Source organism: Spea bombifrons, chromosome 2, assembly GCF_027358695.1.
Source record: "Spea bombifrons isolate aSpeBom1 chromosome 2, aSpeBom1.2.pri, whole genome shotgun sequence".
Classification (NCBI taxonomy): Eukaryota; Metazoa; Chordata; class Amphibia; order Anura; family Pelobatidae; genus Spea; species Spea bombifrons.
Window position 1 is genome coordinate 33,378,244 of NC_071088.1, and position 124,045 is coordinate 33,502,288.

The following is a 124,045-nucleotide window of genomic DNA, read 5'->3' on the forward strand; positions in this document are numbered from 1 at the left end:
TAAGGCATTTCTGGGGGCAGATGTGCATAACTGGGGGATATTTTTCTCAATCAGCTTTTTTTAAATATGAAAAAATAGTTTACATTAATTAATATTTATTCGAGCAAATATGGTAAAGAAAAGATAATAGCAATATTAATAGTACTACTGCCCTTTCTACAGGACAGCACGCGTGAAAAACAACCCAGAAGTAAAAACAATGGTAGTTCTAGAAGCGGCCACTAGGTGGCACCAACAAACCGATCTCCAGATGTGCTTTATAAGTACAAAAATCAGAGCGAACGCTCTATATGACGTCTTCAGCTCTGGCTGATCACGTGCTTTCATGCTACCCTCTGCTGCCTGCATCAGCTTTAGCTTCAGCTTAGAGTGCAGGTTACGTGCGGGCAGACAAACTAAAAGGGAAGCAGCTCTCCATCACACTGCCCTATGGCCTCAACAGTAAGTACCTAACTATCTGTGCATTTCTATCAGCTGCACGGTGGATGCCTTAGTGCAGATCACTTGCATCTTTATTTTCATTTTTGGAGGTCCTTAGGTTGAGTATCTTATTGGGATGCATCACTGACCCCTTTTTTTGCAAAGCAAGTAAAGCTACCCAGCAAGATGTCCAGCCATGTCATCTCTGTGCATTTCAACATGTCAGTTCAAATCATTATGTTTTATTAAAGTATGTATGTAACATGAGATAAATTGCATTCAGTTGAGCTAAAAGACATCGATGCAGTGTAGTTAGTTTAATGGACAGATTAATGGCACTTGATGTGTTTGGTTTAAATGCAGCCATCACCACGTTCAATGGTAAATAATGGTTTGTAATGCGTCTTTCTTGTGTTGTACATTAACTTACTATAAAACAGAACATATATGAAACTTTGTCTTCTAAGCTAGTTTGCTTCACACATTTCCCTGTGACTAGTAGTGTATAGGTTTTTGGCTTCTGAAGATCAATAGACATATAGATAGGGTTTAGAATATGAGTGCTATAAGCAGCGAATAGTCAGTACATAGAACTGTAGAAAAGGGGAAAAACATTAACCCTTTGTCTGCTTGCGGTGACAGTAATCCATTTGAATTTCCAGCTAGGTCTTTTGTCACACAATAAGCTGACATTATTTCAGTGTATCATTGATAGCGTAAATAAATGTATTCGTTTTATAAACATTTCTGATGGCAAATAAATAATTGAAATTGCTTCATCAAAGTACATTACTTTGATGTAGATCTCATACAATAAATATTTAATTAAATATTAAGCAGTTTTATATTATTGTGCTTTTGTAACCTTTTCTTGTACGTCACATACAATAGGCATTTAAGTTATTATTTTGTTACAATTGGCACACAAGTGGGAATCATTTTATGCATATAGCACACATACGAATAGCAGTTGCGCTCTTTTGTCACTTAAAAGCTTTATTTTCCTGAATTCAGATGCATTCAGATTTTGAAAGCAAAAAAAATTGAGAAAAAAAAGTAATTTACAAGCTCTGTGGTTGAATTTGAATGTAAGATACAAGATGCCTCTTAAAGAATTGAATTGAAGAAGATCAACTCATATGTGCCCCTTGATTTCCTTAATACATTTTCTCTGTTATTACATAGAATAATTTTGTATAACATAAGTTATGAGAAGACATGTTTATTATGGAATTGATAAGTGTGATGTGGACCCTAAAATATGTATGATGACCAGCATGCAAAAGATAGGAAATATATGTAACCCACCCAAAAACAAAGAAGTAATTCTCCATAGGTTTGCAAGATGTAAATTAAGAGAAGATAATCTATATTAACAGCTCACAGATGGTTTAGGATTGTGGAAGTTGTAAATCATTAATTGGTGGACAATCACAAACTTCCTGTTCTACCTACAACTAATAGGTTTAGCTCTCCCTTTATAGATAACAATGTAATCTAGGCAGTATTGAGCATATACTTATTTGTTTTATATTATTATTATAATTATTATTTTGTTTAATAGCATGCGTTTCAAATAAAATATGTTTTAATGCCATCATTGATATGTTCTGCTGTGAGGCCCAAATGTATTTATATATTTTTTAATATCATTATCTACATCTGGAATACTGTTGAAAAATATTGAGGATCAGGTGCATAATATATATGTATGTAGACTTGTTTGTTGTATTACATAGGTGTCATCTGATTTCATGTTCATGGGGTTAACCAAGACCCTTTCCTCCACGCCATTTACACATGTAAAGTTTCATATACTTATCTTGTTTCTTTTGTTAGGTATCACCTTTTATCTGTTTTATCTTGTGGAACATCTGAAATGTAGCCTAAGTTTGACATAGGACCAGTGTATAGATTACAGGAAGGCAATATGGTACAAAGCAAGGACTTAAAACCGTACCCAGTAATGGTCTATATGTTGACTAAGGTATTTTGGGTGAAGTTGGCCATGATCTAAAACACCTTTTTTGCATCAAATGTGATGAAGAATGAGGAGCAAATTAGATCAATGTTGTTTGAGTAGTTTGGGGTAGTTTTAGATGATGGGTCTGCTTTAATTCTTTCAGAGCAGTAATTTCATTCTCATTGCATTGTAGTAAGGGTCTGTACACAATAGATGGTGTATATCATTTTCAAACAGAAGTTCCCTTTGAGCTGTTATGTCAATTAGGGCATTTTATCAGACAGTGTACCATCTGTTTTCTAAGAAGCAGGGCTGTAAACCAGAAATAATTTAGGTTATATTGTTCTCTATACATAAATAAACTGCCGGCCAGCTATAATGCTTTTCCTAATCATGAAAAACTAATTAGATGCCCTTGGCATACTGAAAGGAAAAAAGTGTGCCATAAAGAATAAGAAGATAACAGAAGAATGCCATGATTAGTTACTTAATGATACAGTTAAGGTTTGGATCTTCTGGATGCACCTTTAACCCCTTAAGGACAATGGGCGGTCCCTAAACCCATTGAAAACAATGCATTTTGAGCCCGTATGTGTACGGGCTTTGTCATTAAGGGGTTAAGACATTCATTTTAGGAATTTAGGAATAATACGTCACCTTTTCTGAGAAATTTCCATAAACCATCCACAGAGGATTAAAAAAGGGGCGCTGTGGGCTCTTTTTTTTTTTACTCTTCCTAGAAAGCATAGGCGAAAAAGGGCATTCTTCGCTTGCATCACTCTTAAAGCCTCGAGCCGTAATGGAAGACCGATTTATTCATCTACCAGTTGAAGCTGGGTATGGTTTATGAATAACATGACATAACTCATGCCTGGTAAGATTTAACACAAGAGAGCACCATGCCATCACTAAAGAAACCCTCCAGCCATCATATAGACTTTAATGCATATTATTACTGAGAGATCCCCTTAAATTAACATGTGTCCGCTTTGCAAATGCCAGAGGGGTTCTGCAAAATCCCCCATATGTATTATTATTATTATTCCCCCTACCAACAGATATTTTCCATACCCTGACATTTCATATACTTACCACCAGTCAGCACCAGTGCTCACTCAGGGAATGTTGCTTTGGGGGGCCAACAAGACCCCCAGTGTACACATGTGGAAAGCGGTCCCATTGCTTTCAGTAGCAGAGCTTTCCTGCCACTGATTGGTTGCATGGACCACAGATTAGGCGGGGATGGGGAAGCTGCAGCCTCTTCTTAAGAAAAACTTTTCAAGAATCATATTAACGTATTTCACTGTGCATTCTTCTTTGGCTAGGGTGTCTGGGTCATTAAACTGATACAGATTGTATGTCTGTTTTTCTCTCCATTGAATCCTTTATGCATACTGTCTGCGTAATTCCAAGTTGAACTTGCATGAAATGAATGGGCGTTTAGTTTGCATAGTTGTGATCGGCTGTCACTCAACTTGTTAGCATGTGAGTAGAACCACTAATTTTAGTGGAAGCTCAAGTATGCGAGTGGAGCTGTCCAGCTAAAGACCTGGGATACAGAGGAACTTAAAGCATGGGGATTGTTATTTGGGAAAAGGTTTAATTTATTCTATATCATGTTAAATTATAGCAGATTCTTTAAACAGCAGATGGAGTTCACTGCTTAGATATGATAATAAAAAACACTGAATGAGCAGATGCCTACACAATAAAATTAGGGCTAGGATTAATTTGCATACAAATAACGCATCATTCTGATAAACAACATAATCACACATTCTTCAATGAAATTAAAACAACAGAAAATAATGATTTGTAAGTATGAGTCATGTGTTCTTGCCATGGGCAGCTCAGATGATACCAATACATTACAATAAAAATGGGCAACAAAAATATAATTGATATCTGTATATTGTACCTTTATTTTTTTTTCCTGTTTTATTCCTGTACCGAACATATTACGGTAAATATTTATAAAAACATTTCTATGTGTCATTATTTATAAACCTCTGTACAAATATATTTTGATTTAAAGGACTTACGGTTTTAAAAGGAAATCGTCAAACTCTTCAAACCTCAAATTATAAATCTATGTGTAGACAGACATTTAGTATATATATTAAGGAGGAGGGCAGGGGCCCGGTTGGCGTTTAGCCCACGATGATCGTTCTGTGGTTGAGTGCACTTTTTAAAGTTTAGGAATTACTGCTTAAGTGTCTCTAATGGTCTGGGAGCCGTCCTCTGTGCAGCCATAGTAACGCCAGCCATATTATTAGAGTCTATTCAACAAAGAGGAAGTGGATGCAGGATGGAAGTCCAAGCTAAATGTCTAGATTGCAAATTTATTGCTGCCATCTCGCATTTAGAATCAATAGTTATAACTCAATTTACATCGGCAGCAGCACATCAACTTGACCAATCATGCCCTTCATCACTTTTCTTATGGACGGAGGGGGTAAAGTGATTGAAAAATAAACAATTTTTAAATAAAATAAATCCATGCCTACCATTACCAAGTACCGTCCTCCCCAGGATGGATGCAGTCTTATAGAAATGCCAGCTTGTTTGACCAGAAGCCCCCATTACCTATTATTTTTGTAAGTGAAAACTTGTCATGTGATGCACTACTTGGCATGTCCTGTTTACAAATGGTATGGCCCTACTAATAAATACTGACAATTGCAAGCAAATTAGATAATAGTAAAGATCCACATTGCTTTTTGGAAGAGTCACGTCAAAACTGTTGCCTTGTTAAAAAAAAAAAAAGCCATTCTAGAAAAAAAAATATTAGAGGTCATCTCAGCCTTGGATGTCATGACGTGTCGTGTGTGAGGCAATAGCTTTGAATGGGGTGGGACTAGCTGCTCATAAGTGGGCAGGGACTATAACTGTAGTGGGTGGGGAATAGACAAGACCAAACCCTCTTCCTCTGCACAGAGAAAGAAGAAACTGTCCCAGAGACCCTGAGAGGCAGCAGGTTTCACAGATACTCCGGGTCAAACCCAGAGAGTTCCCGGGTATACTCGTGTGTAGTGAGGTACATCCTGGTGTCCAAGAAGTGACGCCCTTCTGTAATATTTTGTTGTTATGCAAATGAGGCGTGTGTACCAATAAAACTCAGGAGCCATTTGTGGGTGAACTGGTGTAGGCTTATTGCAGGGTGAAAACATGAGATGTGTATTCATATTTATTGTTTTATATAGTGCTCACATAGAGACTACCAAATTCCTGCCTTAACCGAAACTAGATATGGTATATATCATCACACAATTTGAATGCTGCTATGTGATTGGTTGGAACATACATATGCAAATACACCTTCAAACCTAATGCTTTTTTAAAAAATGATTTTGTGTTTAGTTTTAGTTTACATTTTCACATAAAACATTGCATAAAAACTAAATCAAGTTATATAGAGGATAAATCAGAGTATAGTAATAGAAGGCCATTTTACCATAGGGTTTCTGATCATGCGGGATGATAAATACGATTTGACCTTGAAACTGAAATGTGTGACATAGAAGAACCGCATGAGGACAGATGTGCCTGCAATTTTGAAATGCGAAATCTCTAAGGGACTCTGCGTCTACTGTATCACCTCTTAAAGCTCGTCCAAAAATTATTTATTTTAACAAAATGAAAACAAAGCACTGTTTCATGATTTAAGACAATTTTAAACAATGTGACACAAAAATGTAAAAGCAATATGCAGACAGTTAATTTTGCTAATTTTTTTAATTATTTTGGTCGGACAAAACCCAATCAACAATTTTTTTTTAATTATTTTATTTTCTGGTCATTGTTGAAATTATTATGATTGACAATAGCATACCTCCCAACAGTCTTGGTTTTTGGACAGATATCCCCTGTCCAAGGTAGCTTCCTCACTGTCCAATTTTTGCATGATGTATGTAGTATGGGCAGGGCCGGCCCAAGGCAAAATGCCGCCTGGGGCAAATTTTAAAATGCCTCCCTCCCCCTTATCTACCCTTTCTCTCCCTCCTTTCCTGCCGCCCCCCCCATTATCTACCCTTACCCCCCCCCCCTTGTACTTACCTTTCAGCAGTCCTGCGGCGAGTCTCCCTGTTCGGTCTCAGTGCCGAGCTTACAAGCTGGCACCGAGACCGAACAGGGAGACTCGCAGCAGAGGAGAGAGAGAGGGGTGCCGTGCGGGTACTGACTTTCTTGGTAAGCGAAAACCACTCGGCGCCCCTTTCTCTCTCTTTCGCTAAAAAATAAAAAAAAATAAAAAGTGCCGCCCCTTCAAAAGTGCCGCCTGGAGCGGTTGCCCCACTCGGCTCCATTGTCGGACCGGCCCTGAGTATGGGCCAGTTGGGGAGGTCCTTTGACTGGTCCAGACAGGTAAATAATAATAATGGAGATCTGGGCTATTACAGCACAAATCTCTATTGCAGCTCCCAAGTGGCCTTCTGTGGCTATGCGGGTAATGTAGACGGTGACACTTCTGGGCCTGGACTGTCCCTCCTCGACCCTTGCCACAACTTCAACATTGGTGTCCAATTTGGAAAACCTAAATGGGGGTTAAGCGGTAGTAAAAAGGAGTGTTGTACCCAAAATCTTCTGCACAGAACAATTTTCTAGCATATGGTTCAGAAGTGGCCCTGCTATGTACAATTGTGAGTGTATTTTTACCATTTTTCTCAGCAAAAAAACAGATTAAGTATCTTGTGGATGCACGCTAAGCATTGGTTAACAGATAGAAACATTAAACACAGAAACAAAATCTAATTGTATTTTTTAGCACTTTATGTGTGAACATCGATTTTTTATCAGTCATTAGGCTAAGCCTATGATTTAATGTTCTTTGCGATCTGAACTCTCAAAGCTCCTTGCCAAAAGAAGATGTAGAGTTATTTAATTGTGTATTAAAGTGCTATACATCAAGCAGCTTAATGCATTAACTGTACTCTGTAATAACATCCTCAATTTAACACAGCTAATGTGTTAAATTATAGTATTTTGGACAGCCAAAATGTGTGGGGCCTTTAAATAGCAGGTCCTGGGCAAACTCCCAACACTGGCCACTGAATTCATTGAGTTTGTTTCCATCTGTATACAGAGGGAGCCACCAGGACTATTTCACTTAAACTAATTTATGAAGTACTTAGTACAAGAAAACATGTACGATTTTAACTTGCACAATATTACATATTATTAGATGATAGGTTTTCATTAGCGAGATATTGCATAGAAAGAGATATGATAACCAGTCAACCAAGAACAGACGGCAACTTAATAGCCTGCCCTGCAGTATGTCCCTCCTCGATAACGTCTCATGTTTTAGCCAACTTGTGCTCACAGGAGGCTATTCTAGGGCAAAATGGAGGAGCTTCCGGTGATGTCCTCTCGCTGCGTAATGCCTGGAGTGACCACTGATCCAGTGTTACTTATTCTAGATAGATAATTTCTCTCAGGTATAAGTGAAGCAAACTAAAAGAGCAGTGTTTTGCCAAGAAACACGATATATTTAGTGCAGTGGCTGCTGAATACCTCCTGGCCGGCGGCATCACGATCGAGAGGTTGAAGGTTGAACTGGGCCAACGGTGGGGTTGAAAAAGCTAATGTGCGTTCACAAAGCAACACTCTGCAGTGAATGGGGGTGCTGAGGGGACCTCATTTAAACCCTACAGTATGTTTAAATACCTAGGGTAATAATTTAAAAGTCACGCTTCCTATAACACATGCTGCTTCTTAAAGCCCCTTCAAGTGAGTTGTCTCAGTAAAGGTTACTTCTCAGAGAAAAGTGCGACTTTAACTTCTCACTAAAAGCATTTTCTTCAGTATATTTTGACTGTATACCTTTAAGACCTTGGTTTACCCTTTGTTGTTTGTAGATTGACACAGCCATCAAGCTGCGTTCTGCATGAGTGGGCTGGCTAGCTGGCTCACGGTTCATTTAGACTACGGCTTTCACTGTATCATGCAAATGTTCTGCATCTACTCAAAAGAAAAACGCTATCAACTGATAAATAACAAAGTAAGCAAAGGCTTTAGTTAAAGATAAAAAATAAAGATTCGATCTGTGGTTTAACTTACACGACTGTACTATGCTGTCCTCAAAATCTCACCTCTGTCCTCACTAGGATATACAGTGTGTTGTTTTGGAACATTATAGAAAAAGATAAATAATAATAATAATAATAATAATAATAATCATCATCATAATAATGCAACCTCTCCTAAAAATGGATGGGTGAAAATGTTAATCGTACTGCAAAGCAAAACTCATTTACTAAAGGGTTCACACTTGTAAATGTTATATTGCCTCCTTGTGCCAAGTTATAATTATGTAATTTATGTCCCATATCATGTTCTTTGGCATCGAGAAGACCTGCATATGCGCTATTGACTATTGAATTATGGTAATAGGTTCCATTTTAGCCAATGGAAGATGCTATGCATCTTCTAAACAATGTGTACACACATTGTGTGCTTCTGTGCAACCAGTAGCCATTTAACATTATACAGATTGCACCCTGTTTATCAATGCCTACCTTTCTGGCACTATACCACCCCAATGGGTTAACTATGCTTTTAAGATTCCTTTCTCACTTGGCACAACATGACAAGGGTAAGATGGCGGTGTGTGGGCTCCATACCTCCTCATAGTGTATGTTACTTAACATCGTATGTCTCTTTTTTCAGGTCTGGTGTTTCCACTTCGTAATGTACTGTACCAGGAGACCCTTCTTAAAGTACCTCTGTGCGTCTTCTTATATAACTGACTGCCCAGCATAAAAACACTGTTCCTACAAACGCTTGAGATGGTAATCTTACCCAGATTTACTAGTTTTATAAAATAGCATGTTTTCTTCTTATTGTGTTGATGAACAGAATAGATGACCATGGTTAAACTGACAGCACGCAAACAAAGCCTTCTCTCATACATTGTATATGAACGTAGCTTAAATAGATTTCTTCATGTATATAATTAGTCCTTTTTAATCCCTTAAGGACTGTACACTTCGTGACTGAGGCTGTTTTAACATTGTAATTTTCTTCTCACTCGTTTAGTGTACCCTCACAAGTTCAATATTTTTTTAGCTTTTTTCAGAACAAGAAAGGCTTTCTTTGGATGCCATTTTTGATCATATCATCTCATTTCCTATAAAAAAATATAAAATAGGGTAAAATTTTTTAAAATCTTTTAGTCATTTATTAAAGCTAATGAAAGTTTTTTGCAAGTTATAGGCAATAACTAAAGTTATTGTTCTGCTATTTCAAAACCATTTTTCTTTCAAATCTGGTAATGTTGTCCCCTTGTCCTATTTGGGGCATCTTTGAAGACAGTCAATACAATTTACTCCCATCAAACCATATATTTTTGAAAACTAGACACTCCAGTGTATTTCAAACGTTGGTATTTTAACACTTTCCGTGCACTCATTTTATTACCAGCCTTAGTCAAACTTTGTGATAGTAATTTATTTTGTGGGGTTTTTCTCCAAACAAATTGTACTTCAGATATATACTTCTAGCTCCTGGTATATGTCACTTCAAAACAATATCGAATATGTGTTTATTTGACGCTTATTCAATGCCATGACGTGCCAGGCAAGTCATTGGTTGTTAAATGACGTGATGTCACTGACATGTCATTGGTCATTAATTGGTTAATAGCACAACATTGGGGTTATCAGCTGTAATGTAAACACCACAAATGCTTATTGAAAAACAACTTTTATTACGAACAATGTGGTCATATCAGCACAGATTTCATGACAAACATTAATTCAGCATCATGCCATTAGCACCCTACTGGGCGATGAATGGTTAATTTAGAAGAAGATGCGCTTTTTGTTGTTTCTGTGTTGATAAGTTATGGTCTGGAGAGATCATCACTGCAGTAATAGCAAAAACAGGAATGACAAAATAGGAGTACATTTATTTTAAAAACTTCATAATGCTGCAGATCCATACAAAAAAGGACCTAAATACATGTCTTTTTTCAGATTTATTAGCATTGGCCTAAAGGTCTATAGACTGTAGGCTACATGAATTAAGGATGGGATTATTTTTGCAATGATATATTTGATGTGAAGCTGCTCTCAGTGGAAGCCTATCTGCTCCAGGGAATGCTTTCTGGATTTAGGTTGTTGATTTCTTATCTGTGGCATTGCAGATGGCCTTTCAGTTATTAGAGGTTTTGAGAGTCTACATCACAATAACCCACAATTGGAAAGTGGAAAGCATTTGATTGGGGCTGATCTGGGACCAAAATATTGCCCCCAGCATTTAAAGACACAGCTGATAAGTGTGTCTTTAAATTTATTTTTCATACATAATTTTTACCACCTATCCTACAAAATACAAGATCGGAAACAGGCCCTTCATGCCGTATATGCAAAATAGGCTCTAGTTCAATGGCCTTCCAGGCATTTACCTGCACCAGACCATTTTCTTAATGTATCCTTATAACATCTCATTCCTTTTACTAGCGCAGTATTTAAAAGCCAGTTAGAAAATTTTAGGTACTAGACTGATTTTTTTTACAAACTTGAAAATGTCCCAGAGGTTGATAGAAACCAATACAAGAGGGAGACTTAACCTGCCTGTACAATTTATCTAGCCTAAATCTAGATGAATAACTGAAATCAGCTGCTGGAGAATTCTTAAATTTAAGCTGTTAGATTTATCTTGCTAGATAAGATCTTAAACCCAGTCCAGCTCTAGTTGGGTGTCAGGGGTGCATTGCACTTAAGCTGTGCCGAAGAAGCTGCTTCAAAAAGCCAAAGTGTCTGATCCAGCCATATGTTCATTTGACATTTTTGGAAGAAACCTGGTCTCCCCTCTGTTAGCAGGAGGCACTGAATTCAGACATTCTCAAAGTTGTCAGCAGTGACACTTTGCTGGGTTCACTGATGGGACCCATGATGGAAAGAAGGGTTGATCCTTGCTTTTGCTGATGTCCCCATACCAGCTCAAGGAGGCGGAAAACCAAAAACATTGCTAGGTGGCTACTTGGGTAACCTGGGCAGGTGGTCATGTCTGTCACCCTTCCCACTTCTATTGGTAGCCCCATCCACCTTAGGGACCAGCTACCATGTCCCAACCTCGCAACCAAACACAGGTGTTTAAGGCATTCATTATTTTTAAATGTAATGTCCCTTAAATGTTAGCAGCTTTAATGTGTTCTTCACAGATTTAACATTGAAGCCTCCTCATACTGCATAACATTATTATGTGTAAAATGATATGCAAAATAAAATCTACAAAACAATCAACAATAATAGCAAACAATATGCTCTGACTGAATGAAAACCAGGAGAATGAGCACCTGGGAGCTCTCTAAGGGTTTGATCCTAAGTCGTTTAAGGGTTTTAGCTTGAATCTCTGGGGCGAAGGGACAAAACTCAGGTCATAGGACACAGTCATCATACTCTTCATTGATCTGGTGATATCTGAAGCTCCTAATTAGTGCTTTTTGCTGCCAATACGTTATGGTTGATATCCTCGATGAATGCAGGTGACTCAATTAAGTGTATCTTTAAATAATGACAATACAAGGTTTCCATGAGGACCGATAGTAGGGCAATTTTGTTAAAACATAGAATCTTTGCAATGGGCTATTAAGGGGTTAATGTTTAAAGAATCTCAAGGCCAGAGCATTTAGAAAGTTCCCAGGTATGATGAGCACTTTAAATAAAAAAGTAATGTCTTCTTGCTCCAGCTACTGACAGTGTATTAAACATTTATACTGTCCAACACCATGATAATGCTACCAATGCGGAGCTACCTGTAAAACAAAATCAAATAGGTTTACACCACCAACAATGTAATTTCTGTAACAATGTCCCAATGTGCAACAAGCCCATGCATTATTATATAGGTCCATAAATGTTTATTCCTTGCCCTAAATCCTACCGCATAAAATATACAGCAGTGAATTCCATTTCATGCAGTGCCAAATGATGCAATACATTTCCAACCATCCTGGGTTCCATGCACTTTAAGATTATTTACATTTTTATTTACCGGCTGATCTTTACTTTATAGGGATTCTGTAGTATTTCAACTTGCACGGCATTTGATATTGAGAAATGCCGTACTAACTGGCGTGCTTATCAGATGTTTCAACCCCTAAAAAACTAAGGGTATTTTATTTACCCTCAAGGACTGAAGGGGGTTCAGCACTTTTGCTATTTTATTATTTTTCAAGCATAATTTCACCCGCTCTCATTTAATTTAATCACATACATTATATATTGTATTTTTAAGGACCAGTAGGGTTTAAAAAACAAAACAAAAAAAACATATGTATATAGATAAACATTTATTTTTTATTGATGAAAAAATTGAGGATACACATTTGCCAATATTTTTAGGTGCTTACCTCTTCATAAGCAAATCCCATAGTCATCCTTTGCTCTTACAATAGAACATTGTCTTGTCCTCCCGTTGTAACAAATATGAATCCTATGAGAGTTTGTCAGTTTCCATTAATCACTCAAGTGGCTGCTTCGTTAATTTTCAAGTGTGCATTTTACAGCCACGTTGCTTGTCAGATCTGTGCACAAGTATTTTATGCACAATAGAAGTTGAAGAACAAATTGGGCAGATTTTCTCGACATTAAAGAGAAGTAGACAAGGCGAGAAAAATAAAAACAGTCCAAAGGAACTAACTGGATTTTTAAGGTCTAGAGTAAGTCACTTAACCCCTTAAAGACAAAGCCCGTACATGTACGGGCTCAAAATGCATTGTTTTCAATGGGTTTAGGGACCGTCCATTGTCCTTAAGGGGTTAAATATAAATATGAAAAGATAAATGGATCGTTTTTATATTTAGTTACTAGCAGTTGATTTGAAATCTGAATATTCTAAGTGTAAACGTGGCAGACATTCTAAGTGGGGATAAATCTTATGTAGTTCTTATAAATATGCATTTGTGAAGATTTTATCTTACAAATTTGAGTTAAGTTTTTTTTTATGCAACAGATAACTTGTAAAGTGTGACAACAATTCCCATCATCCAAAGCAGTTTTGGGGTGAAAAATACTCATAAAACCAAATGTTCAGATGTATTCAAATGATGTTTGCCCTACATATTATTTTTTATGTTTCGCAATCAAGCCAGACATCTGGTTACCCTACTGAATAATATGCAGAATCATACACTGGTACATGAACTCTTGTGGCTTAAGAAGGATCACATGTTGGCTGTTTAGGTGGATTCATTAAAAAAAAAAAACACATAAATTCAGGCTATATAACTGTGTTAAATGTGCAGGTTATTTTTCTAGAAGAAAATGTCAGAGTAATAATAGAACATATGCTAAACTTATATACATGAGCACATTAATGGATATTCAAATGCATACAGTATGTAAAAGCTGGGGTTTAGCAGAAGTTAAAAGCATGGGATATATGTAGGACATCTACATCTACAGTTTCTATCTAAGGTTAAGTGTCTGTTCTCCAAATTGAACAATGGTAATAATATCTATGAAAAGGTAACATTGTGCTGCCACCAATGATGGTGTCTTAAGTTCTAGGGAACTCATCTAGGATGCAAAGATGCAATTTTTTTCTACTGTTACTTATGTAAAACATAGCAAACGTGAGCAGCAGACTTTTAATCATTTTGGAGACTTTTAATAGTTCTGGACCATTAGAAACATTATTCCATGTGATTAGCAAATGTCCAAACCACTAAATGACACAAAAGCAGGCACTGCAATAAAAATTAAAAGAAACCTAACATTTTCTATGTTGCTTTTGTGTTATTAAAGCTTTAGAGGCATATGAATATTTTATTTTATAGTTAAGATACTACAATAAAAAAAATCATATTATCTTTCATTAGATATTTCCCACCATAGAAGCAACAGCAATTAATTTAATAAAGTACAATGGGAATATTTACAGAAAAAATAGTATTAACTGGGGAAATAGTTTATGTTTAAACAGTTTTTGTTACTTTCATCTCAATCTGGTTGTCTTTTTTAGAAAATAAATATTTATAATTAGAATTTCTGTTCCATTTTAGGGTGTTCATTAACAGCCCTGTTTTTTTCCTCGTCTTCTGCTATAGATCTGTGTGTTTACAGTATTAAGTGGACACCAGTCAGTAGACCACGGAATCCCTAACGTCAATCCAAAGCATGATGACTTGGCTTCTCATAAATTTGCAGTTTGGAAACGTGCTCAAAGTTTAGCCCAGACATGGAGCAATGCTTCCTGTGCATAAAAGAGGTCATCCAAAAATCTATGACCTACATTGTATCTCTGGTGTCTTCTGTCACCGAGAGACTGATAAAAATAGACATACTGTACAACTATATACTAGGCATACATAAAGGGTTAATAACAAAATCAGATGGGTGATATGTATAAAAGTAAAATTAGCTACCAATGGAATTCGCCAGTCAGCAAGGACATTTTAATCATTGCCAGTGGCCTATTCTAGTGTAGGCTGACCAGGGCAACAAGTCCATTGGAGTGGCAACCCCTCTGCTACATAACAGGTAGCCATTGACTCTACTGGGCAGCGACACCGCTCAATGAGCTGGTTAGAAGGAAGAGAACTGATCTATGGAGGGCTGTGTCATGCCCACAGTTCACTTCTGCCTTAAAATAACAGAGTGATACAAGAAAATTTACAGGTGGAACTTAGTCTCAGCTAGACTGAATAAATACAACACAATTTGTTTAAATACTTCTTCGCAATGTGGGGAAGAAGACGCTTAACTACATATCTGAAGCAAGAATTTGACTCTGCTTACTAAGATAAGAGAAATATTTATTTTCATTTTACTAAGGGATACTTCCTTAACACCCCAGAACTTTCTGTTTCATATTAATCTTCCATCCTCAAAGTGATCTCATAAAATATTGAAATAAATATCTTTATTTCATGACTATATTGATGTTTATATCTTTATGTGCTTATGTTTTGTGTCTTTGTGAGTTTATATTTTTGTCCTTACAATATCGATAAATTTGAATAAAAATTATATAAACCAAAAAAAAAAAAAAAAACAGAGGGTTTTATTAGTGCTCAGCAGAAAGGATGGTGATGGTGATGATGGTTTATGCTTTCAAAGCATAATGATCTAAAACACTGAAAAATAAAATAAAAAAATAAACATTCATATGTATAATCAAATCAAAATGTTGTTTTTGTTAAAAAAAAACATAAATCTCTTTAACACCCATATTGCATATTGGGCTTAATGTAATAATGATAAGTGCAATACAAAATAAGGGAGTAATTACTTGTCTAGTTTACCCCCAAGAACATTTTTCCCCTGTCATTCTAGTCGTTGCAAAGAGGGCAATTGGAAATGAAAACCTAAATTTATCTGGACGCTAATCTAGAAATATTGTTTCTTTGGGGGCTAAAAATGTGTTAGTAATAATGTTATTTCTTTAAACTGAAACATACGGTATAAGAAGAACGTGACTGACCTTTCTAAGCCCACCTGTTTTTATGATTCATAGTCCACATAACAGCGAAAGACAGAAAATTATATATTCGAAAGCCTGAATATTATTATAATTATGAAAATGTCTTGCTAAAGTCTTGCACCCAACTACACCGCTACCCGCACCCGTTAACAGAATATTTCCCTTTCTACCATATGAAAAGCTGAAAGGTATGCTTCTGATGTGGATCATAAATACAATATAAAAAGATATAATTTCCCTATTTATTAGTACAGTAATTAAGCTACCTATTTAACCAAAAGGCTCTTTATGTTACCATCACAAAAACAAGAAAGAACTGAGTTGACTCAATATTTGTAGAAATGCAAACAAACAAAAAATGTAAATATACTTAAATTCAAAATGATTTAGTAGTAATTACCTTACTACTAACCATGTTGTAACAATAGTATACTTTAAAGATAGTTTAATGTTTATAAAACGCTTAATACAAAAAATCTATAATAAACTCCTCGAGGATGACGTCCAAGGATGACTTTTTTTTATCTAGTTCTGGCTTGTTGATGAAATGGTTAGTTAATGGTTTCATATGTGTGATATTGTTTTGGGGCTCTGTGCTTGTAAATAGTGGAATTGTGTAATTTTGGGATTGTCATATATAGTATAATATACATATACACATGTTTTATTTCTTTATTATGAAAATACATGCATAAATCCCAACATTTCAGCTGAACAAGTGGGACACTTGTTTGGATGGGGTTGGTAGAGACGTGGCTGAAGGTTTTACTGAGAGTTCTTATCTGACTTATCAACCTATTGCAGCTATTAATGCAACGGAGAAAGGCATTTTGAAGAAGAATAGGGCATTTATTTATAAAAAAAAATACTCATAAACATAGACTTTTAGAGTTGTTGAACTTTTCCTTAGTGAAAGGATGGTGTTTCACTTAGAACTGGTGGATGTTGTCTTCTTCTTGATTCACCCTCTCTCATTGATTCAAAGTGTAATTATGTTGGCTCCCATTTGGCACAATGGCATGCTATGCAGTCTAAAGCGTTATCAAGCCTAAAAATGTGTAGCTATACAGTATTAAATGGATAAAAGCTTTGCAGAGTGCGATACTGAAGATTATCTTAGAATTCACCTAAAGAAACAGTTATGTAAAAAAAACGACATGAATGTTCCTTTAACTCAAACACACTTATCATGAAGATAAAGCAATGCATGCATAGTATGTGTAAAAAAAATAAGTCTACAGCCATCATCACAGCTTAAATAATAAAACAGACATAATGTAAAACTAAAACTATTTTCCCCCAAGCCTCTAATATATCACTTTCTGTCATTTTGTCCCTTTCATCCTTTGATGAGACAGAATTATAGAACACAAAAGCCTTCCAGATGGAATGTTTCTAGACTGCACGCATGCATTTTAAAGCAGGCACCCAGTAGTCGTGTATTTCTTATTTGCCAAGTCCAATATTTGTTCTTTGTGAATAACAAGACCCACCAGTCGGGTAAAAAAAAAAATGTAACGCCACCCACCCCTACAGATATTTATGAATCTCAAGTTTAAGTGGTTTCAAATTTGCCATTTGTTGTACACTTTCAGAAAAGGTACATTACATTTACAGTTTAGTTGTAGAACCTCTTGCTTTTTTGTTATTGCTTAACTCATTTCTTGATTATCTGACGCATGCCATATTTTGGGACCCTGTCTCCATTCATGTGTGATGTGGCATGTGAACAGGTCTCGGAACATGCCATAGCTCATGTATGTGTTATTTGATTCATAACATACATACAATGTAACGGAAACCTTGTCTATGCCAGTTAATAAGTAATTGCAGAAGTAATTAGCAGTAGATGCTGTAGATTCCCATTGATGCACCAAGAAGCCAAAGAGGGGTTTGCATTATCTCCTGATGTCCAAGTATACAAAAATATTAAATGGATTTCTGTAGTATATTGTGTTCATACACGGTATTTAAGCATAGGTTATTCATTTTGATGACTAATCTGCATAGGGGAACTATAAGAACAAACATCTTCCTCTATTTTCATTTAATGCATGCTTAATGTTTTCACTATAATACTAATTTTACAGAGACCCTCTCTCTAAGGAGAGAAATCACTTATGAAATGCCGTCATTCTCCTGTCATCTGCTCGCAAAGCCTGTAATAAGTGTAAGCCTCCACCACCCATAAAATTAAGACAGCAAAACCATTACATAAGACCACAGGTAATTACATATTTCAAGATAAAGTACATAAGCTACAGAATGAATCACAGCACATTATTCATGTTACTTGCCAAATTTCTTACTTATATGATATATATATATATATATGTATATATATATAGGATATAGCTATATATCCTATATATATACATATATATATATATATATATATATATATATACACACACACATATATATATAAGATATATATATAGGATATATATATATATATATATATATATAATACGGTATGATAGTTGGATCTGTTTTTATCTTAGAAATTTACATTCTTTCTCCTTTTTTTTTTTAAAGTATACATATCTTTCCATAATATATAACAAATGACAGTAAAATTTTCCAAAGTTCCATATTAATAAGAGGAAATACATTAATTTAGTGTGTAAGTCTTTCCATAATTAATAATAATTTACAGTATGTTTTCTCCAATAAATTATTAGTAATAAAAAATATAATAATTTAGGATTTTATCTCCTATACCAACTATCCAATGTATAGTAAAGTTATACAATCATACAACATTCATACTCCGCTCTTACTTAGGGCTAGAATTACTCTGTGGAAATGAGGTTCCCATGTGGGGATTATTTTAACCTCTAGAACTGAAAAACCCTAATTCCATCATCTTTTGGTATTTGAATTGTACCTCGACCTCTTTCCAGGTTATAATTTCCTCTGATTTCCATTTCCTAGCAATACATATTTTTGCCGCTATAAAAAGTTGTGATATTAACATTTTTTGTGGCTTCTTTACTAATGGTAGGTTGATATGAAAAAAAAAAGTTTCAACTTTTATAAATTGATTTATTTTTATCATTCTTTCTCCTTCTTAACTGAAGAAATACTTTACTAATTTATAAATGAATCACCCTGATTCAGTTCTACCTGCAAAGTGTCACCTTCCAGAATTGTATAATGTATTAATACATCAATTTTTATGATTTGAAGCAAACCAGGTTTTATATCAACAGAACTCATTTATGAGGTCATATTTGTTTATTCACCACCATGGCAGCTACCCTTACTGCTGAGAAATGCAATATGCCATTGTGATGTGCCACTGGCTGCACATTACTGATGCTGTATTTTCTGCCCCATATAAAATATATTTTGAATGGAGAAAATATGTTAATTTGAATACCAAGTTATAAACTTAGATTCTAAGAGGAGCAAAGCAATATTACTACTGTACAGATATTCCTGTGGCCAAGCAGAAAGTATGAGTAATCAGAACGTCAGTGAGTATATTCCTTGTTGAATTTTTTTTTTATTTTGGTGTGGCCTGCTTTGAGATACACTTACATTTTATAAAACAATAAAAAATTATACAAATTCCTGAAACATTTTTAAATAATGATAAAAGCCTATAAAAGCATACAAAAAATAAAAAAAATTGGAAGGAAAGGACATAGAGAGATATAATGGCGCATTTATGCATAACATTATTCATGCAAAATATGTAAAAATACTAGGCCTGTTTCTTGCCTTAAACCAGATGGTGACATTTTATTGCCAGAAATGTATTTTTATATGTAAAGCATGAAACAAACACTTTTTTTTTTATCCAGCCCTACGTACGAGTCGGGGTATAAGTAATCTGAAACAAAAAATTGCAAATATTTTAATTAATGCCAGAAACTATAAAAGTATAACTATAACTATATTTACAGTAGTTCACCTACTTGTAAGTGTAATTAATTGGTCTCTTGTGAGGAAATTCATCTAAACAGCCAGGAATTCTCTGTGCAATTGTAGTTGCAGCTTCAAAGGAATATTGATTAAGTGCCTTATGTGTGTACGTGATCAATGTATTGTTGGAATTGGAAACCACTGCTACAAGCTTGTAGTCATTTTAAACAATTTAGTTGTGATATACCATAAATATATAAAAGTGATTCCACTGAAATAAAAAGTGATTACTGAAATAAAAAAAATAGAAAGGCATTGATGTCCATTTTTTATCATGTAACAAACAGTGAAACAAACAGTGTTTGCTTGAGTGATGACACTGTGACTGCTACTCACAACGATGATTTCTGGCAGGCAACACTATGAGACCCACTGTGCATATATGTACTTACACTCTACTGGTCTCAATTCTATCCCTATAATGGTAGTATTTAGTGTTGAACAGTGACTGTCAATGCCACCCATGCCAATGGGATGCTAGCCTGCTTAACAGTCTGATGTGCCATAATGCAGGCAGCTCTGTAGAGTATTTCACACAAAAAATCTGTAGTGGGCTACAGAATATGTGTTCTCTCATGCTCTGTATACCTATTTTCCTCACCCTTTTTTATTATCTGCCTCTTATAAAAAAGATTTTAAAAAAAAAGCTCTATCCAGGGTACCACAGACATACCTGGGAACTTGTGGGCTCTGGCTACCTGGAGGCTACCCTTGCGGGACACGGCAGGGCTGACAGCCAAAGCCAGAGTGTTTGCATGGACATAATGTGAATAGAAAAAGGACAGACATACCTGCCAAAATAGACACAGCATCAACGATCTGAGGGTCACTACATTAATGAGGAATTTCGGACACAAAGAGAAAGGAAGTTATGGTAATAAAACACATGACAAAATTTGACACCCTTAATTCAAGCCTAAATTGTCAATTTATGTCACATCATTCCTACAATTAAGATTACACATAGATCCGTAGTCTACAACAGACTACCCGGACCAACAACCTTCCCTTTCTGGGATGCGGTTAGGTGGTCCAACTGATGTTGCGCACAGAGCTAGCCCCACTAGCGTAGGTGGGTGGTCTCGCTGATATTGTGCGCAGAGCTAGCCCCACACCAGGAAAACAGGCTATGGTTGGAGGGGAAGGTGGCAGGGAGTGTGCCGTAATACCCCTCCTGCTACCCAGAGTTTCTCTGTGGTGCCCCAGAGAAGCTGAGCTTCACCCGGAGTCTTTTGGTGAAACCCATAGCACTCCCAGTAGTAGAAACACTGTCAAAGAGAGTAAATCCCCTGATCTGAAGTTAAACCTGAATGACCGAGCAGCATGAACTAGAGGTTTCAAAATCAAATGGTTTGAGCATTCTGGAGGGAAATGTTTAAAATGAATTTTGGTAGGGAAAAAAAGATCAAAGTTTATTAATATATAAGAATTATGGCATGTAGTCAACACTCTACATTTACACTAGGTTGCTTCTGAATCTTAGAGTTTATACTCTAGTTTAAATGTGAATGAACAGATTCTCAGTCTGGAGAGGAAGGAAACTTGAAACAGCTGTATAAGAATTTGTTGGAGTAACATACCGTATTTGCTCGATTATAAGACGAGGTTTTTTTCAGAGCAAATGCTCTGAAAAATACCCCTCGTCTTCTAATCGGGGTCGTCTTCTAATCAGACCTCAAATAGAGGTCTGATTAGGAGACTAAGATCCAGATCCCCCGCACCGCTGCAGGGGACCTGGATCCTCCTGTCCCCCCCCATCATACACACACTTACCGGTGCTTCCTGCTGTGTTGCTGGGGCAGCGGGTTGACGTCTATGCGATCCGCGTAGACAACATCCGCTGCAGCCGGAAGGAGGTGTGGCTAGCAGCGGGGGTTGTCTGCGTCCGTCGCGTAGACCTTCCCCGACTGTCAGAGACCGGCACCGGTGCGGGGAACTCTGATCTCTGACAGCCGGGGAAAGTATACGCGACGGACGCATACAAACCCCCGCTGCCAACTCCTCCTCCTTCCGGCTGCCCCGGCTGGAAGCACCGGTAAGAGAGGGCTGAGAGGGGTGAGAGGGGAGAGAGGGGTGAGAGGGGAGAGAGGGGTGAGAGAGGGGTGAGAGAGAGAGTGTGTGTGTGTGTGTTAGTGAAATGGGGGTATAGGGTGTGTGTGTGTGTTAAATGGGGGCATAGGGCATTTCTGGAGTGGCGTTAAGGGGGCATTTAATAGAGCACTCTGCCTCCTGAAATGCCTTATACCTCCCTATATGGCACTCTGCCCCATAATATGCCTTTTAACCCCCTAAATGCCAGAGTGGCATATAGGGGTATAAGGCATTTCTGGAGGCAGAGTGTTCTATACAATGCCTTTTAACTCCCTTAATGCCACTCTGCCTCCTGAAATGCCTTATACCTCCCTATATGCCACTCTGCCCCATAATATGCATTTTAACCCCCTAAATGCCAGAATGGGATATAGGGGTATAAGGCATTTCTGGAGGCAGAGTGGCACATAGGGGGTCAAAAGGCATACCATGGGGCACAGTGGCATATAGAGGGTTAAAAGGCATATCATGGGCCACAGTGCCATATTGGAGTGGCAAGCCTGGGGGCAGATGTGGGTAACTGGGGGGACAGGTTGGAAAATACAAGAAATAAAAACAAAAAAAATATTTTTCTCAATCATAGCTTTTATTAAAAAAAATAGTTTACATGAATTAACATTTACTGGTAAAACTTTTTTCCTTTGGGGTCGTCTTATATTCAGGCTTTTTCTTTTTTTCCTAAGTTAATATTCAGATTTTGGGGGGTCGTCTTATAATCAGGGTCGTCTTATAATCGAGCAAATACGGTAAAATAAATGCATACCTGTATATAAGATACTGCTCATATTTCAATCATGTATCTTCGAGTTCTAACCATTATATTTTGTACAATAAAAAAAATACTTCCTGTGTCGATAGTTATAAACACAGTCCCAATCACAGTAGTATGAAAGTGCTAATGCTCTTACAAGGTATCGCAGAGGCAGTAAACATATAATAACTACAAATGTCCTTGTAATTGGTAAAATTCCCAAGGCAAATGTAATGATTTAAATTATGCATAATGGCTCATAAAGTTAAAGTGATATATATTGGATGAACATTCGCTGCCTGCAACATTTTTCTGGAGGCGATCATTCATGACGTTGGCATGTATTTCATTATGTAGTACAAGCATTCATGCATTGTTGTGATGACTTACTTTAGCTAATGTTACATAGTATAATATTTCACCCATTGGCTATAGACTAGACTACATATTTCTAGTAAATCAAAGGCTGTTATACACACTATTCGTTACCTATGTTTTGTGTGGATAAATTAATACAATTATCTGATTCAGGTACAACAAATTATCTGTATTAATGTTTAGCACTAATTTCTATTATGTTATAGTGCTGCACCACTTTACCATCACTGTTCCTTTCTATGTATATCTGTAATATATAATATATATATATAATATATGACCAAATGTATGTTTACATAAGTTTAGGTGTTTCATCCACACCCAACAGTTGTATAAAATCAAGCACAAAGGCAGCCATCTCCATAGATAAACATTGGGTGTAGAATGTGACATTCTAAAGAGCCCAGGCACATTAAAGTGTCATAGGACACCATCTTTGTCACAAGCCAGTTTGTTAACTCTCTAGTATGCTCCACTGTAGGTGCTATTATTGTGAAGTGAAATGGTCTAGGAGTAACAACAGCTTAGCTAGTATTTGGCAGACCTAAGGTGAAATTCCTCCAAAATTGCAGCGCTTCCGGTAACATCCGCTCCCCTGATTAGAGGATCGAGGTAGAGGATGTCACCGAAAGTGTCACCATTTTGGCGGATGTTTGCGCCGGGTTATGTCCAAGAGGATGCAGACAAAGATAGATAATAGAGGAGAGAAGATAAAAGATAAAAGAGAGAAGATGAAAAACAAGAAGATTCAGAATCGGAAGTGGTTGACAGAGGAGGTAGGGAAATATTTAGAGAGTGTAAAAGAGAGTGAGAGAGAGAGTGAATGAATGATTTAAAAATGCCCACTGATTTTCATCAGAACCAAATGAGCTGGAAGCATAATTTCTCGCCGGAAAACAAACGTTGTGGCACTAGTTTGGTAAGTTGATCAATGTTTTCTTCACTGGTCCTTTAAACACTGCTAACGTAATGACAATTTTATGACATCTTTCTGGGTATTCTGCCTACTTTGCAATAAAGTCGCTTGTACGGACATTTAACTGATAGAACAGGGAGACCAGTGGGATCTGCCGGGCAAGTTGCTGCATTAGGATTTTAAAAGTCTGTACAAGCGACTCTGTTGGTCGCTCGTACAGACTTTTAGGCTCCTGGTGCCGTAACTTGTTGCACCTTAAGGGGTTAAGGGGCCTTAAGGGGTTAAGGGGCACTCTTCGTTTCGTTTTCATGTTCGCCCGAAGACGAATCCACAAGTCTAGTTTGACCAGTACATGCTATTGACACACTAGCAAACTAGCCTGATTAAAAGGATAGGCCTTAAGTGTCCTTAATAGCATTTCATACAAAAACACCTTGTAAGACAGGTGGAACGCTATGGGACAGGGTCTTTTTGAGGAACATTAAGCCATGCATTGAGAAGTCCGATACCAGAACTTAATGTCCTGCTTCCCCTTTTTTGCCTCCTATGCACCAGTTATCCTAAGGCGGCTGATAACTTTTTAGGAAAAACGCTGAAGAGTGAGGAAGGAAGAAAGCAAGATTTGGCTGTATGAGACTTAAGACTAATCACAGCAACAATGATTGCCCCATTCTGACACACCTATGCCGTGTGTCAAGATACCACGTCATATACTGGCTTTCTCCTTCAGTGAGTAAGTGTCAGGTGCTGTCCCCATGCAAACCATGCCCTATGCACATGTAAACATGTTCCTATACACTTCAACCCATGCCATCCAACAGAGGTGTCCCATTTTGAGCACCTGGGACACTGATGGTATGCAGATCCATTTAACTGCATGGTAAACTAATTCTGATACATTTAAAGTGTGTGGATGTCACTGGACAGTATTTATAATATGTGTAAATGGTATTATTGTGCTTCTTTTATGGTTCTTCTGTGGAGTCTGTTTGGGGAATACTATTACCTAATTGAGTAGCTTGAGTATGCCAAATGAGATTTGGCAGCTATATTTGTAGGCCATTTGGCTGAGCTTTTCAACAGATTGAAAGTTCCAAGTCTTCTTTTTATGCAGTGTTTAGTTTTTCTACTATTAAATCCTAGAAGGGATTTTAAGGGTTAAAAACATTCCGATATCAGAAAAATGTGTAACCCTTACTGAACAATCACCCTACTGTATTGTTTGATCATGATAAAATATATTTATGTAACATTTTTGTAGGCTGTGGGAGAGCTGGTGTCCAATTATAAGATATGAATTTATCAAAATTAATAAAAACTGCATCCGTTTATTGTTTGTTTAGTAATGAATTATTTATATCATATGAAGGGAAATATGATTATTATTGGTGAAAGCCATATCTGGGAACTTCTGTGGGAAGGCAAGCCAGAGGTCTCCTTTTTACGGGGGAAGTGGCTTTGTGTGGGGGCGGGGCTAAATGTTCAACGGGCTTTGGTCTTCTTGGGATGGCTTGTGGGTGGGGATCAGGGGAAGTGGATGGGGAGTAGGCATGGAGAAAGAAGAAACTGAACCAGAGAGCCCCTAAAAGCAGGACACCACCCGTAGACTCCAGGTCAAACCCATAGAGTTCATAGGTATGCTTATTAATATCTCTGCCACTAGTTTTTAACAGGGGATCATAGGAAGCAGTGAACAGACAGAAAGAAAATAGCATTGTCTATTGCTTGAGGAACTAGATATACAGTATGACTCATTACTGACAGTCCAATTTAGATAAAGATAGTTTGCCTGAAGCATTTTTCCACGAGCCTTTAGTACCTTTTGAAATTGGTGTGTTTGTTATTATACAGGTACTAGTCACACAACTACATTCAAGTCACGCAGTATACGCTCCCTTGCAGATCACTTTATTGGAGTGACTGAATGTGGCAGTTGATATGTTTTGTCTTAAAGAGGCAGTTTAGTGTCCCTGACAGCCCTAGTAAAGAAGAATGCATATTAAAGTACTTTATGAGAATTAAATATACATTCTTTAAAAAATGGGAAAAAAATATTTACTTGGGGTAGAAGCTACAGCCCTGCAGCTGTAGATGCCTTCTTCCTCTGTGGTCGGACAATCGTTGCCACTGATTCTGCAGAATCCCCTCATGCATTTGCAAAGGGGGACACCACAGAAATATAAGGTGGGCTCTCGGCTATCATATTCATTAAAGTTCATACACATACTGTAGATTTGGAGATATGGCCTATAAACTCAGTTCTCACCTGTGGTGCCCTATACGTTTTCCACAAAGTGCCTATACCTGGTCATTTGAATTATATAGGGAGTGTAATAATTATTGGACCTGCCTTTATTAAACTTTGTGTGTGCACTGTATACAATGTCAAAATGTGATAGAATAATTTAAATGTAAAGAGCAAATGTCACAGCTGAGATGAAACTGTAGAAGAATCCAGCACTAAAAGCATTTATCACCTTTATACTTTTAGGTTTTTGCAGATTTATAGCCAGGGCACTTCATACAAATGTCCCCCATTTCCAATGTAGATTCTGCAATGCGTATAATGTTTACCCCAGCTTGTTCCAGTAAGTGAGATATAATAATATCCTATATCTGTATACACATAACTAGGTACCTTTCTGCAAAGTCTAATGCCATAACCTGGTTTTCCCTGTATCCATACCAGCTCCCAAATCAGAATAGAGTAAGAGATGTGTGCTGGAGGACACTAGTTAAGTATGGCCTGTAGCACCACTGATTCCTTACATCCCTGAGGCTAACCTTTAAGTTATTGTGATAACGATGTTAACGTGTAAATATTATGAAGATGAAAAAGAACTGTAAAAAATGAATAAAATATGTTGAATGAGTTGTATAGGAATAATTTATTAAGAATAACCTCTAATGTGACATTCACTGCATGCACAAACTATGATATTGAAATTGAATCATAGCTTTTTTCCAAAAAGACATAAGTGCTACATTTGTACTTAATTGTGTATTTTTAATGCAATGAAAAGTCCCCATAGGATAGGATATTGAGATATTAGAGTTCAGAGGGAGGGCTACTAAAATGGCAAATTGACACTGGGCTTCTTTAAAGGAAACTTAACAGGTGTAGAAGAAGTAAGAGTAAGATGCAGAGTTGCCCCTCAGGCACAGTTTAATGTTCCAGACATCCTTACCTAAGAAGAATGCACTATAAAGTTGCAGCTCCTGTCCTCCTCCGTGGTCCGCTGAGTCCTGCCACTGACTGGATGTTGGAAATGACTGGGAACATTTGTTGCACATGCGCTGGAGCTGGATGGCAGGGGGGTTTATAACGTTACAGAACAGAACACACCTCCTGCACAGAAAATAGTTGGGTTATGGTGAAAGGAACCGACACATATTAGGGACACCATGTAAATTTAAAGGTACTTCTCAGCTATCATGTGCATATGATGACTAGACTGTCCCTTATATAAGGGCCTATTAAAAATGGACCAACCACATTGGTGTCTTCTGTGGGAATGGTTCAGTTTATCCTTTATATAAAACCAGGTAGTTCACAGCTCAGGACTATCACTATTGCTGATGCCTGAGAAAAAAGCCTCACACAGGATTCATTACATGCTACTTCAATAATCTTAATTTCATTGCTTGAATAATCACACATGGTATACTTTATCTACAATGTATATTATAGATAATATAGTTTGAGGCATATAGGGATCACACCAGTGTTTGTGGCTAGGACTTAAATAAGCTTATATGCTTTCTTTACATAGTAAACAAACGTCTCTCTCGTCATGGAATTTCAAATATGAAACTGTTTTTTTGGTTAAAGGTATAAACAGGTATGTTTGGTCTCATTAACTAATTTGTGACCAAAGTTAAGAAGTTAACAGGTATGTCTCATGATCAGAAATGCGTGTTCCTAGCACTCATGTTTCCCTCATACCTAATATAAATACAGTGGATATAAAAAGTCTACCAGGTTCTTGTGCTGTTAATGAAAGAGACAAAGATAAATCATGTCAGAACGTTTTCTACCTTTAATGTGACCTATAACGTGAACAATTCAATTGGAAAACAAACTGAAATCTTTGAGGGGGGGGACAAAAAACACAATAACCTGGTTGCATAAGTGTGCACACCCTCTTATAACAGAACTAACCAATCACATTCAAACTCATGTTAAATAGAAGTCATTACACACCTGTCATCATTTAAAGTGACTCTGATTAATCACAAATGAAGTTGAGCTGCTTACCTGACATTTGCTTAGTTGCATCTCAGAGCAAAAGCCATGGTCCGCAGAGAGCTTCCAAAGCTTCAGAGGGATCTCATTGTTGAAAGATATCAGTCAGGAGAAGGGTATAAAAGTATTTCCAAAGCAGTGAAGACAGTCTTTATCAAGTGGAGAAAATATGGCACAACAGAGACATTACCAAGAACTGGACATCCCATCCCTTTGTCAGGGTGGAGGGAATTATGAACAGTTCCAAATACCAGGCAATTTTGGCACAAAACCTTCAGGCGTCCGATGGAAGCTGAAGATGAAGTTCACCTTTCAGCACGACAACCACCCAAAACACGCGTCCAAATCCACGAACGCATGGCTTAACCAGAAGAAGATTAACATTTTGGAACGGCCCAGCTAGAGCCCAGGCCTGAATCCAATTGAACATCTGTGAGGTGATTTGAAGAGGGCTGTGCACAGGAGATTACCTCGTAATCTGACAGATTTGGAGCGCTTTTGCAAAGAAGAGTGGGCATATATCGCCAGGTCAAGATGTGCCATGCTAATAGACTCCTACCCAAAAAGACTGATTGCTGTAATAAAATCAAAAGGTGCTTCAACAAAGTAATAGTTTAAGTGCACACTTACGCAACCAGGTTATTGTGATGTTTTGTCCCCCCCTCAAAGATTTCAGTTTGTTTTGCAATTGAATTGTTCACATTTCAGGTCACATTAAAGGTGGAAAAAGTTCTGGCATGATTTATCTTTGTCTCATTCTTTAACACCACAAGAACCTGGCATTTTAACAGGGGTGTGTAGACTTTTTATATCCACTGTATCTGTATAGGGCAGAAAGAAAACAGTGATTTTGTACACTCTGTATTACGAATTGTCTCAGTTAATTGGTTAATTGGCATGGCACATAATTCAGAGTAGTAAGAGGATGTGTTATAATTGAGACATTTTGTAAAACTTTTATTTTTACTCGCTATTTCCCCCCTATAATGTGTTCACATATGTAAAATATATTTTATGCATCAAATACATACAACAAAAATAGATTATGCAATGTATCGTGGTGGTATCACACATCAACCAGCTATACCAATCTTTATATCTATACCATATACGTAAAAAAAGGCAATATTGTTAGAATTACCCTTCCCTCGCTTTACCTTTTGCCGCTTATTAACCACGCAGACCATATTTTCTCATACTGTATTTACGCATCTCATTATTACTACTATGTGAAATGTCTTTAAGAGCTTGATTTTCTTCCAAGATTTGAACTTCAGAAGATTTTCATTTCCTTGACATTACTTGTGTGGTGGCAATAAAACCATGAGACATAAGTTTCCATTCAACTTTCATCGAGGGAATTTTCTCAGTCATAACATAGGCATGAGGTTATCCTGAATATAAAGCAAGGTCAAGAACCAAATAACGTTTGCAGTTCTATAGTGGGCTGAAATGTTCAGAATAGATGGACTTAATATTACATAGCTGCCCGCAAATTCTGTTTCTGCGTATATGTTTCTATGTCATCAGGATTAGAATGTCAAGTATTCATGGTAGCTGGTGGTAAATTTGTGACATCCCGGCAGTGCTGCTCAAACAGGTTACACAGACGCCTAAAGGTTGGACAGGAAAAAGGCAGAACTTCCTAGGAATTATTACCTGGCTGGAAGCACGTCACCTTTCAAGACTAAATGTTGAATGGGGCGTTTACTGGGATGTTTGCTAGTGATATTGGCAGGCAGACATTGAACTGGTGGGCGTGTGTATTGTCGTTGGTATCTGGACAAGGCCGTCTGGTTTGTCAGGTTTTGCAGCAGAGACCTTTGAAAGCTCTGTCTGTTACACAGTGAAAGTTGTGTTTTCTGATGAAGGACAGATCAGAAACTCTCTGCTTTCCGTATTTATAATAAGTCATAGCTTGATAAGGTAAGATAACTTTTCATATACAATATGATACTTTGGCAAGCTTTCTACTAGTGTTCTGTTCTTCTGAAATATCATCTGATTGTTCCTGTTACAACACAGCTGTCAATACTAAGGGAAGAGCTTGTAGTATAGATTTGATCCTTCTTTTAGTAGTACATGTAATACACCTCAAGGATCATTAGGATTTATGGATTTCATTTTACAGTCTGGAAATGTATTGAGGGAGAACACAGGAGAGCTTCAATCTTTCCATTCCATCTCATTTGTGTTCTGTGTCAAGTGGGAGTTTTGTTATATTACATTATATCATGTCAGTGTTCTTCCTACAGGTTAGTCTGCAGTTATCATGTCCACTGTAGTACTTTAGGGTCCCTGGTGTCCCAGGATACAAAGGCCCTGAACCTCCTCTCTTCCGGGTCCTTAGCTATTTATAAGACCAAGAGGAAGTGTTGGCATGAGGTGTCCTTTTATCACCTGACACTAATGAACTCCGAAAGAGTTTTACCCATCCATTGGGCCCTATGCTGGTGTCAGGGTTCACCTACCAGTTGGAGGACACACTGCGCAGTATTTACAATTCAGTTTTCACCTTCGCATTTAGTGTACTGTTTTGCTTTTCACAAGTGGTTTGTTTTTGGCTTATAAAAATGACTGCAGTTGAAGTGAAAAGAATTGATTGAAATGTATTATACTCAAGCTATACACAATATACTGAAGGACATGTCTTATGTTTCGAGTACAGGTGGATTTGCATCTGCAAGGCAGTAGATACTTGATTTTATATATCTCTCACTGTTACCGATATATAACCGTAGGAAACAAAGTACACTTTTATAAAGGGTGTTTATAAAGGTGTTTGTTAAGGCTTATCCTTTTCCTCAGTTAAAGGAGCCATCTGGTCTTCTTCTCAAACAGATTTAGCTACATATCTACTTTTGTAAGGCTCCCCAGGTCCAGTCACTGTTACACTGTCAGCAAAAGTAGCTGTTTTTTTGGGGTTTTTTTTTTACCTTTTACTGTTCCTTAAAATATTTTGACTTCTATGTAAGGGGATTCATGTCAGTCGAATATGATACATTTGCGGAGAATGTACTCATCTAGAATTGCTGTAGGCAAATGTCAGACTGCATATCACATGGGGATGCTGACTGAGTTTAAAATGCAACCGGATATCTGACCCTAAGATAGAAGTAATACACTCAAAGGGGTTACTCAATTAAAGGACAGTCTAGTGTCCCAGGCAGCCTCCTAAACAAAGAATACATAAAGTACTTTAATATGCATTCTTCAACCTGTAGATAAAAATAAAAGAGACGTACCTTTGGGAGATGCTGCAGCTCCACATCCACAATGCAACTCCCGGTCCTGTTTACACACCATTTGTTGACTGCATATAGCATCCAATCAGTGGCAGGGAAGTGCTTCGATTATAATCAGTGTTCTCTGCGCATGTCAGGCGGTCTCTTCTGTCACTTTACATTTTAATTAGGCATTGTTACCTGCAAACAGCTAGTTAAATTAACAGACTATAAGAGTTTACTTTTTTTACTTACTAACATTTTTTGTAAAAAATAAAAATTGGTATGATGCCAACGATCAAATGGGGTGTAGCCCCCAGTATCTATTCATGCCGCACAAGAATTTGAGATTCTGTTTCTGCTATATAAGCATAATCTAAAGCCTGTTCTATGTAAACTATCCCTGATTCATAATTATGTTAATGTAGGTGTTGTTTACATCCGTGTATCTCTGTTGTAATTACAGTTAAACAATTACTAGAAAGGCTGTGACCTACAGTAAGTAATTGGGTGCTTTTATTACCTCGAAGTTGTAACATACCCAATACTTAATTACAGATGTGCATAATTCGATTAAAGGGATAACCCAGCCAGTATGCTTTAATGCTGTTTCCCAGCAGCGGTAAAGTAGTACCAATTTATTATTATTAGCCATATTAGTACTAATTCAGCAGAAGCCAATATGGGCCCTATTCGTGTGCTCCATGCAGCCCCACCAGCCAAGAATGCATATTAGAATACCTTAATATATGACTTTAATATGCTGCAGTGCACCACCCCTTCCATGGTCCTGGTTTCTGTCCAGATTGACTACTCCAAGTTAAGTTGTGGAGTCTTGTTTGACCCGCACTGGGATTCTTGTGAAAGCCAGCTGTGGAGATAGCTGGTGGTGTGTATAGGGTGCGTGCTAATTAGCGGCCAGTAGGTGTTTTGGGGCAAATACAAGGGTGTGGAGAGAGGTAAGTGTATATGATTGGGGGGATACTGACGAATTCTTTACAAAAGGGACCAAATGAAAATTTATAGGGACTACTCAGCAATGAAGATTTCTGTAGTGTCCCTTTAACGACGGTTGTTAAGGTTTACAGAAAATATGATTTATACTGAACTATATGTAAATGTTTGAGCCAATGTGATTCAGTATCTTATTTAATGCTCAGTGAAAGATGTTCCGCGGGCTGTATGCACATAGGATATTTAGCACATCTACTGAGTACGTTGCTGCTTGTATGTTGTAACTCTTGAATGTGCTTAACTACACCCCCCTGTATTATATATGCACAGAAAACTATAATAAGGCAGTTATCACATATTACCAGATGTGTCATGAATTACGGATTACTATATAGACTGTCTAGCTTGTGATGTTTATTGCGTTTCTGTTCTATCAATGTAAATTGTTTGGAACAGGTGTCACACACTGGGTAAGCAGGTTAGCGAGGGGCCTCGGTGCAGGGATGGCGTTGTCTGTTTGTACGCCGCGATTCATGGTGCAAAGTAGACAGGCACAGCAGACAGAAGTGCAGGACTGGAACTGGCAAGGCTGATGCTGAAATAGAAGCCCACCGGCAGGGCACACGACTGGAAGCTCACTGGCAGAGCACAGGACTGGACATGCTGCTGGAAGCCCTCAGGCTGGGCACACGACAGGAAGCCCACTTGCAGGGCACACGACAAGAAGCCCACTTGCAGGGCACACGACAAGAAGCCCACTCGCAGGGCTGAAGGCAGGAGCAATCCAGAATCAGGTACAAAAGGAAGCCAGGAATAATTCAGGAACAGGACCAGGGCAAAACAGTCCTATTACTACAATGCCAAGGCCCAGTTTGCAGGAAGCTACAGCCCTTTATACTGCAGGGCAGCAGGTAACGAGGCCAGGTGGCAACAGTAGGAGGAGAGCAGAAACATAGGCAAAGCGGCCACTAGAGGCTGAACTAGGAACAGTCCAAAAACCTGAATGCACAATACAGGAGCCAGGAAACCAGGGCAGAATGTCACAGTACCCCCTCTTTAAGGAGCGAACTCAGGACGTGACAAAACTTGAAACGAAGAGGGACCACACTAAAAGGAGCTTCTGAAAACAGCACACTCCAGTCCCTAATACAGAAAACCAGACAGACAGGGCATGAACAGGTAACTAGTCAGAATTAGTACACAACATATTTTCATAAATCTGTAGGTCTTTAACTTTCACTACAGTCCCATCAGAGGCATAGGTACAATCTGGTGGCAGAACGTAGCGCGACTCCTCTGTATGGGCTGTCATAATCTTCTCTTGGCGAGCACCAGGTTTCTTTTTCTTCTTTACCTCAGCTTTATCAGAGACCAGAACTGTGCCAAGGACAAGGGGTTTAGAAGAGGAGCTAGGGGTTCTTACAGAATCATTTTGGCTTATCAAAGAAACATGTTTAGACTCATTAGGTAGCCGTTTACATTGGAGTGACTTGCGTTCACTTAAATGTTTTTCATACTGAGCAAGATTTTCTCTACCTAAGATTGTCCCGTCAGAAGCCAAGACAAGACCTGGGGCCCCTAAAGGATGTCGTGCAGTCTGCAATTTTCCAGAGTTATTTTTTCGTTTGCTTTGAGTGATAGGAGTAGTACTCCTGACAGAACCAATCGCCATAGCAGTCCTTGCAGCAACAGTTTTCCTTTTATCAGTTTTGCGTCTGCGGGGAGTAGAAGAAACAGTCTCTTTAACAGTGCAAATAGGACTACAAAAATGATTCTCAGTTATGTCCTCCTCACTGAGATCTGGAGCCTCGAAAGACAGATTTTCCTCCCCTGTAAGTTCAGACACACTAGGCATTTCAAGATCATTAGGCCCAACGACAGGATTGAAAGGGTTAATGGGAGCACTGGGTTCACCCTCCTCCGATTCACCTCTAGTTTCCCCATGACTTTCATGTTCTGAGGCTTGCATATTTTGTTCATCAGCAACAGAGGACTTAGCTGGTTTAGGTGGCCTGAACCGGCAGACAGAAATCCTGTGATCTTTCCCCCCACAATAAAAGCATAAATTGCCCTCCTGTCGCTTTTGTTTTTCAGCTTTAGTGAGGGGTTCTCGTTTATAACTTTTGTTTTGGACCTTTTTAGGTTCAGACACAGCCCTGGACTTACTGGTACTAGCACACCTAGTGTTGCACTCAACCATGCACTTAACTGACTTGCACAACACCAGCATACCCTCAGCCAGCATCAATAACACCGATGGTATCCCTGCGGACTCCTCAGTATGGCCTTGGCATTCTGTCACACACTGGGTAAGCAGGTTAGCGAGGGGCCTCGGTGCAGGGATGGCGTTGTCTGTTTGTACACCGCGATTCATGGTGCAAAGTAGACAGGCACAGCAGACAGAAGTGCAGGACTGGAACTGGCAAGGCTGATGCTGAAATAGAAGCCCACCGGCAGGGCACACGACTGGAAGCTCACTGGCAGAGCACAGGACTGGACATGCTGCTGGAAGCCCTCAGGCTGGGCACACGACAGGAAGCCCACTTGCAGGGCACACGACAAGAAGCCCACTTGCAGGGCACACGACAAGAAGCCCACTCGCAGGGCTGAAGGCAGGAGCAATCCAGAATCAGGTACAAAAGGAAGCCAGGAATAATTCAGGAACAGGACCAGGGCAAAACAGTCCTATTACTACAATGCCAAGGCCCAGTTTGCAGGAAGCTACAGCCCTTTATACTGCAGGGCAGCAGGTAACGAGGCCAGGTGGCAACAGTAGGAGGAGAGCAGAAACATAGGCAAAGCGGCCACTAGAGGCTGAACTAGGAACAGTCCAAAAACCTGAATGCACAATACAGGAGCCAGGAAACCAGGGCAGAATGTCACAACAGGGTACTAATTGAATAATAAACCGTTTGAGTATTTTATTGGCTCATTACAAATGAGAATCCACAGTCCTGGCTTTAATCTTTCACTGACAGCTTTGAAATTGTAGGAATACCCTCCAGTCATTACCTATCTTGAATAAACTAATAAACACATCTCTAGGATGCCAGGCCATATTAACTGAGCAGCCAGCTATAAGCCCATCAATGTCCTATCACCAGCAAGAGAAGCAGCAGCGGCATAAATATTATATGGAATATAATAACTTCTAGTTTAATCTTGAGGCCTTCAACATTCTGATCTACAAGTCTTTCCTTTGTGGTGACTAGGAACATGATTCTGGGTACTGCCTGTGATGCCACACATGCCATTTATGTCTAAATTGGGAACACCAGATCATTAAAACAAATGTATTCTATCCATTTCGTGCCTGCTATTCTAGATTGCAAGCTCAAAAGAGCGATGCCCTCTTCTCCTTTTGTATCAGTATGTCTTACTGTGTGTTAATGTTGTGTATTGCTCATTTTCACATTCTCCTATTATAATAGCTGGAGCTGGCTGGCACACGTGTACAGCGGTAAACACAAAAGGAAACCGACCATGCATTTAGAAGGGGACAAAATTATATTTTAAAGGGGACACAACTATCATATGCATACCTGGGAACTTATGGGCTCCGTCTACCCGGAGACTTCCCTTGCGGACGCTGATGTCAGCGGGCGGTCCAGTGATGTCGGTGGGAGTTCCTGCTGACAGCAATGGGAAACTCCCCCTTTTAAAGGGAAAATGGGCGGGAAGCTGGGCGTGTCAAGACCCCGCGAGGATTCGGGTCTTGAACCGGAGAAGCGTTGCTTCACCCGGCAATCCCCGGGTCAAACCCGGAGAGTTCCCAGATATGATCATATGTATTAAAGAGAAATGTAAACCGTCATAAAAATACACATAATAATTTGTAAATATCTATAATTTATTATCATTGAATATGAAGTTTCTTTGCAATAAGCAATACCCACCTAAAATCTCAAAAAAAAACATCCAAATGAAAAGTCATAATGCCTTATTGAAATTAATAACAGAACAAAAGGAAATTATCAGTTTTTAAACAGGGTTAATGCTTCTCTCAGAAAAAAATAATAATTGTGCTAATCAAAAATGTAAACATATTTCTTTAAGAAAAAATGATATAATAATACTTTCAAGCTAAGGAACAAATCGAAAAAAAGGAAATTTGCTTAGAAACCAAGTAACCGGGTTTTGTGTTTCATTTCCCTCTTAAAGTTTATTAGTATTGTACTTTTAGTCAAATGTTCTGTTTCGTTTTGCGGAATAATTGGTTGTCATGACAACCTCTGATTTAAGTGGGAAGGAGTAGCAATTTTAAATTCATTTTTCAGTGGAATTGTTTTATAAAAGTATACCAGATGGAAGCTTTTTATCTATCCATGGCAAGAGCAATTATTGCTGAGCTATAAGTATTGTCTGGTGCCTGGTTAAGTGAATCTAACTCTTTCATATAATACTTAGAAACAGAAATTCATGGCAGATAAGAACCATTCGGATCCTCTAGCCTTCCACTTTTTACTAATGTAAAGACCTAAACCTTAATCAATGCTTGCTCTTGTCTTTAAAATAGTGACATGCCTCTCCGATGCATGTTTACGTTTCCTGCAACAATCTTTAACACTTCTGCTGGGTGGCTTTTCTACTTATCTACCACTCTTTTGACAAAGTAAAAGCGCCTTACATGACATTGAAGCCTCTGACCCTCAAATTTTAGATTATGACCTCTTGCACTTCTTTTCTTTTGAAATAAAGTTCTCTGTTGAACTTAAATCGCTTTATGTACATAAATGTTTCTATCACACCCTCCATCTCTTCTCTCCTTAAAACTGTACTAAGTAATATAGATTGACTTCAGCCAGGTGATCACTAGTTCAATATATATTAAACAATAATGAGTCTCTCCGGAACAGGCAGTGCAACTGCCTTGAGCGACACATTTCAAGGGGGCAGCAAAAAACGCCGCCCCAAACGCCCATGGACCCCCCCCTGCGATTGTTACAGCCAATGGCGCGCGCCCGCACCATTTCTTGTGGGTGGCACCACAGGATCGGATTGAAACTCACTGCGTTTGCCGCCGGATTGTCTCCCACATGCAGACAACGAGGTGTCACGTCGCTGTCTGCCTTGAATGAATCCTAAGCGGCGCTGCCACAACAATTTGCTGGTAATTAGCAATAGTACATTGTTTTATAATTTTAATTTCATGACAATTGTTTCTCAAACCCATTATCCCTGCCAGGGAGGAAAAATCCCTGTAGCGCTGTACAATAGTGTTACAGCAAGCAAATAAAAGGGAATGAGCAAGTCATGGAATAAAAAGTGGTTACAGCCTAAAGGGACGGTGAGATAGATTATTTAATGATGACCACATCCTATTACAAGGAGTCCTATAGAGAGAGTAGATATCAATCCTGCATCAAATACATTTTAATTAAGTTGTGGTGCGACAGGTGTCTTGACAGGAAGGGGTGGGCCATTTTTTTTATTAGGGGGGTGCCCGAGTTTAGTCTTGCCTAGGGGCAGCACAAAAATACACCACTGAGAACAGGAGTATGGTAATCATTGCAGACAGAGACCCCTTGCTTTCAGCAGAAAGGGACTAGGCCTGATAAAGAGCAGGTCGTCCAACTACCCCCTTGGTGGCTATAATCCTTACTGCTGAGCTCCGTAATATAACTGTAATGGTTCTGAACTCGAGTAGCAGAATAGGCCAGGACGTGAGGAACAAAGACTGGGAGCCAGAGGAGCAGGAGGCTAAAAGCTTCAGATAAATGGAGTGTCCTTTTGGAACCAGAAGGAAACTTTCAAAGTGCCAAAATAGGAAACAGCAAGCAGGGCCAAGTCAAGCCATGTCACAACAGGAAAATCGACCAAGATAATGCAGGAACAATCATAGAATGTTACACCAACCAAGGGCAGTTGGATACTGAAAGTCCTGAGGTATCATAGGCCATATAGGCCAAAAACTAGGCATTTGGGGTCAGGCTGGGTCACCTTAGGTCATATGACGTAACACAGGAGTGCGAGTAGACTGGAACGCGGCTTACCGTTTGCAGGTCTTCAGCGAGGACCCACTACTTCCGAAGGTCCACCGGCGGAGGAGGTCAACTCCAAAATGACATTACGTTACATTTATTTATAAAGTGCCGGCAGATTCCACAGTCAGTAGAACAATTTAGAAACACATACAATAACAAACTGGTACAAAGGAGAAGAGGGCCCTGCTCTTGCGAGCTTACAATCTAGTCGATGCTTGGAGACGGTGGGACCAACAGGTCGTGGGACGACACTTTATATATATAAATATATATATATATGTCTTTATAATAATGTAATATGTTTCTGCTCTTAATGATGTGCAGAGCCGGGTACACCTATGGAGGTTGTACTATCCAGGTTTAGCTATCCAATTCAATTTAATCTTTCTATACAAATAAGTGCGGGAACCTTATAAGAAGCATTTGGAGTGTTTTATTTGAGTTGACACCTTTGTGTTTGTATTTTATTTGCTCTGTGCTTTATCTGTCTTGGTTATATCTGATGACCATTAAACGCAATGACATCCTTTTAACAATATTTGTGTTTGAACGCACACCTCCTAAACATATTTAACATTGCTGTGTTCAGTCACCTGGCTGCTTTACCACAGATAGGGAAAAGGTCACTAAAGATATGAAAAGCATTCTCCCTTACTCACATAATTTCAATGTGTTTTCAGTAACATTTTTTTCTTTATAACATGCAAACATAAGCTTGTGGAGGATCATGTTGACTCTTTAACCCTCTTGATTTCTCGCATGCATGCAATGTGTTTTTTGGCAAAGTAGATCCTCAAGATCAACCACATATCTAGGGATCAATGTTCCTCTAATATAATGTGTCAGCCTGCTGTTACCTCTCCAGGTGGAAGCATTAAATGTACACACGTGAAAGTTCTGTTAACGAAGAAAGATGTGTTTACACTTAAACATTGAGGCTTTATCTATCTCCGTAGAGAGAATTGATGATTAACCAAAGATTGATCAACACCTTCTCTATATGTAACATTAACTAGAAAGAAGTCTAATCCCTGTCATTGGTGCATGTCCTAGGCAGCCATTTTGGAATTAAGTAAAAGCTGCAACATGCTTCAAGCTATTGTCAGATGAGCTTCCCTACTATGCAAGACAAAAATGTCTCATCTCTGGTAACACGCAAGGGTTAAACAGGTGCCTTATCCTTGCATATTAGCAAAAAATTTAAAATAAAACAGAAATATAAATGTTTTGTTTTTTTAAATAAAAATGATCTCATGCTCTTGTACAGACTAAAGCTCCCATCACCATCAGCTAGAATGATGATGTGGGTAGTAGGATTTGTAGTCTTCAAAAGCTATATTATACTTATATATTTACTAGGTGGTGATGGCTTTTAGGAAAATTATTTAGTGTTTTGGCTACATTTACTGTTTGGAGAAATAATAAGGGGAAATATATTGTATTGTATTTTTACCATTATGCTGTGATGGGATGCACAGTCTTAATCAGCATACTTATGTATATGTTAACTGAAAAAAATGTATAAAAGTATAAAGTATATGCCGTTATAACATTGTCACAAAAATCTAAAAAGCTATAATAATTCTCACAAGTGGAAAAAAATGTGTGCCCCCCCCCCCAAAGCTCAAGGGGTTAGTCAATGTGATGAACTAACTAGTCTCGTTTTAAAAGTAGTAGATTATATTTTATATATTACATTATAATATATTTTTATTAAATTAATTGTTTTTCTTTTCAGAGAGGATAACAATGAAAATTTGGGATCCTAGTTGGTTTTGTACTTTTCAACCAGGATCTGAATTAACAGGCTCAAACTGTGCTGTGGAAATAGCTCTCCCCAGGTCTAAGAGTCCCCAGGTGAAGAGTCGATCCATTTATTAGGCTGTATACATATTCAAGAAAGCAAACTCTTATTGAAGAAATGTCTATTCCATCTGAATGAAGCCAATTAGAAAATCGCTTCTCCAAAGCAGAAAGAAAAGCACACATTTTAACGAATCGTAAAACAACATCAATTCACAATGTCCAGAAACATAGAAATCATCAACTTCTCCTACTTATTGGATCAAGAGAGGGAGTCCATTATGCTTGTCTTACAGAGAGATGAACACCTGAAGAAAATAGAAGACAAACGAGTAAGGTAAGGTTTGAGAAGTATTTTTTTTATGTAAGAGACCAGGGTCACGCATTGTATAACAGCCGAGGGTTTGATTATGAAATAGTCCACACCTATAGATATATAGATTGCCTGGAGGCAATGGAAATCAGAACTTATTATTGGGACTCCATATCAGTGTAGTTGGGGAGCCACATTTGGCCCTGACCATTCTTGGTCCAACTTGGTCCTGTCACATTCCTGACCCTCCTTCTCCCTGTGTAGAGCTAACCCTGCCACCATAGAACGGACATGCTCCATTTCCGCCTCCCATAAGGATCAGAAGAGGGAAAGCTTCAGGGTAGAAATCCTGGGGGGTTCTCCATCATACATCCATGTATAATTAAGGGTTACTTACAGTCAGCAGGTCTGTGTGCTAAGAACCAGGAAATGACATATCCTGGCAGACAGGTACAGATCGTCACTACTAAGCAGTAGAGTATTCTGGGCCAGTAACAAGCTATCATCTGATCTCTCCAACTTGCCCTTGACACTGTAGCAATCCATGGGTCACCTGACAACCTGTGTCTGATATGTCGTTGTTAAGAGAACAAGAGAATTTGAAAAGTATAAAGCACAGCATTTTAATGCAACTGTGTGCCATAGTTAAAGAGGAAGTGCCACATTTCCGATTAAATAGCCCCTAGCCCTGGATTTCATCCCCATACCGCCTCTCACTGCCTCTAGCCACATACCCCAACAAAGGTGCCCTGATGTCACACACTGGGTAAGCAGGTTAGCGAGGGGCCTCGGTGCAGGGATAGCGTTGTCTGTTTGTACACTGCGATTCATGGTGCAAGGTAGACAGGCACACAGCAGACAGAGGTGCAGGACTGGAACTGGCAAGGCTGATGCTGAAATAGAAGCCCACCGGCAGGGCACACGACTGGAAGCTCACTGGCAGAGCACAGGACTGGATATGCTGCTGGAAGCCCTCAGGCTGGGCACACGACAGGAAGCCCACTCGCAGGGCACACGACAGGAAGCCCACTCGCAGGGCACACGACAGGAAGCCCACTCGCAGGGCTGAAGGCAGGAGCAATCCAGAACCAGGTACAAAAGGAAGCCAGGAATAATTCAGGACCAGGGCAAAACAGTCCTATTACTACAATGCCAAGGCCCAGTTTGCAGGAAGCTACAGCCCTTTATACTGCAGGGCAGCAGGTAACGAGGCCAGGTGGCAACAGTAGGAGGAGAGCAGAAACATAGGCAGAGCGGCCACTAGAGGCTGAACTAGGAACAGTCCAAAAACCTGAATGCACAATACAGGAGCCAGGAAACCAGGGCAGAATGTCACAGTACCCCCTCTTTAAGGAGCGAACTCAGGACGTGACAAAACTTGAAACGAAGAGGGACCACACTAAAAGGAGCTTCTGAAAACAGCACACTCCAGTCCCTAATACAGAAAACCAGACAGACAGGGCATGAACAGGTAACTAGTCAGAATTAGTACACAACATATTTTCATAAATCTGTAGGTCTTTAACTTTCACTACAGTCCCATCAGAGGCATAGGTACAATCTGGTGGCAGAACGTAGCACGACTCCTCTGTATGGGCTGTCATAATCTTCTCTTGGCGAGCACCAGGTTTCTTTTTCTTCTTTACCTCAGCTTTATCAGAGACCAGAACTGTGCCAAGGACAAGGGGTTTAGAAGAGGAGCTAGGGGTTCTTTCAGAATCATTTTGGCTTATCAAAGAAACATGTTTAGACTCATTAGGTAGCCGTTTACATTGGAGTGACTTGCGTTCACTTAAATGTTTTTCATACTGAGCAAGACTTTCTCTACCCAAGATTGTCCCGTCAGAAGCCAAGACAAGACCTGGGGCCCCTAAAGGATGTCGTGCAGTCTGCAATTTTCCAGAGTTATTTTTTCGTTTGCTTTGAGTGATAGGAGTAGTACTCCTGACAGAACCAATCGCCATAGGAGTCCTTGCAGCAACAGTTTTCCTTTTATACGTTTTGCGTCTGCGGGGAGTAGAAGAAACATCCTCTTTAACAGTGCAAATAGGACTACAAAAATGATTCTCAGTTATGTCCTCCTCACTGAGATCTGGAGCCTCAAAAGACATATTTTCCTCCCCTGTAAGTTCAGACACACTAGGCATTTCAAGATCATTAGGCCCAACGACAGGATTGAAAGGGTTAATGGGAGCACTGGGTTCACCCTCCCCCGATTCACCTCTAGTTTCCCCATGACTTTCATGTTCTGAGGCTTGCATATTTTGTTCAACAGCAACAGAAGACTTAGCTGGTTTAGGTGGCCTGAACCGGCAAAAAGAAATCCTGTGATCTATCCCCCCACAATAAAAGCATAAATTGCCCTCCTGTCGCTTTTGTTTTTCGGCTTTAGTGAGGGGTTCTCGTTTATAACTTTTGTTTTGGACCTTTTTAGGTTCAGACACAGCCCTGGACTTATTGGTACTAGCACACCTAGTGCTGCACTCAACCATGCACTTAAATGACTTGCACAACACCAGCATACCCTCAGCCAGCATCAATAACACCGATGGTATCCCTGCGGACTCCTCTGTATGGCCTTGGCATTCTGTCACACACTGGGTAAGCAGGTTAGCGAGGGGCCTCGGTGCAGGGATAGCGTTGTCTGTTTGTACACTGCGATTCATGGTGCAAGGTAGACAGGCACACAGCAGACAGAGGTGCAGGACTGGAACTGGCAAGGCTGATGCTGAAATAGAAGCCCACCGGCAGGGCACACGACTGGAAGCTCACTGGCAGAGCACAGGACTGGATATGCTGCTGGAAGCCCTCAGGCTGGGCACACGACAGGAAGCCCACTCGCAGGGCACACGACAGGAAGCCCACTCGCAGGGCACACGACAGGAAGCCCACTCGCAGGGCTGAAGGCAGGAGCAATCCAGAACCAGGTACAAAAGGAAGCCAGGAATAATTCAGGACCAGGGCAAAACAGTCCTATTACTACAATGCCAAGGCCCAGTTTGCAGGAAGCTACAGCCCTTTATACTGCAGGGCAGCAGGTAACGAGGCCAGGTGGCAACAGTAGGAGGAGAGCAGAAACATAGGCAGAGCGGCCACTAGAGGCTGAACTAGGAACAGTCCAAAAACCTGAATGCACAATACAGGAGCCAGGAAACCAGGGCAGAATGTCACACCTGATTTGAAATGTTGATGGGTATGCTTTAGAATCCTTTTATTAGCCCAGCCATGTTTTCCGAGTTTGATCCGCGTTATTACATGAAAATGGACAAGAGGTTCTACCAGTGGAAAAATGTTTTAATAAGTTTTAAAGATGTGAAGAAAATGGTGATTTTCATTAATACTTAAGTGGAACGAAAACCAAAACATATTGATACATTGTATACAGGTATAAAAATTGTCATTGGGGATAATCTGGAAGGTGGCAGTTTATTAAAGAGAAAAAATGTAATGATCCCCTGTCTTGCTGTGATGACCATGACACGGGACTCCTCATATATTTACGTGGACGGCATATGTACACATTATTTTACACTATTCTAATTAGCATTGGTTCATGCTAGATATTTTTAAAAAGCGTGTTAAAAATATTTTCATTAAATGTTTTTTTTTTCTCGGCATTTAAAACACGATTAGAACATGGATTCCTCCAATTTTAAAAATCAGTTAAACCTGTTGCCCTTATCAGATTTGCTTGTGCCTCAGCCAGCATGTAATTATGTTAGCCGTACTTACAGCATTTGTTCCGTGAACAATGGCTACAGGCACTCCCTCCTTCTAGAATTTCAGAAATATTCAGACACCCCAGCCACACTTTAGTTGGTATAAAGAAACATTTACATTTTTACATATTAGGATGCTCTGTTTGCCAAAATTCCAGATTGCTTACATTATTTGCATGTGAGCCAAGTTATTGTTGTGTGCTCTGTATGTCCATCAAAAATATAGTGCTTCGTTGGGTTCTGTGTACAATTTCATTCAACTCAAGGAAGTGTGCTATTGATTGTGAAATATGTTGAAAGACCAGTTTTTTATCATATCTTGTGGATAGTTCTGGACTGTGCCGTGTCATATGTTGAAACTGTGAGATATGTTGTTCTATACAGGTGTTGTGCCTTCAAGCGCATTACTGGGAGCAAGCGGAACGAATTGTCTCATGATTTTGTGGCATAGATTATTACCAATGCTTTTGTTGAAACTTCACAGGGCTTCAAATATCTATTTCATGTTCATTCCACGAGATCTGTTTCGCATTGAGTTCCTTGTTGGCGCAGGGTGCCAGGTATGTGTGGGAGGTTCTCAGATTGACTGATTTGTTCTAGGAGGCATGAAGCCAGAGGAACAACGTGGAGGAAAAGGGCAGGAATATTACATTACTGTTGTGCCAGCTATCTCTTCTTTTAATAATGAGGACATTTTGGAATTTGCTTGTGTTGTATTACCAATTGGTCCGTAGAATTGCAATTCATCTTACGCTGCCATGACAGGGACATTTCTGTAGACAACCTGAATAAATTGTATCCAGTGTCCCATATGTATCAATGGGAGCACTTTCAATGTATGTGCAAAGGTAGAGCAGTTGTTGATGTGTTCCGGCAAACATATCACCTGCAAGCAAAAAGCTGAGTGTCACCATCGCATTTTAAAGAGACCAGTCAAGTGCATACGATGGCTGGAATGCCCTTTTAAATTGCATGGTTTCAGCTGCCACCAATGAGTGAAAAACATTTGAAATGGTACATTTGAGATTTAGTTCAGTGTCTAGTGTGTTCCATGTGAATAGTAGGTTTAGTTTTTTTACAGTTAAAAATGTAGCTTTTTTTATATTATGTTAAGTGTAAATTTAATTTTGGTGACAGGGACTGTATAATGATTCTCCCACAGGGAAATATGAAGGACAATCAATAGCCTCAACAGCAACCAAACTTTTGGGAATATACCAGCGAATTTGAGACTGTTGGCACTTATGCTACTGTAGTACATTTCTCAAAATCTTGGGCAAGCAAGACAAAAACAAGGCTTTTAGAAATCTGCAAATAGCGAAGCAGCCTCGAGAGCACAATAGGGCAAATCTGACAGCTGACCAGGCTAGGCAGCTATAATTTGTAATTCTACGAGCATACAAGCCTTGCAGTTGATTAGATATTTGTATGTGCGGATTTAGAGAAGATTGATTGTCCTGCCTCGGTAGGACAGATGAACTTGCTGCCATGCTGCAGGTACAGAATCCAGGCTTCGCATGAAACTATACCAAGCAGAATGAAATGAACATTTCTGGAAACAACAAAAAATGAACATTGGAAAATGAATTACGAATAGATATAAACCACTTGGCAAATCATACGCATTTCTAAAAAGTACATGGGGCTCATTATCGACCACTCTTCTTATGTAACATTTCAGATGCACAGAATATTTAGTCATTTAAAAAAAAAGGTTTAATATTTTCATTCGCAACATGGTTTCATCACAATATATAATCCACACATTAGTGCATATATAGATATATCCATAAAAAGTGTACCTCTTTCCTCTTCTGTTTAAGACTGTATCTATACAGCATGGGTGACCTTGTCTGGACTGATTGATTCAGAGCAAAATCTTTTGCTCAATTTCTTGTTTTATTCTGTACGCTCTTGATCTCTTGATTACTTAAAAGCTGTGCCCATATCCGCTCTTTATAAAAATATGGCTTTGCCTTTTCCATAGACAATGTACGTTTCAGCTTTCAAATAGACATAATGATTATGGGCTACCAATCCATCAAGAATCATGCAGTGGGCAGGGGACAGGCATAAGATGCTATGGCTACCTTCCTTTTGAAATTGTTCCATCCAACCTTGGTTATTGCTTTGATGAGAACTTGTGTGTGTGCATATATAAATATATATATATATACATACACCGATTAGCCATAACATTATGACTACTGATAATAAGTGAATAACACTGATAATCTTGTTGTCATGGCACCTGTCTGTGGGGGAGATATATTAAGCAGCAAGGGGACATTTTGTCCTTAGATCTGAGCGACTGAGGGACAAACTGTGACGGCTAGATGACTGGATCAGAGCATCTCCAAAACTGCAGCTCTGCTGCGCAGACTAGTCAGAGTTCCCATGCTGACCCCTGTCTACTGCTGAAAGTGCCTACAAAGGCACGTAAGCATAAGAACTGGACCACAGAGCAATGGAAAAAGGTGGCCTGGTCTGATGAATCACATCTTTTTTTTACATCATGTGGATGGCACTAGGATGCACTATGGGAAGAATACAAGCCGGCGGAGGCAGTGTGATCCTTTGGGCAATGTTCTGCTGGGAAACCTTGGGTCCTGCCATTCATGTGGATGTCTTTGACACGTACCACCTACCTAAGCATTGTTGCAGAGCATGTACACCGTTTCGTGGACACGTTGCCCCCTGATAGCTCTTTCAGCATAATGCGCTTTTCTGGCACCCTGTCACAAAGTAAAAATGGTTCAGGAATAGTTTGAAGGACACAACAACGAGTTCAAGGTGTTGACTAGGCCTCCAAATTCCCCAGATTTCATTCTAATTGATCATCTGTGGGATGTGCTGGACAAACAAGTCCGATTCATGGTGGCCCCACCTCGCAACTTACAGGACTTAAAAAATCTGCTGCTAACGTCTTTTACCAGATACCACAGCAAAACTTCAGAGGTCTAGTGGAGTCCATGCCTCGACGGGTCAGGGCTGTTTTGGTGGCAAAAGATAGACCTACACAATATTAGGCAGGTGGTCATAATGTTATGGCTGATCGGTGTATATATACATGTAATAATATAAAATACAGTTATGCTAGCTGCAAAGAGAGAACACTACGTACACTTTGTGGATACAGCGCCATGGGGAAAGTAGTTTAATGGCCATAGATAACCTTTATGCTGATGGTTTTTTTCTAGTCAATGAAATTGTGAAAGCCTGGTGTCATTTATATATATATATATATATATATATTTATTTTTTTATTATTATTATTATTTTTTTGTGTGTGTCTGCAAATAGCAAAGTTGCATTGTCTATCGGCAGCTGGTGCTTTGCTATAAAACCTTTAACAGAAGGAGTTTGGTTTAAGAATAAATAACATAAATTCATAGAGAGGCACCTCAGAAAATAACCAAAAGTGCCAATCTGGTCTGACCTGTTTGCATCACTTTTTAAATGCATTTTTAGCACATCTTTATGTACATTCAAAACTTTCATGAATACATTTAAATATATTGTTATAGCTTCACAAAAGACCATTTATCTGCTCTCAGTAAGGGAAGCATGGTTTGTAGGGTATTTCTGCAAATATAACTAACTAAATATTCTTGCTGTTATGGAACAAACCTTTAACCTTCAGCCTTTTGGACCTATGTTCTGTACTTCTGGTACAGAGTGTTCTATCTGAATAGTTAAATAAGGATCCATGCAATAAATAATTAAAATTGGAGTAGAGGTAGAATGGCATTTTAGTGAAATCCAAAATTGGAATGTTAATTAGCTGATTTTGAACAAAATGTTTTGGTCAATAATTGTGTTTTCTTTCTCAGAGACATTTTTTTAGCTGCCATTATAAATAAAAGGTGAAATGTTCTGTGTTCTAAATTGTAGTTTTTCTTTCTGTAGGGATCTTTATGTTTTGTTCTAAAACATCTAAACAAAAGTATAACCAGTCTCTAGCATGGCGAGCTGAAAATTGTACCCCCGAACAAAAATGGAGACTTTGATTGGTCAGCCATTGATGGCATACAGGGGTTGGCGTCCAAGTTCTGTAACATAAATACGATTCCACATTGAAGTCTGATGGTGATTCAGAATACAGCAGGACAAGGACGTGTGTGAGGGATGAGACACTAGCTATGTGGGGTGTACTATTAGGAATTGGCAAAAATGTACCCCAAGAAATGGCCCCTGATCGATGTGGACACAAAGTGACAACTAAACTTGTTATATGTGGTGGAGAAAACACTTTCCAAAAAAGTTACGGCTCTGATTGTCTCAGGATTAATTGCCAGAGTCCGGTGTATTCTACATTCCACTTATGAACTTTTATGAAAATGATTAGTATTATTAGTTATCTTAAAGATGTTTGGTACGTATGTCGGAAATGGGTAAATTAGGGGTTTCCAGGTGTCGACACACCTTTGTCTAGGGGTAAATAGTTTAAATCCACGTAGCTGAAATAATACAGAGACATACAAGAAAAATGTTTCTTTGATAAGAAAATGGAGGGTTTACTACTGCGATGAAGCCTATGAAAGGCTAACACACACAGAGTTACATTGGGAATAAGGATGTATGTTAACCAGGATGCAACAAACTGCAACAAGAATGTTAAAGATTGTGACAAGGTATTGGGGAGACACACAATTCTTATAGTGACGACGACATCACGTTTACAGAGATCAAAAGCCTTACAATAAAGAGACACTTCAGGTTAGTCACAGGTTGCTTAGTTAGGTCTGATCACTTTAACGCATTTTACCACTATAATGACTGTAATATATATTTTTTATATGTTATCATGCTCACTAAGGTGTCTCACATAGTCTGCATGATACCTCCACAAATAACGCCATTCCAAAACATACTCGTGTTAACAGGACCAGGAAAATGGTATTTCTCACACTAGTTCCATAACACAAAATACAGTGGCCGCTATGTATGTTGAGATTAGGTGTACCATCTACATGTACTGTATGTTCCCTTTTGGGTGCAAGGTTTTTACAACAGGTCATCATGTATGTACAATATCTGAACTCCTATACGCGTGGTTGCATTACGGATCAAATAAACTCAACGTACTTTTGCACAAAACAGGCCTTTATATGTCAAACTATGATAATGAATCAAAAATTAGTCTTTCTGAGCACATCACGAGTACAGGCTAAAATGGGGCAACTTATGCACAAAAAAACCCCTTGGGGTTTCTAAGACCTTGATACCCATTCCACCAGAGGCTTCTGCATTGGCCTACATTACTCCTCTGATGTCTACTGTATTGTGGCAAATGACTGACAATATTTGTTGTTCACGATACATTTTTAATTATATATAGAAAAAAGTATGTAAAACAGTTAATTAAACAGTATGAAGAACAATTGCACGGCTGCATGGCAGACATTTAGCTAATGTGTATATAATTTCTTCAGATTTTATGAAGAACAATAGCTTTTTTTCAACAATCAGATGAAAATGCACAACTTGTATTATATAGTTTTTCTGCTAAAAATAAAAAAATGTGTTTTCAGTTCTTAGATTCCATAAATATTGTACTAATATTTTCATTTTTTCCTGTGTTAATGTCACGTACCAAAGTGGGCCGCCTAGGCAACCATCCTTTAGCACAGGCTTCCAGATATATTGCAGGAGTTTCTGTGATGTCTGCCAGGGTGTGCGGTGTGACGGGCAGAGGGAGGCAAGCTGACTTGGTGCCAGGATTCAAAAACCTGAAACTGCTGCTATATGCCACCCTAGTGTGGTCCTCGCTTGACACAGCTGTTCCTGTCGATGTGTGTTCAGTTTTGATTAAAATATGGCGTCTAAGACACCTAGCCTGACTCTGTGTACCGTATCTGATTTATCTGACTACCTGCTCCGTGTACCAGACTTGGCTAAATCTGACTACCTGCTCTGTCTACCGAACTTGGCCATTTCTGACTACCTGCTCTGTGCCCCAAGATGGGCCTTACCAGGGTCCATTGAGCTCAGAGAATGTGCTTGTTAAAGACTTCTCTGTCCCCAAGTTGTCCTTCAAGTTCAGTTTTAATGGAGAGCACAAAGTAATCAGCCTCAGGTAGCTACAAAGTGTCTCTCCCTGCTTCACCAAGTCTTGTCTGGTTATTTCAAGACTGCATCTTAGCTGAGAAATTTCACCTCAGTTCTAAGAGACCTGTTTTTGTTTTTCTCTCAACTGCTGGAAGGTTTTAACTGGAAGCTAGTTAATATCAAGGAAGAGCAAAATTGCCCACGGTTAAGCTCTGTAATGCTTGTGTAAGCCATGGTCATGTTTTAGGTTTGTAGCACTAAATATAGTTTTCTTTTTAACATGGCGAGAGTGTCCTCCCATGTCTTTATTTTTATGTTGGAGTATTGACGTAGGCTGGCTTTCGGAGGTTCATAAAAGGCCTAAATAGCTTTTCTTACTCTATAGATAACAGCTGGTTGTTAGTTTGTTTCATTTATCTACTTGCTGGGTTTAAGGGGCCTAGTAGAGCAACGTAATTATGTACTTTTTAGACATGAATGCAAAGATACTGGATTAAACCTCTAGAAATCAAATTATGGTTATATTATTAGCCTTCACTTTTAACGTCATGGATACCTGAAGTTGCAATGGAAACCACAATTACTTTTGATAGTTTGAGATTACCATGGAACCATAAGAAGAATACTTATTTTTTTTAATACTTTTACAGATATATATGATATGATAAGCCTCTTCAGCCAACTAATCTGTGTATAATACTTCTTCGTCTTGAATATAATATTGATTATTCGGTTGTATCTTTAAGTCAATGTTATTGCGTAACCATACACTGCATATGAATGCAGGCATTGTGTATTGTGCCCCAGGGAGGCTGTGTGTAAACATGAACACCACTTCGCCGTCTTCACTAGGATAATAATGTTCAGTGAAAAATATTTTTAATGCATAATAATAGCTCTTACTAATAGATAACGCTGCATGGAATACCCCAAGGTGAAAACTCAAAACGGATGAACCCCTGTTAACCATAATAACTACAGATCATAGCTACTGATACATTGATGATCATACATAGTGTGATAAATCTATTAATCAATTGACCTAAGTCTTATGTTTGTTTACGTATACATTGTTAACATTTATCTACATCACATCTGTAAAAGGGAAAAAAAATTCTATGCTATGCAAGGGTAAAACACATTGAAGGTGATCTGTTATGTATCCAAATGCTTCATTTTACTGCTCCAATGTACAGATTAAAACAATTATAATAATCGTAATAGTGAAATATGTTGTGGAATGCAAACAGCTAAATATAGTACTCTTATTTTATAGAAAATTAAAGAATGAACTTCTGGAAATAAGACGAAAAGGTGGTAACCGACACAGGCAGCGCCAGCAGAATAACCCCAAAGTTTGTGTCCGCTGCCAGAAGAATTTAGGGTTGATCTTTGACCGGGGAGAACTGTGTCATGCCTGCCAGCTACGGGTCTGCAATGCGTGCCGTGTTGTGGTTAAAGATGGTAAATGGAAGTGTACAGTGTGTGCCAAGATTGCGTAAGTACAGATCTTCATCGTTAGAATTACTGTACCTCCTAAAAACAGAGCTAAGTTCTAAAGCATGTAAATGTAGACATTTTCAAAGGCCAGAAGAGCATTACTCCCTACCCCTTTAATAAGTGATGTTTGTTTCAGCTATTCGAAAAAACAAAACTGTTCAGTTGCTTCTGCCTTTTAAATTTGTGTTTTTTTGGGTCAATTCTGGCAAGTGTCATCTTGACCGTGGAACATTTAGCAGGGATGCAATTACACAAACTGTCTTATTACAAAGATAGCATCCTATCACAGTACGACGCTTGAATTTATTGAGCTCTTCAGAACGACTATTTTTTTTTTTGGACTAATGCTTGGCTTTTTATACACCTGTGGCAATGGGTCTGATTAAACCCCCCCAAATTTAATAATTAAGAGGTGCGTTCCGGTATTTTGGTCCATATAGTGTATTATGAACCAGTATCAGGAAGGTTGTTCTTATTTTTTGGCACTTTAGGAGAGTGTTTGATGTAAATGGACCACTGAAGTACCATATTGCTTAACAGACTAGCAGATATTAAGAAACATAATTGTAGTCTAGGCAAAATAATGTTTCATGGAATTGATGTCCTGTTCCTTTATGGCTAATTACATTGGAGGATCAAGCGGTCGCGTTGAGTTTAACTCGCTGAATATGTAGTGCAGAAGCACCAACTACATCGCTGTATTCAGTGGCAGGCAATACAACTTGTGTCTAGATGTTAATTTATCAGTATGAAGACCATATGTAGCCATATGACTTGTTTTTAACAGCAGTTAAGGGTAGGGTTCGACATGGCTTTGACATATTGAATATGTTGGTGGTTTTCACTGCAATGTATTATTGCCGATTCCGTCACTTGTTGCATAGCGTAAAAGGTCAGATTTCAGTTCCATCTCCAGAAGTATCATAAATAATTAGTAATTGCACATACTTACATTTGGAATAAAGTCATTTTATGTTTAAACATGTTTTATTGAACGTTATGGAGTTATTAAGCTGTAGCAATAAAATTAGTCTCAATATATGGAAGTAATGTACGTCAGAAGAACAACAGACATGGAAACACTACAGTGGCCTTAGAGATTAATAAACGCCAATGAGATTAAACCAAAGAAGTCCCTTTAGTGATTCTCAGCTGTCCATTAAAAGACTGTTTGCCAGCCGTACTTCGTCAGGTGGATGGGCATGGAAGATTTCTGCAATCTATGCCAATATGTAATACAAAATATACTGCCAGATAAAGTGGTTTTAAAATATGTTAGAAAACTGATGTATTTCATTTACATGCTGAGATGGAATGAAAATGTCAGGTCCTATTAACTTTTTCAAATAGCACGTGATTTAATCTTACTAACATCCACACTAATTCTTACATTCTATGGATGTGATTTTTTATAATTGAGTAAAACTACTGGATAACTCAATCTGAATTCTTATCATTTTATATTAATAGTGACCTTTCGGTCTGTATTAAATCTTCTAGAATAACTTGTCAGAGATAAATGCTCAGTGAACTTTATGTTAAAGCAAAACCATGCGGGGAGAAATCCCACAAATCTTGTGATTGTGAAGCATGTGTCTGATGGGCCGTTCACTTATTAATCCAGGGGCAATGTTAATTAAAGGACAACTTTTAAAGGAGCTGCTTCAAAAAATGTTGACTGGCATCAAAGATTGAAGGTGCAAGGGTGTAGCATCAAATCAAATGGGGTTAGGCTTTTGTCTAACTGCCTCTACTGAAACTAGGAAGCATACTTAGATATGTTTCCTGCACAGTTCCACTCCCATTGTAGTTAGGAGGAGCTATACAGAGCTTGTGCTGTTCCACCTGTCAGGGGGTGCCTGGTGAGCTGGGTGTGGGCCAAGTTGCCCAACGGTCACCTAATCCAGCCCCGCAGCTTCCCTCTGTGGAGTTCGCATACTGTGAGAGGAAACTGTCTTTTCCCACCCAGGTTCCTGCTTTCCCTGTGTAGGAAAAGAGAGTTTCCTCGCACAGTGTATGGGGTACACAGCAGCAAGCTGTGGGCCTGTGTTAGGCAGCCATCAGGCCGCACAGACATCTGTGAGGCCCCAGTGATGCTCAGCCACCCCTAGACCAGTGAAATCTGCAAGAGAGATAAGGGGGTACACGAAAGTGAATGGGTGAATTAATGATCAAGTGACCGTGTGAGTGTTTAGGGGTAGAAATGGTACATGCAGGCTGTTAAGGGGGCAGAGGTGGCACAGGCAGGTGGCTTCAGGGGTAGAGGTGACACAGGCACGCTTCTTCAGGGGCAGAGGTGGCACAGGCAGGCTGCTTCATGGGCAAAGGTGACAGGCAGGCTGCTTCAGGGGCAGAGGTGGCACAGGATGGCTCAGTGTATAGTGATAGGCGTTATGGTGTACCATATCTGTTCAGTAAATGTTATTTCATTAAACTTATTTAATTTATTTATAACCTAATAATTGTTTTTCACATTTCTACTGTTTTCCATTTGACATACAGTTTACAAATTAGTGAAATAAATATTCTTGCCAACATAATTTTTTCACATACAGGATCTCCCCCGGGTGCCAAATACTCTAGGTACCCCGCTGGTTTCTTATCAGTTTTTGTCTCATCAGATGTTAAATATTTTGTGTGGGTTGGTGATATCATTTTGCTATAAAGTTTTGCAAACAACCACTTGTCTTTCCCAGTATGTTAAATGATCCAGCTATAAACAGATCAGTAGAAACACCTAATAGGTGCAAAATATAAGAATAAGCACTGCTACAGTAAGAAGATAATATATATGACACATTATAAGCATACCTGGGAACTTCTGGGCTCCGGCTACCCGGAGCCTTCCTTTGCGGGTCCCGCTGCCGTCGGTGGGCGGTCCCATTGACGTTAATGGGAGTTCCCACTGGGGAAACACCCCTATTTAAAGGAAAAATGGGCGGGGAGCTGGACATGTCAAGACTCCGCTCCCGTGACCCGGAGGATTCGGGTCTTGACCTGGAGAACCAGAGAAGCAGTGTTCACCCAGCAATCTCCTGGTCAAACCCGGAGAGTTCCCAGGTATGATTATATGATTCAACCTTTATGCTGACAAGGTAATGAAGCATGATATCACTGATATTCCAAGCATTCAGTATCGGTGTTAGGAAAGAACATGCATTTATTACTTATTTATGATCGCATTTATTATTACTGAAGTAAGCAAAGAGAAATAAGGAAGGTAGAATTGAGTTTGTGTTGCGTTGGTAGTCTCTTTAGGTTGCTTAAATTAAGTAAATCATAGCTTCACTGCCATCAGCTGAATTTGAAAAACTCAACCAAGTTTAAACTTCAACTAAACTTGACTTCCAACTTCAATCAAGCTGTAATTGAAAGCATAGCAGTTCTATAGAATATAGAAAGTGAGACGGCATCAGGGTTATTAAGGGGTTCCAACTCTGTAGGATCATCTCAAACTCTAAGTACGGTAAACCAAAAAGATGGACAACCCTGACTGCCAACTCACTTGCAGAGTCCTAGCTCATTAGTGCTTGACGGCTAATCAACAGTTGTTGAAAGCAACATGAAATAAAATTGGCTGGTTTTACTAATAATTTAATTTAAGACAGTTGGCAAATATTATGTTATACCTTCCTTTACTACTCCCTATAGAAGCAAAGAATAAACTATACAGCAACTAGATAATTAAAAAAATTGACAATGATAGGATCTCCAATTGAATCTTACTAATAATATTACGACAGACAGCCCCCCAAATGTCCATAAGAACTACTTCTCTGTCTGGCTCAATGATAACCGAAATCATGTGGAACTGAATGTGCAAATCAAACAGAATGTGGAACTGAATGTTTAAATTAAACAGAATGCAGAACTGGAAAACACAATCTGGAGGGAGTGATAACAGTCAGCCTCAAATGGATTTAATAAACATTAACCTTCTTAACCTAAGAAAAATATATAGAATATAGAAACAAGGGAGCACTAGTAAATATATATATAAAGTAATATTCTTAGGGAGGGATAATGTTTATCTTTAATAAAATTATTATTTTGCGTCACAACATTAGCAAAGTCTATCAATTTTATCAAAAGACGCTTCATATTATGCACGTTTAATGCAGACATCAATTAATCAAGGATGCCGAAAGCATATGAAACAGATTTAAAAGTAAAACTCCATAGTTACCCTAGACCAATCTGCTGCCCTAAGAATATCCTCCAGACTACCTCCAGGAGATAATCATACCTGGGAACTTCTCGTCTCCGGCTACCCGGAGCCTTCCCTCGCGGGACGTGGCCAGGACTGCCCACTGATGTTGGTGGGCGGTCCCGCTGATGTCGGTCATACCGGAGAGTTCCCAGGTATGGAGATAATGCCTTATGGGCCATAGGTCATCTGACTGAATGAGCTTTCAATGAGTAACATTGAATTTCTGCCATTTTCATACCCCATTCAATCCACCTGTCAAGTGTAGATCAAGATATTTATTAGAAGAAACTGTGATGAGGGTACTGGTGCTTTTGGTGAACACGTGCTATAGTGTATGGCGATAATACAGTATAATGAAATAAATACTTCCCTTTCTAGTATATTCTCACACTCACAGTGTATCTGTGATTTTCAAACTTGTCTTAATTTTTCTGTGATCTGAATAAACAGAGGAAACAAAAAGACCACAATTGGATGGTATCTTCATAAAAAGTGTGTAAATCAGCACTCAAAATTGTGTAAATCAGCTGTCACAATCCATTGCTCCTGGGTGATCAGCAGCCGATATTTTTGTATGTGGAACGTAAGGACCATTTGTTCCACAGCTGGTGTTGGGTGCTTTCCTTTGCTGTACCCCAAAGATGCTGATGTGAAAAAACCCAAGAATTTTATCCTGGGGAAGAACAACAACAACAACATTTGGGGGGCTTTATACAGTATATATATATATATATATATATATATATATATATATATATATATATATATATTGGTTCAATTGGAGATGTAATTTTTTAACTATTCAGTTGCTGTATATGTTTTTTACTGCTATTGGGAGTAGTAAAGGTAGTTATAGCATAATATGAAGCCTCTTGTCTTGTGTTAAAACGTAAACTTGATTCAGCAACATCTTAATTTTTACTGAATACAGAGGTTTTGGGGCTTCAGTGAATAACTATAGCCCATATACTGCCAAGTTAGGGCTGTTGAGATGTAACGGACACCTGGAAAGTTATTAAATAGACCTACTCCAAGTCAGCTTTTCCTTGTTGCAGACACATACAGTTAATTCATCAGAAGTTGGTAAGAAGTGTTTTTCATTAGGACTTTTTGTAGGGCATTTACACATGAGCCTGTTACCAGGGTACAATAAAGCCTATAAGATGCATTATAGGAAAAATGCCTTATTTAAGAGGAATATAAATATTTCAATTTTTGGGGCGATTCTGTGTGTTTTTAGACAATAGTCAGTCTATCTATCTATTTATCGATCGATCGATCTATCGGTGCATGAAGATGCATGTTGCATCCCGTTAACCTCTGTACTCAGAGGGTTAAAATCAGGCGAATCATTATTTTTGGAAAGTAGAGCTAATGAAAAATACAATATTGACATATGAGAGGAAAATCCATAGCTTGTGCATCCACACGCATAACTTCCATTCAACGGTTCGTGAAAAGTTTCTTTTTCTCCACGCAGCAATTATTACACGTAACTAACAATAAGTGCTCGATCGTATAATAGGTACAAAGCCTGTGATTACCGCTTGATCGCCTGGCTTGTAAGGTTTCAAGTATAACGGGTTGCCGGGTAATCATATGCAAATGAACAATTATTCCACATCACTGTTTGCTTTCTTCCTCTGTGACTTGAAGTTTTCCGAAATTTGAAAGCAGAAAATATCATGGTTTTTTAAGACTCTATTTATATGGCGCTGACAACCTAATCCGAAATCCAGCTCCATGTCAGAAGGCGCTCTGTCTCTGATGTGATGGGGAACAAAAGTAGGCATTACTTGTCTCACCAAATCATTGAACATTTAGGTTGCCATTCCTGGATGTCATGGGTAGGGTTACTGCCAGGGCATGAACCTGCTTGGTAGGACTGTCTTGGCAAATTCTAGACTTTATGATCATCCTAAATATTTCCTGGGGAAAAAGCAGTTGATAAGCTACAAGCTTCATTTACACATCGCTTGTGGTTATTGCAGAATACATACATATTCATCTGATAATCCCAAGTGCTTTTTAACCCCTTAATGACAAAGCCCCCTTAATGACAAAGCTCGTCAAAATGCATTGTTTTCAATGGGTTTAGGGACCGCCCATTGTCCTTAAGGGGTTAAAGTTCTCAGAGTCTTTCTATTATGCTAGCAGTACTTCTGCTTTTTCGGAAATGTTGTCAAAGAAATGTGACTGTGCTTTTGGGACACTGGGTACATTGGACTATGTACAGTAGGTCTTCATACCCCAACAACACCTGATACTCATGAGCCCCATCACCGTACATTCAGTCCATAGAATCTGCCCATTTTTTTCTGTAAAGACTTAAACTTGTATCAGTTTTTGTTCTCATTATAGATACAGGATAGCTAATCTTTTAACCCCCTCAAGGACAATGGGCGGTCCCTAAATCCATTGAAAACAATGCATTTTGAGCCCGTACATGTACGGGCTTTGTCATTAAGGGGTTAAATACTGCTATCCTGTATCAGCCTAGTTTTTTTTTTTATTTCACATCAACATTACTTAGCATCTTCAGTTAGCTTGGGACCATGTATCCTGGTTGGGATATCATTCAGCATGTTCTGTTCAGTTGGAATACGTGGTATCATCTGTTAAGATACAATAAAAAAATAAACATTATACATGGTAAAAATAGACAATATCCTGTGTGATGTGTTGTATTTTTTCTATTTTTTGTTCTATAGACAGCTAAAAATAGCAACAGGTGAGTGGTTTTTCGAAGAGCGAGATAAGCGCTTCAAAAATGGCACTGTCCTTGGGAGTGACGTGGTCAGAAAGTCCATCATGAGAAAGATACCAGGTAACCCTTTGATGTGGTCTGTATGCACCATATAACACTGTACACTTGTAATTATTCATTTGTATGTCTCCATGCACATCTTATTCACTTAAAAGGTTTAAAGTACCCCCTGCAGTCTCAATGTGTGTAGAACAGAAAATAACTGTTGGGAGGTTGGGGATAACTGGTGGGTTGCTGTAATGATGGGTAGAGATTTAGCTAACCACCCATAATCATGGAACCCAAGGGCCTTCCCTGCCTTATGGAAAATGCTTTCTTGTTCATTTGGTGTCTTGATCATTGCCCCATCCACCATGTTTCCTCAGTTAGTAGAAATATACATGTTGCCGTTTATGTAAATACAATTTGCCAGACATAACATGCATAGAATTTACATTGCATTGATTTACATTTTAACCAATGTATGTTTAGAACGTATGCCACTCTTAGATGTTGCCAACTGATGGAACATCAAGTGAAAATTGCAATCCTAAAGACTTGGGAGTGACTTCTATATTGATATATGTATGTCTGTAGACTATAGTGGAGATAAAACATAAAATATGTATGTCTGTAGACTATAGTGGAGAAAAAAACGGAATCCCTATATCATCTATATGTGTGAATTACATAGTATTACCATATATGAATACAATTCTAGCATAGACTCCAAAATCACAGATTATAAGGGATTTACAGTATAAAAAGTAACTAAGAATTTCAGCAGTTGTTAGAAAAGAAGTGATTGTTACAGAGATCGAGCCATTGCTGTTGGAACATTATTTGCCAAGGCACTGACCTTTTAGATTCATAATGCCTAGAGGAACATCTACTTGTGTGTGGTATTACCTTTTTCACATCTGTGTGTTTGTATAGCTGACGTGACTTTTTTGCATGTGTGTGTGTGTATAGCAGCAGCTAAAACAGATGAAGAAGTGAAAAATCCAGCAAATATGGATGGGAAACAACAGACCACAAATAACGAAGCAGCATCAGGAAATGTCTCAGCTGGCAACGGAACTTGGTTTGTACCTTTTAATTTATCAGCGGCCCAGAATTAAAAATGCCTAAAGCAATTACCATCCGTCTGTTGTGCCTGAAGTAGCAGCCTTATGCAAAATACGTGACATGTTTTGTACTTATCTCCATGTCACCTAGGGCCCTCTTGTAGTCTTCTTGTATGGATGTATGTATGTATGTATTGGCTCTTTCAGTGCCAATAATTTTCTTGCTATGGGAACCATAAGAGGTTAGGTGGAAGAGAACATGATAGGCAGCAGCTGTTTATTATGAAAGCTAAAAGCTCAGAGGGAAATCCAGCCTACTCGGGTGGTTAAAGGGATATGCGGGATATGCATAAAGCTATTATAAAGAATTAATACATATAAAATTGAAAAATCCAAGACTAAATAAGGAATTGGTACTTTTTTTATCTTTATCTAGGTCGTCAAATAATGTTATTCTTGCTCCTATTTCATGGTCATTTATCATCTACTAGACACATCTCAGGAACAAATGTGCAATGTAAACACCAGTCACTTTTTACTCTTTTTATTGCTATCTTTGTTTTAGGAAGAGATCTTAATAACCGCCTTTTCCTGAGTTATAACAACTTTGTGAACGCTCCTCCTTTTCTAGACGGATGCATTCGTTTCCAGTTTTAGTATATTGTAGGTTTACCTATAGGGCCTTGCAAACCTCAAATTGTGGATCAATTTGAACTTTCAAATATTTAAGTGATAAACCCTTTATCGAATAACGAAAATATATAAATTCAAATGTAGTCAATAGATCAATCAGATATAAGGAATGTCGTGACATCCTTCCTTCTCAATGTGTCTACAATGTTAATAAATATACTTCACCATCTCCCCACCACTTCCAAGCACTTGCTCCTCAGCTTTTCCACCTCACCATCACCTTTCTTTTCTGTTTTCTTCCACACATTTTAAAACTTAATATTGACTGGTTTTAAGTGAATTAAATACACATCTTAATTGAGGATTTATATTCAACTTAGAAAACCAAGCCCAGGTGATTTATTTAAGGTTAACATGGGTAGGACATATGATTAGACATGTCCTGGATTCTATGTAAAATATATTTATATTTCCAACCAGGTAATAATTAAATATGTGATATTTTTCTCTTACAGTACACTGAACAAAACTGCTGTTAAACCATCAGGAAAAGGAGAAGATTCAAGAAGTATCCGTTCGGTTTTTGATACCCAAAGCCTGCGCAGTACCCGTTCAATGCCACGATCTGAAGGGTAAGAAAGAAAACTAAAACCTGCCCAACTCCAATACATTCTTTTCCTGACAGTTTTTTTTTAATATTTTTTTCTCTCCAATGACTGGATAGTCCTTTATGTTTGTGAATACTATGTGAACTAATCTGGCTAAATTACATTTTATGAAATTAAATCCTAATTGCCAGATCAGACAGATACTTATAAGTGTGTGTTTTAGATTACGGTATAGCCCCTTTTTGTTGTAAGGGACTTGTTTGCTGGCATGCCAAGAAACAATGAAAGGGATGAAATGGTAGGAATGGGGAACAAGGGTAAGTTTTACATCACTGAGAAGGTGCTGAGCAGGACACCCAGCAGAAGCAGAAGAGGGAATTTAAACATACATATTATAACACAAGACCCAATGTCTGACTGAGGTTTGAGGATTTTAAAACAGGGAGACTTGAGAGGTATGATATACTGGTTTATTGTGCCATACATTAGCTTGTGTTTGACAGCCAATGAAGCTGTAGACAAAACCACAGAAAGATCTAAATGTCATCTATGAGGAATCATGCACCAGGTTTGCATGCCTATTAAACTTGTTGTTTAGATACACATTACATGGGAGCATCAGCTGACTCCTACATTGCAAACACATTAAAGCAGTTTTACAAGGCCAGAATGGAAAAAATAAAGTAGAATTGCACATATAATAAAACACGTTATTTTTTTTAAAATGTAAGCAAGTCAGTCATTCCAAAGACTTTATGGTACCTAGGAGCAAATGTCTTTGGACCATGATGTAGAATAGTGCCAACAGTGCTTTATAAATGAATGCTGATACCAAGATTAATTTGTGCTACTGAGCTCCCAACTTGATGTACACTATACTATGGACAAACGTATTGGGACACCTGACCGTTACACCAGCAGGGACTTGATGACATTGTATTCTAAATACATAGACATTAATGTGTAGTTGTCCCCCTCCTCTTTGCAGCTGTAACAGCTTTTACTTTTCTGTGAAGGCTTTCCACAAGATTTTGGAGGGTTTCTGTGGGAATGTCCCCTTCAGCATAGCAAGTCATTTTGGCCAATGCTGTGTTTCTAACTTTGTCGGGACAGTTTGGGGAAGGGCCTTTTCTATTCCAGCATGACTATGCCCCAGTGCACAAAGCAAGGTCCATAAAGACATGGTTGGGTGCGTTTGGTGTGGAAGAACTTGACTGGCCTGCACAGAGCTTTGGGATGAACTGGAACAGAGATTGCGAGCCAGGACTTCTTGCCCAACATCAGTGCCCGACCTCACAAATGCTCTACTAGATGAATGAGCAAAAATGTTAATTGTCTATGTATTTAGAATGTGATGTGATAAAAGTCCCAGTTGGTGAAATAGTGGTCCCCCAATACTTTTGTCCTTATAGTTTATCTAAGAGGCACAAAGTAGGTGGATATATGGAGGGCAGTGTCAATGTTAGAAAGGTTGAGATTATATGTGATTAAGTCTAATACAGAGCACACTGCCATGCACTGTGTGCTACATTACATTACTTTCTGGCACTGAAATAGCTTAATGAATGGGTCATTAACTCCATTTGTAATTTGCTCATTTATCATGGCTCCCTATCTTCATGATCGTTCTGTGTGCGTATACGCTAATGGAGACAGAAATTGGTAATTCATCACTAACTGAAACCAATTCATCAGCTTCGCAGAATGACAGAAATAGAGAAAACACTGCTTTTAGGGAGTTTTACCGCTTACACTAAAGGAGAACATGATTGCGACCAACAACCAGCCACTGAAAGTTATCATGTAATTCTATGTGCAGCTCAATTAACTAAAGTGATATCTGAAATGGTGTTTTATAAAACAGCACTCAGTGGCAAAATAAAACGTACACATAATCTTATCATTATTAATGATTGTTAATTTACACCTTTGTATCTGAAAGGTCTGTACAAATTGAGTGCAGTTGCATTTCCAAGGGAGAAGTGGATATGTTGGGCAAAATGGCTGCCACAAACTCCACTAACGCCATTGCACACCTGACAGCAACTCCTGAAACGTAACTTTCACTTGACTCCTTCACAGTGGAGTTGGGTTGAGTGCAGGACCTTAGTTATTCGCTAACCCACAAACTGGTATAAACTGTGTGTATAAATATAAATGCCCCAATAATCCAGGTGTCCAAATCGGGTGTTGGGAAATGTGGCTGGAGCCAGAAAGGGAGAGGTGCCAGTCCAGGGTGGTAGGGTGGAATGGGGTCTTTTCTGCCAAAACGAGTGTTCCTCTGACACTTGTTTGCCCCCATATTACTTGAGAAACCTTGAGAAATCATTATAGGAAGGATTCTGCACAAAGAAAATTGAGAAGTAGAAAATGTGCTGCTGTGCACCCTTGTTTATGTAATGTTGGTCTTGGTCTCCTATGTACAGTATATACTGTATGTATGGCAAAATTCCTTGTCCTAAGATTTACATACGAGAGATGTTATTTACTGATCGATTTCTATAAGAGTTTTATTCTATTGCAGCTTAAGGTCTTTAAAGCAAACAAGAAATGGAGAAGATGGGTTAAGTATTCGTTCAGACCATGACACTCAAAGCTTGAAGAGCACCAGATCAATTGCACGCTCTGAACGGTGAGGAGACATATCTTCTTTCACTTCCACCAGGTTACATGATCTGTGGCTCAGTGATCAACCCCATTGATTTTTTTTTTAAACAGAAATCTAAAAGATACTTAACACCTTTCAATTTTCCTCAGCTGATTTTGGCTAAGGTAGAAATATCTGTTTATTGACATATGCTATTGATTTCAGGAGGGAGCTTCTGTTAGTCTACAACATCCATTACTGTCCTCCAGCTTTTGTTAGAGAGTAGCTTGAGAGAAAAAACATGTTCTGTAGAGCTGGGATCTGTAGTTCTGACTGGCAGTTGGACGATCATAGGGAATTGTCATCTGAGTCCGATATAAATCCCATCCTGTCAAGAAAAAAGTAAAGATTAGAGTCGCTGTGCTCTGAAGCATGTTAAATAAATAAACCGATTATTTCATTCATCAAATCAAATGTTTGAAATGTCAGTGATTTAATACTGTTAACCTATGTTTTAATGGTGACTAATTGGTAATTGTTTTACAGAATGTTCAAAGGTGATATTCACAGTCTCCCTGAATCTTCACAAGCTGAGATGCTTTACCCTGGCCAGGATATTGGAGATACAGTCAGCCAAGCAAGCTTCAAAGTAGATTCACGTTCAGAATCCAAACGCACCTCTCCTGTTTCCATAAGGCAATAAGCTTTCCAATTTCCCAAATTGTTTGGATGTGTTGTCAAGTGCCTCATCAACATGGATCTTTTTTTTTTCTTTCATTTTAGGGGAAGTAATCACTCTTTGGACATGTCAGGTGCTGGAGTCACGTCCACAGGCAGCATTATTTCAGCACAAGGTTCTCCTACACCGAGTAAACGCAGCATGTCTTCCAACTACAGCCAGATGGTAAGAGGAACATTGCATCATTTTTGTTTTAAATGTTGACACATAGATAAAATGGATTGTTTTTTTAATGTTTTTTTTTTTTGTAACAAAATGACCTTATGTTCAACTGGAAGTCTCTCAGATGTGGCCATACCCCTCACCCATTAACGTTTGTTTTATATAATATAACTGCTGTAATTGAATAACCCCCTCCATGACCTGATATTGAACAATGCATATGAAAAGCATTATTGTAATGTCAAACTGTTCTTTTTACACTGAAAAAAATAATTATATTTAAGGTTGCACCAGGCAGGCATCTGTTGTAATACATTTTTGAAATTGAAGTTTGTTTAACTTTATCTAATCTCATGATATTTTCATAGCATTCTAATTTAGATAAAGGAATGAGAACAAGTAGCAGTATACCTGAGGATCTTTCTAAGGGCCATCAAAGAAAACCTTCTGACGCTCCCTCAGTAGCTGTATCCAGAGTATCTATATCATCAGGTATTGGGATTTACTGTAATACAGTGTGCTTTTAGGCTTTTCAAATAAAAAAAACAATTCTTAAACAGGCAATAGTTAGCACGGAGGAGCTCGTACATGTGTTTGTGGCTACAAACTTTCCAAGTCATACTATTGTGGTGATTGACTTCACATTAAGAAGAGAGATCATAAAATTCATGCTTGAATAAAGACCCTTAAGTTGAACACAATATTTGCGAAGTGACTAGGTGTCTGGACTAAAAACATAAAAGTGAAGAGATTGTTTTTGAGGTAGGTAGACATAGCAACATAGAATGTGACAGCAGAACCATTTGGCCCATCTATTCATACACATCAAGAGAAAATGCACAGGTGGTCTTAACTGAAAGCTAGGAGAATATGATATGTAAATACATAGAAAGCCATTTGTTGTGTTCTCCCAAAGGTATATTTCTGTCCTAAAAGCAATTTATCTTTTAGTTAATTTCCAAATTATGCAGAATTAAGTAAGTTAATTATTTCTGTGTTCATGGTACAGAGAAGACGTAAGTAATGTTTCTTTACAGATCGCAGTAGATCTGAACTGGACCTCAGTGGAAATTTTGCTGGAGGAAATGAGGAAACAGGGAGCATCAGGAGCAGATCTGTTCCAGGAGGCTTGAATAAGGATTTGGTAAGTTCCATCTAACAACATGTGAGTCACTTAACAACCAAATTCCAGATGTTAAGGCTGCGGGATGATTTGCTGTTGTTTGACTAGTAGAGATCTGCGTTTCCAGAAAGTGACCTTTTGTGTAGTTAAAAATAAAATGGAGACCATTCAGGGGGTAAAGGTTGGGTAACTTGTGTGGCAGGCACTTTTGGAGTCCAATTTCAATCATCATTAGCATCAGCTGCCTTTGAGTTGTAGAGTGTGGTTTGTGTCTAGTTGAGTAAAACTTTTACCAGAGTGTTCTTTAATGTGAACTATAGGCTCCCTATAATGATCCATATGGGTCTGGATATTTGTCTCTGATGGGTACATTGAGCTTGGCTCTCTCATGGCAGTGCCATATGATGAAATAACATTGTATATAGCCACAAATAGCAACAACAGAAAATCCCATTTCTGTTGTTCTGTAAGCATGCTTAGAACATAATCCCAATACAATTCATTACTATTTGGGTATATGTGTTCCATGTGATGTTCATTTTGTTAATGAACACACATTAATTTTCACTACCAAAGCAATGTTTTTATAAAGTTGATTTTAAAATATACTGTACATAGTATAACACGCCTCTCCCAAAGAAACAAAGCATAGCTGATTACCGCAATCACGTTCGCACTTCTAAAGAAGCAGTTTAGAGAACATAAGGCCGGATTCTCTGTTCACGCAATAGATTGTGGGAGCCGCAGGATACAGCTTTTGCTTTATTAACCTTCACAGTTTGGTTGTGTTGGAGAAACTGTGATCTTCACTTAAAATTGTGTTTGCAAATTAGCGTTTGCAAATGACAACCAAGCACTTGGCAAAAAAGATGCATTTCTTGGATGGATTCCCACAACTGAACACGGAAATGTTTTTTGTTACATCTTATTATAGTAAAAGGAGTGGACGTTTTTTTTTTTATTTTAGCTTATTGCATATTTGAATGACATATGAAAGATAGTATGTCTGATCACTTGGCAATGCTAAATGTAGAGGGGTGCCTATGAGCAGCTACACTATATGGTCCAAATTATTGGGACACCTGACCATAACACCAACAGTCATGTTGGAGTAGAAAAGAGTCTTCCTCAAACTGTTCCCACAAAGTTGAAATCATAGCATTGTCCAAGATGTCATTATATGGTGAACCATTAAGATTTAGCTTCACTGGGCCCAGTCCAAACCATGATTTCAAGAGCTGTGGCCCAATACTCTTGTCTATATAGTGTTCCGCAAAGCAAGGTCCATAAAGACATGGTTGGGTAGGTTTGGTGTTGAGGAACTTGACCTGACCTTAACCCCATCAAACACCTTTGGGATGAACTGCAATGGAGATGGCAAGCCAGGCCCGACCTCACAAATACTCTACTGGATGAATGGGCAAAAACACAAATCATATGGAAAACCTTATAGCTCAAAGGGAGGACCAACTATGTATTAATATCTATGTATTTTGAATGCAATGTCATCAAATTCCCTGTTGGTGTAATGGTCAGGTGTCCCAATATTTTTGTCCATATAGTGTATGTGCTATGGATTCATTTAAGTGCCTGGTACAGCAGAGCTTATGTTTTGAAGCTAGACATGCAACTTTGGTTTATTAGTCTGTATATTCACTATATATTATTAGTAAATAATAAAGAAATAACGCACATTTAGTTAGCATCTTGGGCAGTTGATGTAATGCTGTAACCAACTAAACCATCTATGATCACTGCTTACTTTTATATAGTTCAATCAAGGGCCCTTAAACTCTTTATGATTTTTATATACTAAAATATATACATTTTTTGTGTTTTTAGGAATACCTCGATGAAATTGAAGAAGATATTGATGAATTGATCAATACCCACAATTCAAGCAATATGAGAAGTGGGCTATCAACTGTAAGGAACATATTTACATTTATTTCCAACCTTTATCCAACATATTTATACGTCTGTGCATGTTGACAGTAAAATCGTATTGAATGATTTGCCCTTTCGCCATTGAAATGCCTTGATCTGTTATAGATCATCAGTTGCCATGACTTCTGATCCTATTATAGGCTGGAGTTCTTCATTCCTCTTGGTTGCCATGAAACTGGTTAACGGTATATAAAGAGTTATGAGACCACTGTGTTCCAATTAGATAACACATAATTCATATGCTATAAAAATAATATATGTTAGAAATGCCAGTGCTGCTTAGGCTAAAACTCCAAATAGGACCCTGTCTCTTGCAGATGTCCCTGATGGCGTTAACTCATCCTAGACTCACTAATAACACTTTAACTTGGTATTATTCTGCTGCAAATCTACTTAGTTCCCAAATAGCTTTATAAAGATTTTAGCATAGTTAAAATTCATGAGGGCTACTTCTGAGCCCACATTAGCATATATATATATATATATATATATATATATATATATATAGACTTTAGTAAATAGACCGACTGGTAAACAAAATAAAGGATATTGCCCAATATAGGCAGAGAATGCATATCATTGAACAGATTTGTTCTATTGTCTCTTATCAAAATAGAAAGTAGATATGTTTACCTGATTTACTGCCAGCTTACAAGTCATGCAAACAGGATGATCGCAATACTTATGTTGGCTCAATACGTCTGACAACTGCACACTCTTCTGTTTTAAGTAAAACATTTTTTAATTGGCAGTGGCACTAATAATCTTATCAAGCCCTCGATTTTCTGTACTGCCTGTGGGTTGATATCCAAAATACGTTGGTGTTATTTAACTTTAAAAATATATTTTTGAAGCAACACAGATCAATCCGTGTTATTAACAGAGAGGTACTAGTAGCAGCCATCTTTGTATACTATATGTAATCATTGATATTGCATCGATCCATAAGGAACTTGTAACGGTAGCAAACATGCCAAGATGTAGTATGTTGGCCAAACAAGTTAATATCACAAGACTAGAAAACAGACATTACTTGTGCTACCATTTGACACTAAATGGTTAATCTCTTGACCAGTTAGTCTTCTCGATGATTAAAATAGTTTGTAATACTTTTTACATTAAAGACGTATTAACAAGCCTGGACCCCGGAGGCACCTTGGAAATCAATAATGGAAACTTTTTTTCCATATGCCTACAAAACTTAGGATGGCTTGATTGGGAAGTCCAAGTCGTATCTACACATAATGTGGCTTTCAGGAAGCCTGTTGAGTAGCATTCCATTGACCTTTTTAAAAATTTAAATTAAAAAGATGAAAAGCAAACTTATAATCGAGCACAATGTCAGACAAATATATCATAAAATAAGTATAGAATATTCCATTTCTGCCTTTTTTTCCATTAACATGGAATTTTGCTGAAACATATCAATTTATTTAACTTCACTGTGCCTTAAAAGTGGCATCTCGAGTGACCTTCTCCTGCAGGAAGTGCTGAGCGGGTCCTGCATAATGCAGAGTTAAATTGGTTAGTCACCGCATTAACTATGCATTACAAAATTATGGAGTCAGCCAATTGGAATGTTCAGCTCCCAATGTATTAAATCGGCATAACAATACAGGAATAAAATTCTTTTTGAGGACTGTGTGAACATATTTTACATTTTGTACCTGCGCATTTCACTATTCTCCAGCTATATGTATTGTATGAATGTTGACGTTGTATTGTATGAATGCCGAGTTGGAGCTGGAATGATGCTTGGGAGACATCATCACTCAATTACATTTACCATACCATCTAAATTGCTATTCATCTATCAAATTCTTTTAAATGGTTCATCAATTATCACCATCCATTACCCAAGGTTCATTTACAATTGTTTTCATTTTTATTATGTCTTGGATATATTATGTGTTTATGCAAGATTGAATTATGTATTGGGGTATGTTTGTTTTAATTATTTTTTAATTACATTTTTACGTTGAGTAGGGATGCATTCAGTCTTTTTAAATACAAAAACTCTATAAAGAGTCATTTTTAATTAATTATCGACTAGAGGACAGTACTGTGTGATGATAGGAAAACACAGCTAGAAATAAAAAAATTCAATGTTGTTCCTCATTGTGTCTTAAAAGTAGGAAATACTTTGAAAAATGGCTAATTTAGATATCTGTATTTTTGTGCCAATATTCATTATGTTACCATATTGGAAGTTACATTACTTTTGGTTGTAATGTGTCTAGGTTCAAATCTTTTTTTCTTTCTGGTGCACTTCAAATTCTCATCACTTTTCTCTCTCTCTTATTACTGTATTTATCTTGAATGCTGGCACCTCTCTGTCTTTGCACTTTCTTCTCTCGTTGAAAGAATGCCCAGGCAATGTCTGACAGGAAGTGGACCTATTTAAATGTACCCGACCCCGATGCAGATACTGTGAGTTACTTCTGTCTCTCTCTTTCACATAATGTTATTCACTCTACCGCTTATGTTTCTGAAATATTCTGTATTTCTATAATATTACAGCTTTGTGAACCATATGGAAAGGGGAAAAATAAACAGTAGGCTCAAGAAAGAAAAAAATATTAGATAATTTACATATAAGACTAAATGTGTTACAAGTAGGTCATATGTAGTGTGAGGCTGTAAAACCCAGGCAGATGATTAGCATGGCAATGGGTACAGGTGCTATACATATGAGTCCCTGGGGTGGAGCAATTGGAGAGCGGGGTGGGCCAATGCTATGTTCCCCCATTCTGTGAAAAATCCATGCCGGCTTTTCCAAGAGGCTGGAAGTTTGCAGGATCTGGCCCAGGATTCCTATGGGGCCTGCGTCAGGCACAGGTGCTGGACCTTTGTGTGCTGTCTGGGGGAGGTTTTCCAGAGACTGGCTTAGCTGGGTCCGACTGGGAGGTCAAGTTAACAGGTGTTTAAGCTGGTCAGTCTGGGCCAGCATTGTATAGTTAGAGAGGGCTCCAATTAGTGATGTCCGGATCATGAACGAATCGTTCATTTGATCCGGTTCTTTTTAGTGATCCGGATGAGTCGGTTCACTAGACTGAACGATTCGTTTGTAGCGGTTCAGTCTGTGAATCATCATGCAGCTGTAACCTGATCCTAGAGCTGTGAGTCATCTGCAGAGCACTCTGGGGTCAGGTTACAGCTCATTAATTCTCATAGGAACGATGACTCATAGAGTCAGAGAGTCGTTCAAAGAGTCGAATGATCTGAAGAGTCGAATGAACCGAAGAGTCGAATGAACCGAAGAGTCGAATGAACCGAAGAGTCGAATGATTCGAATCTTACAGGGATCCGGATCTTACAAGGATCCGAATCTTACAGAGATTGGAATCATTCAGAGAATATTACTGATACCATACTTTTATAAATAAATACATTAATAATGTTCACACTGCCCCCAAGATTTAGATTCCCCTGAGTTTGCCCCCCTTTACCTATAACTGCACCTACAGTTAACTTTATTAAATTAATTAAATTAACCCTCAGTCATCAGCATAAAATTAACCCTTATACCCCATCAACCATAACTGCCCCTGAAATTAACCGTAAAGATCCCATTAACCATAACGGCCCCTGAAATTAACCCTAAAGACCCCATTAACCATAACGGCCCCTGAAATTAACCCTAAATACTCCATTAACCATAACTACCCCTAAATTAATTGCATGTACTCCAGATAAATTACCTAATAAATTGGTATGGTTGATGGGGTCTTTAGTGTTAATTTGGGGGCAGTTATGCTTAATGGGGTGTTTAAGGATAATTTAGGGGCAGTTATGCTTAATGGGGTCTTTAGTGTTAATTTGGGGGCAGTTATGCTTAATGGGGTGTTTAGGGTTAATTTGGGGGCAGTTATGCTTAATGGGGTGTTTAGGGTTAATTTGGGGGCAGTTATGCTTAACGGGGTGTTTAGGGTTAATTTAGGGGCAGTTATGCTTAATGGGGTGTTTAGGGTTAATTTGGGGCAGTTATGCTTAATGGGGTGTTAAGGGTTCATTTTAGGGGCAGTCATGGTTGATGGTGTGTTAAGGGTTAATTTTAGGGCAGTCGTGGTTGATGGGGTGTTTAGGGTTAATTTAATGGTGAGGGTTAATTTAAATAATTTAATAAAGTTAGCTTAAGGTGCAGTTGCAGGTAAAGGGGAATGTAAATCCTGGGGGCAGTGATTATTAATATATTTATTTATAACAGTATGGTGATATTCTCTTAATGATTAGAATGCCAATGAAGGCAGAGAGTCGTTCAAAGATCCGGATCTTACAATGATCCGGATCTTACAATGATCCGGATCTTACAGTGATCCGGATCACTGTAAGATTCGGATCCCTGTAAGATCCGAATCTTTGAACGACTCTCTGCCTTCATTGACATCACTGGAGGCAGGGGGGAGGATTCATAATAAAAGGGGCGGGGCCAATCGTTAGTGTGCCTGCACGGAGTTACTGGAAAACAGTAACTCCGTGCAGACACACTGAGTGATCCGAAGATCCGGATCATGAATCGGATCATTTCAGTGAACGAATCGAAATGATCCGATTCACTTTAATGATCCGAACTTCCCATCACTAGCTCCAATTGGGAGCTGGGTTGTTTCTTTTTATGATTTTGTTATGGGGTGATTTGTTTGAACTGTTAAAAATAAAGCACTGTTTTGCGGCAAGTAGGTGTTCCTGAGCCTGATTGCCCTAGAGGACTGTGCTTAAGACTCCTAACTGTGACGTTGTATGGCCCTCATGCTACAAGGTTTGTCACAGTAGACTACTGCCTATTGTAACAGCGGCGCTGTGCCATATTGTTCTACAGTAAAGAAATATTTGGTGTACGTGCAAATTACTGCTAACCTTTGGACAATATAAAGCAGTTTTCATACTCCTCAATGAGGCTCATTTTCAGTTTTTAGTTATGAAAGGTAAACTGTATGCTTAAATTTATAATAATATCGATATTTTTTAAGTTCCAGGCACTTTCAGAGATTGGCTCACATAAGCTTTGTATAGTTACATATTTTTCTATTGATTTTCCTTGCTTTCCTTCCTTCCATCTTTCCTTTGCTTCCACGATGAGAGAGATAGAAACATTAATTACTACTCCCCGTCAAAATCATGATAATAGCTTTATAGTAAAATGTATGTCTAGAGTCCCATTCACAGTTTTTTTTTCTCTTCCCGCTGGCACAGGCACTGTTAAATTGTTTAGATTTAGCAGTTGAAAAGTAAATGCTCATTGCCAGTTTTAATGAGGCAAGTCATTTTGTATTACAAGCTACAGTTTAGTCTGTCTCAGCTGAGAAAGTTAAATAATTGTAGGCAATATTTCAATCTGTTTTTATTTTAATTGTGTATCGGTTCCAACTTTTAGAACTCCGGCATATCAATGTAAACTACGCATACCACAGAACTAATGGTCATTCATTTGCAAGTCAAACAGTGTGAGAAACAGTACGTCATACAATGCAAGAAATGCCCATGTATAAAATGTGTGTGATACCAAGCAACCGCTTTCCAAAAACCTTAACCCCCATAGACACTTTATATCCAACCGGATTGATCAGAACTTGCTGGATAAATAGTAAATTAGCACACAACCATAACATTGACTACCTTATGAGCTTTTGTTACCACATCCTGTTTGCACCACTCCACTAATCCTATGTCCCCATCTGTCTAATGATCTCCGTTTAATGTAGATTATGACTCAAGATTAATCAATTTCACCAAACGTATATTCAGGCCTGGGCCTAGGGTGGTGGGAGGGCAGCTGCTGTACTTTTTTGGGAGATCTGGGATCAGCCTCCATAGCACTCATCCTACACCACATGGCTTTAAAAGGTGGAACGCTTGGAGATGACATCATATCCTTACTAGGGGTAGGTCCTGGGGTGGAGTTGGGGAGCTGCCCTGGTCACACCTAGTTCAGCAACACCCAAAAGTACACTGTTACCCTTAGTCTGCCATACCATGCGGAGACAAGACCTTTGTGGTCCCGAAAGCTTGTATGACTACATATTTCTTTGTGTTGGTCCAAACATTTGACTAAAGACTCCACCTTTTCTTGGACCGATACAATTACATCAATTTCCTTATTTAGAAACCCACAAAGATTTCTCACGTTTCTTTATTATAACCAGTTTCTAAATAAAAAAAATGTTTATATTGAAACAATGGGTTGATTAATAGTAGATGTTGTCATACGCCAACTCAAGCACTTTGGTACCCTTTGGTTACTTTGATACATAAATTTATATTTACACACCAAAATGGCACATCAGTGCTCCTGTCCATTCACATTACCTGTTGCCTGGGTGTCAGGCGCCACACTACCGAAAGCAGCATGGGACAAACCTCTGTACAGTCATTAAGGTATCACAACATGCTCTGTGAAACCAACATGCAATCAATTCTATCGATATTTGCAGCCAAGAAGGAACACAGAGAATACCATAAATAAATGATCTACCCATTGTGTCAAACAAACATAGAGAAAAATAATCAAACACTACTGAATAATTTATAGAGTGAACTTGATATCTGATATCAACTTAAACGGAGTGTTTCATGTATTCCAAAAGGCCGTTTAGTAGGTTAGTACTGAGCAAGTAACACCTGAATCCAGTGTGCCACCAAACCATTTATTGGTCATATTTGAAATCGTTCATGATGAAAATGCATGCATGTCTTGTATATATTATGTTATCTCATTAAGGAATAATGACTATATATATATATATATATATATATATATATATATATATATATATATATATATATATATATATATTCTGTTTATATTTTATGGAGAAAGTTTTTTTTACAAAACCTTAGGTTAAAAAGTGCATGTCGTTAGTTACGTTCGGTGTATTCAGTACAAGGCTGAGTGTCCTTTAAAGGTATAGGGTTATTATGTTTATTTGAAAAGGTTTATTACCCCAAACTGGGGGAAGAAGAGGGGGCAATCCTTAAACCCCTCTGTTTTATTTTTCTGTGTATTTAAAGGATCTTTTTTAATTAAATCTGTACGTAGCAGGGGTTGGTGATGGTTTTGTTCAATCCCCGTTCCATTACACACAACAAGTTTGGTTAGTTAAGTAAAGAATTTTTTATTCATAGTACAATAAGCAAATATGAATGTATTAATCAGTCATTTGAAATATATGCAGTACTGTTTTTACTCAATATAGTTTATGCGTGCATTGAATAGATGATAATCTTATATTTAACTGTGTGGAATAGAGGATCAGACCAGCTCAGCCAAGATTAGCTGGCCCTATTAGCAGGCAACCTTAATTAGCTGGCCCTACAGTGAGCCCATGCATGAGACTGTCTCCAATTTTATTTCAAGTGCCATTATGGAGAAAGTTTCCCATTAGCAAATCAATACCCCACTAGGGCATTCTAGAACTGAGAGGCACATTTCCTATACATTGGGGAACCAACAGCCCCATATGTTTTGGCTTTTGTGGGCCACTCCAGTGAGCTGCGTTTGGTATCACTCTGAGCACTGTAAGCAATAGGTCCATGTCTGGACTTTTTTCTCTGAAGAAGAACTGTAAGACATTACCACGAGAAACAGTGAACGACGAAGGATAAAACTAGCACAGTCATATTTAAAGCAATGTTGGAACCTCACTCAGGTGGTGTAAATGTGTATATACTCGTATCACCCAAATGCCAATGTGCTCTCATTTACCCTGTTGGTCTAGACACTGAAGATTTAGTCTAGGCACGATGACCAGTGACGTTTTTAAGAGAATATATGTCCATGACATGTTTTTGACCATTTCCTAACTTTTTTTTCTCTAGACAAGCCTTAATAGCATGACTAGTGTCTACAGTGAAATGGGAGACTACGGGAATGTGAAAGTCACTGGAGAAATCTTCTTGAACATTAGTTACAGCTACAAAACTGGTGCTTTGAACGTTTTGGTGAAAAACTGCAGAAACCTTGCAGTGGCTGATGAGAAGAAGAACAGAACAGACCCGTAAGTACATAATTTTTTATGCGTATGCACAGACTAAGAACCTTTAGCATGACGTCTTGCTGCATATGAAGTCTAAATTTAAAGCAAATCCAGTTCGTAATGTAGTATTATAAGAATTGGTATTACAACAACTTTTTGCCCCAAAGGGAAAGTAAAGCCAAGTGGCACCCTGTCCCCATGCATACACACATCCTTTCACTGACTCTATCACACACACTCTATCTCAAACAGTTATTACCTGGACACAGGCTCAGGTTGTCTGTGTGCTTCTTATTGACGGTGATCATTACAAGGGTGTCCAACCTGGGGCCCTCCAGCTGCTGCAGGACTACATCTCCCATACTCTTCTGCCAGCCATTGAGCTGAAGGAGCATTGTGGGAAATTGCACACCCCTGAACTATTAGGTCCCTCACTAACTCCACCAGGAAAAAAAATCCAAAAAGAGTCGGCATGAGTCTCCTGATATTTCCTGGACATTGAATTCTATACTTCCCCTGTTATTCCAATGGACTTATCACATCAAGTGATATGTTATTTGCAGGACTATGAATTAACTTTTAAAATAAAATATAAACTCATACTGGCTTACAAAATGTGATCATAAATAAAAGTTGATCTTAATTTACAGGTATGTCAAGGCTTATCTCCTTCCTGACAAGTCACGCCAAAGTAAGCGGAAGACAAAAATAAAAACCAACACAACCAATCCAGATTTCAATGAAACCTTAAAGGTGAGAATATTTTTTTCTTCTCTTACATTATATTGAAACCGATTTTATTTTTATACAACTATGATAACACGGAGTAGCCTAATCTAAAATCCATAAGATATAAATCTGTCTGTGATTAGTTGTAATTTTAGAATCTTTATTCTTGATTTTTGTCAGCTTACATACAATGGATTTTACTGGTTTTTTTTAAATATTTTTATTTAAAAGAAAAATTGTAGGGGGATGGAAAATAGCAGTTAATTAAATTCTGTGAAGTTAGTAAAGGTATGTGTGTATATATATATATATATATATATATATATATAGGATCCTGTAATTACTCATTTGTTCTATTCGGTAAAGAGAATTTTTAAGATTGCTGTTGCAGTCTAGCTTTCCTTTTTCGCCACATATAGTTTGAATTGCGTCTTTAAATCAGTATTAATGTTAATGTCAATTTAGAAGCGTTTTGATCAGATCTTAAAAAGCGTAAGTTATTCTGGTGTAACCTAGCAACTATCAGCGAAGTAGAAGTCGACAGTGGGGAATGGAACATACTGAAGAGCTTAATTGGGGATCATTGGTGGCAGCACGCAGTCATGTAATAAAAAAATGTATCCTTTTTCAGCTAATGTTAGGCTTTGAAATAGACATTTCGGCAAATAGGATGCTAATTTTCCACTGCGAAGTCTTTGTTAACATATTAATACTCAGCTTGTAGCCAAGTCAGAGTTTCGCATCATGTTTAAGCAGACTGTGACAAGGATTAAGCAGACTGTGACTCCTAATCTGTGGTAGGAGTATAATTCTCATCATCCTTGAGCTGCCTTGAGTTATAGTCTGACATCAGCGACAGCGATGCTGTCCATCTGCAACGGATTCTATAACCACGAGGAGCAAATGTCTCTTTGAGGGATCTGCCCATTAAAGTGTAACAGCCACTATCGATTTTTACTACACGTCCAAGTAAATGTCACTTCACTAGAGATAATGGAAGCCTTTCAAGCACAAATTGAAGTTGATTTTCCGAATGAACAGTACGTGATAACATTTGCTCAACCTGTTTTAAATGGCATAAGAGTTTAAAGAAACATTTTATCTGCGCCTCATCGGTACAAACTGCTTTTTTCCCTCCCTTTTCTAACATTTGGGAGAAATCGATATAAAAAAATATTCAAGGACTGGTAACAGCCTATGAATTACCTTCCCCTACAATAAATCCTGAGGACAGGACCCTCATTACAATATGGGTCAGATTTAATGTCATACCCCATGTATTGTGTAAAAATGAGTGGTTATAATATATACATCACTATTATGCACTAGCAAGCAGATTATTTGAAAAGGGCAAAAACAAAACCTAAAAAAGTAGCTGTACAATAAAATATCTAAAGGAAAACAAAATATATGATTACTGCTTACTATAGACATTCTCTTCTCACGGGGGCATTTTAATTGGGTGGTTTGATTTAGTTGAAAATTAAAAGCTTTGCACTTTGTTTACAACGCCACCAAGAAGGGTAGAGACGTTCTTTCATAATTACCGTAATACGGCTAGGTGAAATGTTTCATCTCGCTGCGACAGTGACAGTAAAGTGCATTGTGACATTACATTATGTAGCTTTTTTTATATTTCTAGTATGTTATCAGCCATACACAACTGGAAACCAGAACCCTGCAGTTATCTGTCTGGCACAATGACCGGTTTGGACGGAACAGCTTCCTGGGTGAAGTACATATCCCTCTAGACTCGTGGAATTTCGAGAATCAAGAGGATGAAAGTTTTCCTTTGCAACCCAAGGTGGACCTTTTCATTCTTGAGAATACATCATAACCTTTACAATTATTTATAATTTATATTTTAAAGGCTATAACTAACAGACAGAGCTAAGATTATTTTAGACTGAAGAATTCATTATAAGTATTACATTTAATCTTTAACTGTAGTCCTTTGAGTTATACGATGAGTTAAAGACCATTTATGGTAGAAACTGCACAGTGAATGAATGGTTTGCATAAAGCAAGATTTCATAATAATGAATCTATTCATGGTCAATCATTAACATTCTTATATATTGTCATCATCATATATTTTTTATGGTGCCATCTATTTTCTCAGCACTCTTAGAATAAGAAGAAGAAAGAAAAAAGGCAACAGTTTCTTGGGAGAGGGACATTAAACTCCCTACTGATCTCCTAGAGCTGCCACATGTACTTCTAAATGTGGCCACATTTAATGAGTGGTGGGACAACAGCAGATGTAGATCTTGTCTAAGTTTGTAGAACCCAGGACAGTAGCGTAGTGTGTGTTACCCTGTGTATTAATAAGTATAGGTCCTGTCAATGAAGACAAAGAAATCAGACCCTTGCATGGGCAGGCCACTGAGAAAATGAAATGGCCATTCTTGTTTTCAGCTGTTGTTTCACCTTGAAGCCAACACCGATTTAATTCAAAATATATTGGAATCATATGTAAATCATCCACTTTTTTAGTAAAAATATAATAAGTGTGCTTTTCCAGGTGGACTTAGCATCTGATGTCACTCTTCAATATAAAGGAGAGATCACCGTTGGTTTACGATACATACCGCCGGAGAAAAACCTGACCCTTCCTCTAGAACCTGTGATAGGTAAATGAAATACTGCAGTCATTTTATTGTCGTTTTTATATAGATTCATATTAGTTTATGTTGCATGGTGTATTTAAGAAGTTAGGCAATGACCATAATTTGGTCATCTAAATGAAAGCAGGACAGCTTCCATTACTTTGCTTCCCATTAGCGTCAGTAAGTTATTAAAGAAGACAATATTCTGAGTTTTGAGAAAAGCTAGATCAAAACTCAATTGGACACCTGGAAGGGTGCCTATTTAAGGGGACACTCCATCATTTGTACCTTCATACATAAGAAAAGCTGTGTGATCCCTTTACATTTTGGTGATGTTTCACTTGCAAGTAACTGGGGGTTTTCTGCACAATGCCCCCATATGCATTTGCCCCCTCCCCCACCCCAAGCAATTTTCCGCGTTTAGCTGAACACATTGTTTGTGATCCAAATCAGAAACTGCCATCTAGTGCCCTTATCTCTTGTCCTTTTGGACCAAAAATCTGAATATTTTTTTTTACCAATTGCAAAATTGCGACCTGATATATAGTGTTTGTATATATCTGTAAATTATCTTGTATACCTTAGGTGGTGCAAAAATACAAACTAGCCAGTGATTTCTTTTTTTAAATGTTTTAAACAGTTTCATTTTAGGATGACCTCGTTGGTTGCTTTTACTGGGGATGTGATAAAGGCATTGCTTGTAATAAATGTTTGAAAAGGAATAACCAGCTGGCATAAACAAACACTATGGCAACTCACTTTGCAGGAACAGATCAAACAGACGCCAACACCCATATTTATTTATTTTCTCGTCCTCTACATTTGCATTGCTTAATATGCTTATGATTCATAGGGCATTAAAGGCCCATTTAAAATCAAAATGTTAGGAATGCGTTGCTTTCAGATTTGATCATTAAAATGCTAAATGCTAAATACGGACTTCCCCATAGATATCTCTGCTTGGGATATATTTACCTCCAGTCCATTCCAGTTCTGGCTGGGGAAATGTTGCAGGTGGTGGTCTGTTTAGACCCCCTTGCTCATGCTTGAAAGCAGTAATATTGACTTCAAAGGGAGTGCTTTCTTGCCACCAGTTGGCTGCTTCAAGCAACTAATCAGTGGCAAGAACAGTCTGGCCATAAAAGAGGCGAGGAGCTACAGCAGCTGGGCTGCAGCTTCTGTTTCAGGTGAGAATACATATTAAATGCTTTTAAGCAAAAGACAAGAGTGTTATTAACCCGACTGAGTATCAGTGTGCTTCCCTCACTCACACCAAGAAATAACAATAAATAAAATAAAGCTGATGATAGAGTGTGCTTAATGTTATCTCCGATATAAAACCTTTTATAACCTGAAATGTATTTATCTTCAAATATTTTAGTGCATCTCACAATATAAAGAAAAAACAAATATATAATATTGTTTCTATAGCACAGTGCCCCTTTATCCCTTAGGTATTGCACTCACACGTTCTGGGAGTGACATGGACATTTAAGGTCAACACTGTGGGCGTTTGTTCCAAATATATAGGATAAGCCGCAACTTCAAACAAAAAAAAAGACATTTCCATATATGATTTAGCAAAATATATAGAATAAATAAACAAGTCCGCATATATGCAAGTCTGTACCACATCAACCACTAAGAAATCAACGAGTTATATACCCAAATATATGTTGCGAAATATCCATAAAATGTATACATTGAAAGCATCCTAAGTGTTTATACAGATCTTATACTGATCCAATAGTCGAGCGTGCTTTGAAGTTCCTTTGATTTCACAAATCCATACAAAGAGGGGAGACATTATTTAATATATCCAAAAGACACAAATATTCTGAAAATACATTAAAAAATACATTGCAGCCTTACACTAAGCCTGGAAGGGTATGGAGGATCCATTCACTGTGAATGTTTTATGGATTTTCTCAATATATTTTTTCTATATAACCCTTTACAATTGATACGCAAAAGACACCCATTTTACATGTAAGGATAACTGTTGATTAAATTCTATATATTTTAATAAATCATTGATTGAAATGTCTTTTTTTTTGTTTGAGGTTGCTGGTTATCCTATATATTTGGAACAAAGACCCACAGTGTTGCCATGAGGTGTATAGTCTTATTTAAACAATATTATATATAACAATATAAGGAAAACCCAAAGATAAACATATAGTATGCACTGAAATATTGAAAGACAAATGAATATGGATGGCGTCCATTCAGAACCAAGTGTGCATGCATGGAAAAGACTCCATTTGGTTTCAGTAGGAGTGCTTGCTTGCCACTGATTGGATGCTTGAAGTAGCCAATCTTTGACAAGTTTCTTCCTCAGGTGTTTTTTTTTCCATTCCTTAGTAGGGCTGTCAAGGACGCTAAACTGTCCCTTTAATAAGTATTTCCACATATGTACTCTTCATGTTCATACTATACATACATGTTTATGCTGTACTGTATTTATAGTAGTGTATTGTGAAATATTGTTTATACCTTTCTTCAGTCAAATCTTTTTTCATCTTTATAGGTAAAAAAAGTTTTAGGAAATCAAAGAAAGGAAGTATTCAGATGCCAAGTGGTGGAATTTTAGAGGTGCTCATAAAAGAGGCCAAAAATTTAACAGCTGTTAAATCAGGTGGCACATCAGATACATTTGTTAAAGGGTAAGTAATGAGTAATTTCAACATTCTTAAAAAAAAAAAATTGTGGGCCCTTTACATCGTAGTGTAGAACAATAAGAGAAAAATCCTAGAACAGGGGTGTCCAACATGCGGCCCGCAGGCCAAATGCAGCCCGCGAGACCTCGAGGTGCGGCCAGCGTAAGATCGGCAGCCAGGGCAACCGATCTTACGTGGGCCGCACCTCGAGCCCTGCTACAACAAGAGCCCTGCCAGTGAGAGGGTCTTTTGTACTGCACAGAGGAAGTGGAACCCAGCAGAGTTCACGTGACATCACATGACTCTGCTCCAGTCCTGCTTCCTCTGTGCAGTACCAGAGAATGCAGAGGGAGGCCGTGCCCCCTGCTGAAGTCTGTGCAGGTCTGTCTGAGCGGCATTGAGGAGCTGCAGTGCAGGTAAGGGGGTGGGAAGGGTGTTTGAATGAGAATGCTTGATTGAGGGAATAAATCTGAATGAATGAATAAATGAATGAATTAGTGTGTGTGTGATGTGATAGCATGGATGTGTAAGTGCTGGATCCTAGGCATGATGGGACTGTGATTGCTGTTAGCAATAACACTCCTATCATGCCAAGTCAGCCAGTACATGCTGAAACCTGGCGAGCTGCCCCCCTTATATATTGATGCTGCCAGCAGTATGGGGTCTGCACATCACTTACAGCCACCTTGTACCAGCATGTACTGGCTGACTTGGCATGATAGGAGTGTGATTGCTAACAGCAATCAGTCCCATCATGCCTAGGTTCCAGCATTTACTGGTTGGATGTGTAAGTGCTGGAACCTAGGCATGATGGGACTGTGATTGCTGTTAGCAATAACACTCCTATCATGCCAAGTCAGCCAGTACATGCTGAAACCTAGCTAGCAGCCCCCCTTGTGTATTGATGCTGCCAGCAGTATGGGGTCTGCACATCACTTACAGCCACCTTGTACCAGCATGTACTGGCTGACTTGGCATGATAGGAGTGTGATTGCTGTTAGCAATCACACTCCTATCATGCCAAGTCATATTGCTAATTTTTTTTGGTCCAATTGTGGTGCGTTACCTATTTTTATTAAAAATGTGAGTTTTTATTATTATTTTTAAAGGGGGGGTGTCATTTTTGGTTTTGGCTAAGTGAACTGTGAATGTTTTGGTCCAGAATTTTCATTTTGGTGCATCCCTAGAATAAATTGAACTATTTCATTTTTACTTATCCTGAATCCTGAATTGTAGTCACAAAACTTTCTAGGCCCAGAAATCAGTGAGAGGAAAAGTAAATTTACTTTATTTTAATCTGCATATTTTATTAAAGGCCATATTTTCTCACAGTGAAAAATGAGTGTGGCCCACGCACGTATACAATTCTGATGAAGTGGCCCACTGCAGAAAAAACTTGGACACCCCTGTCCTAGAATGTAACTATTCACTGAAATAATCTAAAAATGTATGAAAAATACTCCATGCAATTGAATTACAAGTAAAGTTTTGCAACAATCAAAGTTTTAAATACATTGTTAGATTTACCTCAAATATTCTTCCTTTCTTTCAAAATGTTGACCTACAGATTTGTTAACAGAAATAAAACTTTGAAAATATTTCAGTCATTACCATTACTCTCCTCTTAGCTTCCATGTTAGATGGCGGTAGAATTATAAAACAGCTGTTAAGATCTAACACGTTAGATAAGTGGTTTGGAAATCCCTGTCAATACCTTGGAGCCCTTGAATCCTCATTTCCAGTCCATGGGAAGGACTGTTAAGAATGAACAGGGGATAGGGTGAGGGCAAAAAGGGCAAAATTCTCCAGAACTCTGGCCAGTTAAACCATATAGTTGGACGACGGCAAAAAGTCTGTTAAAAAGGGACAATCATTGCTTAATTACTATTTCCAAAGTATTTTATTGCATCTTTTATTATCATCTTGAGTTCATTTACATATACAATGAATAAAAATGACTGAACAAATGGTATTTTGTGTGTGTTTTTTCCATTATACAATACCAGTATAAAGTGTTTCTTATGTCTGCTTTTCCATTACACAGATATCTGTTGCCTGATAATAATAAATCATCTAAGCACAAGACTCCAATCATAAAGAAAACTGTGAACCCTCATTGGAACCACACATTTACTTTTACCAATCTGCAACCCACTGACATACAAAACGTGTCCCTGGAACTGACAGTATGGGACAAGGAATCCCTGTCTAGCAATGTGTTCCTTGGTGGCATCTGCTTGGGATGTGGAAGTGGTAAGAGCTGTGGTAACGACCACACAAATTATTTACATTATATATTGCACATTCTGTTATTCTGGCACTTAAAGAAATAGCAGTTTAATATTGTCACTGGGCTTGAGTATGTAAGTGTGCGGGGAACTCTCCTGTCTGACAGCCGGGGAAGGTCTGCGCGATGGACGCAGACAACCCCCGCTGCTAACCGCACCTCCTTCCGGCTGCAACGGAAGTTGTCTATGCAAATCGCATAGACGTCTACCCGCTGCCCCGACTACACACCAGGGAGTCAGATGCACCAGTAAGTTTGGGGGGGGTGTTAAGTCCGGGGGATAAAACAGAAGCATCCAGGTCCAAGCATTAATATTTTTTTCTGTATGGGAAAACAGGTAGGCCCACCAAACTATACTGTCTACTCATATGCTAAATACGTTGCCTATATTGCCCCACTGAATTTATTTGCTTATGAATTACACAGGTACGAGTTCTGGAAATGAAGTGGACTGGGTGGATGTACAAGGAGAAGAGCACTTTTTATGGCAAAAAATGATAGACAATCCTGGAACTTTGGTTGAAGGGACCCTAATGCTAAGATCTACCATGGCAAAGCACAAGAACACTACATCCAAGTCCTAAATGTCATCCAAATATACTTTCAGGGCATTTCTACCTAAGAAGAAAGTGACTGGGACCAACTCTAGCCCTAAAGCGAGAAATGACAAAAGTGGCTTTTACTGCTACCATGTCTTTGGATTCAGATAAAAGTATATTTATTGTTTGTAAGGTGTAGATATACAGGAAACATTTCACTGGCATTTAAATTTTGTACAAAGAGAAAAAAAAAGGAAATTTGCATTATAGAATGAAAAAAAGGCACCATGGAAGTTCTAAACCACTCAAATAAGCTGCTTAACATATTATAACACTTATTAATTAATTCGTTAATATTTAGCAACTAAAATTCGAGAGCACACAACTTGTTTAGTGCAATCCCAGTTTGCTGTCATACAGACCATAATGTCCATACAGTGTGATTATTGGAAGTGGAATTCACTGGTGTGCATGGGTGAAATGTCCGCCATGTGGTCTTTTGGTGCTTACCTTGACCATGAAATATATTCATATGTTACTGGCTACATCAATGTTGTCAGGGTACATTCCCCTTAAGCACAGTCTAAATACTTAACCTACCTAAAGACTTTTTACTCTCAAAACCACAATAATTGTGTGCATCCTAGAATTCCATTGTGCCATCTTGTAAAGTATTTATGTTGAGTTAGTTTACTTAGTTGACTTAGTAAAGTCCTATTAGGAAATGTGTTACATCTCTGATTATTATTGTATTTTGTTAATTAAATTCATGTTAAGATCTGAGTGCGCTTAATAACGAATATTGTACCACTCCCCTAAGGATGTTTCTTAAAGCCACGTGAAAGCAAGAAACAAGAACATTTCTTTAGGTTTTGATGCAAAAGTAGAACAGATAGGAGTCACTAGCAGCCACTTTAGACTAAAATAGCATCATACAGGCAGCTGGTCACCTGGCTGTTGCCAATATTAAATTTCATTATAACAAGGTATGTCACATCATTTGGTGATGGTGTCTAAAAGAACTCACATATAATTTTAATGATTCCTCCCCATTCCCTGATAAAGCACATGTTATATCTAAGGAAGAATAGAAATCACACTGATCGATACATAAACCGCAGTTTGTGGGCCTGAACAAAAACAAGAAAAACAGATGGTTTGGACTAGAAAAGAAATGTGTGTTTTTGAGCAATTTGGCACTAATGTATAAAAATATACTCTAAAATAAAATTGACTGAAATATACATAACTTCTTCCAAGCCGAGACTGCCCATCTGGCACCCCGAGCAATTACCCTCTGGAATACTGCCTACATTACTCCATACACACCGCGTCCAGCTGCACATCATGTTCTGTAGTGTACAGCATAAACATATAATGTGCAACTTCACTGTTCTTAAAGTGCCTCGTTATCCCCGGTCCCGCTCTGGCTACATCTACTTTTGGTGATCTACTAATACACATAATAATTTTGGTCTTGATTACCTTCTCCAATAGGGACATTGGCCAGTACAATATCCCAATGAGAAAACTGTAAACTCTTTTTGATTGTTCAACCAAAGCTCAAAGTGAGGCTTGTAGACCCATTCTAACTAATGCCCAGGTAACCATTATAAAAAGTTCATTGCATTCCCAAGCCTTGAGAATGTAATATAAAAAGCAATTTTGACTATAAGGAAAAATTAACAGTGCGCGATGGTTATGGCAAATTAGCCTTGAACAATCACAAGAGACACTTTAGCAGAATTTCACGTATCAATCTATATGTATCATTACAATCTATATATTGATGACATAAACTGACAATAGGACATTTATTTTTAACCAAAAATTTAGATTTGATATAGATGTGTATAGCACAGAGATGTTTAAAAACTATTTTATTAGACATTTTAAAGTCATGTGTTCCCATGTCATTGGAATAGCACAAACATTGAGTTTTACCATTTTTCTAAGAGCCCAAAGACACTGTGTACATCGTTAGACCATAATGATTACATTTTATTATTCTCTAGTGGTTTTACAATGAGAGGAAAATATAAAAGTAACAGTGATGGTTATTAGGGTTTTGAGGTGTATTGAGAGAAAGTGAAACACCAATTAGGGAAGAATGATTTGATAATTAGATTAAAGGTCGAGTATAGAAGTGGCTTAGATATCTCAAAGATTGGGAGAACTGATGGTTTCTTTCGAGGATGGAAGCTGGGTTGTATCAAAAGGGTATGTTGTATGTTTCTCTCAATAGCATGGTTTTAGTGAGCATTTAAAATTAGAATAGTGTAAGTGAGAAGGATGTAACAGAATGAAGAAGAGAATTTCAGGTACTGCACAAATGAAACTTGTGGGCAGAGTAAAAAGTATAGTACAGAGAATGCTTTGATGATTTTAGGATGGAAGGTCTGGGGGGGCAGTAAAGTGTCATGCACAGTGGGGCTGCAAATGAAAAGCTCTTAGGCCAGTCTGGTGGCCATATTCAGATTTGTAGGGAGTTGCAAAAACCAGATTTGTTATTACTAGAGAGTTCATTAGTGTGGAAAAAGCTTGTGTGTAAAACCATGCCAGCGAACTTGGGTTGTTGAATAGTTTGTGAAATTGAATGGACTATAAAGAAAATATCTGGAACTAGGAAAAGACGAGCAATGACAAATCGCTTAGTGTTTGATGTATCAAGCCTAGCTTTAAAAATGTGTTAGAATGAGGTTATTGTGTTACACTAATTAAACTGTCCAGTTTAATTAAAGCTATCTCGTCTATGGTAAATCGCTTTGCTTAAAGAGAATTTTTAGTTAGATAAGCGCACGTTAAGGTATAAGAGCTCCTTTGGTGATGACCATATATTTGGAGTGCTATGACTGAGGTGGAAGGTGTGAGGATGGTGTACAAGAACAGAACCATCCCCATCTGGCGATGTATCTAGTACTTGTGCAGTGGGTAATCAGGGCAAGAGGAGAAGGAGGAGATGTTGGGAAAGAGAGGTATAATTCAATATGTTGTGCTTTTATGTAAAAGATGGTTTATTTTGGTTTGTGGGGATCTTTTGGGGGTTGTTGGTATATGAAGGTTAGAAGGTGCTGATGAAAAAAAGAGAGAAAGGAATTTTGGAGAATTTGTCAGGTGATGTGTATATAGAAAACAGGAGGAAACTTGGCAGGGATGGAAATTTGATGAATGTACTTAGCAACCTAGAATGTCCTAGTTATGCCAGTGACCAACCCAATATCTCCTTTTTTTCATCTGCAGACAACCCATAATAACGTCAACATTAACTTTGTCTAGGGGGTCTATTGTATGTATGCCCACCTGGTTTGTCAATTCTCAGCCACAAAGCAAATTATAGAAATTAGACAACTGTTTTTTTTGTTTTTGTTTTTTAAATCATGATTTATACAGATGTGAAACTTTCTAAAATGCAAGTTTCTATTAAACATTTCATATTGATATGTTGATATGAATTACGTTGTAATAAAGTAATTATTTTTAGTGAAACATATTTATTATATATATATAGATCTATTATAAAGTATGACTTAAACAGTAAATATCACGCATTTACTGTTACCTTGACTAATAAATGCCTCATTTATGTTTCCCATTAAGCAGCCCCTCGTGTTGCATGCTGTGTGTGTAATACAGTATTATATTAACCAAACTGGGTAAAGCCATATTGCTCCTGTAATAGAACTGTTATTTCTGAGTTCAGGTTACTGTTACTCAAGCTTATTAAGCATATATGGTGTTGTACTACATATTTGCTTAGAAATCATATTTGTGTTAAGTAGGAAAGAGTCAGATAGAATGAGGTAGGTAGTTCTAGATAACAGGTACAGCGTGAGTAAAATCATTTTTGCCATCAAAGGAACAAACCATTTGTGTTGCCAACAAGAGTTTGCACAGGTTAATTAACAAGAATGTCCCACTATCCCCGATTTTAAGGATATTGAGATCAGAGTCAGAGTTCACAAATATTAAAAAATGGTCACAAATAATTAAAGATTTTGGCACTTTAAAGGATGTGTTGTAAATCTCTGACCAAGCAGAACCCATACCTATAATATCCTGGTTGGGTCATTCAACCAGATTTAGTATTAACCTAGATCAATTGCACCTAATTTAGGACCCACAATTTGACCCATACCCACACTCACAACCTGCACTGGGCCTCAGACCATATCAATTATTTTGGCATCAGGCTTTTCCAAAACTGTCATAAACTGTATGCACTAAACATTGTCCTTCCAATTCAAAGGTTTTAACCACACTCAAGACATAGTATTGCCTACACTGGAGAGTATAACATGTGTTATAGAGTTTTTCATTTTAAGCTCCTGGAACGTCTGTGTATTTGTGTCCAGCCATTCTGTTCAGCTGCCCACACTAGAGGAGCTGAAAAAAACACATTGGGCATAGCCTTCCCATGGAAAGATTACTCTACAGCTCAACAGGAAACATGGAGCACTATGAAAACATTTGGGGTCTATGGAATCAAATTAGTAGAAACATCTGTCGAAGTCATTCTCTGGATGGTCAATCCCTGCACCCCCAATACTTTCTAGCCTCACTTCCATTTCCCTTTTGGTTTGTTGCTCTTTTGGTTATGCTTTCTCTTTCTCCAATGTTCTCAGCTGCTAAGACCTGCGCCCATCAGATATGCAATATTAGAAAGAAGTGGAAGACTCGCAAGGCCTTTGTCTAGATTGCAAATACTATCTGTGCTATGCTAAATGAGTTCTAATGTTTTATTTTCTAAAAATGTAGCAAATGAATCCATGCGTGTTCCCACCATAACAATGTATTCTAAGAAGGCGCTGTGGTCTTGACAACGTGTTTATTGAATACTCTTTTTGTCAAATTTTGTAAAATGTCAATAAACTTTAATTTTAAAAAAAGATCAGCGTCCCCAAAATTGTATACAAGTCTGGCATGTAGCATGTAGCATGTAGCAACCGCTATAAATTACAGCAAACAAAACATAATCCTCAGATCCTAAAGCCTGAAAGCAGTTATCTTCCCATGTTGAGATGTCATTGAAAATAGTTAAAGGGGCCTATTGTTCCCTCAAACACCAAACCCACATTGGTCTTAAAGCTAATAATTATTTTCCCAAATAGCAGTCTCATGAAGAAGACCTATGGTAATGTTTTGTGCATGTTCATTAATTGAAACCTTAGGAACCAGTAAAACAATTTATTGAAGCTATTCACCTTGCCTTTTTTTTTTTATCTATGGGCCACATACATCTGTCTAATACTAAGGGAAATTATTTTAGAATGTTGTATTGAACTGCCCCCCTTCCCTTGATGTATGTTTCTAGATATAAACTATCCATCTATTTCAGTTGGAGAGAGTAAAATGTTCTAAATCAAACTGGTGACCTGGAGATGAAAAAAATGGTCAGATCCACTTACCAATACACTATTTGTTACCGCTACCACCAACTTTTACTGTATGAAAGACACCTTAGACTCGCTGAGCGTGGCACCCTCAGATACAATGTTCTTGAATGAAGACACAAAAATACACCTTAATCTGAATCAGCCAGTTTTTTCCTTCAAACGGAACTTGATAGACACCTTAGTGGTTCAGGAAAGTTCCAGAATTATTTGGTTAATTTATGGTAAATTGTGGAAAATTTCTGGATTTCCCCAGAGTCTATGGGGTGTGGGAGCTGTGTTTGGTCATGCCTACTCTCTGCCCATTTCTCCGCTCATACAAGTTTCTGCTGTGTGTGGCTAGCTTTAATGGCAGCTACCCATCATATGGTCAACCTCGCCCTTGAGCATGGCTAATATTGCGTATGTAAATTATTGCTGAGAAAACATTTTGAATTTCATTATTTAGTCAATTGCTTTATGGTTTTATTGGTTCATTTTGAGAGCTATGGTAATAATGTAACCCCCTGCTCTATTCTTTGTGGCCTTCTGTAAAATAGATGTTTTCGAAGATCTTTATTATGAAGCAATATCATTGATCTATAAGTCAAAACAAACACAAATTTCTTTTTAAGATTTTATTTGTACAGTTTACGATAAATAACATGTTAATATGTACTATACTACTTTAATGTATTGTTTCTAATAATGTATTGTTTCTAATAATACTTCAGTCATTCTGTTTGAATGGACACCATGTTACTTCAAGGTGAATTCCTATGGTCCCGAGCTCATTAACATCAGCAGTGAACGTTTGAGTTGGGGCAGTAAAGAAATTCTTTGTGTCAAAAGAAACACTTCCAACTGGCAAATTAGGAACAATCGCTTTAACCTCTGCCACGTTGATTGAAAACAGACTGTTGATTGACGGGCGAAAAAACATATCCAGTCCATCCCAACTTTGCAGGTTTTTAGCCTCTATCTTCCCTTTTAATTTCCATTGCTGACAGCCATATGTCATGAAAACTTCATACAGGTCTCCTGGGCAAAGTCGAGCAAACCCAGCAAGGCCCTTCATTTTAATGTAAAATTCACCGATGAGGTTTTCCATTTCTGCTTCAAGAGTGGCCATATTCCTAGCATACTCTTTAAGATGTTTATTTATATTACACAAACCCTGTCGAGATGCTTTGCTATTACTGGATGCTGCAAAAGCTTGCTTCATCCTACAAGCCCCTTCGCGTATACGCTTTTGGATGCAATAGTTCTCATACAAGTCTTCTACCTTATTGATGTGAAGTCTCAGCCTTTGGATATAGCTCTTGGTTGTCCTGGTTTGCTTTTCAAGATTATATCGATCTCTTACTTTTGACGTTACCGTCATATCTTGCAGCTGGACAGTTAAGTTGTCGAGCACGTTCTGGTGATATTTTAGACACTCATCAAGCCCACTAATCAAGGCTCCATATACTTCTTTTACTCTTTCTGGGCAAGGCACATTGGAGGAACGTCTGCCTTTCCGACCAAGCAAATACATTTTTGTTTGCTTGGCTTCTGGCCTCTTAGCAGCTGATGATCTACCACAGAAAGCAGCAAATGGCTGACATTTAAGAATTTTATTAGGCCCACCAAGAAGAAATGCATGTGGGCTACCAGACATATCTATGGTTAAAACAGACCTCTTTGAGTGTAACAAATGAATCTCTTTTGATCCGTTACATTACTGGCTGCAATGGTTTCAGTTGGCTTGCAACTGTGACAGTTTAAACATCAACAAAAGTTATGAAGGCTGTTATTGGCTGCCTCTCTAAACAGCTTTCAGCACAAGTTTTGATACCTGTGATTGGTTGTTTAATATACATTGCAGTCCAGTGCAATAGTAAGGTCAAGGAAAAGTACTTAAATATATATGTAAAATGAGAAATACAATCTATATATACCGTATTTGCTCGATTATAAGACGACCCTGATTATAGGACGACCCCCCCAAATCTGAATATTAATTTAGGAAAAAAAGAAAAAGCCTGAATGAATATAAGACAACCCTATAGGAAAAGAGTTTTACCAGTAAATGTTAATTCATCTAAACTATTTTTTTTAATAAAAGCTATGATTGAGAAAAATATTTTGGTTTTATTTCCTTCTATTTTCCAACCTGCCCCCCAGTTATGCACATCTGCCCCAAAAATGCCTTATACCCCCTATATGCCACTGTGCCCCATGATATGCCTTTTAACCCTCTAAATGCCACTCTGCCTCCAGAAATGCCTTATACCCCTATATGCCACTCTGGCATTTAGAGGGTTAAAAGGCATATTATGGGGAAGAGTGGCATATAGGGAGGTTTAAGGCATTCAGGAGGCAGAGTGGCGTTTAGAGGGTTAAAAAGGCATTTCTGGAGGCAGAGTGGCATTAAGGGGGTTAAAAGGCATTTCACAGAGCACTCTGCCTCCAGAAATGCCTTATGCCCCCCATTTAACACTCCCCCCCCCCAAACTTACCGGTGCTTCTGACTTCCCTGTCATGTAGCCGGGCAGCGTGAAGATCCCACGCACTTACGCTGCAGCCGGAAGGAGGCGTGGCTAGCAGTGGGGGTTGTCTGCGTCCATCGCGCAGACCTTTCTGCGTCCATCGCGCAGACCACCGGTGCGGGGAACTCTGATCTCTGACAGCCGGGGAAGGTCTGCGTGATGGACGCAGACAACCCCCGCTGCTAGCCATGCCTCCTTCCTGCCGCAGCGGAAGTTGTCTACGCAAATCGCGTAGACGTCTACACGCTGCCCCAGCTACACACCGGGGACTCAGAAGTACCGGTAAGTGGGGCGGGCGGGGGGTTGCGCAGGAGGATCCAGGTCTCCTGCAGCTGCGGGGGTCTGGATCTTAGTCGTCTCATAGTCAGACCTAATTGAGGTCTGATTATAAGACGACCCCGATTATAAGACGAGGGGTATTTTTCAGAGCATTTGCTCTGAAAAAAACCTTGTCTTATAATCGAGCAAATACGGTATATACATATACCGGTATATATTTATACATATAATGCTCCCGTATCTAGTAAGAGGCAAAGATTTTGAGTGAGCTATAAATCGGTATAATGCTAGAGGTAAAAAAAAAAAAAAAGCAGTTTTCAGGAACATTGCTTTGGTTGCCTCCAATATTGTGGTTTAGTATGTGATGTGGAAGTGGTGACATCAAAAGTACTTGGGCCTATGTATTTTCTGAGCCCCAGGTCTTCTTTAAACAATAACTAATAACAGTATTTAATGGGGTTTATCTATCGTATGTGTCTTTACTAAGAACAAATACCTAAGTTTAGTAGAAACATGTTACCATATGGAAGAAACCTCTTTTGAGCAACATGAGGTATGAGCTTAATAGAATTGATATTGATAGTGCTGAACCTTCCTCTACAAGCGTACAGGTTATTAAGGCATATAAATTATGGAACCCATGTGTCAGGGATAGTGATAAAATACATTTATGTGGATAGTTTGCCTATAGTTGATTTATTTGCTGTCAAATGTTATTTATATTGTCAGTGTAATGAAAATGAAATGCTCGGTGATCATTTTTTACCCAGGTAATAATCATTTATAAGTTCCTGGTAAAGAAAACAACCTATACAATTTTTTTACCTTGTCTCTCACCTTGGACATGAAAGGATAACCATGACCTGCTACAATTTGTTTTCATTCAATACTTCAAACTTCCTGCTCACAAGAGTCTTCAATGACACAACCGATTGTTATAAACTATCTAAGAAAATATAAGATTTGTAGTTGGGTTTCATTTCATAATTACATGATATTCGTGAAATTGAACAGTATGAGAAGAAAAATCCTTTCTGTTAAAACGGACGATTTAATAAGATACAACTAAATTTCTACATGTTAATCACGTACAAAGACAATTTGTGCCTCCCTAAGTTCGTTCAAGATGCAGCTACAGGCCCTCGGGTGTAGACTTTTGCCCAACAATCCTGTGTTTCTCCTCCTTAGACATCCCCTGATGATACCGTGGGGATGAGTATGGTAAAACACGCGTAGCATCAAATTATATTAGATTCAGTCAGTTTTGGTTTTGGGTAATGATTAAGGCAGGGTGCAGATAATGAAAAGACACACAGGAGGAGATAGGGTTTTTCTTCTCAAACAATTTATCAAGTGATAGGGTTACCCAGTATTCTCTTATGTGTTATTCTGTAGAGCCATTATTTGTGTTTGTGAAATTAAAATCATTTATAGCCTTAGTATGTATTTTCAACATAAAAGCTGAGCTTGCCTTGCATAATGTAAAGAGATTTCGAAGTGCTCTTACTGATTTAACATACATGGTTCTCCGTAATGTATTAGTTAAGAGAAAAAGCTGAAACACAACTCTTGTAAACTCTCGAGTCACTTCTCTCTTCAGTGATTGAACCTCAATTGTTATTTGTTTAGATTTTCAGAGAACTTAATCTCCAATAACTTCAACTGTTTCAAGGTTGGAAAAAAAAGTTGATTTATGAACTTGGACACTTTAAATGCACTTTGTATAGAATCTGTTTGAGCTAACTGACACCCCTAGTGTGGGCAAAAATAATTTTATCTGCCAAACATATTTACAAAACTAGAGGGTTAATTTTAAATGTCACTGGTCAATAACCATAATAAAAAGAAAACAATAATCTTTAACCCTATACACAAGTTTACACATTTTATTGTTTTGGTAAGGGACCAGGACAATGATCGATAAGAGAACAGTGAAGGTTGCATTGTGTGCATGGAAGGTAGTCCCTGGATCCAAATTAAATAAAGAGAGCTGCATGGCCAGGTCTAACTGTGAGACATCAGTGTTCATTAGAAATCTAGGATTATAGAGGAAGAAGTGTATGTCTCAAGCCAATTGATAAAGTTGAGAAATCCCTAGGGGCATCCTCTTTTCACAGAGTTATGCATCTGACATTCTCCCCCACCCTTTTTGTTGATGTTCTATCGTGTGAGAGACAGATTCATGGCTTGTTTCAGGATGATGGGTTTCTTGAGATGTTTGAACGGTATCAACCTATGGGGGTTGTCACTGGTATGGCATCAGCTGTGTGTATCGGTTTTCTTTGCTAGGCACTAAGTACTGAAAGAGGCATATGTGTTTGCATTTACTGATGCACCTACTGCCGATGGTTTTTCAGCTTATGGGAAATATTTGCTTAAGTTTCGTTTCCACTTTATATCAAATGATTTAGATGGTTTACATAGAATCAGTTAAGAACCATTTAGCCCATCTCATCTGCTCATTTTGATTTAAAAATGAAAGTTTAACTGTTAAGCATAATCATGGTAGTGCATGTTTTAGAGATTTGAAGACTGTGTACACATGGCCCATATTCTGTGGAAAGAAGAATGACACTGTCTGGAGCACAAAAAAATAAAGCAGTTTTTGTTTCTTTTTTTAAGAGATAATAGACATATTTTCTATTTTTCAGTTTTATCTGCTAAACCTAAACCTACTAGCGGGCAAATGGCATCACTTTTGCTTTTCCTACTCTTTTGCTCTTATCTGCTGTCTCTTGCTTTTCATTTCGCATTTTTCATTCTTTTTTCTTTTCACTCTCTGATCATTTTTCTCTTATCTCCTACTTTTCTCTATTCTCTCTCTCTCTTCCTCTCTCATCTCTATCTTGTACCTTTTATGATTTCTCCTTATCCATTCATCTCTCATCTCCCTCATTTTTCTCTTTCTTGACTTTTCACTTTTCTCCACAGTTTTATCTCCTCTCGTTTTTCTCTCCTTTCTCTTATTTTGTCTTTCTTTACTCCTTTTATCTCCTTCTTTTTTACACCCCCTCTCTCCCCCCTAAATCAAACATTTTACTGGTGAAGCCACACTCATGACCAAAACTCTGACCATGATACAGTCACACACCCAAGTGCAACCTCTCAACGAGTGTCCTGGAATGGCTTGGTGAAAGGCGGTAATTCTAGTTACAATGCATTATAATATTATGTGGACTTAATATTCCAAATTATATAATGGTTTCCTGTTTATTTCATAAGCTTGAGCAGAGTCCTGACCAAGCAGTGCATGGTCAGGAGGTACCGGTTTAAAGTTTACAGCCATTGATTTATAGTGTTTTGTAATGTAATTTTCCATCAACTTTGGTCTGGGATCATTGACCTATTTGTAGATCTTCACCTATGGGGTCTAATTTTTTTCTTCTTTTTTTATTTCTTTAAAGTGTCCCTGCAAAATAAAAATCCTAATAATATGCGCCAAAGACAATCCTTGAGCACAGTACAATGTAATAGGTTGAGGCATAACCTTTTATTTTGTTTTACTTTATTGAGATATAATACATAAAAGCAGTGAAAAGAAAGTAGAATTAAGTTAAATCATTTATCCACCTAGAACGTATCATATTTCTCAAAAAAGTGCCATACAGCTACCTGTGTAAATATTTGAAGTGGAGAATTGCCTGCTATACCTTTAATGCTCCAGAACAGCTCTTCATAGCTCCACTTCACTGAAGAACAAGGAAAAGCCGGAAAGGTGGTGGAGCATCAAGTAATGCCAACAGAGTGGTGGGAATAGGTACAGATCCACAGGGATGCTAACATCTTGGTGCCAGATACCACAGCACACCTTCAGAGCTCTAGTGCAATCCATGACTCAACGGGTCAGGGGTGTTTTGGGGGAACTACACTATATCAGGCAGGTGGTCATAATGTTATGGCTGATCGGTATATATATAAATATTAAACTTCTGGTTTAATAATAACAGAATAGACGTTAGATACCAATTCTTCACTACTGTCATAGCCTATAGGTAGAAGCAGTAAAGGTTAATACAGTAAGGGGGTTTGAGTATGTATGTGGTAGGCATAATGTCATTTCAACAAAAGCACAAGAAAAGAATAAGGTCTAATGCTCTGTAACAGCTAAAACAAATGGGCTAAATGGTTGAGGGCTAAAGGCAAATTCTTTGCACATAAAACTGCTATTAGTGCACATTCTATTTTTTTTTAAGCTGTGCCTATTTTATAACAAATTAATTTAATAATTCAGTTCTTATAGTGTATAATGAAATTCATATATACACCCTTTGTAACATTTTAGGATTATGACAAATAGCCATAGCCATACATGTACATAACTATTTTAATAATAAATAAGTTATAGTTAATTTTAGAGAAATCAAATATATATAAAACATATTAAATGTTAAATATGCAAGTTAAAAAAAAGCAAGTAATGCAATTTTGTTTTTTAATGGTTTGCTAGAAATGTTCAGCTTAACCACATAAAGTAATGTATTATTAATAATAATATCACAATAGCCTCTTCAGCAGTGCACTATACCGTAGCATATCAGGCTGCATAAAATAGTTTATTATTAAAGAATTTATTTAGTAAAATACCCAATTTTACAAGGAATATAATGCTATCTAGGGTAGAGTAGTAGTAGTATTTTTAATATAATATCTGTTCATAAAGCTTCAAAAGGTAGCGGCAATTGTACAAATCGTTTATTATGCACATATGCTCTCTGTTCTATTGGAGACAATACAAAATATTATAAAGAAATCTGTACATCATGAATGAGACATATAGGCAGCATTGCACACAGCATTTTTGGTACCATGGGAGTTATGAACAAAGAGAAAGTCTAGTGAAAGGTAGAAAGGGGTGCAATCACCATAGTAACATTGCATTATATTTTATAATAACCAATGGCATATTTAAGCTGATTGTCCCACTTTTCTCACTCTGCACCATAAATGTTCTTTAGAAATAACGTCTCGTGTCCGAAATGTATCTCATCAGTTACAGGTGTGACCTGCTTCAGCTTGAAATTTCATCTCATCTTTTCTTAAAGGGAGGGCATCAATGAGCGTGAAAAGATCTGCATTGTTGACAGGGAAGGCATATCGTTCCTTATCCACCCCATGTTTGTCTAAGACGACCATCTGAAACTTGCTTTCAGGGATTCTTAGCAGCAGCCTATATAATAAAATAAAAAAAATGTACACATACGGTAAAGGAGCAACAAACTAACATTACAGCTGCAGATGAGCTACCAAAAATATTAAAAAAATTTAAATATGCCCTTATTTTACGTAGTTGCTTACTATTACATCTTTTAAGGCCCCTGTCAAAAGGGAACGCTACCTCCAAACGGACTAGACTGCCCACATAAATTCATTTTACCCAGACATATACATTTTACATGATTCCCACATGTAAAGTGCCACCCAGTTGTATGTGTGATTTGATGGAGCTATATTAATAAATAATAATAATACCATAGTATGCATAATCAAGGGCCACTAATGACTTATTTATGTTGTGCGAAGCGAGAGAAGAGATAGGCCTTTGGCTAAGTCAGTGAGAAAAACAGGTCTATAAAATAGCTTTTGGTGCACCTTTTAAAAAGTGGTCCAACCAGTGGTAACATCTTCTTGGTTGTTACAGAAATAAGGCCAATTTCTATTATAAACAGCTTATCGGTTAAACTCTAGTGGAGAACCTGCTCAAGGGACCTTGTCTAAAATAAAAACTACAGAAATACTCAACCTCCACTGGTTTTAGAAGCATATGAGAAAAAAAAATAAAAATATTAAATATTAAAAATCTATTTTGTCCGTACCTGATTTGCAGTCCTAGAGCTGGTGGAAGAAGTCGGCGCCCTATTCTTCCAATGTATGATGGATATACACCAAATAATTCAATTATTGTCACATGCCTTAAGTCCATGCCACATTGTGCTTGCTATAAGCAGAAAGAAAATGATAATTAATGTTTACTTTAACATAACAAGAGCTAAGGATATCCATTTTTGTATGTATTTATTTAATTTATGTTTTAATGTATTTAATGCATTAATGGTTCAAATGTTGGAGACCTATTTGGGTATAGCAAATTTAGGTTAGTGTTTCCATCACTGCTACTATTATCTATAAATGACATGATTTAATTAAGCATCAAATGCTGATTTTTGGAAACTGGAAAGTTCATTTTAACAATAAACTCAACAGAATCGGATTTGGACTTAAACCCAGTTTAATAAACATTATCCATTTGACTTCCCAAGCGGAGACCAATTGACCCAAAACTGGTTGGACACTTAATAAACTTTTACTAAAACTTCACTGACTCAAAACAAGTGGATGGGGTACACAAAATTTCAAACTTCACAGAACACGACTCGACTATGTGAACAGTCCATAACTAAAATGACAACTAAGACTTCAGTAGACAGACCTACCCGTCTGTCAATCTAGGAGTGGATGGAGACTTTAACTAATGGATCCCAGATTATTCCAGCTGCGTAAGAAGGTTTTATCGAGTAATAAGACAATAACGGACACATTGGCATTCCATAACGCATGGTGTGACCTCGTTGAAACACCAACTGAATTTTAAAAAAAACACTGCATTGTAAGCATAACAATGGATACCATATTTTCTGAGAAATTACATTTTTTTTAGTTCATACCTGTAGCATTCCAACTTGTAATCTATAGTAAAGATCTGCTGCAGTGGGAGTTGATATAATTAATAATCTTCTTTTCTCATAAAATTGATCCAGAAACTCTGCTGCATCCCTCATTGCAACATTAATATTCATAACTGTAACATACAAAGATAAAAATAGAATATACCCAAACTTTCAGTATTCTGCCATATAAAAAGTCGCTGTCAAGAGTTTTCATTATTCTACAGGTAATGGGCGTCAGTAGGAATGCAGTCCCTGTGACCTGTCTGAGAGATGCATCTTCTTGGATTGCATGTCATAATGGAAATATTTTATTTGCTTAATGACACAATTATTTCCAATACGACCAATCCTAAACATTTTGGGTATGCACTACTTAAAATACACAGGATTGCATCTTAATGAAACAATAGCACAGACACACACTGGACAGGATTTGCATCTGATACACATACACATTCTTGCTAACACACACACGTACACATACACACTCTTGCTAACACACACATATACACACTCACATAAACAGTCTTTCTCTAACATACATACTCACTCCCTCCCTAAGCCTCTTGCTTACTCACTCCTTACCTCAGCTGCAGGTCTTTGCTGGCGCCTCGCTTTTAATATTGGGTCACGTAATATTGCGTTACATGACCCCGCTGCATTCTCGCCACCACAAGTGGTCTGGTCCATGTCAGACTGGCCCTTTGTGCCCAATTGTCGCTTCTACTGATTAGCATTACTAACATTACTACCGAATTGTGATTTTTACAATCATGTATTAGATAGTATAGACATTAAAATGTATAATTTATTTTTAACCCATGCACGCAACATTTATATACATTCTATAACATGTTCAATCATTTTAGTCTAAAATTCCTCCCAGAATAATTTTAAATATATTGTGTTAAAATGAAGGTGAATATTATATACAGTGATTCAAACAGAGCTGATTGGAGATGTACCTTTTTCACATACTGGAATATAATTGCCCTTCAGTGTTGACTTTAAAAAGTGTATTTTCCTGCCTTTCTGTGATTAAAGAAGAGCTATCCTTTAATGTATACATCCTGAGAAGTAGCAAGGGAACATAAAGCATTGCATGCCTTACATTTAGACCTAAAGAAATCAGAAGAATGGCAACTGATTGAGTCAATAGTTGTAGCTGCTAATCTTGGTAGCTGGCAGGGGATTTTGCATGACTGCTCTTGCCGACAGCTGCAGGGAAACGCTATTATATTTTAGAAGATTTCACAGTTGCTTTAACAAGTCAGAAATCAGATACATCAGATCGGAACATATACAGTAATGAAATATCAGCATGTAATGGGAAAACCAAAGAGGATATTTGGAAACAGTAATTATTAGATGCTGCTGTTATCAGCTGAACTGATTCTGTGTTTTTTGTGCTGGAGGATAATAGTTGTCGATGTGTGTTAACTTAATATTATCCACAATGAAGATGTCCACAAAGCAGTAGATGCCAGGCATGCTAGCATTCCATAACTGGAATCTAAGATTAGTTCCTGGCTTTCTTGAAGACCAAGATGTATCTAAATGAAAAACATTATCCTGATGTATTACATTATTGGTATAACTGGACATAACCTCACAGCCCAGGACTTTATGGAAGTGGGAAGAAGACATATAATATTTCATTATGCTGATCAGAGCCGGCTCATGATGCCAAGCTGTCTGTTAAGAAACACACTTATGTAAGTGGTAAGGACATCACTGTCACATGAGTACTTAACATGCCTTGGATGCACAAGACATTGCTTACTTTTTTTTACAAGTTTATATAGTCTGTGTTTTGAGAGAAGAGATTGCCACTTCCCTGCCTCTTTAATGCCTACCTGTATTGACAGCACAGGTCATCTTGCATATTTGCTATTCCATTCAATGTTTACTCAAATATTCTATTTGTGATATGTCTTACCATTGATTACTGTTTTGGACTTATGATATGCATTTATCGCAACATTTCTGGCATTATATATATAATTTACATTTTCTCAGAAAACAGGATGTCAATGTTCAAGAGTTAGAACTTTTTTTCCCAAAAATACCTACTTGGAATTTGTGAAGGTAAAGATCCTTCAAAACTCCCGTCCATACATAATAATCCTTTAACCGTACTGTATCTCTGAGCCCTAGAATGTTAACCATGAAAAAATCACCAAATTTGTGATTTCTGTTAACTAATTAAGTACGTATTGTCCATGACAATCTTATAAAATTAAATTAGCGTAGCCCCATCCCAGTCCATTCACAGGAGGATAGTTAACACATTTCAAAGACGTCTGTAACCATAACTGCAGATATTTGCAGAAAATGCAGCTAATCCATACATAATTTAAATAACAAAGTTGTATTAAGAGTCACAAGCGCAAATCTGAAAACACAGCAAAATACTTACAGGAACAGGTTGGGTCAGATCCTGACCATTCTAAGTTGAATTGGCAGACGCGGGCTGGGCTTCCTTGCAGCTCATAACCACCAACACAAAAATAGTCACAAGTCGCCCCATAATTATCTCCAGCTCCTGAACACTTGATGTATCCATTTTCTGGAGCATTCAGTTTTGCACAGCGCCTAACTTGGTAGAAACACAAACATGACAAAAAACTAAAAAACATTGTAAATTGCATTTCATGTTACATTGTGAATTAAAACGACATTGGTAGTTTATAAATATTTTCACTACTCCCTGACCTTTATTGGTATTAGTAATAAATGTGGGTTTTGTCAGGTTTCTAGGAGTAATCAGTATCACTACAGGTTGTCATAAAAACCATACAACTGATTACAAAAATGCATTCATACCACTTCATTTATACTATGTGTCACTTAAATATTGGTTAATACTTAATAAATGGAGGTATCTAAATTACATTCAATTGTTCATTATAAAAAAAAAAGGAGATTTTTAACGCAGGACGGCTGTCTCTTTTTTAGTGAAAAACAAGGTAGCCACCCCAGGCCCCACATTACAGTAGGCCCTGCATTCCTGCCAGTATATGCCAGCAAAAGCCTGAGGCCTAGAAACATCAACCTTTACTTCTTATAAGGGTATTAGGGATTGGACACCAGTCAGGGTTATGTGGGTAAAACTTAGAGTCAGTGGGGGTCAGGATATGAATTCAACAGAGTCCTTGCTGCACTAGGCAAGGAAGTTAATGCTGGTTACTAGGGCTGCCATAGTGAGGTTACAATCATAATCCTAGTGGCCCGTTCCAGGACTTTGGGGCCTTGAGCCCTCTTTCCAAGGATTGGGGCCTGGTGGTCCCTTTCTGGACGTTGGCGCCTGATGACCTCATTGCGAGTTTTAAGGCCTGGTGGCCCCATTGTGCGCATGCGGCGGGAAAGTTGGAGGAGTGTGTGTCAGGGCAGTTGGGGGAGCATGCGGTGGGACAAAGCAAGGGGCCCTGTCTTTAGGTTTGTACTGGGCCCCAAAATTTCTGGTGACAGTACTGGCGGTAATATACACATCAATCCCACAAAATAAATCAGTTACTCATAAACTGAGCAATAAACTGATGTCACTGAAGGCGCTAGGTCATATGTAGAAACTAATAATAAAAACTTTGCCTGCTGGTTATTCTTTAGGAATATATGGCATTTTTCATGTATCTACATACCTCTGACTTTCACATTAAACTTGCAGGACGCTTTATTTCCTGCTCTGTCAAATACTGTATACTGAATTTTGTGGTCCCCTTCTGGGAAGTCAGATCCTGATGGTAGTCCTTTAAGGGTCACACTGAAAAATGCAAGAAAAGGTAACATGCAATTTTTTCCTGATAATGTAACATGAAATTGAATCACATTGATAATTTGATAACAACAGACCTCCATATTGGAGGGGTTGAAGGCGTAGTTTAGTAATGTAAAGTTTCACACAAGAGTGAAGTTGATGATGAACTAAAATGAAAATGAAATTAAAATGTTAAAATTGCTCTGCAAAAAGGTCTCATTTTTATGTTGTGGTAAAAACACATTGATGAATACTTGATCCTTTAGATTTGCTAATAATTACACCCTGTAAACAATCACTAAATACAGGCTCACAATTTGATGCCATTTTAAAACAATCGCAATTTAGGTAATGCATCATTTCTGTAGTGTGATTCATGTATAATGGCTTAGAGGCTTCAGACACTGATCTGGATATGTTAGGTTTTATTATCAATAAATTTCACTCACTCAGTTAAAATGCCATCCGCTGTATCCCGTCCCTCAGGGGTGTCCCAAAAAACTCTTGCAGTCAGTTTGTTTGGTTCCGCTACTTTCTCCTTTACACTAGGACACTGAATCCTAGGAGGCTCCACATCTACAAAATAACAAAATGCATGAAATATATTACAAATGAAATGATTCTATAATTCCCAATACAATGTATGGTTTTGTATTTTATATCAATATTAAAAAAAACTGTTTTCAAACGTTTTACATTATTTCTTATTTAAAGTATTTCCAGGCATCTTGAAGTATATATCAGCCCAAGGGACAGGGATTAAGAACTAGAACAAAACATATCAAATCTCTGCTCTGGGATTTTTGCTGAGCCTTAGTTCTTTTTGTAGGGGAGCTGGTGGAATGTCAGACATTACCCTTATAGAAGAAGAAAAATTATATCAAGATGCATATCCATACTGAACACAGTCCCTTCCAAAGTCATAGCCAGGGCCTTTTATGCAAATTGTGTTCCGTAACTCCTATCTACTGAAATACTTTCTGATCCAAGTTGCATTGTTTGCTTCAGAGTAAGTTTTATTAAAGATTTACAAATGTACAAAAAAATGGTACAACAAAACCCCCCACCACATGAGATGTAGAACTTATGACTTATGAGCCTTCCCTTTTGGTATTGTAACAAAACCATGTCCCCACCTTTGCTTATTCATGGGTACCATCTACTGGTTCTCAGTTAGCCCATTCTGGGCTCCCCACCATTCTTCCCCCTGAACAATTGGGAAACACAGAAAAAGGCCATGTGTCTACCACCCCAGGTAGTCAGCTGCGTTATTTTAATTGCCATGTACCTCCACAATTATAGGTGCATAATTCCTGTGCAAGATTATCACAAATAACAGTTTAAAGCTGAAATTGACAACATACAGGCTGTAGGTGTCCCAGCATCATTTGCGGACCCCCTATATCATCCCCAGAGTCCCTTTGCCCCCTTCTTTACAGTCTACACCTGTCTTTTCCTCCCTCTGTGTAGTTCAGGTATAGATCAAATAAACAACACAAGGAAACACAGCATTGCAGGTCTAGGTTAACTGAATAGGATTTGCAGGTACAGAGTAAATAAATAACACATGCAAACATAGCATCACAGATATAGAGCAGCTGAAACTTCAGATCAAACCCAGCATTAAAGGTATAGATGAAATGCATGCCCTAGGACTTGGCCTAGTACCAAGATTGCATCCAATGGCTTGCCTGCACTTAGACATACTTGCCCTAATATACACTTTCAAAACACAAACACAATCCCCTTTCTCATAGTTTCTCCCCTAACTCATTATTGCTCCTCTTTCTCATTACCCCTCTTTCTGTCCATCTCTCCTCCTTCTCATTACCCCCTTTGTCTCTGCTTCTCTTTCTTCCTTCCCTCTCTCTTTATCTCTCTTCAACCTTCTGTTTATATCTCCCTGTTGTTTTCTCTAGCTCTCCTCTTTTTCTTTATTGCTCCCCTATCATTTCTATCTATCTCGTTTATTTTTTTTATCTCTCTGTGTTTTCTTTCTCTTTTGCTTGCTGTCACTTTCTCTCTATTTATCCTCCTCCTTCCCTTTACTTCACCTTTTGAACCTGTCTCACCCTGTATATTTATCTTTTCTCCCCTCTGTTTATCTCTCCTCATGTTCCACCTCATTCTTTTATCTATCCCCTTCTCTTTGATGCTGCCTTTTCTCATTACCTCTCCCATTTCTGTTTTGAACCCTTTCTCTGGGGTTGCACACCCCTAAACTCACCCCTGACAACAGGTGGCAGCAAGATGGCAGCTGTTGGATACTGCACAACACAATACAACAGGAGTAACATTTCCATATTTTGTTTTTGGTTGCTTTTTTCTGGAATCATTAAAAAATATTTAAGATAGAACCAAAATATCTGCTTCTTTCACTTCAAAAGTGTAGTGTACCATAAGAGTGCATCTCACCCCATCTAGTGGCTCTTAAACAGACTACAGTTTTGGGGGGGAAATTCAGAAAACAATTGTCCAGGTCTAAAAATGTACTACCAATCTGAAAGTATGAATATCAATAGAAAACTGACAGTGTGGAAATGCCAGCATCATCAAACCAAAATTAATTCCAGGTTCTGACTACTTGAGAATAAAAAAATAAGAAAAACATTAATATATATATATATATATATATATGCATGACCCTAAAAAATGTGCATTTATCTTTATGATGAAGAATGGGTCAGTTTCAGCCATCATCGACCCACAGTGTTATTTTTTTAGACTGGGCTCTCTCCATTTGGGACTAAACTCAGACAACAGATGGGACACTGTAAGCTTGTTTGAGGTTTATTGTGTTCTGTTGAGATTTATCTCTATGATGTCTGCTATAGTATATCATCATTGTTATGATAATGAATAAAAAAAAAACTTCTAGTTCTACTTTTCTCTTCTTAAGGCACAAGAGACGTTTGTGTTGTTTTATGTTGGCTGCACCAACATGTACTTGCACGCTATGGCATTTACAATATGAAAAGTTATGTTGGAAATGCATTTAATAGCAGAAAAATAAAGCAGGAATCATACATGATATTTTCTGTGAAGCACCATATGCATTATGCATTATGTTTAAAAATTGTTATTTATAGCAAGAGCTACAGTTGTTTCCACTGACAACGATTTTACAATAAGAACAAGAATGTGTGTGGTCTGAAAACGTAATGTTTTACAACTGTTAACACTAAAATGTTCCATGAAAACCTCATAGATTCTGTCCGTAAGCACTTCAAATAATAATTCACTTTAATTCACTTAGCACAAGAATGCCTACACACTATCCAAGACTGACTTAGAGGAAATAGCATACCCATTGGAAATTTCCATTATTCAATAGGGCACAAAAAGTATAATAAACTGTTAACGAATGCTTTATCCCATGATGAATCCCACTGTGTCCATGGGCCCATGTGAGTGCTTAAAAGAGGAGTAATACGGAAGGACTAGCCAATTTGCATACAAACGCTGTAATTGTGTACAATATGTGATAAAAGTGCAACTTTATTATATTACATACAGTATCTCACAAATGTGTGTACACCCCTCACATTTTTGTAAATATTTTACTATATCTTTTCATGTGACAACACTGAAGAAATGACCCTCTGCTACAATGTAAAGTAGTGAGTGTACAGCCTGTATAACAGCAAATTAATACTGTTTCTCACAATTTTGTGCTATGTTTTAGTTCCTAGATTTCACTTCCTTTTACATGCAGAACTTGTGCTGTTGCTGATGTCTTTAATTAGTAGCTTCAACTACTGAGAGTAACACACCACCGAAGTCTCCATGTCACAGTGGAGCAATCTCTTTAAGGTTGACAGATCATAAAACCAACTTTTCTTAATATAAAGAACTTACCTATGCAAGTGGCTGGTTTTCCACTCCATGCCTTGTTATCCATACACGTCACAACTCTCTCTCCTTTCAGCTGATAGCCTGGAGAGCAGTAGTATTCACAGCGGGAGTTAAAGTAAGCACCATCTAAACATTTGAATCCCCCATTTACTGGCATGGTCAGAGTAGGACATCGTTTTTCTGCAAAAGAAAACATTTATTTGTTTACCAATTTTCCTTTAAATGGGAATGCCCAACAGAAGATCCCTAAAGCAAGCCATGTCGCTGTTTTACAAGTACACCTCCATCTTCTAGTGGAGAGACTTTTTCCCCCCAGTTGTGTATATTTTCACTATCCATTGGATTGAGTTTTCTAATACCGTATGCACAATGACAGAAATAAACAACACTAACACCTTAGCCATTCTTTACAATTACTGGTGTTTCCTGTTATGTGGGGCTCATATTACTAATGTACTGCAGTTTGATGTGTCGCAGTATTGCTACAGGAGGCCCCTGCCGGCGACCATTAAAGTCATTCGAACGGCTCCTGTTAATCCCTGCGATGCTGCATAGATAAAGGGCGCGGAAATCCGTAGGTTCGCCGTCAGGAGTTAAAGACCTTTAACTCTTGGAGCGTGGAGACAGGCCAAGTTCCCCACCAGGAGTTAAAGGGCCGTGCGAACAGCTCTATTGGTTGTTTGTATGGACATTTAACTCTTGGAGTGGGGGTCTCCCCTGGCCAAGTTGTGGCACCAGGATTTTAAAAGACTCTATTGGTTGCCGGCAGGGGGCTCATCTGTACCCTTCTGTGGTTTATGTTGTCTGTATATATTTGTATCCATGTATAAAACTGTAAAATATACTGTCACCCTAAAAATAAATAAAATACTTACGTTTACAAGCAAACTTTCCAGACCAGCGTTTGTCTGTCTGGCAAATAACCTGAGATGCCCCATGAAGCTCAAAGCCTTTCTGGCAATAAATGTTGCACCTCGTCCCTTTGGCATTTTTGTAGTAGTAGCCTGAAGGACTACTGCAGGAAGCATGGCCGTTCTTTACCTTGATGGAAGAGCACCATGGAGTGGGGGAGTCTGGCATTGAGATAAAGTAAAAAAGAAAAACATACAAGGGAACATTGTCAAAGTAAATTCACCTTAAAGAAAAAAGCTTATTCCACGGAATTCGCATGCTGCTCCCCTCAACACCACAAAAATTATAATAGTCATTTACAAATTTTTTAAACCCATTTTACTTATAATTTTAACAAATAATTTCAAAATATGAGAATCCATTGCTTGTTTAGTCATGCTGTTTATTTCTTGTTTATTTCTTAACTCCTGCAAGAGGCAGTGCGACTCCCATAGCTTGAATATTGGTAAGACCATACTCAAGTCCAAGAACCATACTTTTTCATAATTCTTTTTTCAGCCACATGTCTTTGCAGATGATCTACAGCATGAGCATGTGAAATCACTGTAAATAAAATACTTTGTTCACCTTTATGACATCTGAAGAATGAACGTCCTGAGACAATTATGCCAATAGATTCTTTTAATTAAAGGTCACAGAGCAACACTCCTAAAACTTTTGAAATATGAAAACTGAAGAAGATGCAATAGATAAAGGCATATATTAAATGTAGTATTTGGAAGTATGCTTATGGACACCTCAGGAATCGATTATCAGGACTCAAGGTTCTTGGCCACACTAGTAAGGAACCAATGTTGTAGAGCAGGGGTCTCCAAACTGCAGGCCTCCTGCTGTTGCAGGACTACATCTTCCATACTCGTCTGCAATCCTCTTAGCATTTTTGGACACGTGGTCCTGCAACAGCTGGAGGGGCAGAGTTTGCAGAGGATAGAAAGAGGATATATTGCTTCTTTATTGCAATTATAACATCCTGCTGGGCTTTTCTCTGGTGTAAATAAAGATTGTACTAAAATCACACAGGGCTTACCTGAAGTCCATTATCTCATCAAATCGTATGATCACGAGGCATAAAAATGATTGACTTATTATTTAATCATGTATTTGTTGATGTTCCGGAGTACTGTTTATAAGCAAGTTTTAGTTAAGCAGTAAGTAGTAACAGCTGTTAAAAAAACTTAAAATCACAGCATGCAGATAAAGCAAAGCAATCACCTCTGCTGGCATATCTACTGCGCGTATATATATCCTCATCATCTTCTAACGGTGAATATCCAGATCCTACAACGAAGAACAAAACCAAAAAAAAAAGTGCAAATAGCAAAAATAGCAAATAAAACAGAAAATAAATAAATAAATGCTGTGTTGCAAATGATATTAATTAGGAAAACATCCGCTGTATGTGCTTTATGTCATGAGAAAGTATGGTCAGAGGTGTGCAGCACTATTATTAATCTCAACCTTTTTTTTATAAAGAAACTGGGATATGTTAGCAGAAATTCACATCTGACTCTTACCGCCTGCATCTAACTAGGAAGGTGGTAATAAACGTACGTACTTGTATGACTTATTTATTAATCAATTTCCAAATACATGAAATGTGTGGCTTAAACATGACATAAATGGGCACGTTGATGGTAAATAGGTTTCATGGATAGCTTTCCTTCAGCGCAATTGGTCAGTTTTAATTTAGCTTAGTAAGCAAAATTATTTGTAGTAGTTGGTGTTTAAATAAAATGTATGCGGTAAGCATGTATGCAACAAAGCAAAAATCATTGTTATTTCAAGCGTTGACACTGGAACAGCGTGTACTCTTCTTCCTATCATCAGGATTTCATCCCACAGTGTAACAGATTATTTCACAGAACATAGGGGGACATCAAAACTATGAAAAGTGATTCTGGAGTTAAAGTTTCAAAACTGATAATATTACTATAGCAACCAATGGACTATCCATGCTGAGTGGACCATTACATTATAACACCACTCCTCAAACTTTACATCAGAAGCACTGAGATGTTCCTTTGCCACAACAAGTTTAGAAGTTTCCCTCTAAACACAAAAAATCTATGTTGGCATATTAGCCCAACAGAAAAGGAGGCCTTTGGTCGATGTTGAAGCCTTTTATTGGGCCACTATAGAAAAAAAAAAACGCCAATAAAGCTTTCAGGACCTTAATGTGAATTAATTGACTTGACCACATATCTACATATGTGATATGTGGTCAGCAGACATTTGACTTCTTTAATATTGTGGAGGTTGGCAATCTGCCCCTAAACTAGCAGCCTTTGTCAAAAAAGATAATACTAATTCTATATATACTGTGTATAATATAAAAAAGTAAATAGGATAGATCCCTGACCCAAACCATTTGAAGAAAAAAAAAAACAGACAGCATTTAACCCATTTGGTCTACCATAAAAAGAGCAGACTAACCGCACGATTACAGTGTCTGGAGAATTTCAAAAGAGGAAATGAAAGGGCAATGATTACAGATTAGATGTGAAAAGAACAGAGTTTCAAAAATGACAATAGTGTTTTCCTCGGGATTTCAAAAATAGGATGAAGATTACTATCAGCTTTACAAAAAAATGCTCCTTTTTCCAAGCCAAGCTTTAAAATGGGTTACAATGGATCGCTGTGAAGGGATAATCCTTCATAAATCATTTAGAGATTATATCTAATTTTTCTAAACAAAAGTACAATGGTTATCCCAGACAATGCAAAAGTATTGACCAGTCGTAATCACTGTATTTTTTCCCTCAGATTTAACTTCCCTTGAAACTGTTTACTACTTCCCCTTCCTTATTGAACTCTTTTTCTTTCTTCTCTTTTGAGTTCACCCTCCACTATTCCTGAAGAAGGGCCAGGGAAGAACTGGCACGAGGGGCAGAGGATGGTCTCCTGGGACTCTCTCAATATTTTGGTCACTGCTAGAAGCTCTGATTTTGTACTTTGTGATTCCAAATATATCCACCAAGATGTGTACGGTAAATTTAGGCATGGTTTGCATCCTGGTTGAATCATTTCTGTCCTACCTGAAAATTGCCAGCCCTACTCTGTAATGGGCCTTTGCGACCATCTGTGAAGATTCCTGTGAAATGGAGAATCGCACCCAGGGGTTCATCAGAGTCAGGTCTTGGACAAATAACGTAGGCACGCAAGACTATAGAAAACCTGGTGCAGAAGTAATTCTGTCTAATCAAATATCTATACTAAAACATTTACAGCTACAAGCAAATGAGAATGCCTTTTCTATTTTCACTGTAGAACAGAAAACAAGGACCACCATGTCCTACAGGATTCATCTTATAAACAATCCCCAATTAGAAGGGGCTTCTGATCTTTTACATACTGTATAGAAACATCTTTAAAGATTTGTTCCAACTCTATCTTATTTAGCTACACAATCCCCACTTGATCTATAATTTAGATATCACACAATGACTTATTTATTAGGGTATTAAACACATTACTTATTAAATGACAGTATGAATGTCTAAAATCGCAGACACAAATTCTTGACAGAATTCCTCTGATGCATTAATTAGTACAGAATATCCCTGAATACTTTTCTTCCTTTCTTGTCAAATAAATTGATAAAAAAAGGGCAACACACAGAGAGACCTAATCTAGTTGCAGTTAGGATTATTGAGGTGTTTAAAAAACTATAGAGGGCCATTTTGGCAAGTCTACAATCTCGATGGTCGGAAATTCTAGGCTGGTATAACTCATTACCGTATTGGCTCGGATATAGGCCGCCCCCGTATATAGGCCGCACCCTAAAAGTTTGGTGCTTTTTTAAAGAAAAAGTTTTTTTTCTTTAAAAAAGCACCAAAAAAACATGCTGCCACTCTGCCCCCCCCCCGAGATATGCTGCCACTGTCCTCCCTCCCCGCGATACGCTGCCGCTGTCCTCCCTCCCCGCGATACGCTGCCGCTGTCCTCCCTCCCCGCGATACGCTGCCGCTGTCCTCCCTCCCCGAGATACGCTGCCGCTGTCCTCCCTCCCCGCGATCCGCTGCCCTCCCTCCCCGAGATCCGCTGCCGCTGTCCTCCCTCCCCGCGATACGCTGCCGCTGTCCTCCCTCCCCGCGATACGCTGCCGCTGTCCTCCCTCCCCGCGATACGCTGCCGGTGTCGCTGTCCTCCTCTGCCCCCCCTCCTCGACTTACCGGAGCAGACTCCCGGGTGTCTTGCGGGGCCGGCGAGGGACATCTACGCAATACGCGTATGCAACTTCCGGTACCGGAAGTTGCATGCGCGTATTGCGTAAATGTCTCCCGCCGGCCCCGCAAGACACCCGGGAGTCTGCTCCGGTAAGTCGGGGGTGGGCAGAGGTAAAACGCTTAGATAACCTCCCGTGCCGGCACCCCCCCCCCGTGGGAAGTGCTGGCAGGGGAGGCTGTCTGAGCGTATCGGGGAGAAGGATGCAGGTCCCCTGCACCGCTGCGGGGGATCTGTATCTTAACCCCGCTGCCTGCCCGGCGCCCGGGACTGCATGTCCCGGGCGTCGGGCGCTAGAGCCCGAATATAGGCCGCACCCCCACTTTAAAAACTTAAAGTGGGGGAAAAAAGTGCGGCCTATATTCGAGCCAATACGGTATTAACAAAAAGCTACAAGGAAATATTCAGAGCCTGAATGTTACCTGGGAGACAAGAAAACTATATGACATCTAGCGAGCTCTGTCAGTAGAAGTACTTCTAGTAAGCAATTGACTGATAATCACATTTTGTTGAACCTCATAAATGTTTTAGGGTAAGTGCCTCCTAGCAGTAGTGGTAGATGTTAATGAGAGAAGTTAAACATTCATGGGAAACATATATGGCTATGACATTGTATCCAGCAATCATATTGGGTGGGGGGTATAAAACTCTGTATATATACATTGTGGCAAAGTAATGGAGTCTGTCTACATAAGTGGCAGATTGGAACGCTCATTATTCCCAGCATGGGGAGGGTTAATTGCTGGAGGTCAGCAAGGTGGAGCCAATTAACCTGCACTCAGGTGCTTAAAGGGGCGGCCGTTAGAGGCATTACTTGTCTGGAAATAGGGTGAGAGGCAGGCAAGCCAGATGCCCTCAGACTGTATCAAAAGGATTTGTTTTTGTTTTGGTTTATTTACACTATGAAGTGCATCGCTGTGGACTGTACAAATCTGCAATAAACCACATCTTGCTTTTATTCTGCTGGTGTTCGGAGTTTCTTGTTTTGATCGGGCCATCCTGCTACAACATATATACACATACATACATACACACAAATATATTCTAAAACATTTATAAATTAACAATTCTTTATTTCCATCAACCTCTGTCAAATATGAAACCAAATCTAATTTAACTATATAATATATAATAAGTACTTGCCCCAGCATCCAGATTACAGACAGAGTACTAACCTAACACCCAGACCACACCCACAGGACTTGCACCAGCACCTTGATTGCACATAGCACCCACAGTGGTCTCCTCTCATCCAGGGCTCCTCTCAGTCACGCTCAATCAAGGCCGCTTTGTTCAGTGGGCAAAGTGGGCATTTGCCCAGGGCCCACTAACCTTCGGGGGCCCACTGGGAGTCAAACAGCCAGTTTGGGCTAGGTTGACCACATGTCCCGGATTGCCTGGGACAGTCCCACAATGGGAAGCCTCAATCCGGGACAATGTCTTGTCCCAGAATGAGGAGTCTGAGTGAAGGAGGTCTCAGCCAATCAGGAGAGACTTCTCAACTCACCCGATTGCCTGAGAGTTCAGAAGCCACTTCTGATAGGCTGAGTTCCTCCTTCACACCAACTCAGTGTAAGCTGCAGCCAGCACCAGGTATGTTTGATTGTGTTTGTCAGTTTGTCACAGTGTTTGTTTGTGTGAGTGTGTTTGTTTGTCACTGTGTTTGTTTGTGTGACTGTGTGTGTAAAGTCTGGTAATAGAGGAGTTAATTCTCTGAATCTACTCATGCCTGGTATTAGAGGGGTTAACATTCTGTATCTACTCATGTCTGTAATGAGAGTATGTATATTACGCATAATAATATATAATAGTGTATGTGAATCAGTGTATATATATATATACATATATATAATATATAAAATGTATTTTATGTGTATGTGACGGTGTGCATCAGTGTATAATTTTATTTTGTTAATACATTTTGTTTTTAATTTTATAATCAACTAATTTCCCTCAGCCCCTTTTCCCCACTATATTTTTTATCCTCCTATACAGCACCTATCCCCTCTACTACACTACAGCACCTGTCCCTCCACAGTGGGGGGGGCAGTGGCTGTAGTGTGGGGAATAGAAGCTAGTAGTGGGGGGAACAGGGCTAGTGGGCCCTCCACTACAAGCCCCTGTCTGTCCCCCACCTACAGCCCCTGTACTCCCCACTACAGCACCTGCCCCCCCACTACAGGACAGGAGGGGGGCCCACTATTATATTGTTTGATTGGCCCTGGGCTCAATCACATATAAACATAAGTAGGTATACTTGAGAAGTCTACAGGTTGGTTCCCCAGAGTGTCAGGGTGAAGCCCTCTTCCCTGGGCCTTCATGTAAATTTCTTCTTTATCAGGACAGGGGAGTGAAGCGTGGAGACTCCAACTCCAGCCCATGTTCTGCCTATATCCCCCGATCCCAGTCCACATCACTCTGGCCCTGCCTCCATGCATTGCTATCCCTGCCCACATGTATATCTAGCCCTTCCCCTGCTTCCCCAGAAGAGGAAGAGCTCCGGAAGCCATTCCTGGGAAGTTTCCAGGTATGCAGGTCTTACCTGTAACAAACACTATAAGATATTGCTTACTTGGCTTCACTCTGTTCACTCTATGCATTCTAAGGCATGTCTATTCTTGACTTTTGTCAGCCTGAGGTTATTTAAATTAAGGAAAACTCACATATATTTAAATGTTTACATCTGTAACAAACTACACTCTATGCAGTTGATATTGAATAAGTATCTATAATAACTTATGTGCACACATACTGAGAAATAAACACAAAATGAATATAAATAATCAAAAAAGCGGTATAAGCCCACAAAAAAGTCCCACAAGTGATCCAAAAAGTATTACACAAAACAAAATAGGGCCATAACAACTAAAGTACAGATGCAAAAAGAAATATGTGAGGATCAAAATATAAATGTATACATACCAGCACAATCATGAAAAAAACAATATGCGCACATAGCGTTTCGGAGAGATAGAAAGCTTTGGGAGAGTTAGCAAAATAAAAAGTAGATTCTCCTGCAGTGAAAGTCATGTTTTTTATTAGATCAGTAGAGGAGATTTAGTTAAGATTCCTACTAAAAGCATAAGGTACAACTCAACCTTTCACGTCAGGAGCAGTGAGTGACTGTTGGCAACCATATCACTGCCTGTGAACAGACATTGCTGGTAACTCAAAGAAAGCAGCTTGTGAACTTTTTTCTCAACATGCCAATGCATTGGAAAATATATCTATGGTTTCCTCAAAAGAGGAAAAGGTTATTTTAAAGTTATGCCATTTATATAGATTTTCTATTGCAATATGGGTTCAGTGAAAATTACGATCACAAGACATTTTTTAGATGATTGTACATGCAGTTAAATGACGAAAGGATTCTGTGCTGCAAATATATTTTCTTTGAACGCTGTGATACTTATTTTTCTGAAGAAACTGACAATTCAACATTTAAGAACAAACAACTAAAAGTGTAAATGCTATATGAAATGCCAACATCTCTAGTTGGTGTTAATGACCAGCTGCTGGCAAACTCAGTGTCATTTCAAAACATAAGTGTCCTGGCATTTTAGCACCAGTGGCCGAAAAATGATGTACATGAGGTCACCTGTTGGATAAACGCGGCTACACACTATACTCTCACACTTTTAGAATGCGTGGCTGGAGGCCAAACACTGAAGAACCACATTAGCTGCAAAAGCAACAGGAAAGATAAGTGATCTGCTCTATTAGACACTGACCCATTGGGCATTTGCCTGGTTTGCTCAGTCCGAGTGTAAACACACCATAAACATGTTACATCCTTTACAAATGCTCTGAAAAATACTCCTCCTTTTCTATTCGAGGTCGTCTTATAATACGAACTCAAATAGAGGTCTGACTATAAGACTACGATCCAGATTCCCTACACCGCTGCAGGGGACCTGGATCCTCCTCTCTGGCAACCAGTTAACGTTTGCCCGATGCAGACAACCTCCGCTGCTGCCCAACACTTCTGCTAGGGCTTCTATGACTGAGCACCAGCGTGACATGACCTTCCTGTGCTCCATCATAGAAGCCCCAGTGGAAGTGCCGGGCAGCAGCAGAGGTGCCATTGCATTCACTGGCTGCCAAAGAAGAGAAAACCCTGCAGCGTTGCAGGGGACCTGGCAGCCGGTGAATGTCTGGCAGAGTGGCATATCTGGGGGGCAGATGTGCATAACTGGTGGGCAGGTTGGGAAATGAAAAGGATTTTTATATATATATATATATATATATATATATTTCTTCACACACAATAAGGCCTTTAAACGTGCATATCTTTATTAAAATTAATTGTGGCAGATGGAATATTTTGTAGTTCCATATTCAAATAGACATATCCCTATCACAAAATCTGTTACCAAACTTTCATAATCAAAGTGTTTTCACCAGGGAAAATAGCCCAGTTTAAACCTCTTTGAATTCTATGGTCTTACGTATCAGGACATAATAACAATCATTCCTTGGCAGGTCTAAAATTTAGGTAAATACAACCTCAGATGAAAAACAACATATGACATATTATATCATGTCATGATTTATTCAACTAAAAATTAAGCCAAAATTGAGAAGCCATGTGTGAAAAACAAAGCACGCCTTATGATTCAAAAGCTTGTAGAACCACCTTTAGCAGTAATAACGTGAAGGAATAATTTTTTGTATGACTTTATCAATCTCTCACCTCACAGTTCTCTTAAGGTCCTGCCACAACATTTAAATCAGGTTGAGGTCTGGACTTCTTTTCTTTTTCAGCCATTCTGTTGTAGATGTGCTGGTGCATCTGGGATTATTGTCCTATTGCATGTCCAAATTTCAGCCAATCTTTAGCTGGCAGATGGCCTCACATTTTACTCTCGAATACTTTGGTAAACTGAGGAGGTCAATGACTGCAAGGTTCGCAGGTCCCGTGGCTGCAAAACAAGCCCAAATAATCACCCCTCCACCATCGTGCTTGACAGTTGTATGAGGTGTTTGTGTTGATATGCTGTGTTTGGTTTTCTCCAAATGTGCCACTGTGCATTATGGGCAAACATCTCCACTTTGGTCGCGTATGTCCAAAGGACATTGCTCCAGAAGTAGCGTGGTTTGTGCAGATGCAACTTTGCAAATCCAAGCCGTGCTGCCATTTAGAAAGCAGATGCTTTCTCATGACAACCTTTTCAAACAAACCATGCTTGTTTAGTCTTTTTGTACTTTTATTAACTTTAACATTTACCATACTAACTGAGGCCTGTAGAGTCTGAGATGCAATTTGTGTGTTTTTTTGCAATTTCTCTGAGCAATGCACGGCCTGACCTTGTGGTGAATTTGCTGGGACATCCACTCCTGGGAAGAAATGTATTCCACTTTGAATAATCTTTCTTACTGTAGAATGAAGGACTTCAAATTGTTTAGAAATTGAATAAATCATGACATCGTATGATGTCATGCATTGTTGTCTGTATGTCTAATTCAGTTGATCAATACCTGCAGTGCTGTCTTTTCATGTATTGTTTATTTGATCTATACCCGAACTACATGAGTGAGGAAAAGAGAGTTTTGTTACAGTAAAGGAGGGGACAAAGGGACTCTGGGGGTGATGATGGGGGAGGGGGCCCCAGGAGGGTGGCCCTCACAAGGTGCCTGAACACCTTAAGCTGGCCCTGATCACAACTCACACTCTGTTTCCGTTCACCGAACCATTAATTTGCTATGAGATCGCATAGTATGGTGCTACTCCCCTGCCCTGCGCAAGTGGCATTAAAGATATCTCATACGGAGTCATGCTAGGGTCAGAAGGAGGGAAGACTGCACTGACTCTGACAGTCTCCTTCTAATCGTAGAGTCAGTGTGGCAAGTACTTTTGTTTATTTTGTGGGTTTTTTGCTGAAGTGGAGGGAGCAAGCAAATGCTTGCCTAGGATCCAATCAATACTAAAGGCAGCCCTGTGTACTAGATCCATTTTGCAATGGCCTATCAAAGGTTAATATTTCAACTAAAGTTAAGATCTAAGCAAAATAAAGCGACAACAGTTTCAACAGAAATATAATACTTCTAGACATTCAACAACTTCTTTAGCATAGTCTGTCTTCCTTAGTAATGTAAAGAAAAAGTGCTACAACCACTTCCTACCTGAAAACCTGAAAATATAAAGCCATCCTATCCCTTTAAATGCAACTTCCACCCCAACTCAAGCCAACAACTACAGCCAGGAGTTTTCTCAACCGCCAAAATAAACAGGCTTACTTGGCAAGCAGTTACTACCATGCAAAGCTGTTTACTCCACTTTTTAATTGTAACAGACTCCATATTCTGAGAGAAATCACAGTGATCTTTTTAGAAACTAATGAATAGTTAATAAACACCATTAAAAAGTGATTAAAAGGAGCCAGTTTTCACATAAAACAAATATATCTTTAAAATATATTGTCTAATTGTTGAAGGCACCATTCATTTAACCATAAAGCCAAATTATAGGCTGGAATTCTTTCATGATTAGTACAATTTAGGTCAGTACACTTAATAGAATACAGATGCTCCTACATCTTCTCAGTGGGTAAAGTGTACAGTTTGCGGACAGAATATTTTGAGAAGACTATATAATAATGTATACAGTTGTAAAATGCTGAATATATACATACGTTTTATATAGTAGTTGGGTGGTCAACGTAGAACAATGTTTTTCTCATAGATTTTATGGCTTATGAGCAATAAATATATTTTGTAGCCATATAGCCCCCTGTACCTGGGCAATTGCATTTGTTATTAGAAGAGGACAAGGATTATGCCAAAAGGATATTTCCTGGAATGTAGGTTTAGAACTAAGTTCTGTGGAAAGCATGCAAGGGGCTCCTCGGACACCCTGTTCCAACACTTACAAGCCATCATAGCATCTCGTCACAGAGCACTTAAATGTTATTACTAGACATGTAAAAATGGACCAAAAACGATTCGGACAAAGTGAGAGAGAGTGAGTGTGTATCACGGTTGGGCCCATGTATTTCAGATGAAAATTCTGAGCTTTTTGCTTTGTCTGATTTGTGGGGGTCTGGTCTCATTTTCCTGGCATTGCATTAATCGCAGTATTTGCCAAAATTCAATACATTTGCAATTCACAGGAATCTGAATGCACATTAATGTATTTGACTAAATATGATCTATTGAATTGTAAAATTTTCATAGATACCATCTTTCCCAGATGTACCTAGTTTGGATTTGAGGCATATCTGGACAGCAACCCCAACAACCGTGTATATTCAGCCTACATGGGCCTCATCAACAGGATGTGTTTAGTATTCCTGTACAAGTGAGCAAGGGGGTCCATGTCCACCCCAAGGGGAGAAGTTGCATAGAGGAGATATCAGAACAAATTAATAGCCTGGCCTACAGTGTGTCCTGCTCGGGTTGTTGGTTCCCTTATGCAGAGAAAATTTGCCTTGCATTAATGGGCAGAATCAGACTGTCAGAAAAAGAGATTAAATCTAGAGACAACTCTGACCACAAGAGAGAACATGATAAAACCAGAATATTAAGAAAAGATAATTTGAGGAAACAAGCATTATTGAGCAGCTGCAACATAACACAAATTCTACTGAGATGGATACCACTCATGTCACTAATTTCCATACAGAGGTTGAGCAACATCAATTGACCATTAATGAGCACCACACCATCCATGTTATCACATTCACTAATGCTAGGTAAACAATACAGCCGGGGAATATCTTATTGGTGTATATTCCCCAAGTTTTCCTCATTGACACCAAAATGTCTCTCTTTCCTTAACTGATGAGCCCCTTTTGGGAACTCTGAATGTCTGTTGGGTATGAGTGTATCACAGTCTGAAGCCATATGGACCTATAATACTGATCTAAATGCCCCTGGGTAATTGGATCTTACCACATAAAATGATTGGTACTGCCACCATAGAACTGAATTCAATTATAATCTTGCTCTATTGTACCCTTTCTCAAGTAATAATGAGAGGACAATACTGTCTTACTGCGAGCACCGTGATAGAGCCAAGTGTGCGTGAGACATCAGTGACGCCATACGCCCCATCACAGTGTGTGGCGGGTGCCAAAAATAAGCCGCACCACACTAAGTGACAGCCCAAGCTGAGGGACCCGTTTCACGTGCTGTTGACAAAATATAACATTAAAAACACCATTCCTGGAAGGAAGCCCGAACCCAATACCATTTTTTTCTAATCATGTCAAAAGCAGCAACTGAAACAGATGTATTTTTATGATGTCATATTCTAGTCATCACAGCTGGCTTAGTAAACCCTTAGAGTTCCAGGGATTTTAGACAGTCCTCCTCCAGACAAGGGACTAAAGGCAAGAATTACATACCATGACATCAATGTGCATTGTGCAATATGTTTTGCGTATACATTTTGTAAAGAATTTACTGTATAAGCAAGCTAGCATAAATATAGCTAAATAAACATTTATACATACATTTATTTACTTAAGGCAACCTTTTCGGAAATTCATTTCCTGTTTATTCAGAGTGTATTATAGATTATATCTTAATATTGTTAACTGTCGACCGTTATCTAAATATCTTTTACAAATGAAAACATGTTATTAAAAACTGTCTGTGTGTTTAAAAAAAAAATTTCAGCGACGGTTACAAAACTTACACAAAACACCAAACTTTAAACTTTGTAATGGGACTACATACTGTTGTTTATGTTTTGTTTTTGTAGAATTAATTTTATTTATTACTTTATTAGCGTTTCTGGACAATTTCCCTGTAGCTTTAAGAGCTGAAGTGTCTGAGAGTTATGTTTAAAAATGTTTAATCTTTTTTATGTTTAAAAATGTAAATATTCTTTTTTTAAAAGATTAAAAATGCATAATTATTAACCGAAACTGATAATTTTAAGATTCTGACGTTTTGGTAAATTGAGGTAACAAAGGGTTAGATTTAAGAAATAAAATCATAGGTTTGAATAAAGAGTTAACTTAAATATACATGAATGCCTTTCCACTACTGATGACTGTGTGTACTTTGACACTAAGGAAATCCAGCATAAACAAATGTATATTAACTAGAAATCGCTTAAAAACACAAGAATTTGGTTACAGCCCTGAGAATAAAAGAAACAAAAACTTAAAAAAACACACAAGAAAAATATTACATTTGTACCATAAAACTACGTACAAGGATAATCTATATGTCACTATGTTTTGCCAAAACTGATACGTTAATTGCCAACTCTCCACTCGGTTAAATATAACCTGAGCCAAGCAAATATTTCCCGAGCGTTAATATGTACACGTTTCATTGAATAATTAACAGCCATACCTTCGTATCCATTGCTCATGTATACGTTAAAGGTTACCAAAAAGATTAGGTAGAGCGACGCTCCCATGACTTTAAAGCTAATTCCCTCTGCAGCTGAACACTAAAGGAGTAAAAAAAAAAAAAAAAAAAAAAGCATAAAAAAGAGAGAGGAAGGAATTCTACACAGTCTTTAAGAGCTCCAGGCAAGAAGCAAGATACCACAAGTTTTTTTTTCCTTAGAGAACTGAAACTTTGCCAGGAAAAAGGGGGGAGTAAAGTGATCCCTTATTGGACATTGCAGAATCCCTACATGACTGGAGAAGGATTTTTTTTTTTGAAGGTTTCACTTTTTTTCTACAAAGAATCAAGCTATTGAGTATGCGACATTTAAAAAAAACAAAAACTGACACAAGGTGTAGGTTATTTTTAAAAAATGCAAACTTTAAACACATCGACAGCGTGAAAGGAGATTTATTTTATTAATGGTCTCATTGAGAAGGGATATTTCCTGTTGCCTCCTGCACAAGCGCCTATTCCCAAAAGATGTTATTACGGGAGAAGATCCAGACATCTGCAAAATAACAAATAAATGTGTTCAGTGTTATTTATCTTTCCGTTATTTATTGTTTTGGTTTTTTTTTGTTTTCTAGGTATATCTGTTTAACCACATGAAATCGTACCTATGTTTTGAAAAAATGATCATGGACAAATGTATTAATACCCTGCTTATATATCTAGAAAGAGGTGTGAGAAACAGCTAAACCAGGAGCAATCAGTAAAAACAAAATATATAAAAAACAAAAAACATATATATATATATATATATATATACATCTATGCATAAAACAATTATAATGGACACCCCATCACGGGTATCACAGGATAATCCACGCATACCTCTCTAACAGGCGCTACTAAAACAGCTTACATAAAAGTTAGATCCTGGAATCTGATAGGATACAGATTTTTCTTCTTTAAAGCTGAATTATGTTATAACTCTAAAGCTAACAATGGAATGCAGGAGATAACCTCTGGTCAACAGTGCTAACAACAGTGTTAGCACTCAACGTTTTTCATCTTTACCACACTCAATGAATTTTGATTGTCCATCTTCATCACAAAGGAGCGAGGATATTTACAGAGAGAGGGAGAAAGGGACACTTTTTTTAAACATATTACACATTTTAAACTTTTATGTGAACAGTGTGATGACCAAGAGGACATTTTGTTAAATAGGTGTCCTAAGTATTTAAGTGTGCAAACGGATGGTGGTGCATTTGACAGTCACACTATTGAATTGAGACCAATACGTCTAGGAAACCTGTCTTCATAGTTGTAACTCCAGTCATAAGGATATTTATCTAAGTAAATTGCTGGAAGATATATGAGTAACCACAAAGAACTGCAGACACAATTTTGAGACTGCTGTATAATGACCTGGCTGTGGATTACTTTTTGAGGTAACAGGGAAACACTATGAGACCAGCTGAATAAAACTATCCTGGAGGATAATGAGTAGCGAGGTATTCAAATGAGCTGACAACTACTGTCATGCTCCGTGTTTCCATAGAACCGACTACTAATTTATTGCAAGTTGGAAAAATCTGTTTGGGTAGAATGTGAAATTACCATATCTGTGAAACTGAATGAGCTGATCCTGCTTGGCCACAGGGACACACTGAGGGGGTGATGTTGGTGTATGATGTCTGGTAACTGAGGCTCCAGTGTGCATTATGTGACCCCGCTGTAGTAGAGAGGCAGCTAGAGGCATGGAGGGTTTGAGCTGCAGTAGAGTGATGTCTCTGTGCGTTAAGAGAGAGAGAGTCGGAGCGAGGGAGAGCAGTGTGTGTATACTGTATAGTAGTGTCAGAGCCAGTGTGTATGTATGTTTTAGTGTGTGCATCAATTTTATCGAATATAAAATGAGCAAATGCTCTAAAAAATACCCTTCGTTTTACAATCTGACCTCAAATAGAGGACTATAACACTAAGATCCAGATCCTTCGCAATGCTGCAGGGCACCAGGATCCTTCTCTCTGGCAGCCGGTGGACGTCTGTGAGATGCGTGCAGACAACCTCCGCTGCTATCCTCTACTTCCGCTGGGGCTTCTATGATAGAGCAATGGAAGGTCCTGTCAATCTGGCGCTCCGTTGTAGAAGCCCCAGTGGAAGTGGAGGGCAGAAGCGGAGTATCCAGGTACCCTCAGCGCTGCGGAGGATACTCCTCTCTGGCAGCCGGTGCTCCAGGGAAAGTGCCGGCCAGCAGTGGAGGTTTGTCTGCACGCATTGGCTGCCCCCACTAGATACCAAGGAGTCTGGGGGGGCAGAGTGGCATATCTGGGGGGTAGAGTGGCATATCAGGGGAGTATAAGGCATATCAGGGGGGGAACATTAGCATATAAGGGGATATAAGGTATATAGGGGGGTATAAGGCATATCAGGGCATATAAGGAATATCTGGGGGTGGAGTGGCATATAGGGGGTTGAAGGCATATCAAAAAGTTTACATGTGAATTAATATTTACTAGTAAAACTTTTTTTAGGTATTAAAACCTAGTTTGAGAAATATTGTGTATAACGGGTTCACCAAGAGATCACCCAGATGTATCCTCCTGTTGTCCCCGAAATCACTTCCAGCACCAGCCAGCATGCACACCTTGGAACCCTGCTATGTGTACCCAATAAATAGACACAACTACCTTGAATTGAGTACAGCAGGAGTGAACAGTTTATTGTTGTAAAACATAGACTCATATATCCCACAGAACTGCAGTAACATAAATTAACATTGATAAATAGGTGCATGTAGACAACCCAACCTTTAATCCCCTGGCAGCAATCCTATTGATGGGATTAGTTACACAATGGAGTTCCT

At 38.4% G+C, this 124,045-nt stretch overlaps 3 protein-coding genes across 7 annotated transcripts; 1 reads left to right on the forward strand and 2 right to left on the reverse strand.

Annotated features, from left to right (window-relative positions):
- The first annotated feature begins 350 nt into the window (after window positions 1-350).
- Window positions 351-84,551, forward strand: SYTL5 (synaptotagmin like 5). 4 transcript variants are annotated; one of them, XM_053457420.1, is made up of 20 exons: window positions 351-441; window positions 40,027-40,428; window positions 51,451-51,672; window positions 58,596-58,711; window positions 59,603-59,714; window positions 60,846-60,962; window positions 63,463-63,570; window positions 64,072-64,221; window positions 64,309-64,429; window positions 64,795-64,918; window positions 65,464-65,570; window positions 67,392-67,475; window positions 69,861-69,926; window positions 75,312-75,490; window positions 76,120-76,222; window positions 77,841-78,002; window positions 78,723-78,831; window positions 81,338-81,473; window positions 83,512-83,720; window positions 84,181-84,551. In XM_053457420.1, the coding sequence occupies exons 2-20, from the start codon at window positions 40,310-40,312 to the stop codon at window positions 84,336-84,338; spliced, it is 2,502 nt and encodes an 833-aa protein (XP_053313395.1). In that variant the 5' UTR covers window positions 351-441; window positions 40,027-40,309; the 3' UTR covers window positions 84,339-84,551. The 4 variants fall into 4 exon arrangements, with proteins under 4 accessions (XP_053313395.1, XP_053313397.1, XP_053313398.1 ...); XM_053457422.1 differs by having other exon boundaries at window positions 59,606-59,714; XM_053457421.1 differs by lacking the exon at window positions 351-441 and adding an exon at window positions 29,929-30,052.
- Window positions 84,552-90,392: 5,841 nt separating this feature from the next.
- LOC128473629 (rho family-interacting cell polarization regulator 2-like) lies at window positions 90,393-91,322 on the reverse strand. Its single transcript, XM_053455880.1, has one exon. The coding sequence runs from the start codon at window positions 91,320-91,322 to the stop codon at window positions 90,393-90,395; it is 930 nt and encodes a 309-aa protein (XP_053311855.1).
- Window positions 91,323-96,764: 5,442 nt separating this feature from the next.
- SRPX (sushi repeat containing protein X-linked) lies at window positions 96,765-121,361 on the reverse strand. Of its 2 annotated transcripts, XM_053457424.1 has the most exons (10): window positions 121,192-121,361; window positions 108,874-108,939; window positions 107,625-107,822; window positions 106,753-106,929; window positions 103,344-103,470; window positions 102,779-102,900; window positions 101,557-101,736; window positions 99,135-99,268; window positions 98,286-98,407; window positions 96,765-97,639 (listed from the first exon to the last, which is right to left on the reverse strand). In XM_053457424.1, the coding sequence occupies exons 1-10, from the start codon at window positions 121,256-121,258 to the stop codon at window positions 97,459-97,461; spliced, it is 1,374 nt and encodes a 457-aa protein (XP_053313399.1). In that variant the 5' UTR covers window positions 121,259-121,361; the 3' UTR covers window positions 96,765-97,458. The 2 variants fall into 2 exon arrangements, with proteins under 2 accessions (XP_053313399.1, XP_053313400.1); XM_053457425.1 differs by lacking the exon at window positions 108,874-108,939 and having other exon boundaries at window positions 96,766-97,639.
- Between the last annotated feature and the right edge of the window lie 2,684 nt (window positions 121,362-124,045).

Bases quoted from the DNA above. Each gene is read 5' to 3' on its own strand.
- LOC128473629 (XM_053455880.1), bottom strand. From the start codon at position 91,322: ATGTCTGGTAGCCCACATGCATTTCTTCTTGGTGGGCCTAATAAAATT.
- SYTL5 (XM_053457420.1), top strand. From the start codon at position 40,310: ATGTCCAGAAACATAGAAATCATCAACTTCTCCTACTTATTGGATCAA. The intron at 64,222-64,308 runs GCAATAAGCTTT...CTTTCATTTTAG, and splicing joins ACCTCTCCTGTTTCCATAAG to GGGAAGTAATCACTCTTTGG. The intron at 78,003-78,722 runs GTGGACCTTTTC...GTGCTTTTCCAG, and splicing joins GTTTTCCTTTGCAACCCAAG to GTGGACTTAGCATCTGATGT.
- SRPX (XM_053457424.1), bottom strand. From the start codon at position 121,258: ATGGGAGCGTCGCTCTACCTAATCTTTTTGGTAACCTTTAACGTATAC. The intron at 106,930-107,624 runs GTAAGTATTTTA...TTTCTTTTGCAG, and splicing joins TGGAAAGTTTGCTTGTAAAC to AAAAACGATGTCCTACTCTG. The intron at 102,901-103,343 runs GTGAGTGAAATT...TGCATTTTTCAG, and splicing joins GCGGATGGCATTTTAACTGA to TGTGACCCTTAAAGGACTAC.